The 139,134-nt window shown below is 43.2% G+C and overlaps 1 protein-coding gene and 1 pseudogene across 2 annotated transcripts; one reads left to right on the forward strand and one right to left on the reverse strand.

The window, feature by feature from the left end:
- Positions 1-2,815: 2,815 nt before the first annotated feature.
- On the reverse strand, positions 2,816-117,873 carry LOC117087074 (diphosphoinositol polyphosphate phosphohydrolase 1). The gene is made up of 5 exons (XM_033216848.1): positions 117,650-117,873; positions 66,815-66,925; positions 16,609-16,653; positions 14,417-14,501; positions 2,816-9,584 (listed from the first exon to the last, which is right to left on the reverse strand). The coding sequence occupies exons 1-5, from the start codon at positions 117,746-117,748 to the stop codon at positions 9,406-9,408; spliced, it is 519 nt and encodes a 172-aa protein (XP_033072739.1). The 5' UTR covers positions 117,749-117,873; the 3' UTR covers positions 2,816-9,405.
- Positions 2,845-5,217, forward strand: LOC117087070 (annotated as a pseudogene). Its single transcript, XR_004438666.1, has one exon. The product of XR_004438666.1 is annotated as a protein NDRG3-like (transcript).
- Positions 117,874-139,134: the final 21,261 nt, after the last annotated feature.

The raw sequence follows: 139,134 nt of genomic DNA on the forward strand, positions 1-139,134 counted from the left end.
CAGATCTGGGGAGGTTCTATGTGGAACAGACCTATCCCTTCTTATTCCTGCTCCTGGGTGTCTCCATATCAGCCTCTACCTTCCCTGGCATAAGTTGTATCTGTTTTGCTGCAGGAACTGAGTAACCAAAGCTAGATATCCTTTGGACCACTGATTAGTGACACCTTTTCTCCACAACAAAGGGAGGTTAAAGACCAAGGTTTAACCTGAGAAACTTTTTTTTTTTGGCAAGACAATAAAGATGTTAAAGAGGCTATGTGGATCTGTCACTGCTTTAGCTTACCATTTTCAATTTAGCACCAAAGTGCTCAGAAAGACAGGCTCAGATCAGGACGACTTCTTAAAAGGGATTCACAGGCAATCTTACCGGCAAAATGATTTTCCAAAGCTGAGCCACTTGCCCCACCCTACAGGGAGGGGATTAGAATCTTAAGGCCCAGCATTGGCATTGAGGCATCTTGCTTTTCTTCCTCAGAATTCCACAAAGGCTTAAGAGTGATCTAAATGCTTGGCTGGAAGCTCAAGTCTAGGAGAGCTATTTTACTGCACTGTTGAGATATTCTCTGCAAGGTAGTCACAGATAATAAGCAATTTAGTAGGTAATTAATCCAGACAAGAATTAATGTTCTCTGAATCAGTGATTAATATAATCTTCACATCTGGCCTGGCTGGGAGGCTTGGGGGCAGGAAAGGGAAGGTGGAAGAATGGGTAGCACATCAAAATGGTGATGAACAAAATGACAATGCTGCTGTTTTTGTATCCTTTAAAGCCTCTATCCAGGGTTTTAAATGGTGCTTTTTTTTGTCTGCTTCCTGATAGGAAGTCAAATAAGTTTTAGTACCTAAGAACTGGGGATAAAAACGAAAGGAAACCTAGAGTTATTAAACAACTGACTGCTGGAGGAACAGAAGCAATGACTTCTTTCCACCTTCTAGGTAGTAATCTTACTTTTTTGGCTAAAAGCACTTTCTTCAGCATTCTGAGTTAACATGGGTTCCCTATAAGCTCCCCTCCCCAGGTGGACAGTCTTATTGTCTAAGACAAGCTCAAACTCACCAAATTATCACTGTAAACAAAGCTTCAGGGAAGAGACATAACTCTTACTTCAAAAGCCTCAGGTCAGAGACAGCCAAAATCACATGACTTCTAGCCTCAGCTCAAGTAGTGTGCCCAAATCATCACAAAATGGGATTCTCTTCCTATTAATTATTATTATTATTTTCTGAGACAGAGTCTTGCTCTGTCGCCTAGGCTGGAGTGCGGTGGTGAGATCTCGGCTCACTGCAACATCTGCCCCCCGGGTTCAAGCGATTCTCCTGCCTCAGCCTCCCCAGTAGCTGGGACTACAGGAGTGTGCCACCATGCCTGGCTAATTTTGCTATTTTTATTAGAGATGGGGTTTCACCATACTGGTCAGGCTGGTCTTGAACTCCTGACCTCGTGATCCACCCGCCTTGGCCTCCCAAAGTGCTGGGATTACAGGCGTGAACCACCGTGCCCGGTCCTCCATTTATTAATTTATAAGGGGACTAGGAGGACAAACTATTTGATTAATTTGAAGGTGAGAGGTATCATTTTTCTCAGATGCTCCAACTAACCTTCTCACATACCTCAAAGGTTATCAGCTAAAGACAAGAGTTTCTGAGGCTAATGCAAAAACATGGTCAAATGTGAAACCACCCTTTTAGAGGCAGGGTTTGTGAAAGGCTGCTGGCCTCCAAAGGAGAGCATGCCTAAATTCTCTGGGCTCCCAGGACCTGTGGTGACCTCAAGTCAACCTGATGCACAGATAACAGTATCTTTTAGGGACTGCAGCCAATGCTCCCCAATTCACTTTTTTTTTGTTTTAATACCTTAAAATATCAAATGTTTCATTTTTAGGTGATATCCCAAGTGACAAAGAAACACAGCTCGGCCGGGCGCGGTGGCTCAAGCCTGTAATCCCAGCACTTTGGGAGGCCGAGACGGGCGGATCACGAGGTCAGGAGATCGAGACCATCCTGGCTAACACGGTGAAACCCCGTCTCTACTAAAAAAAATACAAAAAATTAGCCGGGCGAGGTGGCGGGCGCCTGTAGTCCCAGCTACTCGGGAGGCTGAGGCAAGAGAATGGCGTAAACCCGGGAGGCGGAGCTTGCAGTGAGCTGAGATCCGGCCACTGCACTCCAGCCTGGGCGACAGAGCGAGACTCCGTCTCAAAAAAAAAAAAAAAAAAAAGAAACACAGCTCTCCTGGATGGTGAAGTCTCCGCTGCAAAACTCACCAAACAGCACAGATGATGACTCGGGTCCTCTCCCACTTGCTCCAAGTTACGTGGGTGCCCTGATGAAGGTAAGGCTGAGTCACTAACATGCACAGCTCCATATCCTAGAAGCCTCTGTAGCCTCGAGGAGATAGGCTCTATCCAACAGGACTCCGAATAAATCACTGCCACCTCGACGGAGCAGTCTGACCTCTTCCACCATCTTTAAGAAACAGAAGGGCCATCTGCATTATTTAATCACCATTCAATAATGTCCTCCCTCCCCATAGCTACTTAACTGTCTCACAAGTGTCCTATGTTTTGTAAAGATGAGGGTTATTTTCTGAAATGCAGGTGAGAGTAGGATAAAGCTGTATTATCAATGACAGCCAACTCTCATTTCTCTTAAAGCAAAAATTCATCCCACTGTGATTTCTCCAGGTATTTCCTTCAATTCTAAATCCACTCTTGATATTAGAGAATATTAAATCACACAGTTGTGGCAAAAATCACAATGTGGCTATTAAATCCTTTTTGTGAACTAAAAAATGCATGTGGCTTAGGCTCAGCTGTTTTTTTTTTTTTTTTAAAGATGAGGATGGGGACTCCAACAGAGGCATTAAGAAAGTACTAGATGAAAATGAGAACTCCGCCCCTCTCGCCGCTGCCACCGCCGCTGCTGCACTCACAGCGGGTGCCCGCGCCTCAGAGTTACCAATTTATTCTTGCCACTCCTCTACTCTCGTCATCTGACCTCATGGATGAACTTCAGGATGTTCAGCTCACATAGATCAAACCACTTCTAAATGATAAGAATGGTACACGAAACTTCCAGGACTTTGACTGTCAGGAACATGACATAGAAACAACTCATGGTGTGGTCCACGTCACTATAAGAGGCTTACCCAAAGGAAACAGACCAGTTATACTAATGTATCATGACATTGGCCTCAACCATAAATCCTGTTTCAATGCATTCTTTAACTCTGAGGATATGCACGAGATCACCCAGCATTTTGCTGTCATGTGGATGCCCCAGGCCAGCAGGAAGGTGCACCCTCTTTCCCAACAGGGTATCAGTACCCCACAATGGATGAGCTGGCCAAAATGTTGCCTCCTGTTCTTACCCACCTAAGCCTGAAAAGCATCATTGGTATTGGAGTTGGAGCTGGAGCTTACATCCTCAGCAGATTTGCACTCAACCATCCAGAGCTTGTGGAAGGCCTTGTGCTCATTAATGTTGACCCTTGTGCAAAAGGCTGGATTGACTGGGCAGCTTCCAAACTCTCTGGCCTGACAACCAATGTTGTGGACATTATTTTGGCTCATCACTTTGGGCCGGAAGAGTTACAGGCCAACCTGGACCTGATCCAAACCTACAGAATGCATATTGCCCAAGACATCAACCAAGACAACCTGCAGCAATTCTTGAATTCCTACAATGGACGCAGAGACCTGGAGATCAAAAGACCCATACTGGGCCAAAATGATAAAATCAAAAACATTAAAGTGTTCTACTTTACCGGTGGTAGGGGAAAATTCGCCTGCAGTTGAGGCTGTGGTCAAATGCAATTACCGCCTGAACCCTGTAAATACAACTCTGCTAAAGATGGCAGATTGTGGGGGACTGCCCTAGGTAGTTCAGCCTGGGAAGCTCACCGAGGCCTTCAAGTACTTTTTGCAGGGAATGGGCTACATACCATCTGCCAGCATGACTCGGCTAACCCGATCACAAACCCACTCAACCTAGAGTAGCCTCGGCTCTGGAGAAAGTCCCTTCAGCCGGTCTGTCACTAGCAATCAGTCAGATGGAACTCAAGAATCCTGTGAGTCCCCTGATGACCTGGACAGACACCAGACCATGGAGGTGTCCTGCTAAGCAGAGGCTCCTCCCCTGGACCATTGCAAGTCCATCCTTCTTCAAATGACCACTCCATAATATAACATTTCATCCATGTAAACTGGCCTCTACTATCTTTAACTCATGCATGGCCACTGACCCTCTCTCTAGTAGCCTGGATTTATCATTCTCTCTGCCTGCCCACCCCCTTTTTTGTATAGCCCAGGAACCACTTCCATGCCGTACTGTAACATTCCAACATCTTTAGCCAATCAGATCTCTCCATCTCCCCTCTTGCCAGCTTTTTCCCGTGCTCCCCCAACTATGTATTGGATAAGATGCTTTGATCCCAACTCTGTGTGTGCGTGAGCACATGTGTCTCTGTGTGTATGTGTATAGTTCTGTGGTTTTAGACACACTTTCTTGTAGTGCTTCTGCAAAAAAACAAAAAAGGGACTTATTTTGCATTCTCAATGGTGTTTTTAAGAGAATTAGGCAGAATAGATTTCTAGGTTGGGTAGGCCACTGCGTTCTCTTTTGTTTGCAAATTGGTCAACAAAATTTGCAGAGTGATTTCAGGAGAGAGCAGCTCAGAGGAATGTGGAAAATCATAATTGCCATCTGGACCATTGATTGATTGTGAGCAATAGTAGAAGGGTGCCTATTACATAGAGAGACTCCTTCTGTCCAGATGAATTTCTGTATACTCTTCTATAAATAAAAGGGAGGAATATATTCTGCTGGAAGCCCATGAACCATCGGTGAGGTTCCGATACAACACAGAGTTTTTTCCAAGGAGTGAATGTGGCTTAATTACTGGACTCTCTTAGCACAGGAAGGTGGAAACAAAATGCCAGGCCTCTGCTCTGAAAAGCAAAACCGCTGTCACTGCAGTATCTTATACTGGACATCCACATATCCACAAGAAGTGCCTCTTAGGTCTATGACGGAGAATGTCTCCATTCCTCAGTTCCCAGAGAGGGGATAGGTATGGCCTAAAAAGCATGTAGATGGTGGAGAAATGGGTAGGGGAAGAGGAACAGTCATTAACATAGTATCATGTTTAGTAAGTATGGCCTTGATTTCAGTAGATGTAATGAAGCCAAATTAAATTGATACAGAACCCACCCCCCCAAAAAAAAAGAAAATGAGAAATAGGTGAAGGATAACATGTGAAACGTACACTCAGGTCTAACAAGTACCTATTCTCTGGTTAAGAAGGTTTAGCAGGAGCCCCCAATGAGCACTGTATGTAGAGAAAAGGGAAGGAGCAGGGGGAGGAACAGATCGGCACAGAATTTTTTTCTTCTTTTAAAAACCACAAAGGGTGACTTTTTTCTTCTAAGCAAGCAAGCCTAAGAGGCAATACATGGGCCGGCTCCTAATATCAAAACAAAATATTTCTTTGCCACAAAGGAACTTGACTATGTAGCAATACATTTACAAAACTACTGCAAAACACTCCCAGAGGGCAGTGACCTACTCTGCTCCCCAGAGGCTGCAAGAAGCAATGCCTCAAGTGCCTCACGTTCCATGGGGCTGTGCAACGCAATGCAGAAGGCGGAAATCCTGCTGTGACACCACCCTCGAGACCTTCTGCAGCCTGAGAGGCGGTGATACTCCCACACCCTTTGATCCTTCCAGATGGCTCAGCCTAGACCTAGCAGTGAGAGAGCCCTCTCCATGCAGGGCGGATGGAGTGGTAGACACTTGCAAAAACAAAACAGTCAATTCACTAACTGTTCCATCCTGTTATATTTGCAATGAGGAAAATTAAGATTCCTGTTTCATGGGCTGCACTGTTTCTGGAAGGCTAGAGAAAATCTAACATGGTTGACACCTCCTGGTAGCCCTTCTGTCCTCCTATACACACACACACACACACACACACACACACACACACACACACACACACAAAGAGAGAGAGGAGAAAATCCTGGTCCAAAAGACCACATGACCTTACTAGTGTTTCCCCAATGATTGTAATTTATAAACTAAAAATTTTTAAAAATCCACTGCTATCTTTCTCTGTCCTGAGTTTGGTAGACTTTAATGGATGCTCTAGCAATAACCAGAATCTAGGACATGCAAATTCACTGTGAGCGAGAGGCTAGGGATCTGCCCTAAACATAGGAATCTGTTTCTACCAAGTCTGAATGAGGTCAGCACTGGTAGCATTAATGACAAATCAATGTCAATGAAATATTCTGCAAACAGGGTAGTTTTTGTGCTTTCTTTTGATTCTTTGGGGAGATAAAGGTATTGCAACCATGGGTCTAACTAATCTATCACTAAAGGACTGTGATGACATTCTCAGTAAAGACAGCCATGGTGTTTACGGTGCCAGGGAGGGAAAATCCCAGATCATCAGAATCCCAGTGCAACAGAAAACAGCACCAGTTTCAACAATTCTGATGTTGGACAAGGCCTCTTTTTGTCAGTTAAGAAAGCATAAGCACAGTGTCTCAGTTAATTGCATTAACAGGAATCCATTCATGTCACTGAAAAATACTTGTTGGCACAGTTCACTTTCCTGACCCAAAGACACCAACAACAATCGAAACTGCCCTTTCGGGGTAGTATATTATTACACTAGCCCAGTCAAAACACACTCAAAGACCATTAACAAATAAATACATTACTGTTAGCACTGCAGGTCTGTTTTATTTTCTTATTTATTTATTGAGACAGAGTCTCGATCTGTCACCTAGGCCAGAGTGCAGTGGCATGATCTTGACTCACTACAACCTCTGCCTCTCAGGTTTAAGTGATTCTCATGCCTCAGCCTCCCAAGTAACTGGGATTACAGGCGTGCACCATCACGTCCAGCTAATTTTTGTATTTGAGTAGAGACAGGGTTTTGCCATGTTGGCCAGGCTGGTCTCAAACTCCTGTCCTCAAGTGACCCACCTGCCTTGGCCTCCCAAAGTGCTGGGATTACAGGTGTGAGCCGCTATGCCCAGCCCTGCAGTTCATTTTTAAAGAGTATTGACTGTTTTCCTGCAAAGGACTTTCAAATCCATACCACAAAGGTAGTATTTATCTGGAAGAATGTATTTCTTGAATTCCACTTAGCACTTGGTTAAATCTACTTTATTTTGCTCTTTGTTTATTTGAACAGAACTTTAGAATGCTCTAGGTCAGGATAAGAAACAGTGTGTTCGTTTTTAAGAAGGATATGTGACTAGGAAGTTGGCATTCAGACTCAAGTTCCACAGTGTTGTTCTTCTCCAATGGGACCTCTCCTTGGGGATGTAATTCCTTTCCCAGAGGTATCATGGTATCCCAAGAATACAACTGCTCTTTGGCTCTGTGTTTCAAGATTGGGAGAGAGGATGTAAACTAAGAGTACATAGCAATGTTTTTTTTCTTTTTTGAAATGGAGTTTCACTCTTGTTGCCCAGGCAGGACGACAGTGGTGCAATCTCGGCTCACTGCAACCTCTGCCTCCCAGGTTCAAGTGATTATCTCACCTCAGTCTTACAAGTAGCTAGGATTATAGGCGCCCACCACACCCAGTTAATTTTTATATTTTTAGTAGAGACAGGGGTTTCCCCATGTTAGCCAGGCTGGTCTCAAACCTCTGACCTCAGATGATCCGCCTGCCTTGGCCTCCCAAAGTGCTGGGATTACAGGTGTGAGCCACCATGCCTGGCGAGTAGATAACAAAATTTAAAGTTCACCAACTGATGTTCCCAAAAGTGCTGAACACTAAATGACACAGGGCTATGAGGTACATATATTTCTTTTAGTAGGAGGGAAAAGTAAGTTTTTCAAAGTTTGAGTGCTTTATCAGAATTTTTAAATAAGGAGAACTATGATTTTAATTTCACATCTTGGCTAAGGAGATGACATCGGGGTATAGAGATAATCTCTTGTTCTAAGCCAGGGCTCAGTCAGTGTACTCCTCCTTATCCCTCCATCTCAAGACCCTCTTACTTCCGAACTAAACAACACAATTGGCAAATGAAGCCAGCACGAAACCTGTATCAAAAAACGAGAGTCTGCAGTGAGCCAGTGTATTATGTAACCACTGTAATAAGTGATTATGTGGCTTCCCATATGGACCTTTCATATCCTGGTGGGAGATGGGAGACCAATGTAATAGCTCTGAGCATGCTCCATGGTGCAGTCACAAGTGCCGTGCCATTACAAAGACAAGCAAGCAGGTGAATTTCCCCAGTGTACTTTTCAGGAACATGGTTACCCAGTTCGGGGACAGGACTACATTGATGCACCTGCAAAGTACAGCTGGATGCTTCAGAGCACAAAGACAATATCCAGGTCAGCACGGTGTAAGGCATATACGGACACAAAGAGAGGTTGTTGTCGGTAATAAGTAGCATTACGGAAAAGATTCCAAACCAGCAGGACAGAAATGGTACCTGATGCTCCAGTTTTTCAGATAAGCAATCCCAAGAATCCAGTTCAAACCCTACTGTCAACATGTGGGGCAGAATTCAATTTCTATCATTGTTTTTACAGATCTGGGCTGAGACATTTGCTCCTAGCTTGGTTAAAAAAAATTAAATAAAATAAAGGTTTCTTCCTGTTTCTCTCTTGGTATGGAAATACAGCTTAAAGAAGGAAAGGCCATGAGTCCTGGGAGCACTATGAAGGTAGCTGAACACTTCCCATACCTACAGTCAACGACTGGGAAATAGAGGACAGGGCAACCTGCCCAGCCACTAGCATCAAAAACGAAAAGGTATATTAATTGTGAGGCTCTCAATTCCAGAAATGCCCAAATTAAAAGAGAAAAAAATCTTGAAAAATTAAACAAATTTCTCTTTCTACAAGTCATTTATTTACATATTATATGTCTGATATATAATGTGTAGATAAATGTATCCTGCAGTGGAAGTGACCACTCTACGGAACTGTACAGCACATTATAGGACAAATTCTTGAAAGATTTCATCTTATATTGGTATCTTTTAACAAAAAAAAATTAAAAATCAAAGAAAACGTCTGGCCAGGGCTAGGATAAGACAAACAGGAACACTTCAGAATCCAAGGCAGGGGAAGGCTGTTGGCCTCTCTTCAGAGGACTGCAGGGGTGGGAAGAGGGAGGGACAGATCATGCACAAAAGTACTTACAAATTACACACCCAACCCCCACCCCACAATAAAAAGAGAAGAAAAAGCCCCATCACTTAACACCAAACAGCAACATTATCAATACACCCTTTCTTTGCTGCCCACCATGCCTCATGTGAAAGAAGAGGCCTGTGAGGAGAAGTGGAAAGAGCCAGGGTGAGAGGGAAGATTTGCATTTCAGTCTAGTTTCCAATTTCCATTTCTCTTACAGGAAGTCTTCAGTCATCTGATGCCTGACATCGAGCTCTGAGCAGAAACCGAGTATGTGGTGGCCACGACTGGGGTGCCATTGTTGGCTGAGTAGCCTTGCCTCAATGTTTCAAAATATGATGCCTGCACGGGTTTGTGATACTGCAGCACTTTTATGGCATCTTCTATTTTAAACCATTCCCTCTTCCTTCCTGTGGAGGCAGAGAGAAAAGAAACTAGTACAAGAGCAATAAGGTTTCTGAGCCTAGAACTTTTGAGAAAATGTAGAAAACATTAAAGCAATGTTTCTTAACACTTTTTTTCCTTACAAAAGTAACTCAAGCACACTTCATATGCTTCAAATATTATACAAATGTCTAATGTAGAAAGTAGGTGAGAAACCTGAAAACTGAAGAGCTAAGAGTAATTGTGTAAAACCTGCCCTCCAGAGAGAACTATGGCTAGTGTTTTCCTCCTGCCCTCCTGGGTCTCTGAGCTTTCCTTGCTTGCACATACATAGGGATCAAAGCCTAGCAGCATCCCCATCTCTTGTGAAAAACTGGCATGAGGGCCTGACGAGGTGGCTCACGCCTACAATCCCAGCACTTTAGGAGGCTAAGGTCGGCGGATCGCTTGAGCCCAGCAGTTTGAGACCAGCCTGAGCAACATGGCAAACTTGTCTCTACAAAAAATACAAAAATTAGCTGGGCATGGTGGCACAAGCCTGTAGTTCCAGCTACCCAGGAGGCTGAGGTAGGAGGATCACCCTAGCCCGGGAAGTTGAGGCTGCAGTGAGCTGTAATTGCGCCACTGCACTCCAGCAGGGTGACAGAGTGACACCCTGACCCAAGCAGGGGGAAAAAAAAATCAACACAAACATCAGCTTCCAGAATTACTAGGATGGCTGGTTTGTAATCACTAATTTATTTAAAAGTTTTCTTATAAGAGTGAATGTACTGACATAATAGAAAAAAAAATTATATATATATATATATATATATAGAGAGAGAGAGAGAGAGAGAGAGAGAGAGAGAGAGAGACAGAGTCTTGTTCTGTCGCCCAGGCTGGTGTGCAGTGGCGCTATCTCGGCTCACTGCAAGCTCTGCCTCCTGGATTCATGCCATTCTCCTGCCTCAGCCTCCCGAGTAGCTGGGACTGCAGGCGCTTGTCACCACGCCTGGCTAATTTTTTGTATTTTTAGTAGAAACGGGATTTCACCATGTTAGCCAGGATGGTCTCGATCTCCTGACCTCGTGATCTGTTCACCTTGGCCTCCCAAAGTGCTGGGATTATAGGCGTGAGCCACCGCACCCGGCCAGAAAATATTTTTTAAAATAAGAAAAAATAATCTCAATACAATCACACTTTTATTTTTCAGTTTATTTTCTTACTCTTTTCTAGTCCATGCTTTAAAATCCTTTATATTTTTTTCTCTTATAAAAGTAATAAGTACTCATAATTTTGTAAACTAGAGAAGACTACTCTCAATACCCTAGCACAATTGCCTTTTTTGCATATACTTGAAAAAGAAACAATCCTGAGATAACTAAAATTGGATCATGCCTTTCAGGTGCTCCGAATCCTGACCAGCACTGCTAGAGTGTTATGGTCAGGAACAAGGACTCTGAAGCCAAAGTGCTGGGCTCCAATCACATAAATGGCTCCAATGAGCTGTGCAGCCTCAGGTAGCTGTGCTCCTGCTCCATTTTCCTCATCTATAAAACAGACAATAAATAGGGCCTATCTCATAAGTTTGTTGTGACGATTAGTAAGCAAAGCGCCTGAAGAGTACCTGGCTGCTAAAAGTATGTACTACTGAATTTGCTTTTTAATTTTTGTTACTGGTTCTTTTTTTCTTCACATTATTTTTTCTTTTCTTTTCTTTTTTCCCCAGAGATAGGATCTCAGGCTGGATTGCAGTGGTATGATCATAGTTCACTGCAAACTCAAGCTTCCAGACACGAGGGATCTTCCTGCCCCAGCCTTCCAAGTAGCTAGGACTACAGGCACACGCCACACCTGCTTCTTCTTCTTTTTTTTTTTTCTTTTTTTTTTTTGGTGTAAATGAGGTCTCAAATTCCTGGCCTCAAGTGATCCTCCTGCCTTAGCCTCCCAAAGTACTTGGAATTACAGGCATGAGCCACCACGCCTGTCCTACGTCACACTATTTCTTAAACAACCTATGTTATGAAAAAAATATGACATTGCCATTGCTAGGAAGGTTAAGGCAGGAGGACTGCTTGAGCCCAGGAGTTTGAGGCTGCAGTGAACTGTGATCCACTGTACTCCAGTCTGGACAACAGAGGGAGACCCTGTCTTTTTTTGGTCAGACATTTATGGCTGCATTATATCATAATATCTAGCATGGATGTACTATCATTCATTTAACCATTTCCACATCACTGGACATCAATTGTCTGTGATGATGATGATGATGATGATGATTATTTTTGAGACAGAGTCTCAGTCTGTCACCCAGGCTGGAGTGCAGCAATGTGATCCTGGCGCACTGCAACCTCTGCCTCCCAGGCTCAGCCTCAGCCTCCCAAGTGGCTGGGATTACAGGCACCCACAACCACGCCCAGCTAATTTTTGTTTGTTTATTTACTGAGACAGAGTCTCACTCTGTCAAGCAGGCTGGAGTGCAGTGGCATTAGCTCATTGCAATCTCTGCCTCCCAGGTTCAAGCAATTCTCCTGCCTCAGTCCCCAAGTAGCTGGGACTACAGGTGCACACAACCACGCCCAGCTAATTTTTGTATTTTTAGTAGAGATGGGGTTTCAGTATGTTGGCCAGGCTGGTCTCAAACTCCTGACCTTAAGTGATTTGCCTGCCTCAGCCTTCCAAAGTGCTGGGATTACAGGCGTGAGCCACCATGCCTAGTGATTTTAATTATTATAAATAATCCTATTTAAAAAAATGTTCCCCATTTTTTCTTTCTTTTTAACCATCTAGGGAAAGACATCTAGCACAAGGACTACAAAAATAGAGCTTTTGAACTTTCAAGGGCTCCTGATTTATACTGCAAAAGTGCTTTACAGAAAGGCGACACTGATCCCGAGTCCTGCTTGTGTGGTCAGGATGCCAGTCTCACTACATCCCTGCCAATATTAGCTTTTCTTTAACATTGACAATTTTTTTTTTTTTTTTTGAGACAGAGTCTTATCTGTTGCCCGAGCTGGAGTGCATTGGCATATTCTTGGCTCACTGCAACCCCCACCTCCCGGGTTCAAGCAATTCTCCTGCCTCAGCTTCCTGAGTAGCTGAAATTACAGGTGTGAGCCACCACGCCTGGCTAATTTTTGTATTTTCAGTAGAGACGGGGTTTCACCACACTGGCCAGGCTGGTCTCGAACTCCTGACCTCAAGTGATTCACCTGTCTCAGCCTTCCAAAGTGCTGGGATTATAGGCGTGAGCCACTGCACCAGGTGGTGTTAAACTATGGTGTTTAACAGCTGTATAACATTCCATCAGACACATGTCATTCACTGATTTGTCATTCACTGAGTTATACATTTAAGATGCAATTTTTAACCAGTAAGAAAAATGGTAGTAAGATCATCTGAAGGAAGGCTCCATAGGCTTGTCATATTTTAGATTATTTCATTAGGGTTAATTCTCAGAAGTGGGAATACAAGGCGAAAGGTTTGTTTGAATATTAATAGAGCAACGGTACCTAAAAAAATTAGTATCACAAGTGTGTGACTCCTGCCTGACAGAGTGCTCTGAGGATAGGGCCACACCACACATCCATTGCTGTCTCCTTTTCTGGTGCTAGCACAGCTGTCAGGGAGTCTGTTTTCAGCATATCCACAATGAATTTATTTCCTTGAGCACCCTGCATTATTACTAGACACAAAGCCATCAAGAGCCAAAGGGCTACGAACTGCCCAGAGTAACAATGTGAGGGGCATGGCGGCAAGGAAAACACTAACATTAAAGGGAGAATGTTGGCAAGTAAATTTTATCTGTCTGCCAATTTGTAACGGAAATTAGTGTTCTACTTTCTAGAATATACTTTCCTTCAGAGGTAAATAATCAAACCGTGAACCAACCTTTGTACCACTACACTTTATAGTTCAAAAGATGTAAACATAATAGCCATCTGAGATAAAAGAAAATGGCTCCTTTGGGAGAAAGCTGGGTGTACCTAAAGGGTGCACCCAGCACCCTTTTATAAAAAAGTTCATAAATTTTATCATTTTTATATTCATATAAAATATGAAAAATATAAAAATATATACTGTAGATATATTCATATAAGAATAAAACTAGAAACTACCTGCACTATTCTGCATCTACTAAATGATTGCTAGAGGGACTCACACTACCAAACAGTTTTCTCAATAGGAACAAGACCAGGGTCCTGCTGTCACTTACGGTCCCCACGGCCAGCAGTGAGCCTGGCATGGCGGAGGCCCTCAATCAGTATCTGCTCAGGAGGTGCAGAAGTATAGCCCATTTGGGAAGGACCCAGTTTGATTTTAGAAGCAACATTTCTTAGTTTTAGAGGTCATGCTTCTATTTGTGGACCATATACTCACTTCAGATTCCATTTAAACATTTCAAAATACTATCGGGTTCAAAATGTACATGCTTGTTTTATTATACACATCCCTCAATTATTTCTATTCTTTATCCAGTTCTTGGTTTTTTTTGTTGTTGTTCGTTTTTGAGACAGTCTCGCTCTGTTGCCTAGGCTGGAGTGCAGTGGCATGATTATGGCTCAATGTAACCTCAACCTCCCAAGCACAAATGAACTTCCTGCCTCAGCCTCCTGAGAAGCTGGGACCACAGGCATGTGCCACCACACCCAGCTAGTTCTTCTGATTTTTGTAGAGATGAGGTCTTACTAGGTTGCCCAGACTGGTCTTGAACTCCTGGGCTCAGGTGATCCTCCTGTGTTGGCCTTCCAAAGTATTGGGGTTATAGGTGTGAGCCACTGAGCCTGGTAAGCTCTTGTTTCTGGTTCTGGTAATGACCTGTGGCATGGCAAGGGCTGGCTGTGAGGAGCCCTTTCCAGGCTGTCTGAAGATGGCTTACCAATGTTAACTGAATCTTCCCAGTCTTCCAGCACTTCAGTGACAATAAGCACATAGACATACGTCCTGTGCTTCCTCTCCTGGTTCTGAAGGGCAAAGAGAGAAGGACAGAGAGAGTTTTTCCTTTGAAAGCTGGAATTATTTAAATGAAACACACTCTTAAGCATATGTCCAGAGAGCTTAGACACAAAGATTCTAAACTTTTACTTTTTATGGTCCTACATGATTTAAAACAGGCCACACTTGAATTTGAGGGTGTGCTCTTTGCCTGGACTTCTAAAACCAAGTATTTGTATTGTTTTTTCTTCCCCTTCCCCTAAAGACAACTTCACAGGAATGCTGTGACTCCTCAAGAAAAAGGCATCATGTAAATTTAACTAGCTAGAACACCAGGGAAAGGACTGTTGACCGGTGGGCCACCACAGAGGTCTCAAACTTCAGTGACCCCAGCAAGGCAAACAAGCTGAGTGTGACACACACACACACACACACCCCTTTTCCCACTAACCCCACTTACCTTTTTTTTTTGAGAGAGGGCCTTACTTTGTCACCCAGAGTGGAGCGCAGTGGCATGATCATGGCTCACCGCAGCCTTGACCTTCCTGAGCTGAGGTGATCTTCTCACCTCAGCTTCTTGAGTAGCTGGTACAGGCACGCACCACCATGCCCGGCTAATTTTTGCATTTTTAGTAGAGACAGCGTTTCACCATGTTGGCTAGGCTCGTCTCAAACTCCTGACCTCAAGTGATCCGCATGCCTGGGCCACCCAAAATGCTGGGATTACCTATGTGAGCCACCATGCCCAGTCAATTTTTGTATTTTTTTTTGTAGAGACAGGATTTCACCATGTTGGCCAGGCTAGTCTTAAACTCCTAGGCTCAAGCGATCCTCCCATTTTGGCCTCCCAAAATGCTGGGAGTACAGGCATGAGCCACAGTGCCCAGCCACCTTTTAAAAAATTTTATTTATTGCCAGGGGCGATGGCTCATGTTTATAATCCCAGCACTTTGGGAGGCCAAGGTGGGCGGATCACCTGAGGTCAGGAGTTCCAGACCAGCCTGGCCACCATGGTGAAACCCTGTCTCTACTAAAAATACAAAAATTGGCCAGATGTGGTGGCGGGCACTTGTAATCTCAGCTACTTGGGCGACTGAGACAGGAAAATCGCTTGAACCTAGGAGGCAGAGGTTGTGGTGAGCCGAGATCGTGCCATCGCACTATAGCATGGGTGACAGAGCAAGAGTCTGTCTCAAAAAAAAAAAAAAAAAAAAATTATTTATTTACATATCTATTTTTTTCATTAGAGATCTTTCTTCTGATATTTTTATTTTTTAAACTTTTTGTAGAGATAGAGTCTCACTCTCTTGCTCAGGTTGGTCTTGAACTTCTACCCTCAAGAGATTGTCATGCATCAGCTTCCCAAAATGCTGGGATTACAGGGGTGAGCCACCATCCATGCCCAGCATCTGCTCATCTTTATTTCTCCTGATTTCTCACTTTTTTCCCTGCCTTCTTTCAAATTTGTATCACAGCTTATTTCCTTGTTTTTCCTCTCTTTGTTATAGTTACTTATCTTCTATTTTTCTTGTCTCTCTACACTCAGCTACCCTTCCTCCTACCTTGGTAGGAGAGGAAGAAAGGGAGGAATGGGGTAAAATAATACTTACAAATAATTCTAGTAGTTTAGGGGACAAGACTATGGGATTTCTTTCTTTCTTTTTGTTTTAAAGCATGTTATCCTCTATTGGTGCTGCTTTCTTTAAAAAACTCACCGAGGTTGGGCATGGTGGCTCACGCCTATAATCCCAGCATTTTGGAAGGCTGAGGCAGGAGGATCGCTTAAGCGCAGGAGTTTGAGACCAGCCTAGGCAACATGGCAAGACCCTGTCTCTACAAAAAATTTGAAAATTTAGAAGGCATGCTGGTGTGTTCCTGTAGTCTCACCTACTTGGGAGGCTGAAGCAGGAGACTGCTTAAGCCCAGGAGTTCAAGGCTGCAGTGAGCTATGACTATGCCACTGCACTCCAGCCTGGGCGACAGAGTGAGACCTTATCTCAAAAACTTAAAAATAACTAAAAAAAAAAAAAAAAAAAAAAAAACAACTCGCTGAAACAGAGATGGCATTTTCCCTATGTTAATATATATGTGGTTATTAATACGTATCATTTGTACCAAAGGTTTTAACAGACTTACCTCAAAAATTCCAACTAATCTTCCCAATGTCCCTTTTACTCCCGCCTGGAAAGTGAAAAGAAGAATTAATGCACTGATAGTATTATATTGCTGGTCTCATTCTGAGTCTTCTTAAGCAGTTTATAAAATAGAAACAAAAAACAAGAGGACACAGCTTGGGCAGACTCCACACCTGTGAAGTGATACCAGTGTTTCCTATGTGTCACAGACTGCTAACAGCAGTGTATGCTCTGGGAAGTTAGAATGCCTTTCATTTCTTCTGGTCTCTCTCCCTACTGCAAAGCTAGCTAAACCTAGCAAGATAATCAAGGCCATGAAGCCACCATACCAAAAATATTTTGAGGTATTGATTACTTCAGGTCAGGCACTGCCACTTTGCGAGGTTGAATTGGGAGGATCACTTGAGGATAAAAGTTCAAGATCCACTTGGGCAACATAGTGAGACCCTGCCTCTAAAAATTTGTTTTTAAATTAGCCAGTCATGGCAGCATGTGGCTACAGTCCCAGCTACTGGGGAGGCCGAGGTGAGAGGATCACCTGAGCCCAGGAGTTCAAGGTTGCAATGAGCTATGACTGCACCACTGCACTCCAGCCTGGGTGACAAAGTGAGACCATGTCTCAAAAATAATTAATTAATTAATTAATTGGTCAGGTACTATGGCTCACACCTGTAATCCCAGCACTTTGGGAAACTGAGGCGGGTGGATCACTTAAGCTCAGGAGTTAAGACCAGGCTGGGCAACACGGTGAAACCCTGTCTCCACAAAAAAACACAAAAATTAGCTGGGTATGATGGTGCACGGCTGTAGTCCCAGCTACTCGGGAGGCTGAGGTGGGAGGGTTGTTTGGGTCCAGGAGGTGGAGGTTGCAGTGAGCCAAGATCATACCACTGCACTCCAGCCTGGGTGACAGAGCCAGACCCTGTCTCTAAATATATACATACATACACAGATTACTTCATTCACTTATTCATTCAACAAATATACACTAAATGCCTAATCTGAACCAGAAAACAGGATATGTGCCAGAGGTATAACAATGAACCGGCTAGAATGCAAGATCCCATGAGATTAAGACCCTTGTCTGACTTGGCTGTCCGTATACAATATGCTGGAAGAGAGTTCAGCACCCTGCAAGAACTCAGGAAAGCCTAGATCAACAAGAACATAAACATGGTAATTCTGCTATGGGTAAGTATCATGACAGAAATACACAGAGTGATGTGATGACAAGAAGTGGCAGGGAGAGGGGCAACTTCAGCGGTCAGACCTTTTTTTTGAGGAGGGGGGAATGGAGTCTCGCTCTCTCACCCAGGCTGGAGTGCAGTGGCGCAATCTTGGCTCACTACAACCTCTGCCTCCCAGGTTCAAGCAATTCTCCTGCCTCAGCCTCCCAAGTAGCTGAGACTACAGGTGCCCCGCCACCACACCAGGCTAATTTATTTTTATTTTTATTTTGTATTTTGAGGAGAGATGGGGTTTCACTATGTTGGCCAGGCTGGTCTCGAACTCCTGACCTTGTGATCCACCCACCTCGGCCTCCCAAAGAGATGGGATTACAGGCGTGAGCCACCATGCCCGGCCTAGACCTTCTTAATATATACTTTTGTTTTTTTCTTTTCCTTTTCTGAGACAGAGTCTCACTCTGTCACCCAGGCTGTAGTGCAGTGGTGCAATCTTGGCTCAGTGCAACCTCTGCTTCCCAGGTTCAAGCAATTCTACCGCCTCAGCCTCCCAAGTAGCTGGGACTACAAGTGTGTGCCACCAAGCCGAGCTAATTTTTCTATTTTTGGTAGAGACAGGGTTTCACCATGTTGGCCAGGCTGGTCTTGAACTCCTGACCTCAGGTGATCTGCCCACCTCACCATCTCAAGTAGCTGGGACTACAGTCGTATGCCACCACACCCAGCTAATCAAAAAAATTTTTTTTTGTAGAGACAAGATCTTGTTGTGTTGCCCAGGCTAGTCTCAAACTCCTAGCCTCAAGCAATCCGCCCACTGTGACCTCCCAAAGTACAGGAATAACAGTTGTGAGCCATTGTGCCTGGCCTGGATGACATATTTTGAAATTAATTTTTGCTAATTATCTGTCAATGAACTCTGTTCTTTTCTCTTGCCAACATGTCTGCTTTCTCTACCATTTTATATTCATCTACCCACGTGGCTTTTGGTCTACCTGAATGGAAATGTCTGCCTTTTCTTAAATAAGAAAATAGTAAGTTGCTTCTCTCTATTTTTAGAAATAACTGCCCTCCACAGTCAGTTAAAACTAGCTAGCTTATACTTCATGAATTAACCAATGAAGCTGCCTGACAAGTGGGACAAGCTGCCAGGCCAGCCTGAGTTGGAAAGCCATTTCTGTACTCTGATCCCAGGAGGCCTGAACATACTCTGCTCATCTCCTGAGACATGTCACCTGTGCTCCTGCCACAAGCCTCCACTGAGGGTCTGGGAGGAGAGCTGTTGGGGCAGATGAGGGCCTTGGGGGACAGAGGTAAGAAAAAAAAATTTTTTTTTTTTAAACTCTTGTCGCCCAGGCTGGAGTGCAGTGGTGCGATCTTGGCTCACTATAACCTCTGTCTCCCAGGTTCAAGCGGTTCTCTTGCCTCAGCCTCCCGAGTAGCTGGGACTATAGGTGCATTACAGGTGCACACCATCACACCCAGCTAATTAAAAATATATATATTTTTAGTAGAGACAGGGTTTCACCATATTGGCTAGGCTGGTCTTGAACTCCTGACCTCATGATCTGCCCGCCTCGGCCTCCCAAAGTGCTGGGATTACAGGCGTGAGCCACTGTACCTGGCCCAAGAAAAGATTTAAGAGGCCATCATTCATCTTTCTCCTCCGCAAAGGAGAGAGAGAAAGCATTCTCTTTAGCAGCTACTATCCAATTATTTTTTTCTTAAAGAAACTAGAAGTTTACAAAACAATCTCCAAACTTTTAGGGCACAAATCAACTTAATATTATGACAACTCAATATAATTCATTTAAAACCTTTGTTTGGCTGGGCACGGTAGCTCAAGCCTATAATCCCAGCACTTTGGGAGGCCCAGGCAGGAGGACTGCTTGAGACCAATAGTTCGAGACCAGTCTGGGCAATAAGGTGAAACCCCATCTCTACAAAATACAAAAAATTAGCTGGGCATGGTGGCACATGCCTATAGTCTCAGCTACTCAGGAGGCTGAAGTGGGAGGATCACCCAAGTCCAGAAAGTCAAGGCTGCAGTGAGCCACAATTGCACCACCGCACTCCAGCCTGGGCAATAGAGCCACCTTGTCTCAAAAAAACAAAACAAAGTAACTTCAAAACACAAAACTTGCCGGGCACGGTGGCTCAAGCCTGTAATCCCAGCACTTTGGGAGGCCGAGGCGGGTGGATCACGAGGTCAGGAGATCAAGACCATCCTGGCTAACACTGTGAAACCCCGTCTCTACTAAAAATACAAAAAACTAGCCGGGCGTGGTGGCGGGTGCCTGTAGTCCCAGCTACTCGGAAGCTTAGGCGGGAGAATGGCGTGAACCCGGGAGGCGGAGCTTGCAGTGAGCCGAGATCGCGCCACTGCACTCCAGCCTGGGCGACACAGCGAGATTCCGCCTCAAAAAAAAAAAAAAAAAAAAAAAACCACAAAACTTTCGTTTAGTAATAGTAACCTCTGCATTTGACACCAACGTGTGTCTATGATTCACTCTGTGTCAGATGCAGTTAAGAAAAATGTAAAAGTACCTATCTGAGATAGACACAAATGTGTAAAATCTAGTGTAAGTCAAATTATGCTGCCATTTGTGCACCAACATTTCAGTGGTATTTTTCACTTCCAATTAGTCTTCCAACTTGTAGAACGTAGAAAGTAATGATATTTGTTTGTTTAAAGAGGTGGTGTCTATGTTGCCCAGGCTGGCCTCAAACTCCTGGGATCAAGCAATTCTCCTGCCTCAGCCTCCTGAGTAGTTGGGATTACAGATGCATGCCACCACACAGGGCTAATGATAGTTTTTATGTGTCCCTTAGCCTTTCTTTCATAGCATTTATGGGATCTAATTAGCAGAATCTATTTAATGTGATCTTACCAATAATTCTACAGCAAAAGCAAATAAATATTTCCCTATTTACCAATTTTAGAAATTGGAATTCAGCATTTTTCTCAGGAAGAGGTTCCCCCTTTAGTAACAGGATTTCAGTTCTTTAAGGTCATAGTGCTGACAAAAAAGAAAAATTTCTCACAGGCAAAGGTTCTCCTAGTTTACCTTAGCTATCTTACTTTTTCACAATTTTCCCAGACTCAATGTCCAACTTTCATCTCCTAGTTTTTTCTCAAATGCTGCCACAAGCAATCTGAGAGTGGGTTATTTTTATCCGTCACATGATTCCTGCATGCAGGTCGGGATATGTGTCAGGGCCACATCTGACAGATATTTGGCTCACACATTTGGGGATAAGATTAAATTCAGGGATATATTAAATTTGGTCCCATAAGGATGCTGGTATGGATCTGTCTTTTGCAAAATCATATGAAAGCAGTTACAATTTCAATCTATATGTCAAAAGCCACTAATCTGGAGAGAGAGTCTTTATTTAAAAGTCCATCTTAGTAGAGATAGTTCTTTCACCCTTTTCTAGTACTTTAGGCCTAGTTAACAAAAATAATCTGAACAATTGCCTACCGTTTCTCTTTTTTTTAAGACACAGGGTCTCAGTCTGTCGCCCAGGCTAGGGCACATGGTCATAGCTCACTGCAGCCTTGAACTCCTGGGCTCAAGTGATCCTCCTGTCTTAGCTTCCCAAGTAGCTGGGGCTACAGGCATGTGCCACCACAACCGATACTTTTTTTTTTTTTTTTTTTTTTGAGATGGAGTCTCACTCTGTCGCTGGGGCTGGAGTGCAGTGGCCAGATCTCAGCTCACTGCAAGCTCCGCCTCCCGGGTTCACGCCATTCTCCTGCCTCAGCCTCCCGAGTAGCTGGGACTACAGGCGCCCGCCACCTCACCCGGCTAGTTTTTTGTATTTTTTAGTAGAGACGGGGTTTCACAGTGTTAGCCAGGATGGTCTCGATCTCCTGACCTCGTGATCCGCCCGTCTCGGCCTCCCAAAGTGCTGGGATTACAGGCTTGAGCCACCGCGCCCGGCCACCGATACTTTCTTAATTTTTTTTTTGTAAGGCCAGGTGCGGTGACTCATGCCTGTAATCCCAGCACTTTGGGAGACTGAGGCGGGTGGATCCCCTGAGGTCAGGAGTTTGAGACCAGCCTGGCCAACATGGCGAAACCCCATCTCTACTAAAAACACTAAAATTACCGGGTTGTGGTAGATGCCTGTAATCCTAGCTACTCAGGTGGGTGAGGCAGGAGAATCACTTGAGCCCAGGAGGCAGAGACTGTAGTGAGCCAAGATTGTGCCACTGCGCTCCAGCCTGGGCAACACAGCGAGACAGGGTTTCGCTGTGTCGCCCAGGCTGGTCTTGAAATCCTGGTCTCAAGCGATCTTCCCACCTTGGTCTCCCAAACTGCTGGGATTACAGGTGTGAGCCACCTGCCCGGCCCTGCTTTTTTAAGAGAAAAAAACACAAGTGTCTCTTTTTCCTTTGAGGTGTTCTACTGGGATTGAGGTATTTCTCTGGAAAGGGCTGGATCTCATCTTGCTCTGTGGCAGTCTCCCTGTATACGTACAAAAGCTTAGGCAGAGGCACTAATGTGGGTGATGGACCTTTGAACCTGTGCCTAAAATGATCTACCACAAGGAATCCTGACTTTGTTGGCACAAAGTGGACCGTCATCTTCCGTAACCAGCTTTTCACTCTACAGTAGACATTTTGACCAACACTGATGTCGGCTCAGCCCACAGGCATTCCCCTTCCCTTGCTGCTACCAGGGAGACCCAGATTCTGTCCAGGTGGGGGCTGTGACGTACTTTCAGAAGGCATACCTAAGCAAGGCATAGGAAATTCTGCTCCCCCTGCAGGGACTGCTTCACGGGTGTTGCATGTTCAACAGCTCCTTAGAGGCTGTCTCTCAGGGACTTTTGGAAAAGATCTCCCACCATGATAAAAAGACTGCACAAAAAGAAACTCTGTACTTCCTTGTCAAGTAGGGATGTGAAAGCTGGAGCTGCTACCATCATCTGATCATAAGGGGAAGGCCAAAGAAATCTAGTGAGAAGCTGACCCAGCGCCCTGATGCTGTGGAGCTGTGAAGCAATGAGGTAATAACGGCCAATGTCTGGGCCCTTCATGTTTCTCACATAACTGATTATGCTGAAGCCACTTTTAGATAGGTGTTCTGTTATTATTCGCAGCTGAAAGGTTCCTGCTACTTGTTCCCTTGATTTACAAGGCAGCTGTTTGAGAAGACCAAGAAGTGTATTCCCTACTCCCTGCAAGAGACAACTACTCACCTGAAAATGGTGTTTATCATTCTCTTGCATGTTTTTATACTTTTACTACTTGGGTATGTATCCACTATTAACAGTATTTGTGCAAGTTTCTCTACTGAATTAAAAAAAGGTATTTTACCTTCTATAACTTTTTCCCTCACTATTATGTTTCAGAGTTTTAGCTATATTGATACATGTAGTTCTAGGTAATTCATTTTAATTGTTGAACAGTTATCTATTTTAGGAATTTACCATAATTTATTAATCCACTCACTTGTCAGTTTACTTCTGCTATTATTAAAAATGCTGCAAAAAATTCTCTTGTAGATCTAATCTATCTCCTCGTTGTCAAGTGAAAGAGTTTCTCTGAGATTTACACTAAAAGTCAAATTTATCAGTCACAGAGGATAAGTACCTCCAGATATTTTCAAGTTGGTCTCTTTTGGTAGATCAACTGCAGATATGGTGACCACTCTCCACCTCTCCCTACATCCATATCCTTTGACGTGTAATTCTGCAGCTCTTCCTATCATGGGATAGAATCTCCTTACCCATCCCTACATCTAGGCTTGCCTTGTGTCTTGCTTCGGCCAACAGAATGTAGAAGAATGGTTTACCAGGTCCAACCCTAGGCCTCAAGAGGCCTTGTAGTTTCCACTTTTCCTCCTGGAACTCTGCCATCGGCATATGAATAAGCCTGAGCTTAGGCTCCTAAAGGATGAAAGACCATAGCTGTCTAGGCTGAGTGGCCTACAGCCAGCTAACCTCCAAACTGTGTGAGAGCACAGCCAAGATCAGCAGAGTTGCCTACTTAACTCAGAGCTGGCTGCAGATATCTGAATAGTCCAGCTGCCACCAGAAGTTGACCTTGGCTTGTAAGTAGTAATATGTACTCTTTAAAGCCATTGCATTTTGGAATAGTTTGTTATATACAGCAAACTGATACATTCTCCAAAGTACACAGGCAGTGTATGAGGTGCCATCACTCTTGTTCTTCAATACTTAGTATTTGTTGTTAGCCATTTTCCCTCCCCACTTTTGGGTCAATATAATGAGCGCGAAATTGTATTACATTATTTTTTAACTGAAATTGTGTGCTTTTCCTACTTTAGTGAACATTCAGATTTCCTCTTTGGAGAATTATATATTCATATTCTTATTTGACAGGTGACCATCATAATGAATCTGCAGTTCTTTGTGTCTTTATTAATTAATTAATTTTTTTGAGACCAGTCTCTGTAGCCCAGGCTGGAGTGCAGTGGTGCAATGATGGCTCATTGCAGCCTCAACCTCCCAGGCTCAAGCAATCCTCCTGCCTCAGCCTCCTGAGTAGCTGGGACTATAGGCACGTGCCATCACAACTGGCTTTTTTTTTTTTTCTGTAGAGATGAGGTTTTGCCATGTTGCCCAGGCTGGTCTCAAACTTCTGGGCTCAGACTATTCTCCCATTTCAGCTTCCTTCTTGATACTTATGCTTTATGCTCTGTGGTAAATATTTTCTCCCAATCTGGCACTTGTCTTTTACCCTTGTTTACAATGTTCTTTCCTGAGCATGTTTTATTAGACACAGTTTATTTTACTTATCTTTACCTTTTGTGTTAGCTATCTTGTTTAAGAAACACATCCCTGGCTGGGTACGGTGGCTCATGCCTGTAATCCCAGCACTTTGGGAGGCCAAGGTGGGCAGATTGCCTCAGTTCAGGAGTTCCAGACCAGCCTGGGCAAAATGGTGAAATCCGTCTCTACTAAAATACAAAAAATTAGCCGGGCATGGTGGCATGTGCCTGTAGTCCCAGCTACTTGGGAGGCTGAGGCAGGAAAATTGCTTGAACCCAGGAGGCAGAGATTGCAGTGAGCCGAGATCGTACCACTGCACTCCAGCCTGGGTGACAGAGTGAGACTCTGTCTCAAAAAAAAAAAAAAAAAAAAAAAGGTAACACATCCCTATTCCTATGGCATAAAATTATAGAGTCATATTATCTTTTCTAATTATCTGAGAGTTTTATCATATGATTCATCTGTAATTTATTTCCAAATAGCCAATGGTCTAGAGAGTCTAGAATAGAGCCATAGATATTACTGTTTTACTAATCTAGTTGTTAATTTATGTACTAATAGCATATGCTGATGATTTTAACTAATACTGGCTAATTTTTTGTATTTTTAGTAGAGATGGGGTTTCACCGTGTTAGCCAGGATGGTCTTGAGCTCTTGACCTCGTGATCTGCCAGCCTCAGCCTCCCAAAGCGCTGGGATTACAGGCATGAGCCAGTGCACCCGGCCCTCTGCTCTTCTTTTTGTTTTTTTTTTTTGAGACGGAGTCTCGCTCTGTCGCCCAGGCTGGAGTGCAGTGGCCGGATCTCAGCTCACTGCAAGCTCCACCTCCGGGGTTTACGCCATTCTCCTGCCTCAGCCTCCCGAGTAGCTGGGACTACAGGCGCCCGCCACCTCGCCCAGCTAGTTTTTTTGTATTTTTTTTAGTAGAGACGGGGTTTCACCGTGTTAGCCAGGATGGTCTCGATCTCCTGACCTCGTGATCCGCCCGTCTCGGCCTCCCAAAGTGCTGGGATTACAGGCTTGAGCCACCGCGCCCGGCCAACCTCTGCTCTTCTTTAACAAAAACTTCTAAGCCATTTTTGTACCTTTACATATAAATGCCAAAAATCAGTTTTTTTCAGATATTTTGGCAGTGGTGCAAACACAGCTTACTGCAGCCTTGACCTGCTGGGCTGAAGTGATCCTCCCTCCTCAGCCTCTTGAGTAGCAGGCATCACAGGTGTGTGTCAACATACCTGGCAATTTTTTTTTTTTTTTTTTTTGTAGAATTGGGGTTCTCATTATGTTGCCCAGGCTAGTCAGAAGCAGCAATACTCAGGTGGTTTTCTTGCATATCAATCTTATCTCTTGCAATCTTTCTAAATGTGTTCACTAATTCTATTAATACTAGAGTTCCTGTTGTTTTTCTTTCATTTTCTAAGTTAATAATCGCACCTTCTGTAGATAACAAAATTTTTGTTTCTTTGGAATCTTTACAATTTGTATTTAAATTTGTATTTATTTTTATTGTCTTAATTGCAGTGGCTAGGATCGCAGTTCAATATTAAATGTTAGCATAACAGCAAGCAGAACTGTCTTATTCTTATCTGTCATGGGAATGCTTTGAACATTTCAAAAATATGTTTGCTCTGGTTTTATTAGATGCTCTATCAGGTTAAGAGAGTTCCTTTTATTTTTAGCTTGCTAATAGTTTTTATAATGAATAGGTGTTGAATTTTAATAAATTTTTACTTAGAATTTGTGCAAATTCTCATTCATAAATGACAATTTACTGTTCTTTTCTAGTTTTAATTATCAAGATCAGGGGTCAGCAAACTACGGCTTATAGGCCAAATCCATCCTGCTATCAGTTTTTGCAAATAAAGTTTTACTGGAACATAGCTATGTCATTCGTTTAAGTATTGTCTACGGCTGCTTTCACATTACAACAGGAGAGCTGAGATACCATATGAATTCTGAAGTCTAAAACATTTACTATCTGGCCCTTCAAAGAAAGTCTGCTATGAGGCCAGGCACGGTGGCTCATGCCTGTGATCACAGCACTTTGGGAAGCCGAGGCAGGTGGATCACCAGAGGTCAGGAGTTCGAGACCAGCCTGGCCAACATGGCGAAACCCCCATCTCTACTAAAGTTACAAAATCAGCCAGGTGTAGTGGTGCATGCCTGTAATCCCAGCTACTCGGGAGGCTGAGGGAGGAAAACCACTTGAACTTAGGAGGCAGAGGTTGCAGTGAGCTAAGATCACGCCACTGCACTCTAGCCTGGGTGATGAGAGTGAAATGGGTGATGAGAGTGAAACTTGGTCTCAAAAAAAAAAAAAGAGAAAATTTGCTATTGCTGAGCATGGCTCATACCTGCAATTCTAGCACTTTGGGAGGCTAAGGTGGAAAGACTGTGAGCCCATGAGTTCAAGACCAGCCTGGGCAACACAGTGAGACCCCCTTATATTTAAAAAAAAAAAAAGAAAGAAAGGAAAGAAAAGAAAGAAAGAAAGAGAGTTTGCTAATGATTAATCAAGATCTTACCAGTCTTACAAAAGGTATGTAACCATCCTCTAAATAGTCTTCAAGAATATACATATTTAAAATTTTTAGTAAAATTAATCTAGTCTGATCTTGGTATTTTTTGGCAGGAAGGAAGGTGCTTACTACTTAATTTCTTTCAGGACTAATGATCTACATGTAGGTTTTCAAATCTTTCTTTTTCCTTTGTTTTTGTTTTTGTTTTTGAGAAAGGCTCTCACTCTGTCTCCCAGTCTGGAGTGCAGTGATGCAGATCATGGCTCATTGCAGCCTTGATCACCCAGGCTGAAGCAATCCTCCCACCTCAGTCTCCTGAGTAGCTGGGGCAACAGGGTTCACCATCATGCCCAGCTAATTAAAAACTTTTTTTTTTTTTTTGTAGAGATGAGGTCTCACTGTATCACCCAGGCTGGTCTTGAACTCCTGGGCTCAAGTGATCCTCCTGCCTTTGCCTCCAAAAGGGCTGGATTACAGGCATGAGCCACTGTGCCTGGTCTGATTTTTGTTTGTTTGTTTTTTTGATATGGAGTCTTGCTTTGTCGTCCAGGCTAGAGTGCCATGGTGTTATCTTGGCTGACTGCAACCTCCACCTTCCGGGTTCAATCGATTCTCCTGCCTCAGTCTCCCTAGTAGCTGGGACTACAGGCACGTGCCACCATGCCCGGCTAATTTTTGTATTTTTAGTAGAGATGGGGTTTTACCATGTTGGCAGGCTGGTCTCAAACTCCTGACCTCAAGTGATCCAACTGCCTTGGCCTCCCACAGTGCTGGGATTACAGGTGTGAGCCACCATGCCTGGCCTGGATTATTCTAAAAGTAAATTTGGGTAGGATTTTCTGGAAAATTTCTATGAAAGTTTTCAAATCTCTGTTTGTTACTCTTTGTAACATTCTTATAATTTAAAAACCTCTATTATGGCCGGGCGCAGTGGCTCAAGCCTGTAATCCCAGCACTTTGGGAGGCCGAGACGGGTGGATCACGAGGTCAGGAGATCAAGACCATCCTGGCTAACATGGTGAAACCCCGTCTCTACTAAAAAAATACAAAAAATTAGCCGGGCGATGTGGCGGGCGCCTGTAGTCCCAGCTACTCGGGAGGCTGAGGCGAGAGAATGGCATAAACCCGGGAGGCGGAGCTTGCAGTGAGCTGAGATCCGGCCACTGCACTCCAGCCTGGGCGACAGAGCGAGACTCCGTCTCAAAAAAAAATAAAAAATAAAAAAAAAAAAATAAAAACCTCTATTATAAATCTGTGGTTATTTCTCTTTTTTGTTCTTCATTTATTTTTGTCTTATTTATCAGTCTTGCCAGAAGTTTATCTATTTTATTAGACAAATAAAAATAACCCACTTTTAGTTTTGTTGATCATTTCTATTTTTCTATTAATTTCTACCCCTTTCCTTGTTATTTCTGTCCCTTTACTTCCTTTGGGCTTGCTCTTGTTTTTTCCAGCTTGAGTTGATTGCTTAATTTATTTAATGTCCATTTAACTTTCTAATATAAGCATCTAAGCATCAAAGAACTGACTGAGCTGTGTCCCCTAAGTCATGACGTGAAGAGCTTTCATAGTCCTTCAGCTCTGTTTGCTTATTTCTATGATCAACTCATGGATTATTTAGAACTTTTGTTTCCAAACCTATGTTTCTCTTTCAAGCTTGTTGATTTCTAATTTTACTGCATTCTATCAGAGTATACATAGTCTATAAATACTGATGCTCTGGAATTTGTAATAATTCCTGTACAACATATGGTTATGTTCTTATCCTTCCATGCATGTTTGAAAAAATTACATAATCTTCGTTGGGTGGAAGCTTATCTCTCAACATAGCTACGTGCTCAATCTTGTTAATGGTGTTATTTAATCTCTGTTTTTCTGTTTGCCACTTTTTCAATCATTTTCTAAATGAGATTTTATTGTTCTTCATAGGGACAATTAAGCACAAAATGAGATGTTTTGAAGTCTTCAATATGGCTATTGAGTTGTCGACTTTCCCCATAACTCTGATAATTTTTACTTTATATTGATGAAGGTTTACTAGGTGTACATAAGTTCATGACCACCATACTGTCTTGGCAGTCCTTAAATTTGCTTCCTGTGTAGCAAGCTTTGTGATAAGCAGCTTGTATTTGTAAGTCCATAGAATTAAGAGAAAGCTGTTAAGTGGCAACTCGGCCGGATAAGTTAGATTTGTCTAAATCCAGCAGCTGTTGGTAGTTTAATGATTGTGGCATCTCCAGAGGCAAGGGTTGCATTTAGTGTTTGCTGAAACCACTGTTAATTATATTGAAGTCAATGGAAAGTAAGCTGTGGATATATTTCCTAATGACTAAAAATCCTTTCCTGGAATGTGGAGCTGGATGGGAAAGCAAACACAACTGTTTTGGAAGACTCTTCTGGACTCAGTTCATTTCGCAGAAGGCGACTGGCTCCTGTCCCAGTAATTCCACCTCTATTCAGGGTTCCAACACAAACCAGCTCAAATACAGTACTATATTCTAACAGGGCACATTCTAATCTGTACACTTAGCCACTAAACTTACTATTCGTCAACAGGTAGCATTCAATGTGTGTTATAACACAGACCACTAAACTGAGTAAAAAGATATCTTTCATTCCAATTGTTAAAAAGTGGTTAAAAAGCAATTTAGGGTAGTTATTTGTACTAAAAGTGTGCTAACAGCAAAATACCTTTAAATTAGTCAATTTAAAATACCAGTTCCTTGACTAAGGAGCAATTCTTTTTTAAATGCTACTAGCTTTTGAGATAAATCATACACAGAAATGAGTGAATTTACAAATGTGGCCTATGTGCAATTTGTGAAGAGTAGTCTATTAAAAGCAAGATACTCCTGTGTAGTATCTTAGAGAAACAAAAACATTTATATCATTATTTTCAAGTCAAAGGAAAAAAAAGAGATATAATTCTAAAATGTTGGGTGTGGTGGTACACAACCGTAATCCCAGCTACTTGGGAGGCTAGGTAGCAGGACTGCATGAGCCCAGGAGTTCAAGACCAGCATGGGCAACATATCAAGACCCTGTCTCTAAAAATAATAACAATAATAAAAAATAATAATAATTCTAAAACTTAAAAAAAAGTTAAGGCCAGGTGTGGTGGTTCATGCCTGCAATGCAGCACTTTTGGAGGTCGAGGCAAGAGGATGGCTTGAGGCCAGGAGTTAAAGCTCAGCCTGGGAAACAAAGCGAGACCCCATCTCTACAAAAATAAAAAAATTAGCCAGGCATGGTGGCACGCCTGTAGTCTTAGCTACTCAGGACGACGAGGTGGGAGGATCGCTTGAGCCCAGGAGGTTGAGCCTGCAGTGAGCTATGACTGCACCACTGCTCTCCAGTCTGGGCAACAGAGGGAGAATCTGTCTCTAAAAATTTTAACAAAAAATGTAGTGGCAGACTACGTATATTATCTCTTCTTCCAAGGAACCCACTAAAATGAAGGATAAGAACAAAATAAAGAGAAAAATGAAATAATGTAAGATGCTCAATTAAACCCACAAAAGGCAGAGAAAGAATGGAAGACAAGAACAGGAACAGAAAAAAAAGGACAATGGATAGAAAGCTATCAAACATGGGAGATATCAATTCAACTACATCAATAATCACTTTAAACATCAATGGTCTAAATACATCAATTAAAAGACAGGGTCGGGCGCAGGGGCTCATGCCTGTAATCCCAACACTTTGGGAGGCCGAAGCAGATGGATCACTTGAGGTCAGGAGTTTGAAACCAGCCTGACCAACATAGTGAAACTCCGTCTCTACTAAAAATATAAAAAAATTAGCAGGGCATGGTGGCACATGCCTGTAGTCCCAACTACTCAGGAAGCTGGGGCAGGAGTATCGTTTGAACCTAGGAGGTGGAGGTTGCGGTAAGCCAAGATTGTGCAACTGCACTCCAGCCTGGGAGACACAAAGAAACTCCGTCTCAAAAAAAAAAAAAAAAAAAAAAAAAAGGGTGGGGGCCAGGTGTGGTGGCTCACGCCAGTAATCCCAACACTTTGGGAGGTGGAGGTGGAGGATCACTTGAGCCTAGAATTTCGAGATCAGCCTGGTCAACATGGGGAGACCCTGTCTCTACAATAAATAAATAAATAGCTAGGCATAGCGGTGTGTGCCTACATGTAATCACAGCTACTCAAGAAGCTGACGTGGGTGGACAGCTTGAACCTGGGAGGTCGAGACTGCAGTGAGCACTGATCGCACCATCGCACTCCAGCCTGGGAGACAGCGTGAGATCTTCTCTCAAAAAAAAAAAAAAAAAAAAAGACTGAGACTGTCAGAGTGTATCACAAAACAAGAGTTATCTAATATGTTTAATATGTTGTCTACAAGAAACACCGTTTAAGTATAAAAACACATACCTTGAAAGTAAAGGGATAGAGAGTGATACATACCATGCTAACACTAATCAAATGCAAGCAGGAGTAACTAACTACATTAATCTCAGAAAAAGCAGACTTCAGAGCACTAAAGTTATCAGGAATAGAGAAACATTACATAATGACAAAGGGATCAGTTCTACAAGACAATGTAATAATAGTCAATGTGTATATGCCTAACAACAGAATATCAAAATATATGAGGCAAAAACTGACAGAACTGCAAGGAGAAGTAGATGAATCCATTATTCCTGTTGGGGACTTCAACATCCCTCTATCAGAAATAGGCAGATCTAGGTAGCAGAAAATCAAACTGACATAAGTGACCTCTGTAGACTACTTTATCCAACAACAGCAGAATACAAATTATTCTCAAGCTCACATGGAACATCCAACAAGACAGACCACATTCTGAATTACAAGACACACCTTAACAAATCTGAAAGAACAGTACACATAAAAATGTATGCTCTCAGACCACAATGGAGTTAAGAAATCAGTTAACTTGGCTGGGCACAGTGGCTCACAACTGTAATCCCAGCATTTTGGGAGGCTGAGATGGCAGGATCGCTTGAGCTCAGGAGTTCGGGACCAGCCTGGGCAACATAATGAAAGCCTATCTCAAAAAAAAAAAAAAGAAAAAAAAGAAAGAAATCAATAACTGAAAGATTACTGGAAAATCCCCTAGTATTTGGAGATTAAACAACACACCTCCAAATAACTTATGAATCAAAGCAGAAATCTCAAGAAAATTTTTGAATAAAAATAAAAACATAACATCAAAATTTGTGGGATGCAGTGAGAGTGGTGCTTAGAGGAAAACTTTAGCACTAAATGCATATATTAGAAAAGAAAGATCTAAAATTAATAATCTAAGCTTTTACCTTAGGAAACTAGAAAAAGTTTCCTAAGGTAAAAGTTAATTTCTAGAAAAATTAAATCCAAGTAAGCAGAAGAAAATAATTAAAAATGAGAACAGAAGTCAATGAAATTGAGACAGAAAATCAATTGAGAGGATGAACATAACCCAAAACTGGTTATTTAAAAGGTCAGTAAAATTAAAAAGCCTAAAAGTATACAAATATATGTTTAAAATATACAATAAAAATAAAATCATATAAAAATTGATAAGCCTTTAGCCAGGCTAATTAAGAAAAAAAGAAAACACAAATTACTAATATTAGACATGAAAGAGGAGACATCACTAAAGACGCCATGAACAAAAAAGAGGAAAAGAAAAGAAAACTATGAACAACCCTGTGCCCATGGATTTCACAATCTACACGAAATGAGCAATTCCTGGAAAGGTAGAATCTGTCAAAACTCACACAAGAAAAAACAATCCCAATAAATTTACATCTATTAGAGAAATTAAATCAATAATTAATAACTGGCTGGGTGTGGTGCTGCATGCCTATAATCCTAGCACTTGGGAGGCTGAGGTGGGAAGATTGCTTGAGGCCAGAAGTTTGAGACAAGCAGGAGCAAAACCACTGAGACCCTGTCTCTGCAAAAAATAAAAAAATTAGCTTATCATAGTTGCCTATTCATGTAGTCCCAGCTACTCAGGAGGCTGAGGCTGGAAGACTGCTTGTGCCCAGGAGTTTGAGGCTCCAGTGAGCTATGTTTGTGCCACTGCCCGCCAGCCTGGGTGACAGAGCAAGACCCTGTCTCAAAAATAACAAGAGCAGGGCGCAGTGGCTCACGCCTGTAATCCCAGCACTTTGGAAGGCTGAGGAATGAGGATCACTTGAGGTCATGAGTTCAAGACCAGCCTGGCCAACATAGTGAAACCCTGTGTCTACTAAAAATACAAAAAATTAGCTGGGCGCGGTGGTACATGCCTGTATCCCAGTTACTCGGGAGGCTGAGGCGGGAGAAACACTTGAACCAGGAAGCAGAGGTTGCAGTGAGCTGATCTCATGCCACTGCACTCCAGCCTGGGCAACAAAGTGAGACTCTGTCTCAAATAATAACAACAACAACAACAACAACAATAACCATAATAATAACCTTCCAAAACAGAAAGCACCAGGCCCAGATGGGCCACTGGTGAATTCTACAAGTTAAGGAAAAAATTATACCAATTCTCTACAATTTCTTTTAGAAGGAAGAATACTTCCTAACTTAAGTCTATGAGGCCAGCATTACCCTAATACCAAAACAGGACAAATACATCACAAGAAAACTATGGACCAATATCTTGTAGTAAATCAAATCCAACAATGTGTAAAAAGAATTACACCTACAATCAAGTGGGATTTATCTCTCCCAAGCCTGGTTCAATGTTCAATAATCAATTAATGTATTCCATTACATCAACAAGCTAAAAGTCACATGATCAGCACAGATGCAGAAGACACATGTGACAAAATCACACCTACTCATGATAAAAAAAAACTCTCAATCTCCAATCATAGTTGGACGGAGAAAAAAAAAAAGGAAAAAAATAACCTCTCAACAAACTAGGAACAGAGGGAGACTTCCTCAATTTGATATAGAATAAGTACAAAAAACTATCGCTAACATCATGCTTAATGGTAAGAAACCAGAAGCTTAATGGTGAGAAACTAGAATAAAATAAAACTGTATTCGTTTGCAGATGACATGATTTTAATTTTTTAAAAATCCAAAAGAATTGACAAAAATATTGTGAAATTAAAACAATTAGCTTGTTTTTAGGCTGCAAGATACAAGCGTAATATACATGAGTCAATTGCTTTTCTAGATCTCAAGAATAAACAAGAATTTGAAATTAAAAACAGTATCATTTACATCAGCACCTCCTAAAGTGAAATAATTAGGTATAAATTTATAACATACACGTACAAGATCTATATAATAAAAACCACAAAACTTTCAGATTTCAAAGAAAAACTAAACAAATGGCAACAATCCATGTTAATTAATAGGAAGACTCAACATTATTATGTCAGTTCTTCCCAACTTGATTTACAGATTCAACACAATCCCAATTAAAATCCCAGCAAGTTATTTTTTGAATATTGAAAAAGTGATCCTAAAGTTTACAAGGAGATGCAAAAGCCCAGACAGCCAACTCAGTAAGAAAGAAGAACAAAGTTGGAGAATGGATATCCAACTTCAAGACTTAACTATAATGTTACAGTAATCAAGACAGTGTGGTTTTAGTAAGAAACAAATAAATAAATAAATGGACAAATAGCGAGCCCAGAAATAGACCCACATCAATACAGTATACAGATCTTTGACAAAGGAATGAGAGCAACACAATGGAGAAAAAAAACTGTCTTTTCTACCTATGATGCTGGCATTTTTGCCTGGCCATCCACATGCAGAAAAATCAATCTAGACACAAACTTTATACCCTTCAAAAAAATTAACTCAAGATGAATCACAGACCTAAATGTAAAATACAAAACTACAATACTCCCAGAAGATAACACAGGGGAAAATACAGGTGACCTTTGGTTTGGCAATGAATTTTTAGATGCAACACCAAAGGCAGAATACCTGAAAGAAAAAATTGATAGGATGAACTTCATTAAAATAGAAAACACCTATTAGGATAGTTAAAATTGGCAGGGCACGGGTGGCTCATGCCTGTAATCCCAGCACTTTGGGAGGCTGAGGCAGGTGGATCACTTGAGGTCAGAAGTTCAAGACCAGCCTGGCCAACATGGCAAAACTCCGTCTCTACTAAAAATACATAAATTAGCCAAGTGTGGTGGTGCGCGCCTGCAATTCCAGCTACTTGGGAGACTGAGGCAGGAGAATTGCTTGAACCTGGGAGGTGGAGGTTGTAGTGAACTGAGATCTCATCACTGTACTCTAGCCTGGGCAACAGAGACTCCGCCACCAAAAAAAAACAAAAAACAAAAAAAGGGATAGCTAAAATCTAAAACACTGACAACACCAGATGCTGGTGAGGAACTCTCATTTGCTAGCTGGAAAGAATGCAAAATTTGACACAGCCACATTGGCAGCTTCTTACAAAACTATACATACTATTAACCATATGATGATAAAGCAACTGCACTCCTTGGTGTTTACCTAAATTAGGAGGTGACAGCTTATGTCCATGAAAAAACCTACACATAAATGTGGGTCTATTTCTGGGCCCGCTATTGTTCCACTTATTTATTTATTTGTCTCTTACTAAAACTACACTGTCTTGATTACTGTATAGCAGCTTTATTAATAACTGCCAAAACTCGGAAGCAACCACGATTCCCTTTAGTAGGTAAATTCAATAGGTGAATGGATAAATAAGGCATGGTACATCTACACAAAGGATTATTATTCAGTGCTCAAACAAATGAACTATCAAGTTATATATGTAAGGACATGGAGGGGGCCGGGCATGGTGGCTCACGTCTATAATCCCAACACTTTGGGAGGCTGAGGTGGGTGGATCACCTAAGGTCAGGAGATCCAGACCAGCCTGGCCAACACGGTGGAACCCTCTCTCACTAAAATTACAAAAATTAGCTGGGCATGGTGGCGCACAACTACAGGCCTGTAGTCCCAGATACTCGGGAGGCTGAGGCAGGAGAATTGCTTGAACCTGGGAGGTAGAGCTTGCAGTGAGCTGAGATTGCACACCTGCACTCTGGCCTGGGTGACAGAGCGAGACCCTGTCTCAGAAAAAAACAGAAAAATAAATAAAGACATAGAGGAATCTTAAATGCATATTACTAAGTGGAAAAAGTCAATCTGAAAAGGCTACATACTGTATATTCCAACTACAAGACATTCTAGGAGAAGTAAAACTGAAAACAGTAAAAGATCAGTGGTTACCAGGGGTTTAGGGGAGGGAGGGATGAATATGCAGAGCACAGAGGATTTTTATAGGGCAGTGAAACTATTCTGTATGATACTATAATTCTGGATACATGTCATTATGCCTTTCTACAAATCCAAAGAAAGTACACCAAGAGGGAACCTTATGAAAACTATGGATTTGGGGTGATTATGATGTGTCAGTGTTGGTACTTTTTTTTTTTTTTTCTTTTTTTGGAGACAGAGTCTTGCTCTGTCACCCAGGCTGGAGTGCAGTGGCACAATCTCAGCTCACTGCAAGCTCTGCCTCCCGGGTTCCTGTCATTCTCCTGCCTCAGCCTCCCGAGCAGCTGGGACTACAGGCGCCCGACACCATGTCCGGCTAATTTTTTTGTATTTTTACTAGAGACGGGGTTTCACTGTGTTAGCCAGGATGGTCTCGATCTCCTAACCTCGTGATCCGCCCACCTCAGCCTCCCAAAGTGCTGGGATTACAGGCATGAGCCACTGCGCCTGGCCAGTGTCGGTACATTGATTGAAGCAAATGTACTGCTGTGGTGTGAGATGTTGATAATGGGGGCTATGCACATGTAGGGTCAGTGGATATATGGGAACTCTGTGTGGTTTGCACTCAATTTTGCTGTGAACCTAAAACGGCTTAAAAACAAAAAAAGTTAAGGCTGGGTGCAGTGGCTCATGCCTGTAATCCCAACACTTTGGGAGGCCAAGGTGGGCGGATCACAAGGTCAGGAGATCGAGACCATCCTGGCTAACACAGTGAAACCCCATCTCTACTAAAAATACAAAAAATCAGGCCAAGAGCGGTGGCTCACGCCTGTAATCCCAGCACTTTGGGAGGCCGAGGCGCGTGGATCACCTGAGGTCAGGAATTCAAGACCAGCCTGACCAACATGAAGAAACTCATCTCTACTAAAAATAAAAAATTAGCCGGGCATGGTGGCGCATGCCTGTAATCCCAGCTACTTGGGAGGCTGAGGCAAGAGAATCACTTGCACCCAGGAGGTGGAGGATGCGGTGAGCCGAGATTACACCATTGCATTCCAGCCTGGGCAATAAGAGTGAAACTCAGACTCAAAAAAAAAAAAAAAAGTGACCATAGAAAAATTAAATAAACCCTGGCTGGGGGTGGTGGCTCATGCCTTTAATCCCAGCACTTTGGGAGGCCAAGGCAGGTAGATTACTTGAGGTCAGGAGTTTGAGACCAGCCTGGCCAATATGGCGAAATCCCGTCTCTACTAAAAATATAAGGCCGGGCGTGGTGGCTCACACCTGTAATCCCAGCACTTTGGAAGGCCAAGGTGGGTGGATGATCTGAGGTCAAGAGTTTGAGACCAGTCTGGTCAACATGGCGTAACCCTGTCCCTACTAAAAAAAAAAAAAAATACAAAAATTACCCAGGCGTAGTGGTGTGTACCTGCAGTCCCAGCTACTTGGGAGGCTGAGGCAGGAGAATCACTTGAACCTGGAAGGTGGGTGTTGCAGTGAACCAAGATCCCACCACTGCATTCCAGCCTGGGTGACAGAGTGATACTCTGTCTAAAAAAAAAAAAAATTAAACCCTAATGCCAAAAGTAGTTTCTTTCCTAACTACGTAAAGAAGGCTAAAATTATTCATATAGTTCATTAACTTAATTAGCATACTCCTGACAAAGGTAATAGGGTGATGTGAGGGGAAAAGGGAACATGAAAGCCCAGGACTTTGGGAGACAGTCCTGAGGGTTCACGTCATAAGTCACTGTGTGATTCAGGGCAAATTAGTCTGTTTTCCTAGTAAGAATAATACCTAGCATTTGAGTTCTTACTAAATGTCTACCTGTGAAGCAGGTATTATATCATGATATCTATGCTCCACACAAGAAAACTGGTATCTAGAGATGATAAATAATTTGCCAATACTATGCAGTTATACATCAGCACCAGGACTAGAACCTAGGTGTCTTCGATTTTAAAGCATATACACGTACCAACCTCCTGATCTCCGCTGCTGGGAAAATAAATCAGGACACTTTCTGCAGGGGAGATAAGTTTATTTAAATGGAATATTAAATTATTTTTTGAATTTGCAGTTACTATTGGGGTATTACATAAATCTTTTGCCTTTTAGACTACCTGAAAAATCCGTATGAAGGGCCAGCTTTAAAAAGGGAGTTAGGGGGAACAAACACTTAAGAAAAACTGGTTTTGCAGTCTTAAGTGATTCTGGTTCTCTTACTACCCGAAAGCCTCCTCAATTTTCTAGCTTTCATTTTAAAGGCAGAACTGGCAGTTTCAGTTTGAAATGACAAAAAAATTCAACTTTGCCAAATATCACACAAACGTGGTCTTGTTCTTTCTGAAACATTTAATATCACATCTATTCACTCACCAGAGATGAAAAGTTTATTTTAAAGCAGCAATAAGCTGCATCTACCTTTCTTATTCTCAATTTGCTAAATGACATCATTTTTAAATTTCAGACGAATAGGTATATAGTGGCATCTCACTATTCAATGGCATTAAAGGTAATTTATTTCATTAAAAATTTTTTTTTAAGACAGAGCACAACCCTGTCTCAAAAAGAGTTTACTCATTTAGATCATGTACAGACATATCTTTTAAATATGTATTCAAAAGAAAAAACTGAAGGCCTGCATATAGGTTTCTGTTTGACCAAAAGTATAGATTTAAACTAGATAACCTCTTGACGTCCTTTCAACAATGTGATTCTATGACCTCATAAAAATAAATTCCACTTAATATCACAGACCCTATATATGACAGGCATACTACCTTAGGCTTCTCAAGTTTAAGGATTTTCTCAGTGATGTCCTCATTCAGTTTGACGCCCAGAGCTTTGCTGGTCACACGGCCAGAAATAGCTGATCGTCTTTCTTCCTGCTTTCATAAATCTCTGCTAAAGCATGTCATGGAGGAGCTCTTGTCATCTTGGTTAAAACAATCTCTTCCCCTCTTTGACTGCCTTACTCTCCACTCTAGAAACCCACTTCAAAAGCCTGGCTCTTTTCGCTTTGTTTTGTAGAGACAGGTCTCTCTCTGTTGCCCCGGCTGGTCTTGAACTGACCTCAAGCAATCCTCCCACCTCAGTCTCCCAAAGCGCTGGGATTACAGGTGTCAGTCACCACATCTGGCCCAAAAGCTTGGCTCTTTTGAGAGTGTTTTTATGGCTTATTTTGAAACTAAAACCGTATCTATTTTAGGGCCTGATGTGGACCCCTACCAAGTCCCTTAACTGACAGAATGAGTTATTCAGATGGCATCCCAGACTGCCCTCAAATTCCCCCTCAATCACAAAAGGTAGTAAAGAGGAACAACAACGGAGCCAAACAAAATGAACACTTCAGTGGCAAACGAGTCTCCTAGAAATTCCCGCCTCATCTGAAGGACACGACTGCTTCATATGGAAGAGAAATGAACGAGCAAGAATGGCAGGTAGGTAGATGAAAAACAGTATTGCATGTGGTATAGGTGTGAATGCTTGGACCTGCTACTTCTAGTATAAACACATTCTGTTATTTGAAACTTAATTTCCCATCCTCAGTACCATGGCATTTCTTCATCAATAAAAGACACTTACTAAATGAAACACTGAAAAAAGCAACAGGATGAAGTCTCTCTCCTCCAGGTTTAATGTGAGACTGTCTTATTTCCAACCACGGTGATTTAGGTAGAGGGAACAGCAATCACAAGGGCACTGAGAAGGAAAAGGCCTGGTATTAGAGGAGCAGCAAGGAGGCTACCAGTATTGCTGGAGCACAGTGAGAAAGAGAGGGGAGTGAGAGCTGAGGTCCCAGAGGCAGAGAGATCACAGGCCAGTCTAAGGGCTTCAGCTTAGAAAGCCTTTGAGTGACATGATCTGGCCTGGTTTCTTTTTACAGGATCATTTTGCCTACTGTGTTGAAAGTAGTAGAGTGAAGAAGGCAAAAGTGCAGGGGGTATAGCTAAAGAATCGAGGTGAGTGGTGATGGTGGCTTGGACCAGGGGGATAGTGAAAAAGATGGTGAGAAGTGGTTGAATTTTAGACACACGTATTCTGAAGGTAGAGCCAACAGGATTTGCTGATGAACCAGGTATTAGGTGTAAGAAAACAACAAAAATCAAGGATGACTTCTAGGTTTTTAGGTTAAGTAACTTAAAGGATGGACTGCCATTTACTGAGATGGGAAAGACTGCTGGAGAAGCAGGTTTGGGGGAAGGCAGTAGAATCAAGGTTTATACATATTGAGTTTCAGATGGCTATTGAACATTCAAATGGAAACACCAAGTAGGCAGGTTAAGAATAGCAGTGGATGGGGATAGATTATTCACCCATCCACCCAACTACCTACCTACCCACTAATCCAACCACCTACTTACTGTATTTAAAGCCTCCAGATTGGGAGAGATCACCAAGGAATAAATGAGAAGCAGACAAAGAAAAAAAAGACAAAGGATCGAATCCTAAGGTATCTAATGTTAAGAGGTGGAGAGAGAGAGAAAAGTGAGCAAAGACAACTCAGATGTAGGAGAAAAACTTACTGGAAGCCTATGGAAAAGGCATTCAAGCTTTTCTCTCCCCACAGTATTTTGTTCTCAGCCTTTGGTTCTTTCAGCTGAGGCTCCAGACAACATGGTACATGCCTTTACCTTGTCTGAATTCATATCTAACAAAAAGCATGAGATAACAAATGATTATCCTTATTTTAAGTTTTATTAGGTAGCTCCAGATAACTCATTGCTTCTCAATACATAAAAGCATAAATTTATACAAGAGCAATATTCTCTAGTTCTCAGGCTGATTAACACATCTGATAGTTCTTCATGGATTACTTCTAGTCAAAGTGTCTTGTACCCCTTTAAAGATTAACCCAGTCCTCTGGAAACATAGTCAGCTATCTCAGTGATCTCCATGTGAACCACCTCTTTCCCAACTAATTTTATCCTCACAAACAAGACATTTTAATTTAAATTTAAAAAGTTAAAACTCTAAGAACAGCAAGGTCAGGTTTAAAAGCCAAAAATAAACTTGCATCAAAAGCAAAAACCTAACTGAAGCTCTGCCATCTGCCCCCAGAGACATCTTTGCTTTCATTTCCTCGTACCCAAGGAGAAGACATATAGAAGAGAATTTCAGCAATTCTAATTTTAACTTTCCTAAGCTCAAATATATCCCTTTAGAATTCTTGGGGGAAAGGGTAGCTGTATCCTTAAGCACTTTAAATACTAACTTTACAACTGCTTGATTGCTTCACATTTCTGCCCAGACTCTGGAAAAGATGACGGGGTTGTAAAAAATTGTTTTAAACTTTAGATAAAGTAAAAGTTTCCATGGCTTCCTTCCAGTCCCAATTCCTTCCCCAGAGGTAATCACTCTAATCAGTTTAATATTTTCCCTGCCAGATTCCACTCTATATATTTACATATATATGAACACACACAAATATGTTTTTGTACATTTTATTTTACCCAGATGGGATCACGCTTGCCAACTAACCTTATCTTCAACGAACATTTAACTATATGTCTTACAGGACGCTTTATGTTGGGATATATAGATTTCCTATATTATTATTATTATTATTTTTTTTTTTTTTTTTTGAGACGGAGTCTCGCTGTGTCACCCAGGCTAGAGTGCAGTGGCCGGATCTCAGCTCACTGCAAGCTCCACCTCCTGGGTTCACGCCATTCTCCTGCCTCAGCCTCCCCAGTAGCTGGGACTACAGGCGCCCGCCACTTCACCCAGCTAGTTTTTTTTTTGCATTTTTTAGTAGAGACAGGGTTTCACTGTGTTAGCCAGGATGGTCTCGATCTCCTGACCTCGTGATCTGCCCATCTCGGCCTCCCAAAGTGCTGGGATTACAGGCTTGAGCCACCGCGCCCGGCCTCCTATATTATTTTTAAACTGCTGGATGATAATACAAAATATGAATGTGTCATATTTGCACAACCATTCTCCTATCGGTGGACACTTAATGTTTCTAATTTTTTGCTATTACAAATAAAGTTGTGATGAACCTCTTGTACATGCTTCTTTAAAAATTTTTTTTTTTTTAATGGAGATGAAGGCTTGCTATGTTGCCTAGGCTGGTCTCAAACTCCTGGACTCAAATGATTCTCCCACCGTGGCCTCCCAAAGTGCTAAGATTATAGGTGTGAGCCACCATGCCCAGCCTGTACATGCTTCTTTCTGCTCATAAATAAGCATTCCTCAGCATATACTTAGAAGTGAAAATGCTGGGGTGAGATATAACCAAAAGGCACAGAAAGTTACAAGATTTGGTCAATGTGTCCAAGCCTGTGGCAAGAGAGGATAGGGCTCTTCTAAGAAAACAGAGCTGGGGCAGTGAAAAAAGGGCTGGGATGGTAGAAAAAGACAGTTGTGAGGCAGGGAAAACTCAAACTATGTTTTTTCTGTGCTCTCACACCAAACAATCAACACAGAAGTCTTCTGTAACAAAATGTGTGGCGGTTTTCCTCTCCCACACCAAGCAGGGATCAGTTCTGCAATGGATGCCAGCAGGGTGTCATCCAATTCAATTCTGAAGCTATCTGCCGGGACATAGCCTCAGAAACCAAGGTTGAGGACTCAGTCCCACAAGACCCTCCTTCCTTCCTACCAATCACAAGTCCGGGCCTCTGGAACTTCTGACTGACTAGTTTCAAGTTGGGATTTCCACGACCCCCTATTTGGGCTCAACTGCTAAAGCAGCTCACATAACTCATGGAAACTCACATTTACCGGTATATTACAATGAATATAAGCCATACAGATTAAGAGATGCACAGGGTGAGGTTGGGGGAAGCTGCACAGAGCTTTCATGCCCTCCCTGGGTGTGCTGCTCTCTAGGAACCTCCACGTGTTCAGTTACCCAGAAGCTCCCTGAACTCTGTCCTCTTAGGCCTTTTATGGAGATTTCACTGGATAGGCATGATTGGACAACCATGTTGAAATGTGATTGAACACAAAGGGTATGAGTTAATACTAATCGACTCAGTAGGAAAACCTAACAAGGCCTGTTTGTTCAGATTCTTCTCGGCCTTTCTGTGCAGGATTTCTTCCTCCAACATATGGGGCATGACCCTCTCTGGAATGAGGATCTTGTGATCCACAATTAGAAAGGCAGGGAAAGATTAGAGCCCTGTCTTGGGCAGGTAAAAGGAGGGCAGGAGGAAGTCAGAGACAGAGATTCTGTTTTCTGAGGCCTGCTCCTGAAGCCTAAAGTGCTCCAACATTATAACAAAACACTGTTAACTCCAAAAGGCTATGACAGTTAGAAGCCGGGAACCTGAGATGAAAACATATATATATGTTTCAATATCACAACAGTAAAGAGAAACTTGTCTCCTTTTTAATAATTTATATGAACCTCCTAGTTCACTTCTGTATCCAATATTTGAAAATACTCTTGAAAAGCCCACAGTCAAGAAGGAGGGCTGTTAAGAGGCAAAAACACAGACAGAAAGAAATATATCAAAATGTTACTAGTGGCGAGTATGAAAATTTTAAATTTTGTTCTTTTTACTTTTCTGCTCTTTTTTTTTGGAGACGGAGTCTCGCACTGTTGCCTGGGCTGGAGTGCAGTAGTGTGATCTTGGCTCACTGGAACCCCCACCTCCTGGGTTTAAGCGATTCTCCCGCTTCAGCCTCCCAAGTAGCTGGGATTACAGGCACCTGCCACCACACCCAGCTGATTTTTATATTTTTAGTAGCGATGGGGTTTCACCATGTTGGCCAGATTGGTCTCAAACTCCTAACCTCATGATCCGCCCGCCTTGGCCTCCCAAAGTGCTGGGATTACAGGCGTGAGCCACTGCATCCAGTGCCTACTTTTCTGCTTTTAAAATGTCCACACTAGCCTGGGCACAGTGACTCATGCCTGTAATCTCAGCACTCTGGGAGGTCAAAGTGGGTGGATCTCTTGAGTCTAGGAGTTCGAGACCAGCCTGGCCAACATGGTGAAACCCTGTTTCTACAAAAAATACAAGAAAATTAGCCAGGCATGATGGCATGCACTTGTGGTCCCAGCTACTTGGGAGGCTGACGTGGGAGGATCACCTGAGCTCAGGAGGTCGAGGCTGCAGTGAACTATGATCACACCACTCCACTCCAGCCTGGACAAAGTGAGACCCTGTCTCAAAATAAATAAATAAATAGTCCACATTAAATATATAGGAAAAACACTTGAAATTTATATTACAATGAAATGGTGAAACAAGTACTTATGTATCAGCACGGAAAGTCATAAAAGCTTTGATAAAATGTAGTGACTAAGCTGAAAACCGAAAGAGGTGTCTCTAGGTGGCAAGAGGATAGGGTAGGGTTTCTAGAAGGAGGGACAGGAGGGAACCACATGCATTATGTCAGATGTGTGGGGTCCTGGAAGGGAAAGCAGTTAGAATGGCATATAGGGTCCGAGATAGCACAGACATCCTTAAGGTTATAATATGTGCTATCTCAGGCCAGGCACGGTGGCTCATGCATGTAAACCTAGCACTTTGGGAGGCCAAGGGAGGTGGATTGCCTGAACTCAGGAGTTCAATATCAGCCTGGACAACACGGTGAAACCCCATCTCTACTAAAATACAAAACATTAGCTGGGACTGGTGGTGTGCACCTGTAATCCCAGCTACTCAAGAGGCTGAGACAGGAGAATCGCTTGAACCTGGGAGGCAGAGGTTGCAGTGAGCCAAGATCACATCACTGCACTCCAGCCTGGGTGAAAGAGCGAGACTCCATCTCAAAATAATAATAATAATAGTAATAATAATAACAATGATAATAATGTGTTGTCTCCTTCATCATTAATAGAATTAGTTTTAAAATCTTGGCTAATCTAATAAGAGCAAGATACCAGCTTGCTTTAATTTGCATTTATCTGATCATCAGTGAGGTATAATATACATATTTTTCACTTATTATTTCTTCTCTGCTTAGAAGTGGCAAATCTCACGGTGGCTCAAGCCTGTAATCCCAGCACTTTGGGAGGCCGAGACGGGCGGATCACGAGGTCAGGAGATCGAGACCATCCTGGCTAACACAGTGAAACCCCGTCTCTACTAAAATACAAAAAACTAGCCGGGCGAGGTGGCGGGCGCCTGTAGTCCCAGCTACTCGGGAGGCTGAGGCAGGAGAATGGCGTAAACCCGGGAGGCGGAGCTTGCAGTGAGCTGAGATCCGGCCACTGCACTCCAGCCTGGGCGACAGAGCAAGACTCCGTCTCAACAAAAAAAAAAAAAAAAAAAAAAAAAAAAAAAAAGAAGTGGCAAATCTCAGGGAAGATCGACCATCACTATCTTTCCCAATCCATTCCATGGGTGTGCAAGTCACTCAGCAGTACTACATTCTCACCAAGGCGCCCAGGTACTAGAACCTCCTCAAGTGACATGAGCATCAGAAAGCACACAGCATACCTATGTGCAACTCACCAAAAATATTTATCCTAAATCTAATCAAGCCTCCAAACCTGGGCTGTTCAAAATGGTGACCATGATACACATGTAGCTATTGAGCACTTGAAATATGGCTAGTGTAACTAAGAGACTGAATTTTATATTTATTTATTTTAATTAGTTTGTTTTTGTTGTTGTTGCTTTACTGCTCCTTGTGGAGCAGAACTATCCCATAGGCAGTGTGCCCAGAAAGCCTTAGTTTAACGAGCCACATAAGCTAGTGGCTGCCATATGGAACAACGAAGATATATAACTTTTCCTTCACTTTAGAAAGTTCTGTTGGATGGCACTGTTTTAGACTAAGCTGCTAGAAATACAGAGGATGGGGGGAAAAGTTAAAGGAAACCAGGAAGAAACAATCAAACAAAACCAGGATGTGAGGCATTTTATGAGACAACTACCCTGGACTCTTTTTTTTTTTTTTGAGACAGAGTTTCGCTCTGTCACCCAGGCTGGAGTGCAGTGGTGCAATCTTGGCTCACTGCAAACTCCATCTAATGGGTTCGCCATTCTCCTGCCTCAGCCTCCCAAGTAGCTGGGGCTACAGGCGCTGCCACCACTCCCGGCTCATTTTTTGTATTTTTAGTAGAGAAGGGGTTTCACTGTTAGCCAGGATGGTCTCAATCTCCTGACCTCATGATCCACCTGCCTCAGCCTCCAAAAGTACTGGGATTACAGGCATGAGCCACCATGCCCAGCCCCTGGACTCTTATAAAATAGTCAGTATCATGGGGGCTAGGCATATGGAAAGAATGGAAATACAGTTCTATGATGAAACAGCCTAAAAAGACATACAATCAACAGTAATGTATGAACCTAAGTTAAGGCCTAGTGAGGAAACAAATGTAACAAACATTTGATGATAACCAGGGACATTTGAATATAGAATCAATACCGGATAATATTATGGAATTATTATAAACCTCCTTAGGTGTGACAATGGTATGTGGTTATGCAGGAGACTGGCCTTATTCCAAAGAGATGCATGCTACTAATTCACAATAGCAAAGAGGTGGAATCAACCCAGGTGCCCATCAATGGTGGACTGGATAAGGAAAATGTACATATACAAAATGGAATACTATGCAGCCATAAAAAAGAATGAAATCATGCCTTTTGCAGCAACGTGCTTACAGCTGCAGCCCATCCTAAGCAAATTAACACAGAAACAGAAAACCAAATACTGCATGTTCTCACTTATAAGTGGCAGTTAAACACTGGGTATATATGCACACAAAGATGGGAACAATAAACACTGGGGATTCTAAAAGTGGGGTGGGGGGAGGTTGAAAAACGACCCATCAGGTACTATATTTGCTACTTGGGTAACACGGTCATTAGAAGTCAAAATCTTAGCAACATGCAAATATACCCATGTGCACATGTATCCCCCAAATCTAAATTTTAAAATGGAAAGAAGGAAAGAGAGGGAGGAAGGGTGGGCGGACACAAAGAAAGACAGGCTGGGCACAGTGGCCCATAATCCCAGCACTTTGGGAGGCCAAGGCATGTGGATCTCTTGAACCCAGGATTTTAAGACCAGGCTGGGCAACATGGTGAAACTCCATCTCTACAAAAAATACAAAAATTAGCTGGGTGTGATGGCTCGTGCCTGTAGTCCCAGCTACTCAGGAGGTTAAGGTGGGAGGACTGCTTGAGCCCAGGAAGTGGAGGTGACAGTAAGCAGAGATTGCGCCACTGTACTCCAGCCTGGGTAACACAGGGAAATCCTGTCTCAAAAAAAGAAAAGAAACAAGAAATGAGAAGAGAAGAGAAGAGAAGAGAAGAGAAGAGAAGAGAAGAGAAGAGAAGAGAAGAGAAGAGAAGAGAGGAGAAGGGAAGGGAAGAGAAGAGAAAAAAGAAAAGGAAAAGAAATACATGCTAAAGAACAGAATTTAGGAGTGATGTGTCACACTATCTACAACTTTACATTCAAATGGAATAGCCAAAAAAAGTTAACAATATAGAAAGATAAAGCGAGTATGCAAAAGGTCAAAAGATATTATATCTAGAAGAAGGTATAGTGTTTGTTTTACTATTTTTGAATTTTTCTTGCATGTTTGAAAATTTTCATGATTGAAAAGCTGGGAAAAAATAATTAGCCATAGAATTAGGGTACTATATAATCTTCTTTGCACTTTCTGTCTTTTCATTCTACTAGGAACATGTATTATTTTTATAAACAGAAAAAAATGGTAAGCTATAGTGGGCACTAGCTTAATCAAGTGATCAAACTTGGCTACACTGATACATTAATAGCTTACAAGGAGCACTTAAAAACCTTCAGAATGGGCTGGGTGTGGTGGCTCATGCCTGTAATCCCAGTACTTTGGGAGGTTGAGGTGCACGGATCACCTGAGGTCAGGAGCTCGACACCAGCCTGGCCAACATGGGAAACCCCGTCTCTACTAAAAATACAAAACTAGCCTGGCATGGTGGCACACACCTGTAATCCCAGCTACTCAGGAGACTGAGGCAGAAGAATGGCTTGAACCCAGGAGGCAGAGGATGCAGTGAGCTGAGATCGCACCACTGCACTCCAGCCTGGGCGACAGAGCAAGACTCCACTTAAAAAAAAAAGCCTTCAGAATAAAAGCCTTGTTCAGATTATATAGTTTTTTGTTATTGCTATTGCTGTTGTTTTTGAGATAGGGTCTCACTTGGTTGCCCAGGACAGAGTGCAGTGGCATGATCATAGTTCACTGTAATCTTGAATTCCTAGCCTCAAGCGATCCTCCTGCCTTGGCCTCCCAAAGTATTGGGAGGCATAAGCCTCTGCACCTAGCATGTCTCCATTTTTAGGGTTAAAACTTCACAAATCACTCTAATGGTCTCAGTCAAAAGCACCCATATATTTAAAGCTAAAATGGTCACTAACACAAATATGTAATAACGTTATGAATACCACTTTTCATACAGTCAATAGTATCTACCATGAATTTTTGCAAAAACCAGAATGACAGAGTCACTAAAAAGCCAATCATCTTTAGGATGACTCTAGAAGTAATCATGGAAATAATCCAGGGGCAGCCATTTACCATTTTGTAACAGCCTCAGAGCAGAGACGCTTCTCTGAAAAGAGAGAGAGGCGGTTCTACTAGGAACATGGCTCTGGGGCCAGTGTTGAATTACACTCAGGCACATGAGCACAGAGCAAAAGCTGAGTACAGGAATCATCACAATTGCATGTCAGCCAGGCCCTTCACTGGAGGCTATGTCTATGCCAAGGTTTGCCTTCATCCCTGAACTGTAACTGAGAGGGAAGGCCCTTTCTAAGTTCTCAGCTGCCAGAAACGGGATTCAATACCAATTTACTTAAGGGTCTGAAAGGTAGTGCCAGAGATCTATGGGATTCATTCTGTCCTCTAATGTAAAACTGCCTCACACCGCCTTCTACAATAAAACATGATATGCTTTTTCTGATCACTTTATATAATCAATTTTTTTTCTTTTTTTTTTCTTTTCTTTTTTTTTTTAAAGAGACAGGGTCTCGTTCTGTTGCCCATAGCTTGCTGCAGCCTCAAACTCCTGGGCTTAAGCGATCCTCTCTCCTCAGCCTCCTGAGTAGATGGAACTGTAGGTGCAAGCCACCATGTCCAGCTCATTTAAAAAAAAAATTTTGTAGAGACAAGGTCTCCCTTTGTTGCCTAGGCTGGTCTCAAACTCCTGAGCTCAAGTGATCCTCCCACCTTAGTTTCCAAAGTGCTGGGATTATAGGCGTGAGCCACTGCACCCAGACAAAATTATTTTTCTAACGATAAGCTTTTAACTTCTTTTGCTACATTTTTGTGTATGAGTTTTCCTAGGAGGGCGGAATAAAGATGCTTCCTCACACAAAAATATATGTTCATGTTAGGTGAACAAAGGCTTTCCTGCAATTTTTATTACGGATCCACATTTCCCACTAAATCCTTTAAAAAGAATAAATTGTCAGAATAAGATCCTCACATATAATGTATTAAGACACGATGATTCTTACATACTGTAGTGCTGTGACCAAAGGAGCTAAAAATATCTGTCTTCTTACCAAGTAAAAATAAAGACACGGTAGTGCTGACAGACATGCCAATACTGACAAACACACACTCTATATTAGGGAAAGTGGCATCTATCACATCACTGTCCTTTGTAGCCTCCAGCTCAGATCTTGAATGTAGCTGGTATATAATAAGAATTTATGCTTATTTTCTCAACTTTTCATTTTGAAAAATGTCAAACATACATAAAATAGGCAAGAAAAATTACTTGCCTATTTTAGTTCTGATTTTAAAGATAAAGCCATAGGCCATACTTGTACATTGTTATTAGGAATTCATATTCATGTGATTTAAAATCCTTTAAAAATTAAATAATGGAAGTTCAAGAATTTCATCTAAATAAAGCCTGCTTTTAAACAAACGGGGTAACTCACAGTCTCTCTTATAGCAATTTACATCTAGATACACTTTCTAATTTTAATATTTTTATTTAACAGTAAAATATTCTCAAGGTTAAAAACCGTTATTTGCTTTCGGAGACAAAAAACAAAAACAAAAACAAAAACTATCTTCTAAGAGGTTGGAGTTTATCAATTTACAGTTTAAAATAAAGTTAAAATCTGGAACACAGCTCATTCATTTAATTAACACATACTTCGGCTGTTTTTCACTATGAGCCTTTCAGTCCTACTATTGTTGTTGTCTTTTTAATTCATATGCAGATATTACGTTAACATTTTTAAAATTAGTTGCCCACATTGAAAGATCAGAAGATCTTACATGAGAATCCAGCTTTTTTTTTTTTTTTGAGATGTAGTCTTGCTCTGCCGCCCAGGCTGGAGTGCAGTGGCATGTTCTCAGCTCACTGCAACCTCTGCCTCCTAGGATCAAGCAATTCTCCTGCCTCAGCCTCCCAAGTAGCTGGGATTATAGGCACCTGCCACCATGCCCAACTAATTTTTGTATTTCTAGTAGAGACAGGGTTTCGCCATGTTGGTCAGGCTGGTTTCGAACTCCTAACCTCAGGTGATCCACCCGCTGTGGCCTCCCAAAGTGCTGGGATTACAGGTGTGAGATGTAGGGTCCAGCCCTAAGGGGTTTGGTGGGTGTTCTCCCCATGTGTGGAGATGAGAGATCATAAGAAATAAAGACACAAGACAGAGATAAAGAGAAAACAGCTGGGCCTGGGGCACCACTACCACCAAGACGCAGAGACCAGTAGTGGCCCCGAATGGCTGGGCGCGTTGATATTTATCGTACACAAGACAAGAGGGAAGGGTAAGGATGGTGAGTCATCCAAGTGATTGATAAAGTCAAGCAAATCATGTGATCATAGGACGGTGCCCTTCTCTTATAGGTAGCCGAATCAGAGAAGGAAGGCAGCATACATCAGCGTTTTCTTCTATGCACTTATCAGAAAGATCGAAGACAGACTGGGCGCAGTGGCTCACGCCTGTAATTCCAGCACTTTGGGAGGCCAAGGTGGGGAGATCACGAGGTCAAGAGATCAAGACCATCCTGGCCAACATGGTGAAACCCTGTCTCTACTAAAAATACAAAAAATTAGCTGGGTGTGGTGGCATGCGCCTGTAGTCCCAGCTAAGGCAGGAAAATCGCTTGAACCTGGGAGGTGGAGGTTGCAGTGAGCCGAGATCACGCCACTGCACTCCAGCCTGGCAATAGAGAGAGAGACTGTCTCTAAAAATAAAAATGTTCTACTCTTGTATAAAATGAAACATGAAATTCTGCTTTCCTGTTAGAGACTGTTCGGAGATACCATATGGAGCGTTCTGGTTGCTACGTGTGTGTATATATATAGAGAGAGATATACATATAAATACATATATACGTATACACACATACATATAAATATATATTTTATATATATAATATATACGAGAATATGAGAACAACCTTTTTTTTTTTTTTTGACATGAAGTCTTGCTCTTATTCCCCCGGCTGGAGTGCAATGGTGCGATCTCGGCTCACTGCAACCTCCACGTCCCAGGTTCAAGCAATTCTCCTGCCTCACCCTCCCGAGTAGCTGGGATTACAGGCGTCTGCTGCCACGCCTGGGTAATTTTTGCATTTTTAGTAGAGACGAGGTTTCACCATGTTGGCCAGGCTGGTCTTGAACTCCTGACCTTAGGTGATCTGCCTGCCTCGGCCTCCCAAAGTGCTGGGATTACAGATGTGAACCACCGTGCCTGGCCAAGAACAACTATTCTTTTGCAGGGACAGGGAATACATGGTATAGGAATTAGGATAAGAAGGCACATATTTTTAAAATAAAGTTCACTAAGGCATTTCCCATGTTCTTATTAGAAAATACAAATGGTGCCGGGCATGGTGGCTCATGCCTAGAATCCTAGTACTTTTGGAGGTCAAGGTGGGCAGATCACTTGAATTCAGGAGTTCGAGATCAGCCTGGGCAACACAGTAGAACCCTGGCTCTACAAAAAATATAAAAATTAGCTGGGTGTGGTGGTGCACGTTTACTTGTAGTCCCAGCTACTCAGGAGGCCAAGGTGGGAGGATCACTTGAGCCAGGGAGGTGGAGGTGGCAGTGAGCTGAGATCACGCCACCGCACTCCAGCCTAAGCAACAGAGTAAGACTCTGTCTCCAAAAAAAAAAAGAAAGAAAGAAAGAAAGAAAAGAAAGGAAAATATAAATAGAATCAAGAGTTAAAATAACTTTTCCTTTTTTTTTTTGAGATAGAGTCTCACTGTGATGCCCAGGCTGCAGTGCAATGGCACGATCTCGGCTCACTGCAACCTCCACTTCCCAGGTTCAAGCAATTCTCCTGCCTCAGCCTCCTAAGCAGCTGGGACTACAGGCATGTGCCACCATGCCCAGTTAATTTTTCTATTTTTAGTAGAGATGGGGTTTCACCATATTGGCCAGGCTTGTCTCGAACTCCTGACCTCAAGTGATCCACCCACCTTGGGCTCCCAAAGTGCTGGGATAATAAGGGTGAGCCACTGCGCCTGGACTAAAATAACTTCTTGATAGGCTGTTATAAGATAGATTAACAAGGCGAGAGATAATTGAGCAGATCTGAACTCTTGCGGTGCCATTAGGAAGGCAACCTCAATTATTCTACATTAAGGTATTTAGACTTTCAAACTTTCTTTTTAAGTTGTCCATGACCTGGATTTTTCTTTTTTTCTTTTACAAACTTTCTTTAATGAAGGTTAATTAAGTAAAACATGCTGTGGAGTTTGTATTTTATGTATGACACCGTACATATATAACTTGTACAAAAACTTGAGGGAGGGCAGCAGAGATACAGGGAAATCTAAGCAGACACCACCAACCTGAAGATGGATTGTTTCTACGGCAAAGCAACAGGTGGCATGAGCCAGAGGAGCAGCACAGAAGTACTATGAGGATGTAAGTGAGGAAGTCACAGAGAACTAATCACACTTTTTAAAAAAGCAATGGCTATGTCACAAACTATCAGGCTGACTGCAAATACAGTTGGCCCTCCGTGTTTGTGCCCTACACATCTGTGGATTCAACCAACTGCAGATCAAGAATTTTTTTAAAAATTGTATCTGTACTGAACAGGTACCGACTTTGTTCCCTTGTATTTCCTAAACAATACAGTATAACTATAGTTGATCCTTGAACAATGTTGATCCTTGAACAAGGTGGTAGGGTGCCAACTCCCACGCAGTCAAACATCTGTGTATACTTCTTTTTGTTAACAGGGTCTTGATCTGTCACCCAGGCTGGAATGCACTGGCGCAATCAAGGCTCACTGCAGCCTTGATGCTGGGCTCAAGCAATCCTCCCTCCTCAAACCCCCAAGTAGGGACTACAGGTACATGTCAACACGCCCAACTAATATTTTTTTAAATTTTTTGTTTTTTGTAGCAATAGTGTCTCACTATGTTGCCCAGACTGCTCTCAAAACTCCTAGCTCTAGCCACCATGTCCGGTGGGTATATAATTTTGACTCCCCCAAAACTTAACTACGAATAGCCTACTACTGACCAGAAGCCTTACCAGTAACAGTTGATTAACATATATTCTGTATGTTGTGTGTAATATTACTATATTCTTATAATAAAGCTAGAAAAAGAAAATGTTATTAAGAAAACCATAAGGAAGAGAAAATATATTTACTATTCATTAAGTGGAAGTGGAGTCCCGTAAAGGTTTTTATCCTCATCATCTTCACACTGAGTAGGCTAAGGAAGAAGAGGAGAAAGAGGAGGAGTTGGTCTTGCTGTCTCAGGGGCCACCTCAGAGGCAGAAGTGAAGGAGGTAAAAGAGGAAGCAGGAGAGGCGGGCACACTCAGTATAATAGTGTAACTTTTACTGGAAAAAAATCCACATATAAATGAACCCATGCAGTTCAATCCCCTGTTGTTTAAGGGTCAACTGTATTTACACAGTGTTTACACTGCATGAGGTATCATAAGTAATCCACAAATGATCTAAAGTATATGGGAGGGTATGTGTAGGTCATATGCAAATACTTTGCCACTTTATATAAGGGGCTTGAGCATCTGCTGATTTTTATATCCACCAGGGGTCCTGAAACCAATATGAAGGAACGGGTACCAATGAATGGCTATACTTTAGGCCTACAATTTTCTCCTTTTTCTGTTTTTGGATGTTCTCTATTTTTGTGATAATACTCTTGGGATGGCTGAGGTGAGAAAAGGTAAAGGAAATGGGAATGTAAGACAAACAGAAAACAGAACAGTTTCAGACACAGCTTCCCTTTTTTCCCTGTCAGCCAAGAGTTTTACCTTTCCCACTGAATTAGCAAGAAAGAATAGCTCTGAGATCATACAAAGAGGTGCTTTCCTTTTTTATTACAGAAAGACTATCATCACATGGCTGGCTCACACAGCTTTTGCTGCCCTGGTCTAAATAGGCACTGTTACTAAAGCCCATGGCAGGCCATGGGAGCAAGCCTGTTCCCCTAACCCTGTAAGGGGTCACTCTAATAGGATTTTGACCACGAGCAGCAAAAAAATCGAGGCTAATTTGCAAAAGGGAATATTTTAGCCCTGCCCTTAAATGTGGTTGCTAATGTGTCAACTGCTTCAGATTTATCTGTTTCTGAAATGCAGCCAATATGCTACAATTTTTAAGCTGGGCTGAACAAAGCTTTAAAAGAGGTGGAATTTAATGAGACCTAGGACTGACAATGCCATGATAAACTACTGAATAATCTCAATCCTTTCATGTTTATATGGAAACTTTTTCTAGTAATAAAAGAAACACACACTCAATGCAGAGAACTTGATAACCTATAAACTAACATAAATATAACCACTGCAAACATTTTGGTGGACATCTTTCAAGGAGCCATAGCATTAGGAGTGTTGGGGACGAAAGATGTCCTGGATTCAAATCTTACCTTGAGCACATTAGGCTGGACACAACTTGTTGGGGCAAATCACTCAACCTCAGCCTTTTCTCTCCTATAAAATGTAGATAATAACAGTTCCTACTACATACACAGGACCTTTGGAAAAGCTGCTGCAGATGGTACTTAACCATGGGTTGTCATGCTTTTATAGCACATGACTTCACTACTCTGAGCACAGCTAAGAGAATCAAATATCAGCAACTGACGCAAAGGTAAGGTAGACATTTTCAAAATGGCCAGATGCTGATGATGTGGCCTGGCAGCTCTGCCTAAAGGGGCATACTACATGAAGTTGTCACTAGGCAAAACTAATCAGGTCCTCTTTTAGGAAGGCTGAATACAGAGTCAACAGACCAGTAAGTTTTGCATAAGAGAGGAAAAACACAATATAAAAGCAGTAAGTGAGGAGGCTGAGAAGAGATGAGATAGGCAGGTCCTACGCAGTAGAAGAGAGGGGCTGAGCCATTGGCATGTGACCAGGCTCCTTGAGCCACTCTGCATTCCCACTGTTGTTCCACCTGACACAAGTGATGCCTGCCTGTGCACTGTGACCCAAGTTTCCAGCTTTGTACAGCCTTGGCTGGGCAGGTGCTGTGACAATGTCATGTTCTTCCTCACTTAACTGATGCATTTGGAGAATATGTCTATTTCTGACAACCTAAAAGGATATACTGCAGTTGCATTTCTGTAGCTGTTCCAATAGTTAGGTCAATAATTGTAGCACTCTATGAAGCACTTGAGATACGTGTTGAGCACAGGAGATTCAACAACGAGCAAGAAAAAATGGGGCCGGGCGCGGTGGCTCACACCTGTAATCCCAGCACTTTGGGAGGCCGAGGCAGGTGGACCACCTGAGGTGAGGAGTTCGAGACCAGCCTGGCCAACATGGAGAAACCCTGTCTCTACTAAAAATACAAAATTAGCCAGGCATGGTGGTGCACGCCTATAATCCCAGCTACTTAGGAGGCTGAGGCAGAAGAATCATTTGAACCCAGGAGGCAGAGGTTACAGTGAGCCAAGATTGTGCACTCCAGCATGGGCGACAACAGTGAAACTCCATCTCAAAAAAAGAAAAAAAGAAAAAATGGGGACCAGGTACAATGGCTCACACCTGTAATCCCAGCACTTTAGGAGGCTGAGGGAGGACGGGCTGGAAGCTAGGAGACCCTTGGCAACATAGCAAGACCCTGTCTCTGATAAATAATAATAATAATAAATTAGCCAGGCATGGTGGCATGCACCTGTAGTCCCAGATACTCAGGGTGCCAAGGCAGGAAGATTGCTTGAGCCCAGGAGTTTGAGGTTACAGTAAGCTATGACCACACCACAGAACTCTAGCCTGGGTGACAGAGGAAGGAAGGCAGGAAGGAAGGCAGGAAGGCAGGACGGAAGGCAGGACGGAAGGAAGGACGGAAGGAAGGACGGAAGGAAGGACGGAAGGAAGGAAGGAAGGAAGGAAGGGGGAAGGAGGGAAGGAAGGGAAGGAAGGAAAGGGATGGAAGAGAGGGAAGAGAGGGAAGGGAGGGAAGGAGGGAGGGAAAGAGAGAGCAAGAGAGAAAGAAAAACAGAGACAGAAAAACAAAGAAAGGGAGAGAAAGAAAGAGGAAGGAAGGAAGGAAGGAAGGAAGGAAGGGAGGAAGGAGACTATACAGAGTATAAAGTCTAGCACAAAAGACAGATAATTCAACAAGCAACATCAATAAAGCATGAACAATACCACAGTGCTAGAAATACAGACTGCAATGGAAACATACAGCATGAGTGAACCTACTATGAGGAATCACAAAGACTTCATGAATGAAATAACCTTCACGCTGATGCACTAAATTAGCTATGTTGATTCATGCTGTGTGAACTCCACGACCCCCAGCCTTGTGAAGTTATGGAGTCTTGATGAAGCAAAAGTGAACAGAGTCATGCCCTATCAGGTCACCTAAGAGTTGTGGCCTCATTTAATAGGAAGACTCAGTTTCTTCAGCAGGTAAGCATCTTTCAATCCTAGAAACATTTAGAATTAAATATAAAAATGTTCAAGGGAATCAATAAGTATTTTATAATTTATAATACTTTAGTCTTAAATATTATGATGTTTATTACCACATTAAGTATTTCTGTGTTAAGGAGACCAGACATAATCTAAGATCTTGTAATGCTTACGAGAATGTTACCTATTCTGGCTGGCAGTCTTGTGGCCTCAAATTTCAAAAATATAGTTGAATAATTTATTTCTGACTCATGATTTTAAGTTAAAAATCTTACAAAGCTTATATATAGCATGGGAATATTTAAAGACTCTAAAACATTTCTAAGAGTAATGTATGAGATTTACAGGAGTTTGTAAAAAAAAGTGTTTCTGTGTTTTATAAAACTTTGTATTTCTTTGAAAATGCTGTGTTTTGTTTTTCTTTTTGTTTTTTAAGATGAGGTCTTGCTATGCTGCCCTGTCTGGTCTTGAACTCCTGGGCTCAAGTGATCATCCTGCCTCAGCCTCCCCAGCAGCTGGGACTATAGGCCCATACCACCAGGCCGGGCTATAAATATTTTTGTCATTAATTTTAATTGACACATAATAATTGTACATATTTATGGAGTATAGTGACGTTTTGCTATATGTATACAATACATAATGATAAATCTGGTTGGGCATAATGTGGCTGTAATCCCAGAACTTTGGGAGGCCAAAGTGGGCAGATGGCTTGAGCCTAGGAGTTTGAGACCAGCGTTGGCAACATGGTGAAATACAGCCTCTATAAAAATATAAAAATTATCTGGGCATGGTGGCGCGTACCTGGAGTCCCAGGTACTCAAGAGGCTGATATGGAAGGATCATTTGAACTCAGGAGATGGAGGGTGCAGTGAGCCATGATCGTGTCACTGCACTCCAGACTGGGTGACAGAGCAGGGCTCTGTCGCAAAACAAACAAACAAATGATGATAAATCAGGGTAATTAGCATATCCATCATCTCAAATATTTATCATTTGTCTTGGGAACATTCAAAATCCTTACTTGTAGCTATTTGAAAACACACAATTGTCTATGGCCATACCACCATGAACGTGCCCAATCTCATCTGAAAATAACACAGTAAGTATTAAGTATAGTTACCTTACAGTGCTATAGAACACTAGAGTTTGTACATACGAGTAAGAACATGTGGTGTTCATCTTTTCTGTGCCTAGCTTATTTCTCCTTTATTTTAATTTTTTTGAGACGAGGTCTCGCACTCTGTCATGCAGGTTGGAGCGCAGTGGCATGATCATGGCTCACTGCAGCCTCGACTTCCTGGGCTCCAGCAATCTTCCCAACTTCAGCCTCCTGAGTAGCTGGAACCACAGGCATGTGCCACCACACCTGGCTAGTATTTGTATTTTTGGTAGAGGGGAGGTTTCACTGTGTTGCCCAGGAAGGTCTCGAACTCCTGACCTCAAGCAATCCACCCACCTCGGCCTCCCAAAGTGCTGGGATTACAGGTGTGAGTCATCCAGCTGGCTTCACTTACTGTTAACGTCCTCCAAGTTCAGCTGCCATGAATGACATTACTTTACTGTTTTTTATAGATGAATACTATTCCATGGTGTGTGTATTATGTGTGAGTGCTGTGTGTGTGTGTATACTTATATATATCACATTTCCTTTATCCATTCATCAGTTGGTGGGCACTTACGTTGATTCCGTATCTTGGCTATTGTGAATAATTCTACAATGAACATGGAAGTGCAGACTTTTAATACACTGAGTTCCTTTGTTTTGGATATACACCCAGAGAGATCACTAGATCATATGGTAGTTCTATTTTCAGTTTTCTTTTTCTTTTTTTGAGACGGAGTCTTGCTCTGTCACCCAGGCTGGAGGGCAGTGGCACGATCTTGGCTCACTGCAAGCTCTGCCTCCCACGTTCAAGCAATTCTCCTGCCTCAGCCTCCCAAGTAGCTGGGATTACAGGCACACGCCACTATGCCTGGCTAATTTTTGTATTTTCAAATACAGGAGTTCGGCCAGGCTGGTCTCGAACTCCTGATCTTGTGATCTGCCCACCTCGGCCTCCCAAAGTTATTTTCAGTTTTCTGAGGAACCTCCATACAGCTTGCCATAACTGCTATACTAACTTGCATTCCTACCAATAGCATATAAGAGTTTCCTTTTCTCTGCAGCCTCCCTGGCTTTGTTGTTTTTGTTTGTTTGTTTGTTTTTCTTCTTGAGACAGAGTTTCACTCTTGTCACCCAGGCTGGAGTGCAGTGACGTGATCTTAGCATACTGCAAATTCCACCTCCCAGGTTTCAGTGATTCTCCTGCCTCAGCCTCCCAAGTAGCTGGGATTATAGGTACCTGCCACCAAGGCCAGTTAATCTTTTTTTTTTTTTTTGTATTTTTTGTAGAGAGGCGGTTTCACTATGTTGGCCAGGCTGGTCTCGAACTCCTGACCTCAGGTGATCTGGTCACCTCAGCCTCCCAAAGTGCTGGGATTATAGGCATCAACCACCATGCCCGGCATTCTTGGCTTTGTTACTGTGTTTTTAAGTAATAGCCATCCTAACTAGGGGAAGATAATATCTCACTGTGGTTTTAATTTGCATTTTCCTGATGATTAGTGATGTTGAACATTTTTTCATATACAGCTTGACCCCTGAACGGCACAGGTATGAACCATGTGGCTCCATTTATACATGAATTTTCTTCCACCTCTGCCATCTATGAGATACCAAGAGCAACCTTTTTTCTTCCTCCTCCTCAGCCTACTTAATGTGAGGATGACAAGCATAAAGACCTTATGATGATCCACTTCCACTTAATGAATAGTAAATGTATTTTTTCTCTCTTATGATTTTCTTAACAACATTTTCTTTTCTCTAGAATACAGTATATATAACACACAATATTCAAAATTTGTGTTACCTGACTATGTTAATGGTAAGGCTTCTGGTCAACACTAGACTGTTAGCAGTTAAGTTTTTGTAGAGTCAAAAGTGATATAAGGGCCGGGCACAGTGGCTCATGCCTATAACCCCAGCACTTTGGGAGGCCAAGGTGGGTGGATTGCCTAAGGTCAGGAGTTTGAGACCAGCCTGGCTAACATGATGAAACCCCATCTCTACTAAAAATACAAAAATTAGCCAGGGATGGGGGCAGGCATCTGTAATCCCAGCTACTTGGGAGGCTGAGACAGGAGAATCACTTGAAACCCAGAGGCAGAGGTTGTAGTGAGCACTCCAGCCTGGATGACAGAGCGGGACTCTGACTCAAAACAAACAAACAAAAGGTTATATACACACTTTTGAGTGGAGTGGGGGGAGTTTGGGAGGGGTGTTGCTGCCCCTAATCCCCGCCTTGTTCAATGTATTTCTTGGCTATTTGTCTTCTTTTGAGAAACGTCTATCATATCATTTGCACATTTTAATATTGGATTCTTTTTTTGCTGTTGAGTTCTTTGTATACTGAATAGTAATCCCTTGTTGAATGAATATTTTGCATATATATTTTCTCCCATTCTGTAGACTATCTCTTCACTGTTGATCGTTTCCTTTGCTGTGCTGAAGGTTTTCAGTTTGATACAATCCCATCTGTCTATATTTGCTTTTGTCACGTGTGCTTTTGAGGTCTTACCTACGAAATCTTTGTCCAGACCAATGCCCTAAAGTGCTTCCCCCTGTTTACTTGTAGTAGTTTTTCACAAGACTTTTCTTCATTCAAGAGCTTTATGAAGCTTTTTTTTTTTAAGTGGGACAACTGAAATTCTCAAAAAAAATCAAATATATTAAATTTATAAATGCAATCTGAAACATCTGAAGGTTTTCAACTAATTGGTATAGAGGTATTATCCACAAAGCCCCTCAAAAAGTGGCTATTAAAATCTCCTACATTTCCAAATAAAAAATCAGATCTGAAAGCATGTTTTGAAAACTAAATAAACCTCTAAATAGTGCTTTGTTTACAAAAGTTTCCCTTCAAGGACAATAAAAAACATCTATCAACATTTCAAGTCTCTGATTTCAAGTCTAATTCTCTGTTAATAAAACTGGAAAATCCACTTCTTTCATTCTGTTTTGATGGAAGCCACTGAACTGTTTCTGTTTTTGTAATGACATGTTCTCTTTATTTTTATTGTGTGTACATTTTATTTATTTGGATACTTACTCTAAAGCTCAAAGCAGTTCACAGACTTTTTTTATCCTCTCAATAATGCTGTAATAAAATATGGGATAAGATGATATGATTCTCCTCTGACTGCAGAAAAAAAATTTGCTCCAAGTCAGGAAGGATTATTATTTTTTTTTTTTTTTTTTTTTTTTTTTTGAGATGGAGTCTCACTCTGTCGCCCAGGCTGGAGTGCAGTAGTGCAATCTCTGCTCACTGCAAGCACCGCCTCCCAGGTTCACACCATTCTCCTGCCTCAGCCTCCCGAGTAGCTGGGACTACAGGTGCCCGCCACCACGACTGGCTAATTTTCTTTTTTTTTTTTTTTTTTGTATTTTTAGTAGAGATGGGGTTTCACCGCGTTAGCCAGGATGGTCTCGATCTGAAGTCAGGAAGGATTCTTTTTTTTTTTTTTTTTTGAGACGGAGTCTCACTCTGTCGCCCAGGCTGGAGTGCAGTGGCGCGATCTCGGCTCACTGCAAGCTCCACCTCCCGGGTTTACGCCATTCTCCTGCCTCAGCCTCCCGAGTAGCTGGGACTACAGGCGCCCGCCATCTCGCCCGTCTACTTTTTTGTATTTTTTAGTAGAGACGGGGTTTCACCGTGTAGACCAGGATGGTCTCGATCTCCTGACCTCGTGATCCACCCGTCTCGGCCTCCCAAAGTGTTGGGATTACAGGCTTGAGCCACAGCGCCCGGCCAGGAAGGATTCTTTAAGGCTGAGAATGGCAGGCAGAGTTTGCCTGCAGTCAAAGAAGAATCACATGATCATATCCCACACTTTATTCTAGTATTATTGAGAGAATAAAGTTTCAAGATCAGGATTCTTTCAAGAGAGGAGTTAGGTAAGATACTAAACATATGAGGAATGTACTTTAATTATTTGTGCTGCACTTTTCATTTCCTTGCTTCACGAGTACTTTATTCCTATTTCACACTATTCTCCCTTTTACCTATAGAAGGTTACTATGCAATTTCCAGGAAACAAAAGTACAGTACCCTATATCCTTCCTACTCCCTCAATGCATTTCCTGTTGCAAACATCTGGTTTTCTACATCTTAGCTGCACTTGTATAACCCAGGGACAACTCAACTGTAGCACTCAAAAACAGAACAGCAACAGTGACAACAAATAAGGTAAGCTTTCCTGAAACAGACACAAATTCCAAATGTGCTCTACAAAAGTAGAACTGCCAGAGATACTCCAACCATAACTCCTAAAACCAAGTATCAAGTCTTTGCACAAGGTCTTTGAACTTTTTCCTCTCTGTCTACTCGAGAACCACCACTCCACTTCAGGTCTTGTAACAATCTGTCTGAATTCACAACTGCATGGTCACTCTCAAACACTATTTTTGCCTTAAGCACCTTAGAACTTACAGAAGCCAACTGGATTTAAATCAAAATTATTCAGTTAGGTCCACCAATGGGCCCTACCACACCACTTATTTGAACAGTCAAACTTCGAGTTCCTACAGAAAGAATTAGGCAAAGCTTCTGGTGCCCTCAAGCCTAGGGATGCAAAGTACAGAATCATCCCTGCCCTTCAGGGTGTGTCTACACCCTTCTAATTCCGCATTATCCCAGGTCTGACAGGAAAGTGGGAACCCAATTCTGCTTCACAGTAAAGAAAAGCTCACCAGCTACTTCATCCTTCCTCTATCTAATCTCCCTTATGTGGGGATATCATATATAAGACCACCATCACACTACCTACTGTATCCCCAAAGTCCCTCCAAAATGGAAAAATCTTAAATGAGCAGGTCTATAACCATCCAAACATTCTCCTAGGAGCCAGTCTTTGTGTCAGAGTTGGCTACTCTGCCAACAAGTGCCCCAGCATGCTGTACAAACTGTTCCCTCAAAGTTGAATTTTCAAATTATAGTTTCCTATTAACTCTGTATTCTTGGTAAGACGTTAAGCTCACGTGATGATGGCAGAACCCAAATTTCTGTATCCCCAATTTGTGGCCCAGTATTTTGTGCAAGATGGATGGGCACTCAATATTTGTTGAACAGACAAGTAACATTCAATCAGTAAACAGTTATGAGGAAGGTGCAGATTCTGAACTGGATTCTGTCACAGCTTCATTTTCCCACAGAAACAAGTCTGCCTCATTAAACTACTGACACACTGTAGATCAGACACCTCTCTCACGGGCTACTGGACACTCTTCTCTAGAGGGGGATGCTTTGCAAAGACACCTCAATTCCTTGATGGGTTAGCATGGCCAAGCAGAGGAGAACGTCTGATACAACTAAAGCAGCTGTTAACATTCACAGGGAATCTGGTTGGGTCAATCTGATGGGTCTTGTGGCCTCAAATTTCAAAATAATTGCAGACAACAGAATTCAACCTGATTAGTTTAAGATAATGGTTTATAAGGGATAAAAACAGTTTACAGAATCACTGGGAGAGCTCAAGAAACACAGGCCTAGGTTCCAAGAACAATTCTTAAAACCACATGGCAGAACTGGACTGCCAAGGGAGTTGCTGTCTCTGGGGCGGATCAGGAAGCTGCCAAATAAAAGCCACCAGCCAAATCAGGAAGTTGACACTATAGCTGCCAATTCCAAAACCTTATCTCCTTTGTCTAAATGTGTGCCACCAAAACAGATGGGCCCGCTGCTCTCAGAACATGACCTCCTTGTGACTAAAGCAATCTTGTACAAGTGCTTTGTATTGGGGATATCTAAATATCATCAAGGAGACTTAGGTGCATTCCTTACCTGAGTCTAGGAAAAGTACTTTTTAGCTTTCTAATCTCTCCATGCCAGAAGAGTTATTGGAATGGGTGTGGAGACCACTAAACCACAGTCCATCCCTCAAAGAGCATTTCTCTCCACAGATCCATCAGGAAGAATTCTCACAACACTCATTGGTAAGAATTCAATACTCTAAGGCAGTAGGATCTCAAAATCACCAGAGGTCCTATTAGAATCAGATTCTGATACAGTAGATCTGGGTTGGGGTCTGAGATTTTCCATTTCCAACAAGCTCCTGGCTGATGCTGATGTTGCTGGTCCATCAATCACACTCTGAGTAGCAAGAGCTTAAACCAGGCATTATCTATGGTTCACCACAGTTTTTATAAATAAGGCTTCACTGGAACACAGCCATGCCCATTTGTTTATGTATTTTACTGTCTATGGTTACTTTTGCCCTATAATGGCAGAGTTTAGTAGCTGTGACAGAGACTGTATGGGCTGTATAATAAATTTTTTCTCCTTTTAAAATTATATATTACCTATTCATTCTTTTTTAGAGTAAACATGTATTGGCACATTCCAATATAAGTTAAATTTCTAACAAAATAAACATTTTATCTTCTCTTATTGGTCATGCTTTTAAATTGCTTTAAAGTCTAAGAGGTTTCTCCAAGTCAAATCCTAGACGGTGAAGGCTCCAGTAGTTTATTTTTTTATTTTATTTTATTTTTTTTTTTTGAGGCGGAGTCTCGCTCTGTCGCCCGGACTGGAGTGCAGTGGCCAGATCTCAGCTCACTGCAAGCTCCGCCTCCCGGGTTTACGCCATTCTCCTGCCTCAGCCTCCCGAGTAGCTGGGACTATAGGCGCCCGCCACCTCGCCCGGCTAGTTTTTGTATTTTTAGTAGAGACGGGGTTTCACCGTGTTAGCCAGGATGGTCTCAATCTCCTGACCTCGTGATCCGCCCGTCTCGGCCTCCCAAAGTGCTGGGATTACAGGCTTGAGCCACCGCGCCCGGCCTCGGCTCCAGTAGTTTAAACATGGAACTGATATACCTTTTGCCAGGAAGTTTAAGCATAAGCATGCGAAGCAACTCTGGAACACCAACATAAAGAGTCTGCTGGGGGACCTTCTGGGGAAAATTTCTTTTCTCTCAAATAAAGAGACCCATGAGGTAAAACTGTGTCCTACATTTGAAAAGAATGTGTAAGGATAGAGCTGTGATAGCCATCTTGTCACCACAAGGAGACAAGCCCGCAAACAGAAGCCAATGTACCAAGGATGGCAGAACAGAAAGACGGGAAGCACCTGGGTTCTTAATACTGCTGAGCCAGCCAACCTGAGATGACTTATTATGTGATATAATAAGCCTGTTACAGAACAGTAATGGGCATAATATTATTTTCAGCTGCATACATCCTACGTGGTAGAGTGATACATAATTCACAAAGGACATTCATACTCATGTTCTCATTTGAACCTCATATTCCCCTCCCTCCCTCCACGATGGAGTAAAAAGGAAGATATTCAAATGAAGGACAAAGGTCCAGGGTGTTTAAAGTTACTTTCTCACAGGTCACACAGTTATTAACTGACAGTAACAGAAACCAGGATTCCCACGTCAATGTTCTCTTCATTACACCCTCTCTTAATTCCATTTGGTTCTACCGGGGTTAGCCTCCTGTAAGAATGCCTTCTCATATCCTCTCTGTTAATGTTTATCACTTTCTATACTCTGACAATTTCTATTTAGGGTATTTCTTCAGCATCTGCATTGTTCCAACCATTGTTCTACCTATCAAAGAAGCATATATTAATTTCTGTTCACCTAGCTGTGTAACAGGAACAGGCATGGAAAGTAAGGATTTTTGATGGGAAGCGTGATTTTTGCCCTCAGAGAGAACAATTTAGTTATGGGTGTAAGATAGATGCTACAACGACAGTAACATAAGCCAATGTGAGTGTAGGAATTCAGAGCGAGGAAAGACTTCCTTGGATATTCCAAGGGTAAGATTATTCTAAGTGCACTTCACCAAAAGCTGGATCCAAAAGAAACATAGAAATTAGACTTGTTGTAAATGCTTTTTTATATGTTCTTAGAATCAATCTTAAATTCCCTCTAGAACGAGGAAATGGATTTCAAAAGCACTACCTATGTGACCAGGGCGAGTAAACTGTAGCAATAAAGCTTAGACAACTGAGTTATGAGTCCTAAATGAGATAACAAGAAGAGCAGAGCATGGTGTCACCACAAGAGGCTATGGGAAAACAATAGTTCGTTTCTCTGGGTTTTGAATTGCAATCTGTTTCTCAGTTTCCCCCAGACTGTAAATTCTTGAAATAAGAGAACTAAGGGTGCATGACTTTATTTCTTCTATTTATTCTGGAGTATCTAGCAGGATATCATGGCCCAGAAACTCAACACATGTATGTGGAACATCATGTGACTAAATAAAAAAGAAGATACTATTATCTCTCAAGTTGTACCATTAACAGTATCTGGCTAACAGATTCACTGCTTTGGCCACAGTTCCATGGCTAGGATGCAGTAAGCACGTGAAAACAAGGGCCTCCTCCAAAGCTTAATGACAACGAGTCATTTATACTAATGCTGCCTGTTCCTCTTACTCCTTAGAGGTGAGGAACGATTTGCTTCTTGATTTTGTGCCACAGGTAATAGGCAGTGTTGGAAGAAATCCATGGGAAGTCACAAAAGTCTGGCATAAAAAGTCATGGGAAGTCTGGCATAGAGTGCCTGGTTAACATTACCATGTCACAACTCCATCACCCGGTAATAAAGGAGGGACCGGGGAACCATTCATTGTCCTTTTTCTGTGACTGTATGTTCATTCAGTGAGTGCTGATTTATTAAAGAACTACACAGATAGGACAGGTTCATGATGACGAGGCATAGCTGTGCCCTTTCTTCTCCATGCATACCTCCTCACAGACTTCACGAACTGCTGCCACACTTGGCTCCTCCTCAGGCTCCATGCCTCCTCCAGGGACAATCCATCTGTCTGGATGGCGACTACTGCTCACAAGTAGCACCTGTTAAGTCACAAAGGTTGCATGGGGGGGTTAAAAATTCAAAAAGACACATCCACACAAATTCAGAGTTTAAACACCACAAACATCAAAGTAACCAAGACCCATTCTTTGTTTATGCCTTCCCAAATCACTTCTTGCAAAGTAGCTTTCATTTCTATTTGAAAAAGTAGGCAATCAGCCAGTAAAAGCAGAAGGGCATCTGAAGACCATAATCTACACTCCCCTCAGACGCTCAATCACCTGCTCTATTTATCCCCTCCTTGTTCCTTTTGCCCTTTGAACACAGACCTGACAAGGTGAAAAAAAGACTTAAAAAAAAAAAAGAAGATTGTCATTGATGAGCCTGTCAGCACTGAAAAAGCTGGCCAGAAGATAGAAGGCCCTTGACCATGATTGCCATCATGACCCAACACTTCCCCACCAAGTTTCTCACTCATGAACTGGGAGCTGTATCCTAGTTCCTGCTCCATCAGATGGCCACAGGCCAATACAATACACCACCCTAGACTCTAAGGGACCCTAATTCTCCTGGCCACATGAGAAGTAGAAAAATTCCTTTCATCACATTTTCAGCTAAAATAAAACCGGACTTTTTTTTAAAGACTCAGCCAGCATTCTGGTCAGAGTTGAAATAAAAATCTAGAATTTGCCTAGTTCCTTTTCCTTCCTTATCCCTCTCTGTAGGAAAGATGCTAAACAAAGTCAGTTGGACTCCCTGTTTGGAGGCTGAGTTGAGTTGGCATTATTTCCAAAACTAAAGGAATCTTCAACTGCTCCCTAAACCATTACTTTCTGATGATGACCTGTGAGCCTACAAACCAAAGTCTGCAACCATCCTTGTTGCCTCAAATGAAATGCTACTTCCTCTCTGGCCCTTACAGATTCCACCAATGCTTTCTAGTTAATGACATTCCAGTTATCCCCAGCCTCTTCCTTGAGGTCTCTGCAGCTATGGACCCTTGGAAACTCTACCTTCATCCTCAGTCCCTCTTTTCCCTGTCATAAGAGATTCTTCTGATGCTCATCTACAAAATATGTGATCTGTAGATTCAGAGAAGATCATGGTGTTATGGGAAGGAAATCCATGAATCCATATTCAGTCACTAGTGTATAAGCCATGGACTGAAAAATTGTCTTAAACTTACAAGTACTATTTTTCAAATATATTTTAAGTTCTGCTTTGATTAATACATCGCAAAATAATTTAAAATACTATGAAATCCACAGTTTTTGGTTGATATGTATATATACTCAGTTAAAAGGTACTACAAGAGCCAGGTGTGATGGCTCACATCTGTAATCCTGGCACTTCGCAAGGCCAAGGCAGGAGGACTGCCTGAGCCCAGGAGGTAAAGACTAGCCTGGACAACATGATGAGACCTCGTCTCTACAAAAAAACAAAACAAAACAAAATACAACATTTAGCCAGACTTAGTGGTGCACACCTGTGGTCTCAGTTACTTGGGAGGACTGCTTGAGCCCAGGAGTTCGAGACTGCAGTGAGCTATGATCAAGCCACTGCATTCTAGCCTAGGCCACAGAGTGAGACCCCCAACTCAAAAAAAAAAAAAAAAAAAAATTCTCTCATTGGACTATCTCAGACCTTATATGAAATCAAAATGGACCAACAACCTAAATGTAAGAGCTAGAACTATAACACATTTAGAAGAAAACACAGGGGTAAACTGTCATGATCTTGATATGATATGAAGATATCATATCAATATCTTGATATGATATCTCATGATATGAAGCATGAGCAACAAAAGGGTAAACAAGATAAATTGATCTTTACTGAAATTAAAAACTTCTGTGTAACAAAGGACATAATCAGGAATGTGAAAAGACAACCTACACAACAGGAGGAAATATCTGCGAATTCTATATTTAATACAGGTCCAGTATCTAAAACAACAAAAAGATAAACAGCATTTCTACAGAGAAGATATACAAATGTCTAATAAGCACATGAAAAGATGCTCAACATCATTAGTCATTAGGGAAATGCAAAGTCAAACCAAAATGAGATACTACTTCACACTCACTAGGATAGCTATAATTCAATCAACCAAACATAGCATAAGAAGTGCTGGCAAGGATGTAGAGAAATTGGAATCCTCGTACATTGCTGATAGGAATGTACAATGGTTCATTCAGCCACTGTGGAAAACAATTTGGTTGTTCCTCAGTAAGTTAAACATAAAGTTACCATTAGATCTAGTAACTCCACTGCTAGGTATGTAACCAAAAGAACTAAAAACAGGTACTCAAACAGATACTTCCATACAAATGTTTATAGCAGCATTATTTACAATAACCAAAAGGTAAAAACTCAAATATCCAATAAGAGTGAATGAATAAACAAAATGTGGCCTATACATACAATGGGATATTATTCAGCCATTAAAAAAACGAATTACTGACAGATGCTACAACATGGATGAACCTTGAAAACATGCTAAGTGAAGGAAGCCAGAAGATCATATATGGTATGATTCCATGTATATGAAATACACAGAATAAGCAAATCCAGAGAAACAGAAACCAGATTGGTGGTTACCAGGAACTAGAGGAAGGGGAAAATGAGTAGCAACTGCCTAACAGGTATAGGGCTTTATTTGGGGAAGATGAAAGTATTCAGAAAGTAGATAAGAAATGGTGATTGCTAAATGCCAATGAATTGTTCATTTTAAAATGGCCAATGTTATGTGAATTTCATTTCAATTAAAAAAAATAGTTTTGCAATCACAGTAATTTTTTTTTTTTTTTTTTTTGAGATGGAGTTTTGCTCCTGTTGCCCAGGTTGGAGTGCAGTGGTACGATCTTGGCTCACAGCAACCTCTGCTTCCTAGGTTCAAGTGATTCTCCTGCCTCAGCCTCCCGAGTAGCTGGGATTACAGGCGCCTGCCACCATGTCCAGCTAATTTTTTGTATTTTTAGTAGAGACGGGGTTTCACCATGTTGGCCAGGCTGGTCTTGAACTCCTGACCTCAGGTGATCCACCCACCTTGGCCTCTCAAAGTGATGGGATTACAGGTGTGCGACCACGCCCAGCCAATCACAGTCATTTTTTAAAAGCTGAAGGGAGTCAGTGCTACTTTTTTTCCCCCAGAGTCTATACCTCAATGGAATAACCTTCCAGGTTATCCTTAGTTTTGTTCTGAGATGGAGTTTCGCTCTTGTTGCCCAGGCTGGAGTGCAATGGCGTGATCTCAGCTCACCGCAACCTCCGCCTCCCAGGTTCAAATGATTCTCCTGCCTCAGCCTCCTGAGTAGCTGGGATTATAGGAATGCGCCACCATGCCCGGCCAATTTTTGTATTTTTAGTACAGATGGGGTTTCTCCATGTTGGTCAGACTGGTCTCAAACTCCCGAACTCAGGTCATCTGCCCGCCTAGGCCTCCCAAAGTGCTGGGATTACAGGCGTGAGCCACTGCTCCCGGGCAGTGATTTACTAAATCATAAAACTAGTGCCACACTCATTCTCTTCAATAACTGTGACCAATCTTACATTTTAAAACATTCCTTATCAAAAGAAAATAAATCCAAATATAAGCATGTAAGTTAATTCAAATTACAAGGTTAAAAAAAAAAAAAAAGCCCTCCAAAGACTCTAGACAAAAGCATTTAAGTCATATTTATCCAACTACAAAAAGACTCAAGAAGAAAAAGTAGTAAAATGGGTTAATCCTCCACTGACTTGTTGTATAAATAACAACACATAGTCTTTCTTCCCTCACTTCCCGGTAAAGTGCTTGCCAGCCATTATAAACCTACGCATTGCTTCAAAGGCTGACTAAGGCCATGCAATGAAGTTACAGTCCAAAAGAAAAACCTTTACAGGAATATTTCAAAGCTTAAGCAAAGAAAAGGAAACCTCTGACAAAGTATAAGCATTCAATTTCTAAATTTCAATCAATGTGAAACACTAATTAGTAAACCTAGCAAGTGTTACTGCTTTGCACATTCAACCATGACTATATGAACTAAGACTACAATAATGAGGCTGAAGGAGGCAAGCCTCATTAGTTTGTAGCCACACTTCAAAGCAAACACTGTTACTGGTAAATAGCTCTCCTCGGTAAGTTTCCTTGACAACCTATTGAGAATTTACTTAAAAAAAAAAAAAAAAGTTTCTGTTTTTGTGTTTTGTAGAAACAGGGTCTCACTCTGTTGCCCGGGCTGAAGTACAGGGGCAGGATCAAAGTTCGCTGCAGCCTCAAACTCCTGGGCTGTAGGGATCCTCCAGCTTCAGCCTCCCAAGTAGCTGGGACTACAGGCACACAGCACCATGCTTGGCTAATTTTAAAATTTTTTAAACTTCATTTTTTTGAGATGGGGTCTCACTATGTTGGCCAGGTTGGTCTTGAACTCCTGGACTCAAGCAATCCTCCTGCCTTGGCCTCCCAATGTGCTAGGATCAAAGGCATGAGCCACTGTGTCCACCCACAAAAAATTTTTCACTTTAGCCAGTGGTTTTACACCTTCCTATCATATAAAGTACTAAATGGTGTTCTGGTCAGTAAATTCTTATTCTGAAGTTTGATTTTGACATATACAATTAAGTGCAAAAGCTCCAAAAAGATTCTGAAAATAACACACTAAGGGGGAAACATTACCTATTCAACAAATGTTCATTAAGTATCATCACGAGCCAGGAACTGGAGACGTAGAGATTAGATACACTGCAGTTTGCAGGCAGATCAAAGTGGGAAACCAGTTGCCCAGGTATCAGACCATTCTGAAGCTTTAGTCATTGAGACAGGTGATATCTATGCAGAGGTGGATAAAGAGACCCACAGAACACACCCACCCATAGACAGACTCTTGGATTCATGATACAGGTGGCTCTGTAGAGCAGGCAGAAATCAACAGGTGACGCAGTGACAACTTGTTTTCCACAGGGGCACAGAAGAAAAAACATTGTACTGATTTGTGACATGTGTGCAGTGAAATGATAAAGAAATCTGTGCGAATGATAAACCTAATGAAGGGAGGGAGAAATACAGCAGGAACAAGATTGTTTTATTTCTTAGAAATTGTCGTGGGGTTTTTTGCTAAATAGTGCTTAATACAAATTTTTAAAATATAAAAGAAACCCATAGTCCCTGCCCTAAAGGAACCGAGTATCTAGTGAAAGACCAAAAAAAAGTAATTATACAGACTGAGAAATACTTAGCTTGAGGATACCACAGTGATAATGAAAAGAGGTACTTGCTCGGACGTACTGGCTCATGCCTGTAAACCCAGTAGTCCCAGTTATTTGGGAGGCTGAGGTAGGAGGTGCACTTGAGCCCAGGAGTCCAAGACCAGCCTGGGCAACATAGAGAAACCCCCATGTCTACCAGAATCAATCAATCAATCAATCAACCAATATATATATATACATATATGTACACATACATATATATATGTGTGTGTATATATATATAAAATTAGGCCAGGTGCAGTGGCTCATGCCTGTAATCCTAGCACTTTGGGAGGCTGAGGCGGGCAGATCACTTGAGCTCAGGAGTTGAAGATCCCATCTCTACAAAAAAAAAAAAAAAAATTAGACAGGCACGATGGTGTGAGCCTGTAGTCCCAGCTATTCAGGAGGGTGCGGCAGGAGAATTGCTTGAGCCCAGGAGGAGGAGGTTGCAGTAAGCCAAGATTACGTCACTGCACTCCAGTCTGGGCGATAGGAATGAAACCCTGTCTCAAAAAACAAAAGCAACAACAACAGAAACCCTAAACAAAAAAATAGCCAGGTGTGGTGGTGCATGTTTACAGTTCCAGCTACTGGGGAGGCCGAGGTGGGAGGACTGCTTGAGCCCAGGAGGTCAAGGCTGCAGTGAGCTATGATCCCACTACTGCACTCCAGCCTGCGTGACAGAGCAAGACCCTGTCTCAAAAAAAAGAAACAACAACTCAGACTCGGGGAGTAGGGAATGGATCATGATCGAGAAATGATATGGGAAGGTTTCTCTTTTTTTTTTTCAGACAGGATCTTGCTCTTTTGCCCAGGCTGGAGTGCAGTGGTACAATCATAGCTTACTGCAGCCTTGGACTCCTGAGCTCAAGTGATCCTCTTGCCTCAGTCTCCCAAGTAAAACTGGGACAACAGGCATGTGCCACCAAGCCTGGTTAATACTTTTTATTTTTACTTTGTAGAGACGGTGTTTTGCCATGTTGTCCAGGCTGGTCTTGAACTCCTGGACTCAAGGGATCATCCTGAGTTGGCCTCTAAAACCCAATTTGAGTTTTAGAAAGGTAACTTTGACATATGTTGGAGATGGGAAAGCATGCTAATGGAGCAGGTTCCTGCGGTAATTCAGGTTGAGAAATGATTAAGACAGTAGGAGTGGGAAGCGGAAGAAAGTGACAGGTTTCCAGATACATAAAAAGAAGAGTCTATAAGGCCAAGTGACTGACAGGACATGGGAATATGACTCCTTGGATATGGGCTGGGTCAATGGTGTAGCAGCCTTCCAAGGAGAATATGGAGGCATCAGTGGAGGAGGGAACCACAGGGAGGAGTTGTGAAATCATCCTCTGAACATATGAATTTGAGGGTTCAGTGAGACGTCTAATGAGTATTTCTGGTGAGAAATTGTATGAATGTGGGACTGCAGTTAAGAGGGAAACTGACGGTGATTTTGTAAACAATGGTATCAGAATCTTCCAGCCAAAATAAGACTAACACAAGGGCAACATGGGCATTTGCAAAGCTCTGGCCAGAGGATCTGACCCCTTTCTCCCTATCCACCCACCATCCACCATGGTATCAGACAAGTCTCCATTCCGACTGCCAAGGGTATAGTGGGCATAGATAAACTCCAGAGATCCTAGGTCAAAGTTCTGGAAATACTCTCCTTAAAGAAATTAGATTAGGCCGGGTGGGGTGGCTCATGCCTGTAATCCCAGCACTTTGGGAGGCCGAGGCGGGTGGATCACGAGGTAAGGAGCATCAAGATCATCCTGGCTAACACTGTGAAACCCTGTCTCTACTAAAAATACAAAAAATAAGCCGGGCATGATGGCGGGCGCCTGTAGTCCCAGCTACTCGGGAGGCTGAGGCAGGAGAATGGCGTGAACCCGGGAGGCGGAGCTTGCAGTGAGCTAAGATCCGGCCACTGCACTCCAGCCTGGGCGACAGAGCGAGACTCCGTCTCAAAAAAAAAGAAAAAAAAAAAAGAGATTACCTATGGTGATAATCTATGCCATAGGAAATCTTGATTAACAAACTACATGATTAGACATGTTACTGATTTCTGGAGAATCAACTGCATGCAGTAAAGCACTCAACATGATCTTGTTTCCAACAATGCAATTCCCGTGACATTTTACAAGCCCCTCAGCACTGCCAATACTGCCAGAGTGCTCTGCTGGTACCCCAGATGGCACCAGGACCATATCCTATCAAATCTGTGATATGCTCTGCAAATTGCATCTTCAGATGAGCCCTTTAAATAATTTATGTGTCCCTTCTTAAAAATAAGGCCAAGATAAAAGTATCTGTAAAAGTGAGTAACTATCTGTACTTGTTTGGATTCCAGATAAATGGACATTTACTATATTTTACACAATGTTTTAAAGAACAGCTGTCACAAGTTCTTGTGCATGATGATCCCATAAAATGTTTAAAAGATGAGTACAGCTGAGTACGAGGTTAAATAACTTGCTGAAAGTAAATCAATAAATTATCATAGGGTCAAGCACAGAAGTTTCAGTTTCTACAGCTTTAAAGCATTTTAGTATTTTTAACAGCTCTTTTAAAAATTTAAAACTCTTTTTTTTAGCTACAGAGGAACTAAAAAAAAAATGCTCAAAGAAGGAACCACTAGACATAAACAGTCAATTTACAAAATGCCTTATAAACATTGCTTCACCTTAGTTAGCTTATCAGGCCACTTATTTAACCAAAGAGGAAATTCCCTGCCTAGTACAAAGAAACACCATACTGTGTTATGAACAGATATTCTGACAGTTTTTACCTTGGGAGCAACAAGATTATTTTAAGAACAATATGAAAAGGTTTCCACAGACACAAACTATTACATAGATATCGGGGCCAGGCGCAGTGGCTCACATCTGTAATCTCAACACTTTGGGATGCACACTGACAGAAATTTTAAAAAGAAAAAAAAAAACTTTGGTGGCCAGGCGCAGAGGCTCACCCCTGTAATTCCAGCACTCTGGGAGGCTGAGGTGGGGGTATCACTTGAGCCCAGGAGTTTGAGAGCAGCCTGGGCAACATACTGAGACCCCATCTCTACACCCCCTACCTCAAAAAAAAAAAAAAAAAAAAACCCACACACACACTTTGGGAGGCCAAGATGGGAGGATCTTTTGAGGCCAGGAGTTTAAGACCAGTCTGGGGAACATAGAGAGAGACCTTGTCTCTACAAAAAAAAAAAAAAAAAAAAAAAATTAGCCAGACCTAGTGGTGTATGCCTGTAGTCCCAGCTATCTGGGAGGCTGAGGCAGGAGGATCACCTGAGCCAGGAGATTGAGGTTACAGTGAGCTATGACTGTGCACTGCACTCCATCCTAGGCAATAAGGCAAGACCCTGTCTTTAAAAAAAAAAAAAAATTAGAGGGCCGGGTATGGTGGCTCATGCCTGTAATCCTAGCACTTTGGGAGGCTGAGGCGGGCATGTCACCTGAGGTCAGGAGTTCGAGACCAGCCTGGCCAACATGGTGAAACCCTGTCTCTACTAAAAATACAAAAATTAGCTGGGCGTGGTGGCAGGTGCTTGTAATCCCAGCTATTGGGAGACTGAGGGAGGAGAATTGCTTGAACCCGGAAGTCGGAAGTTGCAGTGAGCTGAGATCGCGCCATTGCATTCCAGCCTGGGCAACAAGATTCAAACTCCGTCTCCAAAAAAAAAAAAAAAAAATAGAAAAACTATATATACACACAGATGTATCATTCTTAAGTGAGTCCCCGGGGTGTACAGAGATTGCCTCTGTACAGTACAATTGGCAGTGCTAAGGAGGAAGTGTTTTACTTTAAAACCTTGAGTATGGCTTGAATATTTTAGAACAAGTATTTAAGATGTATAAATGGAGGTGGGCATGGTGGCTCACACCTGTAATCCCAGCACTGTGGGAGCCCAGGAGTTCGAGAACCACGTGGGCAACAAGGCAAGGTCCCGTCTCTATAAAAAAAAAAAAAAAGACTTATAATTGGCCAAGAAGAACGCCAAACACTATTTCTTAGGAAATTTCTGAAAGCCAAATAAAGTGAATGAAATATTTAAAATGCTCCAGTTTCTCAAGGTTATTTTACTGTATCATTATTTTTTGAGACAGGGTCTCACTCTGTCACCCATGCTGGACTGCACTGGCGCCATCTTGGCTTACTGCAGCCTGAACTTCCTGGGCTCAAGCAATCCTCTCAATACCCCCCACCCACTCCAGCAGCTGGGACTACAGGTGTGCACCACCACACCTGGGTAATTTTTGCATTATTTGTAGAGACAGGGTTTCACCACGTTCCACAGGCTGGTCTCAAACTCCTGGGCTCAAGCAATCCATCTATTTCAGCCTTTCAAAGTGCTAGAATTAGAGGCATAAGCCACCACACCTGGCCTTGAGGTTATTTTAATAAACAAAGTCACAGCAACAGCATTTCCTGACATCCATGAATTGCATAATTTTCCCACAGTCTTAGAACTATAGGAATATACTGCAAAATTCCTGCTCATCAATATGCTGATTTTGCCAAGCCATGTACCAAATGATAGCCTCCATAATACGTGCTCAAACAGAAGACATTCACTGTAAATTCAAGGGCAGGTATTGTGTTCCCGAGGTAGCATCAACTTATTAACCACAATTGAGTCTAATTTAAGATGTCAAAGTTTAAACCACAAATGTATACTGTCATCTTTATAGAGGAGGACAGTCAGGAGACTTTGGGTTACAGGTCTGCCTCTGACGCCAGTCACATAAATGCAATGAAAAAATTACATCTCTAGCCTTCAGCTTTTTCAGTTTTAAAATGAGATGGTCCAAATCTATAAAACTCTTTCAGCATTAATATTCTATCATTCTAAATTTATACAGGTATATGTGTCTAGAATTTGTCTTCCTAATTCTACTCTTTTCAAACAACAATTTTTTCAATAGTACATAATGTGTATATTCAAAGGGCATAAAAAAAATTTTTAAAAAAAACCACACACACAGTGAAAAGCAAGCCTTTTCTTAACTCTGTCCCAAGAGGCGCTTCTTGTGAAGACTTCTAGAGATATTCTAACATATGAGTAAAAATAAATACATATTTATTCTTTTCTTTCCTCTTTGTCAACCCCAATAGTAACCCATTATACACATTGTTCTATTTTGCCTTTTCACTTAAATCTTGGAGATCATTTTATCAGCACATTCTGAGAGACTCTTCCTTTTTTAAAATAACCACAGGGTATGTTTTTAAAACTTATTATTTATAATACACAAATTTCAAACATGCATACAAGTAGAGAGAAAATATAATGAATTCCTAAGCAGTCCAACTTCAATAACTATCAATGTTTGCTAATCTTGTTTTACTTACCTATACACAACCCCAAAGTATTTTTTTTTTTTTTTGAGACAAGAGCCTTGCTCACTACAACCTCCATCTCCAGAGTTCAAACGATTCTCCCACCTCAGCCTCCTGAGTAGCTGGGATTAAAGGTGCGTGCCACCACATCCAGCTAATTTTTGTATTTTTTTTTTTGGTAGAGACAGGGTTTCACCATGTTGGCCAGGCTGGTCTCAAGCTCCTGACCTCAAGTGATCTGCCTGCCTTGGCCTCCCAAAGTGCTAGGATTACAGGCATGAGCCACACCTGGCCTTGTTTTTAAGATAGAATCTCGCTCTGTCGCCCAAGCTGGAGTGCAGTGGCGCATCATAGCTCACTGCAGCCTTGACCTCCCGGGTTCAAGCAATCCTCCCACTTCAGCCTCCTGAGTAGCTGGGACTACAGGCGCCTGCCACCAGACCTGGCTAATACTTGTTTGTACAGACAGGGTTTCGCCATGTTGCCCAGCTAGTCTTTTTTTTTTTTTTTTTTGAGACAGAGTTGCCTAAGCTGGAGTGCAATGGTGTGGTCTCGGCTCACTGCAACCTCTGCCTCCCGGGTTCAAGCGATTCTCCTGCCTCAGTCTCCCAAGTAGCTGAGAATACAGGTACCCGCCACCAAGTCCAGCTAATTTTTGTATTTTTAGTAGAGACAGGGTTTCATCAGGTTGGCCAGGCTGGTCTCAAACTCCTGACCTCAGGTGACCCGCCAACCTCAGGTGACCCGCCCACCTCAGCCTCCCAAAGTGCTGGGATTACAGGCGTGAGCCACTGCACCTGGTCCCAGGCTAGTCTTGAACTCCTGGACTCACGGGATCCACCTACCTTAACCTACCAAAGTGCTGGGATTACAGGCATGAGCCACTGGGCCTGGCCAGGAGTTTGAGGCTGCAGTGCTCTATGATCATGCCTATGAGCAGCCACTGCACTCCAGCTGGGCAGTACAGTGAGATTTCATTTCAAATACACACACACACGTGCGCGCACACACACACACACATGCACACACACACACACACATGCACACACACACATTTGGCCAGGCGCAGTGGTTCATGCCTGTAATCTCAACACTTTGGGAGGCCGAGGCAGGTAGATTGCTTGAGGTCAGGAGCTCAAGACAAGCCTGGCCAACATGGTGAAACTACATCTCTACTAAAAACACAAAAATTAGCCAGGCGTGGTGGCGGGTGCCTGTAAACCCAGCTACTAGGGAGGCTGAGGCAGGAGAACTGCTTGAACCCAGGAGGTGGAGGTTGCAGTGGGCCAAGATCGCGCCACTGCACTCCAGCCTGGGTGACAGAGCAAGAGTCTATCTCAGGAGAAAAAAAAAAAAAAATATATATATATATATATATATAATATTTGTATATTGACTTTATATTCTGTGCCATACTAAATTCACTTATTTGTTCTAGCAGCTTTTTGGTGGATTCCTTAGGATTTTTCTACATAGATGATCATGTTACCAGCAAATAAAGATAGTTTTGCTTCTTCCCCTTTAATTTATATGTCTTTTATTTCTCATTCATGCCTTACTGTACTGGTTAGGGCTTCCAGAACAATATTGAATAGAAGTGGTAAGAGCAGACAACCTTATCTATTCCCAATCTTAGGGGGAATGTATTCATTTTTTCAATATTAAGTATGATGTTAGCTGTCTGGCATAGATGCCCTTTATCAGGTTAAGGAAGTTCCACTCTTAGTGCTTTGTTTTGTTTTGTTTCGTTTTGTTTTTTGAGATGGAGTCTCGCTCTGTCGCCCAGGCTGGAGTACAGTGGCTGGATCTCAGCTCACTATAAGCTCCGCCTCCCGGGTTTCCGCCATTCTCCTGCCTCAGCCTCCCGCGTAGCTGGGACTACAGGCACCCGCCACCACGCCCAGCTAATTTTTTGTATTTTTAGTAGAAACAAGGTTTCACCGTGTTAGCCAGGATGGTTTCGATCTCCTGACCTTGTGATCCACCCACCTCGGCCTCCCAAAGTGCTGGGATTACAGGTGTGAGCCACCGTGCCAGCCGAATTGTAGTTATTTTTTAAAGACAGTATTGTTTTAGAAACACTTACTGAAAATTTACAGATAAAATTATATGGTGTTTGAGATTTGACCCAAAATAATAGTGGAGGGGGAGGAGTGATTAAGAATACATCCTGGCCGGGCGTGGTGGCTCAAGCCTGTAATCCCAGCACTTTGGGAGGCCGAGGCGGGCGGATCACGAGGTCAGGAGATCGAGACCATCCTGGCTAACACGGTGAAACCCCGTCTCTACTAAAAAATACAAAAACTAGCCGGGCGAGGTGGCGGGCGCCTGTAGTCCCAGCTACTCGGGAGGCTGAGGCAGGAGAATGGCGTAAATCCGGGAGGCGGAGCTTGCAGTGAGCTGAGATCTGGCCACTGCACTCCAGCCCCGGCGACAGAGCAAGACTCCGCCTCAAAAAAAAAAAAAAAAAAAAAAAAAGAATACATCCTACAAAATTGGCCATGAGCTGATAACAGTTGAAGTTGACTGAGGAGTACATAGGGGTTCGCTATACTATTCAGTCCACTTTGGAACAGGTTTTAAGTTTTCTATAACAAAAGGTTTTTTTTAGGCCAGGCATGGTGGCTCATGCCTGTAATCCTAGCATTTTGGGAGGCCAGGTGGACCGCCTGAGCCCAGGAATTCTAGATCAGCCTGGACAATACGGCAAAACCTTATCTTTATAAAAACTAAAAAATTTGTGGGGCATGGTGGTGAGCACCTGTAGTCTCAGCAATACTAGGGAGGCTGAGGTGGGAGGAGCACCTAGCCTGGGAGGTTGAGGCTGCAGTGAGCCGTGACCATCCCACTATACTACAGCCTGGGTGACAGGGCAAGACCCTATATCCCCTGCACCCTGCAGGAAAAAAAAAAATTTAATGCATTGGTTATCCTTAGCCATTTGTACTTTCATATATTTTAGAATGAAATATTAAGAAATCTGCTGAGATTTTGATTAGCATTGTAAAACCAAATAGATTTCAGAAAAACTGTATGTCTTCTAATCCATAAGCAAGGTGTAGCTTTTCATTCATGTAGGTCCTTCAAATCCTTTCTTCTATGACTCGAATTAGCATAATTAGAAGGTCGTGCCTTAGTCCAAGATTACAATGAAATTATCCCAGGTTTTTTTCTAGTAACTTATGGTTGTAGTTTTTCATGTTTGTACTTCCCATCTATGTAAAAGTTATTCTAATTATAAATATGAGGAAGGAACCCGACTATACTTTTTTCCAGGTATTTGTCAGTTGTTCCTATATGCATTGAGGTCTATTTCTGGACTACCTATTTGGTTCTATTGATTCATTTGCCAATTCATGATCCAGTTTAGTAGCATTCTATTTTAAGTACCACGGTCTGCAACATGGTTTCATGGGACTAACATCACCATACTTGCCCTTCACTCTTCTTTTTCAGAGTTTTACTGGCTTTTCCTCCAAGGTTTCTTATCCATTTGAAATCAGAAACTGCATGAGTGGTTTACACACACACACACACACATACACACACACACACACACACACACACACCCCTTATAATTTCTACAAGAATCAAGTTGAATTTATAAGACTAATTTACAAGTATCGACAGGATGTTGAAACTTCCCACCTAAGAGTAAGATACTTTTTCGAGTTTTTTCAATAACATTTAAAAAGTTTTCTCTTCACCCAGACCTTATCCATGTCTTAAGTTTATTCTTTTTTGTTACTGTTATTATGGGTTCCTAACTCCATCCTATGGCATATTATTTCAAAGGAGTCACAGAAAATTTTCACAGGTTAGTATTAAAATACTAATTCCACACATAAGCACAATCAAGTGATTATGTGGAAATTATTTTTTAAAGTAAAAAAGAAATTTTTATTTTATACCAATAAATTGTAAACCATGATAGCTTGGCCTGATGCCCAGCTAGAGCCATGAGATATAAAACCCATGCCTCACAGGGGGGCCAGAGCTAGGGCTGGGCAGAGGAGCAATAACCAGAGAGTAGACAGGGCACAAATAGCTCTTCACAGATGTATGAATTCAAGTTTATTGTTCTTACAAACATGAGAACAAAAAAAAAGAGCCAATTATATGGTGGGCCAGGAATAAAACATTAACTATACAGGAGAAAATGAAGATAGAAAGATAGTTATTGCAGGGAAAATATTTTTATGTAATTTCAAGTACTATTTCACAAAGTTTTGTGTTCTGAAATGAATTAAATTTAACCATCAGACTGCTTTATTCTACTAGAAATAACATTTACTCAATTCAGGAAGGTAAGGAGTTATCACAAGAAATCACAGAAAAAGATAGGTAACAACCACATTAAGATTGAGAATTCAGCTGGGTGCGGTGGCTCAAGTCTGTAATCCCAGCACTTTGGGAGGCTGAGACGGGCGGATCACCTGAGGTCAGGAGTTCGAGACCAGCCTGGCCAACAAGGTAAAACCCTGTCTCTACTAAAAATACAAAAATTAGCCAGGTGTGGTGGCAGGCACCTGTAATCCCAGCTACCTGGGAGGCTGAGGCAGGAGAATTGCTTGAAACTGCGAGGTGGAGGCTGCAGTGAGCCAAGATCGTGCCATTGCACTCCAGCCTGGGGGACAAGAGCAAGACTTCGTCCAAGAAAACAAAAAACCCCAAAAAACCTCATACCCATTTAGCAGTTATTCCCTGTCCCCGCCCTCCCACTTCCAGGCAACCATCAATTTGTTTTTTGTATCTATGGATTTGCTTATTCTGCATACTTCATATAACTGGAATCATACAATAAATATGTGACCTTTAGTGTCTGTCTTCTTTCACTTAGCATATTTGAAAGGTTCATCCACATTGTAGCATGTATCAGTGCCTCATTCCTTATAGTTGAATAACATTCCAATTTCTGTATACGCCATATACCACAATGTGTTTATCCACATCTACTGGTTAACATTTGGTTGTTTCTACCTTTTAGCTACTGTAAATAGTGCTGAACATTCCTCTACAAATGTTTGAGTACAAGTTTTTCAATCCCTTTAAGTACATACCTAAAAGTGAAACTGCTGGGTCAAACATAATTCTACATTTAAGCTTCTGAGGACCCACAAAACTTCCACAGCAGCTGAGCCATTCTGCATTCCCACCAGCAATGTATGAGGTATTCAATTTCTCTACATCCTCGCTAACACTTGCTATTTTCCACTCTAGTGGGTGTGATATGCTAAAACTAGTTTTAAGAATGTCTATACTTTGGGAGACTGAAGCAAGCAGATTGTTTGAGTCCAGGAGTTGGAGACCAGCCTGACAAAATGGAAAAACCCCATCTCTACAAAAAATACAAAAATTTAGCCAGGCATGGTGGCATGTGCCTGTAGTCCCACCCACTCAGGAAGCTGAGGAAGGAAGATCACCTGAGCCTGGGGAGGTCGAGGCTGCAAAGCTGCAGTAAGTGGTGATTGTGCCACTGCACTCCAGCCTGGGCAACCAAATGAGACCCTGTCTCAAAAACAAACAAACATACAAAAACAAACAACAAATGCCAGGCACAGTGGCTCATGCCTGCAATCCCAGCACTTTGGGAGGCCAAGGTGGGTGGATCACCTGAGGTCAGGAGTTCGAGACCAGCCTGGCCAACATGGTGAAACCCTGTCTCTACTAAAAATACAAAAATCAGCCAGGCATGGTGGTGGGCGCTTGTAATCCCAGCTACTCAGGAGGCTGAGGCAGGAGAATCACTTGAACCCAGGAGGCGGAAGTTGCCGTGAGCCGAGATCATCAAGATCGTGCCACTAGGCGACAGAGCAAGACTCCATCTCAAAAAAAAAAAAAAAAAAAAAAGATTGTAACAATTACTTAACTTTTGAAGGAAAGCATAATGACCATTTAGTAAGACTGGAAAATGTTACTCCTATTCTCTCTCCCTCCCCCATAGACACACATGCAGAAAAAGTTCAAATAACTAGATTTTTTTTCCCCTGGAAAATAAGTTAAAATGTACTAAATACCAAGAGAATGAGAAGACACAAGCCACAGGATGAAAAAAAAAGATACCTGCAAAAGACTTATCTGATAAAGGATTCAACCAAAATATACAAAGGACATTTAAAATTCAACAATAAAAAACCCAATTAAAAAATGAGAAAAAGATGTGAACAGACACCTCATGAAGAAACATATACGTATGGGGCCAGGAGCAGTAGCTCATGCTTATAATCCTAGCACTGTGAAAGGCTGAGATCAGGAGTTTGATATCATTCTGGGCAACATAGCAAGACCCCATCTCTATAAAATATTTTGAAAATTAGCCAGTGTGGTGGTGTGCACCTGCAGTCCCAGCTACTTGGGAGGCTGGGATGGGAGGATCACTTGAGCCCAAGCGTTCAGTTACAGTGAGCTATGACTGTACCACTGGCACTCTAGCCTGGGTGACAGAGTGAGACCCTGTCTCCAAAAAATAATTTGTAAAAGAACATATGCAGATGGTAAATAAATATAAAAAGATGTTTCACATCATACGTCACCAGGGAAATGCAAATCAAACAACAAGAAGACACTACTTAAAACCTATTAGAAAAGCCAAAATCCAGAACACTGACCACCACCAAATGCTGGTGAGGATGTGGAGAAACAGAAACTCATTTGCTCACTGGGGTGGATGCAAAATGGTAGAGCCACTTTGGAAAACAGTTTGGCACTTTCTTACAAAACTACAGATACTCTTAACCTATGATAACACAATCATATTTATTGGTATTTACCCCAAAAAGTCAGAAACTTAAGTCACACAAAAACCTGCACATGTATGTTTATAGCAGCTTTATTCATAATTGCCAAAACCTTGGAAGCAACCATGATGTCCTTCAGTAGGTGAGTGGATAAATAAGGTGTGGTACAACCCACACAAAGGAATATTATTTGGTACTCAATCAACCTATGAAAAGACATAGGGGAGCTTTAACGCATATTACTAAATGAAAGAAGCCAACATGAAAAGGCCACATACTGTGTGGTTCCAACTAGATAACATTCTGGAAAAGGCAAAACTATGAAGACAGTAGATCAGTGGTTGTTACGGGTGAGCAGAGAGGGAGGGATGAATGGGTAGAGACAGAACAGAGAATTTTTAGGGCAGTGAAACTACTCTGTCTGATACTGTAATGGTGCATACGTTTGTACAATCCATAGAAAGTACACCAGCAAGAGAGAACTCTAATGGAAAGTATGGGCTTTGGGTGATAATCATGTGTTATGGTGGGCTCACTGACTGTAACAAATGTACCACTGTGTTCAGGATGCTGATAGTGAGGGAGACTGCCTGTGGAGGCAGGGGACCTATGAGAACTCTGTACTTTATACTCAATTTTGCTATGAACCAAAAACTGCTCTAAAAAGTAAAGTTTATTTTTAAAAGTACTAAATATACTTTTATTATATATATACACACAGAGAGAGAGAGAAAAACAGACAAGGTCTTGCTCTGTACCCCAGGCTACAGTGCAGTGGCATGATTATAGCTCACTGCCACCTCAGCCTCCAGAGTAGCTGGGACTACAGGAGCATGCCACCACACCTGGCTAACTTTATTTTTTGTAGAGATGGGGTCTTGCTACATTGCCCAGGCTGGTGTCAAACTTCTGGCCTTAAGAGATCCTCCTGCCTTGGCCTCCCAATGTGCTGGGATTACAGGTATGAGCTAGTGGGCTACCTCATGGATTAAAAATATTTTTAAATTATATGCTAGATTACCTCAACAGATCACTAAGGGTTCAATCTAAACTCAAAAAATTATTAGTAACAAGTGATTCTCCTGCCTCAGCCTCCTGAGTATCTGGGATTACAGGCATCTGCCACCATGCCCAGCTAATTTTTGCATTTTTAGTAGAGACAAGGTTTCACAATATTGGCCAGGCTGGTCTCAAACTCCTGACCTCAAGTTATCCCCCCACCTCAGTCTCCCAAAGTCCTGGGATTACAGGCGTGAGTCTCGGTGCCCGGCCCCAAGTTCTATTCATGTAAATATAATCTAATTAAATTCTCACAGTAACCCTAGGAATCAGATGGTATTAGTGGATGTATTTCTATTTTACACTTGAGGAAACTGGTTTAAAGAGGATAATTCAGACCTGAACTTCAGATGTGACTCTAAAGCCATTATTTCCATAAACCACCTGTCTCCATTTGACAGCTGCAGCACTAGCTTCCATGAGCTAACACTCATGATAGTCCTGAGAATTTACATCTGAATAAACAGCTTTTGGTAGCTTCAGTTCTATACGGCACATGGATTCTAACAACTTGGACTAGTAAAATGTGCTCAGAATATACAGTTAACGATTGAGCACAACACTCAAATCAGCCAAGACGTGGTTTTCCCCTCTACTTTGCTGGGTAACCAAAACAGCTAACAGACATTCATAGCTGGTTTATGAACTGAGAGGCTGCATAAAATGCTAGCAGCCACACTAAAGTTTATTGGGTTCTAGGGCAGTAGAGCTTGGGGGTCCTCCAGATCCGTATCTCAACTCATGAAGGATAAAAGATTGCTTGGGTTCCTTTGCAAGTTAACAAGTATTGGCATTTAGTCACTTCCACTCGAGGCAGGTAACTATGCAAACGAGATTAGCAGAAATGGCAAATAACCAAGGTAAATAAAGGGCAGACTTAACTGCTCATCCACCTCAGCACTCAAAAATAATTGAATTTTTATCCTAACTCATGAAGGGGAGTAAGGGAAGCAGGCTTGTCATTTAAGGATAAGAAGCAAACTCAGCAGTTGTGAGAGATTAGAAAGTCTTGGCAGTGGGAAAGAGGGCCCAAAATAGACATATTAAGCATGGGCTAGGTGAGAGTTCTGATCAGCACATATTTTTAGTAATTGCACATTTGTAACTTTCCCAAGTCCAGTTCAACATTAAGCTAGCCAGTCTTCTGATATGTCAGAAAAGTTCCTTCTACCTCCATAATCATCCTCACAATAGAAATAATCATAATCAGTGCCCAGCAGTAATTTTTCTTTTTTTCTTTTTTTTTAGATAGAGTCTCACTCTGTCACCCAAGCTGGAGTGCTGTGGTGCAATCTCAGCTCACTGCAACCTCCGCCTCCCAGGTTTAGGCGATTCTCCTGCCTCAGCCTCTCAAGTAGCTGGGATTACAGGCACCCACCACCACGCTCAGCTAATTTTTGTATGTTTAGTGGAGACAGGGTTTCACCATGGTTGTCGCCCAACGTCTGCTTCTCCTCTATTCCAGGGACGCTAACAAGTAAGCTAGTTGCTAACTAACCAGGCTGTGTCAAGCTCTCAAGTAAGACTAAACCTGACCATGCTCTGTTTTAAGTAACAATTTTTTCTGCTGGTGTTTTCTATTGCTGTCAAATTATTATATAACAAGGGCTGTTTTTTACCTACCTATGTTGGGCAGTAAGAATGAAGAAACGGCCGGGCGCAGTGGCTCAAGCCTGTAATCCCAGCACTTTGGGAGGCCGAGACGGGCGGATCACGAGGTCAGGAGATCGAGACCATCCTGGCTAACACGGTGAAACCCCATCTCTACTAAAAATACAAAAACTAGCCGGGCGAGGTGGCGGGCGCCTGTAGTCCCAGCTACTCAGGAGGCTGAGGCAGGAGAATGGCGTAAACCCGGGAGGCGGAGCTTGCAGTGAGCTGAGATCTGGCCACTGCACTCCAGCCTGGGCGACAGAGCGAGACTCCGCCTCAAAAAAAAGAAAAAAAAAAAGAATGAAGAAACATGTAACATGATTATAAAAAGTCAGAAAACATGACTGGTGGAGGAAACAGTTAACAGCTGACAAGCTGTCTTACTGTAAATTATTGTAAATATAACTGAATTTAAATAAATGTACTAAGGTTTTGTCCTCATCTAGAAGCCAAGCTCTTTTGTTCTTTAGCATTATAAAACTCCCTTATCATTTCCAATATATCTGACAGCAGCTCAACCTGTTGTTTGCCTTCTGTAGAATTTTTTTTTAATAAGTTGATTTTAAAAATACGAGTGCTACTGACAGTTTCTAAATCTAAACAATGGTCTGCCATGGCCTAAGATATTTAAAAAACAACAACAACAAAAAAAACAGAACAAATCTAAACAATGGGAAGTCATACATAAATCCTCTCCATTCTTCACAAATACCGTGTCTTTTGCCCAACCTTTACCTTGCTTGGTAAGTGAAGCTTTCCCTCCCATCATAAATCACAAACTCAGGCACGGCCTAAGAACTGGCCATTTATGTAACACACCAACAGCATCCAGTAGAGTGTATATGAAGTGCAACAAATATTTATTAAAAGAACCAATCAGTAAAATATTAGTCCATCCAGGACATGATGTTAACAAGTGATTTCCAGATTTTTAAAATTTCACAGACACGTTTTTAAAATAAATCGGCCAGGCAAGGTGGCTCACACCTGTAATCCCAGCACTTTGGGAAGCCAAGGCGGGTGGATCACCTGAAGTCAGGAGTTTGAGACCAGCCTGGCCAACATGATGAAACCTCATCTCTACTAAAAATATAAACATTAGCCAGGCGTGGTGGCAGGCACCTGTAGTCCCAGCTACTCAGGAGACTAGGGCAGGAGAATTCACTTGAACCTGGGAGGCAGAGGTTGCAGTGAACCAAGATTGTGCCACTACAATCCAGCCTGGCAACAGAGCGAGACTCCGTCTAATAAATAAATAAATAAATAAAATTCTGGGATATTATTTAGCCTTAAAAAGGAATGAGATTCTGACACATGTTGCAAGATGAATAAACTCTGAAGACATCGTGCTAAGTGAAATAAGCCAGTCACAAAAAGACAAAAATTATATGATTCCACTTATATGAGATACCTGGAGTAGTCAAATTCATTGAGATAGAAAGTAGAATGGGGGCATAGTGGCTCATGTCCGTATTCCCAGCTATACAAGAGGCTGAGGCAAGAAGATCCCTTGAGGCCAGGAGTTCGAGACGAGTCTGGGTAACACAGCAAGACCTCATCTCTAAAAATAAATACAGGCCGGGTATGGTGGCTCACGCCTGTATTCCCAGCACTTTGGGAGGCCGAGGCAGGTAGATCACATGAGGTCAGGAGTTCAAGACCAGCCTGGTCAACACGGTGAAAGCCCGTCTCTACTAAAATACAAAAATTAGCCAGAGGTGGTGGTGCAAGCCTGTAATCCCAGCTACTCAGGAGACTTAAGCAGGAGAATTGCTTGAGCCCCGAAGGCAGAAGAAGTTGCACTGAGCCGAGATCGTGCCACTGCACTCCAGCCTGGGAGTCAGAGCGAGACTCTCTCAAAAAGTCTAAATAAATAAATAAATAAATAAATAAATAAATATTTTAAAAAAGTAAGTAGAATGGGCCAGGCTCACACCTGTAATCCCAGCACTTTGGGAGACCAAGGCCAGCAGATCACTTGAGCCCAGGAGTTCAAAACCAGCCTGGGCAACATGGCAAGACCCCATCTCTACCAAAAAAAAAAAAAAAAAAAATTAGCTGGGCATGGTGATGCACGCCTATAATCCCAGCTGCTGGGGAGGGCTGGGGTGGGAGAATTACTTGAGCTGAGGAGGTTGAGGCTGCAGTGAGTCATGATTTTGCCACTGCACTCTAGCCCGGGTGACTGAGCAAAAAAGAAAGAAAAAAGAAAAGAGAAGAAAGAAAGGAAAGAGAGAGAAAGAGCGAGAGTGAGAAAGAGAGAGAGGAGAGAGAGTGAGAAAGAGAGAGAGAAGGAGAGAGAGTGAGAAAGAGAGACAGAAAGAGTGAGAGGGAAGGAAGGACGGAAGGACGAGAGGGAAGGAAGGACGGAAGTATGGAAGAAAGAAAGGACGGAAGGACGGAAGGGAGGGAAGGAGGGAAGGAGGGAAGGTAGTTGCCAGGGGCACAGAAGAGGCCAGAATGGGAACTTACTGTTTTGTTTTTTAGAGATGGGGTCTCACTCTATTGCCTGGGCTGGAGTACAGTGGCATGATCACAGCTCAATGCAGCCTCGACCTCCTGTGCTAAAGCAATCCTTGCACTTCAGCCTCCCAACAAGCTAGGACTGCAAGGTGTGCCACCACATCTGGCTGGGACTTATTGCTTAATAGGTATAGAGTATCAGTTTGGGAAGATGAAAAAATTCTTGAGATGGACAGAAGTGATAGTTGCACAACAACTGGAATGTACTTAATGCCACTGAACTGTACATTTATAAATAGCTAAAGTTGTGCAAATTTTATGTTACATATATTTTACCACAATTTAAAAAAAAATTTTTTTTTTGAGACAGAATCTCACTGTGTCACCCAGGCTGGAGTCCAGTGGCACAATCTCAGCTCACTGTAACCTCTGCCTCCCGAGTTCAGGTGATTCTCCTGCCTCAGTCTCCCTAGAGTAGCTGGGATTACAGGTGAGCACATACCTGGCTAATTTTTGTATTTTTAGTAGAGCCAGGGTTTTGCTATGTTGGCAAGGCTGGTCTCGAACTCCCGACAACCTCAAGTAATCCGCCTGCCTCGGCCTCCCAAAATGCTGGGATTACAGGTGTGAGCCACAATGCCCGACCTAAAAATATTTTAATAAACTGGCCAGACACAGTGGCTCACGCCTGTAAGCCTAGCACTTTGGTAAGCTGAGATGGGTGGATCATCTGAGGTCAGGAGTTCGAGACCAGCCTGGCCAACATGGTGAAACCCTGTCTCTACTAATAACACAAAAATTGGTCAGGTGTGGTGGTGTGCACCTGCAATCCCAGCTACTCGGGAGGCTGAAGCAAGAGAATTGCTTGAACCTGGGAGGTGGAGGTTGCAGCAAGCTGAGATCGCACCACTGAACTCTAGCCTGGGAGACAAGAGTGAGATTCCATCTCATTAAAAAAAAAAAAAAGAAAAAGAATAAATAAGGTACTAATAGTTGCCATTATCATATTTTGTAATGTAAGTAAATAAAAGATTAAACATAAGTACCATCCAGCATGACCATCCAGTTCATAAAGAACATTTTAGTACCAAAAACACTAGGACAAACCTAATTTCAGAACAAAAGTGGCAACTTTCCAAAGCACTTATACATACATTGGCTTTCTTTTTCTCATTTTACCATAAAATAAAAACTTGCTCCTAGCCTTGCATTTGGACACTGCTGCTCTAAGGGAAGTTCAGAGCATTACTTCATACCCTAGAAGGAAGAAAAGATGGAGAAGAAAGAGCTATGCCATGGGCAAAACTGGCTACCATTTTGGGGAGTGGGGAAAGCTGGGGACTGCCAAAAGAATGGAGAGGTTAAAAGCTGCATCTTGGCCAGGCGCGGTGGCTCACGCCTGTAATCCCAGCACTTTGGGAGGCCGAGGCAAGCGGATCACAAGGTTAGGAGTTCGAGACCAGATTGGCCAATATGGTGAAACCCCGTGTCTACTAAAAATACAAAAATTAGCCGGGCATGGTGGCTTGCGCCTGTAGTCCCAGCTACTCAGGAGGCTGAGGCAGAAGAATCACTTGAACCCAGGAGGCGGGGGTTGCAGTGAGCCAAGATTGTGCCACTGCACTCCAGCCTGGGCAACAGAGTGAGACTCCAACTCAAAAAAAAAAAACAAACTGTATCTTCCATAAAGAATATTGTTTTTGAGTGTTTGTTTCTTGAGACGTTTTCATATTAGGACTACTTGAAGCTGCTTTTTTCCTCTCCTTCTTCCCTACCAAGTAGCTGGGGCCTGAGAAGGCCTAGCCTCTTTACAAGCTTGAGAAGGGACCTGAACTCTTGGAGGAGTAACTGATCTGGAAAGGCAAAGGCCAGGAGAACTCATAAAGCAAAGAAGCGCAGCAGCATACAATCCCCTGGGCTCCAGGGTGTGGAGAGAAAGTCTTGTTTATTTGGCTGTTATGAAATATCATCAAAAACATAGTACAGGGGAAAAACAAAAACACAGTATAGATGAATCTCAGACAGCAATTTTCAACTGGTAGCTCACAAACTCCCAGGTTTAAGCATCTATGTATGAAACAGTAGCTCTTTTTGTTTTGTTTTTCATTTTTGAGATGGAGTCTCGCTCTGTTGCCCAGGCTGGAGTGCAGTGGTGCGAGCTCAGCTCACCGCAAGCTCTGCCTCCCGGGTTCACGCCATTCTCCTGCCTCAGCCTCCTGAGTAGCTGAGACTACAATGCCCGCCACCACACTCAGCTATTATTTTTTGCATTTTTAGTAGAGACGGGGTTTCACCGTGTTAGCCAGGATGGTCTTGAGCTCCTGACCTCATGATCTGCCCACCTCAGCCTCCCAAAGCGCTGGGATTACAGACAAGAGCCAGCGTGCCTGGCCCAACAGTAGCTCTGTTTTATAAGCAATTCACTGTCTGTTTTCTGGAGTGGATCTTGAGAAGCTTCCTCACAGTTCAACTCCCTTAGCAGCCTAGCTGATTTTGATTTAGTTCTATACTGTTTATTGGGTACCTGTAATAGACCACTGGTTGAACACAAGATATAGAAGGAAAACTTGTATAGAAATATATGTTAACAAGGAACATAAATACAATTCTGCAAATTTCTTTCGAAATGATTTCTACCAGATCTGTGAGTTAAATTCAACTCACCAAAATGACTACATAAAAGAAAAATATATAATGAAGACTATCTCTGTCTTGACTTTTTATTTACTGGGGGTTAAGTTACTCATAGCTACAACATTATTTACAAAAGGATACTTGCAAAAAGCATCCTGAAATCTCTCTTCTTTCATCATTCAGAAATAAAATTAATCTAAAAATATGAAATAAACCAGTAGTTTTCTTACAGTTCAAAGGCAAAAATTCCAAACATTAAGACGTGTGTCAGACTTCTGTCTAGGCGATGGGGCTACAATGGTAAGCAAGACATAGGAGACGGCTGCTCTCATGAAGTCACAGTTAAGGACAGGGTCTTGTAAACAGGTAAGTAAGATAATGTCAAACAGTGATAGGTGCTAGAAGGAAATTAAAGATCATGATGTGACAATGTGTGGCTTAAGAGGGCAGCATCAAAGACAGGGAAGTCTTTGTCTAAGAAAAATCAACATATTGGCCGGGCGCGGTGGCTCAAGCCTGTAATCCCAGCACTTTGGGAGACCGAGACGGGCGAATCACGAGGTCAGGAGATCGAGACCATCCTGGCTAACACGGTGAAACCCCGTCTCTACTAAAAAACACAAAAAACTAGCCGGGCGAGGTGGCAGGCGCCTGTAGTCCCAGCTACTCGGGAGGCTGAGGCAGGAGAATGGCGTAAACCCGGGAGGCAGAGCTTGCAGTGAGCTGAGATCCGGCCACTGCACTCCAGCCCGGGCGACAGAGCGAGACTCCATCTCAAAAAAAAAAAAAGAAAAATCAACATATTGATCTAAAGTCATTTACCACGTCACCTCAGTACAATGAAAAGATTTTTTAAAATTCTACTGAATATTACAACTTATTATAACTGAATAAGCCACAAATACGGCAGGTGCCTGGAGGGTCTTCTCAGGAAACTTGGCAGTATTAGGCAACCAGCTGGTAGAAACTCCAAGGACCCAGAGACCCTAATCCTGACCTCTTCCTAGTATGACTAACACATGCCACTCGTGAAAAGTAAATAATATTCATAATCTTGGAGACAAAACTGAGGTTTCCCAGAGGCAGTTTATAATGTCTATTACCTGAAAACAAATTTTTTTTGGTTTTTTTTTTGAGACGGAGTCTCACTCTGTGGCCCAGACTGGAGTGCAGTGGCCGGATCTCAGCTCACTTCAAGCTCCATCTCCCAGGTTCACGCAATTCTCCTGCCTCAGCCTCCCAAGTAGCTGCGACTACAGGCGCCCGCCACCATGCCCGGCTAATTTTTTGTATTTTTAGTAGAGACGGGGTTTCACTGTGTTAGCCAGGATGGTCTCGATCTCCTGACCTCGTGATCCGCCCACCTCAGCCCCCCAAAGTGCTGGGATTACAGGCCTGAGCCACCACGCCTGGCCGAAAACAAATTTTTTTAAAGTTACATTTGAATAAAGCCCCGAAACACAATATTTAGAAAACGCTACATTTTTCTTGATTTTTAAGAATTGGTGACTCCTCAAAGAATATGGCAAGTTATTATTCAAAATCCAAACAGATTATCCATAGAACATTTATGACCATTTGCACCTGCCCTAATGGTTTCTGCTGCCTTCTTGGCACCATTCTGCAAGTCATCTCCACTACGCTCTATGAATCTAAACCTGCATAATGCTGGCTAAAATAAATAGGAACTTAACTTTTCTCACTAACAGAAATCTGGCCGGGCGCAGTGGCTCAAGCCTGTAATCCCAGCACTTTGGGAGGTCGAGACAGGTGGATCACAAGGTCAGGAGATCAAGACCATCCTGGCTAATCTGGTGAAACCCCGTCTCTACTAAAAAATACAAAATAAAAACTAGCCAGGCGTGGTGGCGGGCGCCCATAGTCCCAGCTACTCGGGAGGCTGAGGCAGGAGAATGGCGGAAACCCGGGAGGCGGAGCTTGCAGTGAGCTGAGATCCGGCCACTGCACTCCAGCCTGGGTGACAGAGCGAGACTCCGTCTCAAAAAAAAAAAAAAGAATCTGAGGAAGACAGCTACTGGAGCTGGTCTGACCACTTGATGCCATCAAGGCCCAGACTCTGTATCTTTGCACTCTCCCATTCCTCCTCATGGCCTCAAAGTGGCTGCTACAACTCCAGATACAACTTCAACGTTCAAGGCAGATGACAGAAGTAATAGTGCCAGTCACATCTGTTCTTCAGCAAACTTCTGCTTCTGGGTCAGACAGCCACTCCTAATTGCACAGAAAACTGGGAAATGAGTATTTAGCAAAAGAGGGTTCAGGATGTGGGGTCAGCCAAACAACAGTGTCTGTCACACACTGGTTGAGCCAAATATGGGAAACCAATGTCCAACTTCCTTCCCTGGACAGGACTTGACAAGTTGAACAATGGTGTTAATTTTAGACTAAGCTGACCGTCAAGCCAGTGAAGTCCAGCACCTCTGGGTGAATTCTCACGTGTTTTATTTGGCTAAAACATAAACACAGTTTTTGCTACAGGTGTTGTACTGTTAATGACAATCACCAACAAAGAAAAAAACGCATTAAAAATGTCTAATACTGGCCGGGCACAGTGGCTCACACCTGTAATCCCACCACTTTGAGAGGCCAAGGCAGGTGGATCACCTTAGGTCAGGAGTTCAAGACCAGCGTGACCAACATGGTGAAACCCGTCTCTACTAAAAATACAAAAATTAGCCAGGCGTGGTGGCACATGCCTGTAATCCCAGCTACTCGGGAGGCTAACGCAGGAAAATCGCTTGAACCCAGGAGACAGAGGTTGCAGTGAACCGAGATCATGCCACTGCACTCCAGCCTGGGCAACAAAGCAAGACTCCGTCTCAAAAAAAGAAAAAAAAGAGTCTAAGAGTCTAATACTGCTTTGCTGTGTCTTTAAAGAGCAACTTTATGGCTACTGAAAATCTCTGGGGCCAGGTGCGGTAGCTCACGCCTGTAATCCCAGCACTTTGGGAGGCCGAGGCAGGCGGGTCATGAGGTCAAGAGATTGAGACCATTCTGGCCAACATGGTGAAATCCGTCTCTACTAAAAATACAAAAATTAGCTGGGCGTGGTGGCATGGAGGTAGTCCCAACTGCTCGGGAGGCTGAGGCAGGAGAATCACTTGAACCTGGGATGTGGAGGTTGCAGTGAGCTGAGATTGCACCACTGCACTCCAGCCTGGCGACACAGCAAAACTCCATCTCTAAAAAACAAAAAAGAAAAAAGAAAAAATGCTTTGAAGATAGCAAGTCTCATACTCAGCAGATGCATATGCAACATGGGAAACAGGAAAGTACAATCACTACTAAATTGTTATTGATTCCTTACTGCAAATAAATCTATACGCGATCCTTTCTGAAACCATTAGAGATGTCAGTCTGTTTATGTGGTTCACTGATTAGAAGAATAGAGAATCACACTAATTCTTATTAATGAGCACTGGGGAAATAAGACTGGTAAGATGAGAATTATAATTCTTTAAGATGGTTGGCTAAGTGTCACTTTTTTTTGTATTATACTTTAAGTTCTAGGGCACATGTACACAAAGTGCAGGTTTGCTACATATGTATACATATGCCATGCTAGTGTGCTGCATCCATTAACTTGTCATTTACATTAGGTGTATCTCCTAATGCTATCCCTCCCCCCCCACCCCATGACAGGCCCCGGTGTGTGATGTTCCCCACCCTGTGTCCAAGTGTTCTCATTGCTCAATTCCCACCTATGAGTTAGAACATGCAGTCTGGTTTTCTGTCCTTGCGATAGTTTGCTCAGAATGATAGTTTCCAGCTGCATCCATGTCCCTACAAAGGACATGAACTCATCCTTTTTTATGGCTGCATAGTATTCCATGGTGTATATGTGCCTATTTTCTTAATCCAGTCTGTCACGGATGGACATTTGGGTTGGTTCCAAGTCTTTGCTATTGTGAATAGTGCCGCAATAAACGTATGTGTGCATGTGTCTTTATAGCAGCACGATTTATAATCCTTTGGCTATATACCCAGTAATGGGATGGCTGGGTCAAATGGTATTTCTAGTTCTAGATCCTTGAGGAATCACCACACTGTCTTCCACAATGGTTGAACTAGTTTACTATCCCAGCAACAGTGTAGAAGTCTTCCTATTTCTCCACATCCTCTGCAGTATCTGTTATTTCCTGTCGTTTTAATGATCACCATTCTAACTGGTGTGAGATGGTATCTCATTGTGGTTTTGATTTGCATTTCTCTGATGGCCAAGTCACTTTTTTTTTTTTTTAAGTGTACTTTGTGCCAGGCGTGGTGGCTCACACCTGTAATCCCAGCACTTTGAGAGGCCAAGGCGGGGGGATCATCTCAGGTCAGGAGTTCGAAACTAGCCTAACCAACATGGAGAAACCCCATCTGTAGTAAAAATACAAAATTAGCCAGGTGTGGTGCTGCATGCCTGTAATCCCAGCTACTCGGGAGGCTGAGGCAGGAGAATCGCTTGACCCCAGGAGACGGAGGCTGCAGTGAACCAAGATGGCGCCACTGCACTACAGCCTGGACAACAGAGGAAGACTTCGTCTCAAAAAAAGAAAAAAAAAAGTCTAATACTGCTTTGCTGTGTCTTTAAAGTGCAACTTTATGGCTACTGAAAATGCTTTGGGCAAGGCGCGGTAGCTTACGGCTGTAATCCCAGCACTTTGGGTGGCTGGAATATATATATACACACACATTTATATATATTTGTATATGCATATATACATATGTGTGTGTGTGTATATATATATATTTTTTTGAGACGGAGTCTCGCTCTGTCGCCCAGACTGGAGTACAGTGGCACAATCTCAGCTCACTGCAAGCTCCGCCTTCCGGGTTTCCACCATTCTCCTGCCTCAGCCTCCCCAGTAGCTGGGACTACAGGTGCGTGCCACCACGCCTGGCTAATTTTAGTAGGGACGGGGTTTCATCGTGTTAGCCAGGATGGTCTCGGATCTCCTGACTTAGTGACCCACCTGCCCTGGCCTCCCAAAGTGCTGGGATTACAGGTGTGAGCCACCGTGCCCAGCCATATATATATTTTTTATATATTTACATATATATTTATATATTTATATATATATAAACACTGTCATCTACAACAAGAGAAGAACATTTAAGTACCTTCTTTCATCATTTTCATGGGCATGTAACCATTAAAAATGTGTATACAGAATTCAAATTAGGAGAAATTGCATATTATATGTGAAAACACAGATTATAAAATTGTATATAATCTAATCCTGTAGCCCAAGTTACTCAGGAGGCTGAGGTGGGAGGATCACTTGAACTCAGGAGTTCGAGGCCACCCTGGGCAACAATGAAATGTCCCATGGGGTGGGGGAGGAATTGTATATAAATTAAACACAATGTTATAAAATTTAAAGCCAGAATGATTAAAGAGAATAATTTCCTTCATACGTTTTGGAGGAAACTAGAGGCTGCATGATATTTATCCTCATAAATAACTGTGGGCCTACTGCGTATGGAGTACCATGTAGGCACCACAGAGGATAAACTATGAGCAGGAGAGAACTCTGGTAACTTATAACCTAATGGGCTCAAAAGAGGATATTTTCCAAATTTGCTATGGTGAATGTGGAACATCTTTATAATGAAAGGAAGACTACTAAAACTGCCTTAAAAAGTATTTTATGGCATTCAAAATTTGCCAAAAATATCCACGTTTCTGACAAATTCAGCTTCTTCCCACAACACACACGCACTGGTGCTAGGATTCGTGATCAGCTTCAGCTAACAGTGACAACAGCAATAGATGCTGAAGTTGGTATAGATTACACTTCTATAATTGTGGTACAGCCTTTCATTCCACCTGCTTTTGTTCTTTTAAATACTGGTACTGGGACTCTGCTTTAGAAATCTATTTTTATTTGGCTGGGCACAGTGGCTCATGCCTGTAATCCCAGCACTTTGAGAGGCCAACGCGGGCAGATCACCTGAGGTCAGGAGTTCGAGACCAGCCTGGCCAACATGGTGAAACCCCATCTCTACTTTAAAAAATACAAAAAATTAGCCGGGTGTGGTGGCACGCACCTGTAGTCCCAGCTACTCGGGAGGCTGAGGCAGGAAAATCACTTGAACCCGGGAGGCAGAGGTTGCAGCAAGCCGCGATCACACCACTGCACTCCCGCCTGGGTGACGGAGCAAGGCTCCCTCTCAAAAAAAAAAAAAAAAAATTTTTTTTCATTCTACTTGTTTAACTTCTTTTGTGGACCTGTCAGAAGAAAACTGTGTCATCTTTGTACATATTATTTTACCAGAAGTATCACAGTAGACAGATTTCAACACTCTTTTGGTTTCAGTTCCTTTATTTCACTGAGGTGGCTAGATAGATCATGTCTATGTTTACTTCCAGGTTTACAAATGTAAAGATTCTATAGCTTCAGGTGTTCCTCTCTTTCCATAAAAGCCCTTTCACAGTAAATTCAGAGCACCATTTACTACACCGAATCTTTCCTTTCTTTCTCAGTTCTTATCTTTTTCAGATCACATATCAGTCTGTCTTTGTGACGCTGTTATGATCAGCATCTGATTTTTTTTTAATGCCTACACAATCTGTATTGGAGTAGCAGCAAATTTACAGTCATCCTTCAACACTCAGATCTAGTCCTTTTCCACTGTGTCTGACTTCTCAATCCAGCGTCTGTCTACTCTTCCATTCCTAAAGCATTCGGAGAGGGTTCTTTTACAGCACTCATTTCACTGTATCATCATCATTTCTTGGCCAGTGTGATTCCTTCTGTGGTCCGGCCTTTGTTACAGTACCAACTATGTTATCTGGGAGGCACTTTACTTTCCTCATTCAAGTCTCTCAACAACTTCATGAATTAGGTATTATTTACTCTCTGACCTTATACCATGCTCTTGAATCAGTCCCCAATCTAGGAACATCTCTACAGTTCTCTTTCTCCTCTCCAGTGTCTATATGCAAAGGGATAAGGAAATATACAAAACTTCAACAATATAAATTCCATCTCCTTTTGAGCCCACTAGGTTATAAGTTACCAGAGTTTGGCCGGGCACAGTGGTTCAGGCTTGTAATCCCAGCACTTTAGCTGAGGCAGGTGGATCACCCGAGGTCAGGAGTTCAAGACCAGCCTGATCAACACGGTGAAACCCCATCTCTACTAAAAAATACAATAATTAGCCAGGCATAATGGTGCACGTCTGTAATCCGAGCTACTTGGGAGGCTGAGGCAGGAGAATTGCTTGAACCCAGGAGGCGGAGATTGCAGTGAGCTGAGATCGTGCCACTGCACTCCAGCCTGGGCAACAGAGTAAGACTCTGTCTCAAAAAAAATTAAAAAAAAAAAAAGTTACCAGAGTTCTAAAATAGTCTTTCCTGCTCATAGTTTATCCTCCGTGGAGTCTACATGCTGCTTTGTACACAGAAGGCCCACAATTGTTTGTAAGGATAAATACCATTCAGCCTCCAAATGTACCCCCTTATAAAACTATCGCTTCAATCCTGACCACACCACAGTAACTCTGCTAGACTTTTTCTTGCCTCTCAAATCACCAGATCAGTATATCGACGGGAAGAGCAAATACAGTGAACTTCCCTCCTTCTCAAAATAGATCCATCTGGAAGGAGTTTTCTCGAATTCATGTCAATATAATTCAGGCTCTTGGGTTTTTTCATTTATCCACCTTCCAATCTCAGAAGAAAATGTGCTTCTTTCCTAAAGCCTGATTTAATCAACCCAAATCCACATGTCCATCTTACCATCCTTCTAACAGTTTTATAAAGTCATCGTTAGATCTGTTGCTACATCTCATCTTCATTATACTCGATGGCTCTAGGTGTGACCTATCACCCATCACATCTTTGTGAAATGTTCTTCCACCTCCGCTTTTATGATAGTGCCTCTTTGACTGTGATGATGCCCAAAGCTCAGGGTCTTTGCTTTCTGCGTACTTTCTCTCGTGCTAACTTTCTATTCTCCCTCTACAAGGTCCCTGACACTCCACACTGTATCTATAGTCCTAACTTCTTACTCCCCTTCTAGTCCCACATCTGCAACTATCATCAGTTGAATTCAGTTCACCACCTCAAATTCGACATGACAAAACCAAAGCTCCACCTTCTCTATGAAACCGACCTCTTCTAAATTTCCATTTTTCCTGTCACCCAGGATCAAAATTTAAGTCATCTTCAACCATGAGCTCCTTCATCTTTTTTTTTTTCTTTTCTTTTTTTTGAGACAGCGTCTCACTCTGTCACCCAGGCTGGAGTGCAGTGGCACTATGATGCCACTTGACCTCCCAGGCTCAAGTGCAATGGCATTTACTGCAGCCTGATCCTCCCACCTCAGCCTCCAGAGTAACTGGGACTACACGCATGCACTACCATGCCCAGGTAATTTTTTTTATTTTTGTAGAGATGGGGTCTCCCTATGTTACTCAGGCTGATCTTGAACTCCTGGCCTCAAGTGATTCTCCTGCTTCCGCCTCCCAAAATGTTGGGATTACAGGCGTGAGCCACCATGCATGGCCTCCTTTATCTTTAACATATCATCTGTTACCAAACCTGTTCACCCTTTGATTGCATTGTCATTTAACTCACTACTTCATTCCATTCTCCTGCTACCATGGCTCTCACTTCCAGAATAGAACATCATTCTCCCAACCATTCCCTCTAGTAGCCCCCATTAAGTTCACCCTGCATTCCACTCTCACACAAACCTTTCCACAACCCTTTGAAGGACAACTGTGGTTCTCCACTGTGAGATCAAACCCAAACTCCTCGTTATCTCAAATCAAGACTCTATACCCTTAGCTCCCTGCCAGCTGACACCCTCTATCACTCCCCATCGATACCCTGCCACACCACTATCCCAGACCCAGGTTCATATGCTCAGAGTCTCTGGCATGCAACAAACTCATTCCCACCCTCTGCCATGCTGGGTCCCCTTCTCCTAACATACTCTTTCCCCTTTCTACCTAAGTCCTATCAACTTCTTATAGCCCAAGATTGACTATTTCTGTATTCTGCATCCAAAATGAAGCACTCCGGAAGCACAGACTTTCCTACATTTTTTCTAACTGCTCCATGTACTTTATGTCCCATCTCTTTAATTTTTCTATCTGATCCCACCCAAGGCACATAGTGCAACCACTTGTTCAACGGTACTGAAATGCCTAATGGTAATTGAATTAATTCATCAATTTAGAAAAGCATTCTCCCTGCAGAGCAGTGGATATGTCCACAGTTTTAAAACCATCACTGCATCAAGAATAATGTTTTGCAAAAAGTGAAGACTCAATAAATTCTTGTTAACCAAGACAGTACTTGGAGACTACAATTTGTGTATTTTAGGAAGCATCATACAGTTTTCATAAACTTGGGTTTCAAAAATTCATTTTAAAAAATCTGGTCCTTGATACCCCCAACATTTAAAACATTAAGAATTCACACATTCTCAAATATTATTTAGGATAATTCTAAAAAGATAATTTAAAAAGTGTGGAGAGGGCAGGGCACATTGGCTCATGCCTGTGATTCCAGCACTTTGGGAAGCTGGGACGGACAGGTCATTTGAGGCCAGGAGTTTGAGATCAGCCTGGCAAATGTGGTGAAACCCCGTCACTGCTGAAAATACAAAAATTAGCCAGGTGTGGTGGTGCACCCCGAACCCCAGCTACTTGGGAGGCTGAGGCATGAGAATTGCTTGACCCTGAGAGGCGGAGGTGGCAGTGAGCCAAGATCACACCACTGCACTGCAGCCTGGGTGACAGAGCGAGACTCTGTCTCAAAAAAAAAAAAAAACAGTGTGGAGAGAGCATGACTATGCTGATAAGCATTTTATAAAAACACTGGCGTTCAGGTTACTGTTAGTTACAGTGCTCTGATTTGCTCTAATTTGACTGGATTACTTTTTTGTCATTTAAAATCAATTTTACAAACTTTAGCATGAAGAAATTTTTACCACAAAAAGCGGAAAAATGGCCAGGTGCAATGGCTCACACCTGTAATCCCAGCACTTTGAGAGGTCTAGGCAGGAGGACTGCTTGATCCCAGAAGTTTGAGGCCAGCCTGGGCAACACAGCAAGATCTCATCTCTCCCACACACACACACACACACAAAGCCAGATGAGGGGGCACACACCTGTAGTCTCAGCTACCTGGGAAGCTGAGGTGGGAGAACTGCTTGTGCCCAAGAGGATGAGGCTGCAGAGAGCCACGATCACATCACTGTACTCCAGCCTGGGAGACAGAGCAAGATCCTGACTCGGGGGGAAAAAAAAGAAAAATGTTAAAGCTTGCTTCATAAATAAAATGAAAAGCTCTCCCACACACAAAAAAATTTCTGACTCAACATGTATACGTTTCTTCTGGTGCACTGGATTAGTTGAGGAGTCTACCTTAAAAACTACTGAAGTGATATATTAGACAAAGTTCTTGGTTGCAAGCAAAAGAAACGAAGCCTGGCTGTCTGAAGCCAAAAATAATTTATTGGAAAAAACATCAAACGCTCAGAATATTGCAGTGGCAAGGACTATAGGGCGAAACCCCATCTCTACTAAAAATATAAAAATTAGTTGGGCTTGGTGGCAGCTGCCTGTAATCCCAGCTACTCAGGAGGCTGAAGCAGGAGAATCGCTTGAATCTGGGAGGCAGAGGTTGCAGTGAGCCAAGATCACACCACTGCACTCCAGCCTGGGCGACAGAGGGAGACTTCATCTCAAAAAAAGAAAAAAAAAAAAAAAAAAATTAAAGGTAATCCACAGAAGTTTCTTTGTAGAGACAGGATCTTGTTATGTTACCCAGAGTGGTCTCGAACTCCTGGCCTCAAGTGATCATCCCACCTTGTCCTCCTAGGGTGCTGGGATTACAGGCTTGAGACACTGCACCTGGCACAGAGATTATATTTTAAAATTTATGCCAGGCGTGGTGGTTCATGCCTATAATCCCAGCACTTTGGGAGGCCAAGGTGGGCAGATCCCTTGAGGTCAAGAGTTTGAGATCAGCCTGGCCAACATGGTGAAACCCATCTCCACTAAAAATACAAAAATTAACCAGATGTGGTGGCACGCACCTGTGATCCCAGCTACTTGGGAGGTGGAGGCAGGAAAATCCCTTGAACCTGGGAGGCGGAGGCTGCAACGAGCTGAGATCGAGCCATTACACTCCAGCCTGGGCAACAAGAGTGAAACTCCATCTCAACAACAACAAAAAAAAGTAAATACATATTAAATCAATTTTCTTTTATGCAGTAAAGTACTAATTTTTATCTATTTATTTATTATTATTATTATTTTTGAGACAAAGTTTTTTTGAGACAAAGTTTCGCTCTTGTTGCCCAGGCTGGAGTGCAGTAGCGCGATCTCAGCTCACTGCAACTTCCGCCTCCCAGGTCCAGGCGATTCTACTCCCTCAGCCTCCAGGGCTGGGATTACAGGCACCCACCACCATGCCCGGCTAATTTTTGTATATTTAGTAGAGACAGGGTTTCACCATGTTGACCAAGCTGGTCTTGAACTTCTGACCTCAGGTGATACACTTGCCTTGGCCTCCCAAAGTGCTGGGATTACAGGTGTGAGCCACCGTGCCCAGCTCTTTTTTTTTTTTTAAGAGAAAGGATCTTGCTCTGTCACCCAAGTTGGAGTATAGTGGCAAGATCAATGCTCACTGCAGCCTCAAACTCCTAGTCTCAAGTAATCCTCCTGCCTCAGCCTCCCAAGTAGGTGAGATTATAGGCAAGAGCCACTGCAGCCAGTTAAAGTACTAATTTTTAGTGGTATATAGTATTCATACCATGAAATGAAAAGTAGGTGAAACCAAAATCACTAAGGATTTTCCTGGTTGATTTCACTGTTACAGGGTTCAAAATAGAATTTTGAACAGAATTCTCTCTTGAGATCTTTGTTTTCATGTTCTTGGGGATGAGAGAAAGAGTCATCACTCTCTCAGACACTGGATTGGGCCCTCTTACTTTCTCTCTTTCTCCCAGCACAGATTAGGGGGATAGGCAGGGCATAAGAGCTTTCTTTACCCACAATACGTTGATACAGACAGGCTTCCAAAGGCAGCATATCTGGGCCTCTGACTTTCCGTGGTCTAGCTGGCCCAGTGTCCTTCACCTAGGATATTCTTCAACTACCCATACTCGACCAAGCTGTTCAGGTCTAGCCTACTCCATAAAGTCATCCCTGACACTCTAGCCCATCTTTCTTCACAGGCTTCTCCAATTCCTATAAACACCTCTCTTCACACTTCTCTATTTTACACTCCAAACTGCATCTTATTTTTCTTTTGAGACAGCATCTTACTCTGTCACCCAGGCTGAAGTGCAGTGGCACAACCATGACTTACTGCAGCCTTGACCTCCGAGGCTCAAGTGATCCTCCTACCTCAGCCTCCCAAGTAGCTAGGACCACAGGCGCATACCACCACACCAGGCTAATTTTTAATGTTTTTTATAGAGACAGGGTCCCACTACATTGCTCAGCCTTGTCTCAAACTCTTGAGCTCAAGTGATCCTTCCCCTCCACTTCCCAAAGTGCTAAGATTGCAGGTGTGAGCCACTGCACCCGGCCTAAATTCCATCTTGCCAGTAGACTGAAGCTTAGATTCTGCATTCTACACATTTTAAAACTCCTCAGTTTGAAGTATTCTTTATAGATACCACAATACAATTACTTTTGTAACCAAAAATAATAATTCCCTTTTGAAAAAAAAATGACCCACATACCCTGGCAGAAGGATGATCGTGCCCAGCTAGCTCCTCATAAAATAGTTATTGAACCTACAAAAAAACCCCACAGAAATACAATTATCATACACAGAAACTCTCTGGATTGTTTTCCTAACTTATATTGGCAATAAAATCTAAAAGTTTTGTCTTACTATTATTAAAGGCAAACTACCCAAACTGCAAAGCTTCTTAGGAAGAAATCAATACCACAGTCATAGGTGTAAAAGCCCTGAGTCAGGGCTCAGCATATTTGGTTAATGAGGGCTGAATATAAGTCTAGCAATCAAATCATTTCTGCAAAGAGGAAGCAAATAAAAGTACTAAATAATAGGCCGGACACGGTGGCTCACGCCTATAATCCCAGCACTTTGGGAGGCCGAGGCAGGCGGATAATGAGGTCAGGAGTTCAAGACCAGCCTGGCCAACATGGTGAAACCCCAACTCTACTAAAAATACAAAAATTAGCCGGGTTTGCTGGTGGGCGCCTATAACCCCAGCTACTCGGGAGGCTGAGGCAGGAAAATCACTTGAACCTGGGAGACGGGGGTTGCAGTGAGCCAAGATCACACCACTGCACTCCAGCCTGGGCGACAGAGCGAGACTCCATCTCAGACAAACAAACAAAAAAAGCCAGGCACGGTGGCTCACACCTGTAATCTCTTTGGGAGGCCGAGGTGGGCAGATCACAAGGTAAGGAGATCGAGACCATCCTGGCTAACACGGTGAAACTCCATCTCTACTAAAAAATACAAAAAATTAGCCGGGCATGGTGGCAGGCGCCTGTAGTCCCAGCTACTCGGGAGGCTGAGGCAGGAGAATGGTGGAAACCCGGGAGGCGGAGCTTGCAGTGACCCGAGATGGCGCCACTGCACTCCAGCCTGGGCGACAGAGCCAGACTCCATCTCAAACAAACAAACAAACAAACAAAGCCAGGCACGGTGGCTCACACCTGTAATCCCAGCACTTTGGGAGGCCGAGGCGGGCGGATCACGAGGTCGGGAGATTGAGACCATCCTGGCTAACACAGTGAAACTCCGTCTCTACTAAAAAATACAAAAAAATTAGCTGGGCGTGGTGGAGGGCGCCTGCAGTCCCAGCAACTCGGCAGGCTGAGGCACGAGAATGGCGGGAACCCGGGAGGTGGAGCTTGCAGTGAGCCGAGATGGCGCCACTGCACTCCAGCCTGGGTGACAGAGCGAGACTCTGTCTCCAAAAAAAAGAAAAAAAAAATTAAATGATCAAACAGGCCAGATGTGGTAGTTCGTGCATGCAATCCCAACATTTCGGGAAGGCAAGGAGGGAGGATCACTTGAGCCAGGAGTTCCAGACCAGTCTGGGCAACATAACAAAATCTCATCTCTACAAAAAATAAAAAATATATATTAGGAGGGTGTGGTAGCACATGCCTATAGTCCCAGCTACTCAGGAGGCTGAGGTGAGAGGATCACTTGTGCCCGGAAGGTTGGGGCTGCAGTGAGCTATGATCATGCCACTACTACTACTACTACAGTCTGGGTGGTGGACCCAGACCCTGTCTCAAAGCACAAACAAATTTCCAAGTATAAGCACAATGTGATTTCTCTTGTTTTGTAACTTCCCTTAATGTGTATTTTATTAGGATTCCTAAATATTCAAAGAAAAATCATGCTTAGGTATAGTGGCTCACACCTGTAATCCCAGCACTTTGGAATGTCAAGGCAGGAGGGCTGCTGCTTGAGCCCAGGAGTTTGAGACCAGTCTGAGGAACACAGCAAGACCCTGTCTCTACTAAAACTGAATTAGCCAGGCATGGTTGTGCATGCCTGTAATCTTAGCTACACAGGAGGTGTGAGGAAGGAGGATCGCTTGAGCTCAGGAGGTCAAGTCTGCAGTGAGCCATGATTGCATCACAGCACTCCAGCCTGGATGACAGAGCAAGACCCTGTCTCAAAAAAAAAAAAAGGAAAGGCCGGGGCGGTGGTTCACGCCTGTAATCCCAGCACTCTGGGAGGCCGAGGAGGGTGGATCACGAGGTCAGGACTTTGAGACCAGCCTGACCAAGATGGCGAAATCCACATCTCTAGTAAAAACGCAAAAATTAGCCGGGTGTGGTGGTGGGCGACTGTAATCCCAGCTATGCGGGAGGCTGAGGCAGGAGAATCGTTTGAACCTGGGAGGCGGAGGTTGCAGTGAGCCGAGATCGCGCCACTGCACTCTAGCCTGGACGACAGGGCTAGACTCCATTTCCAAAAAAAGAAAAATCACAATCCTTCCTCCTTTTAAGAAAAGTATAAGCACTATGTCTGAGTTCATATCCATTTTTATTCAACATCGCTAAGCTGTTCTTATAAAACACATCAGAAATATGTTAAAAAACCAAGTCAAAGAAAAGATTTTCTTTTTTTTTTTTTTTTTTTTTTTTTTGTTGAGACGGAGTCTCGCTCTGTCGCCCAGGCTTGGAGTGCAGTGGCCGGATCTCAGCTCACTGCAAGCTCCGCCTCCTGGGTTTACGCCATTCTCCTGCCTCAGCCTCCCGAGTAGCTGGGACTACAGGCGCCCGCCACCTCGCCCGGCTATTTTTTTTTTTGTATTTTTAGTAGAGACGGGGTTTCACCATGTTAGCCAGGATGGTCTCGATCTCCTGACCTCGTGATCCGCCCGTCTCGGCCTCCCAAAGTGCTGGGATTACAGGCTTGAGCCACCGCACCCGGCCGGAAGAAAAGATTTTCTAAGCAGTTCTTTAAAAGGACTTTACTGTTTTATGAACAAAGAGATTAACTAATTGTATACAAAGAAAGCCTATTTAAGGAATCATTTCTATTTTATTCTATTCTATTCTATTCTATTCTATTTTATTTTATTTTATTTTTTCTTTTTGGAGCCAGGGTCTCTCTCGCTCTGTTGCCCAGGCTGGAGTGCAATGATGCAAACACAGCTCACTGCATCCTAGACATCCCCAGCTCAAGCGACCCTCCCACATAGGCCTCCCAAAATGCTGAACGGTCTTATTTATCCATGTATTCCCAAGGTCTTACACAGACACTCCAAAAATGTGTGCTGAAGAAATGAATAAACAATTGTATTCCTGAAAAAGGGCCCTTCCTTTCTGTACTAGGCAATGAAGAAAGATATAGATTGCTTCACACAGCACACAGTAGATGTGCAGCACTATTTTTATTGAGAAATGAGAATTAAAGCAAAAGCAAAGAAGTAGGATTGGGGCAAGGAGTTAAAAGAATGGAGACTGCAGTATGAATTTAGACCAGAATTCACACCTTGGGAAGGAGGCAAAAAATAATGTAATGGAAGAAATGACTAACTGGTATTAGGCAAACAGAAGGGGAAGCAGGGGAAAAAAGCTTCCAGGAAAGATTTTGTTCTCAAAATCTTGAGGAGTAGAAATGTCCAGTCATGACTGGATCAATGAACCCATCATGATCTTAGAGCAATGTAATATTGAACAGTAACCAAGATATGTTACAAAAGGACTCCCTAATCACCTTGGGATCTACCGGAAGCCCTGTGTCATGGTTATTGCCTCTGGGATTGCTCCTGGTGTCTTATTCCCTTCTCTAGAGCCTGCTGTCAGTTCACCGGCTCCTCTGGGGCATTTTACAGACAAACAGGCCACCAGTCTCTGCCCACTGAGGAGCTCCAATGTCAATCATCTCTCCATTCCAACCGGTGAGCTGAAGGATCTGAGAAAATGTGAAGCAGCTCCCCGTTTGCCAAGAGACATAGGGCTTCTAGTGGAAAAGTACAACAAACAAACCTAACACCTTAGGAACAGCTTCATCCTTTCTTTATTAAAACAGCTTTAAGGCACAGGGAAATCTAACTCACACAATCCTATTAGTATTCATTTTTCTCCCTGGGTAAAAACAGACCCGTTAGGAGCAGCTTTAACTTTCCTAGGCACTGTGATATCATTTGTTGTATGTTCTGTATCATCTGGCCTTTCTAAGAGTACAAATAAGCCTACCCCTGTCTCTCACTTCTCCTCACAGAGGCTCTAAAAAAGGAAAGACTGGGGGAAGAAGGATAATCTTACTGGAAGTACTTTAGGAGGGCCAAAGTTGAATAATATGACAGACAAATATCAAATTACCCAATTTAGGATAATAAAATCTTACTCAAGAAGTTAGTCTTCTATACAGTTTATGATAAAGTTCAAGTAAAGGATACGGTTGATTAAAAAATATGAATGTAGGCTGGGCGCGGTGGCACACGCATGTAATCCTAGCACTTTGGGAGGCTGAGGTGGGAGGATCGCTTTAGCTCAGGAGTTCAAAACCAGCCTGAGTAATATAGTGAGACCCTGTCACCACACACACAAAAATTAGCTGGGCAAGGTGGCATGCACTTGCACTTCCATCTACTTGGGAGGCTGAGGTGGGAGGATCACTTGAGCCTGGGAGGTGGAAGCTGTAGTGACCTGAGATCGCATTACTGCACTCCAGCCTGGTCAATAGAGCAAGACCTTGCCTCCAAAAAAAAAAAAAAAAAAACAAGATCTTGGCCCTAAGAACAAAGATTAGCAGATAAACAGACATTTATATATACATACTTCATATATTAATTATATATTATTTGCAAAAAGGAAGCAAATGAAAATATTAAATAATCAAACAGGCCAGATGTGATGGCTCATGCCTATAATCCCAACACTTTGAGAGGCCAAGTAGGGAGGATCACTTGAGCCAGGAGTCCCAGACCAGTCTGGGCAACATGAGACCTCAACTCTACAAAAAATAAAAAATATGGCCACGTGCAGTGGCTCACGCCTGTAATCCCAGCACTTTGAGAGGCCGAGGTGGGCGGGATCACCTGAGGTCAGGAGTTCGAGACCAGCCTGACCAACATGGAGAAACCCCGTCTCTACTAAAAACACAAAATTAGCCAGGCATGGTGGTGTATACCTGCACTCCCAGCTACTTGGGAGGCTGAGGCAGGAGAATCGCTTGAACTCAGGAGGTGGAGGTTGCGGTGAGCCAAGATTGTGCCATTGCACTCCAGCCTGGGCAACAAGAGCGAAACTCTGTCTCAAAAAAAAAAAAAAAATACATATACATATACATATACTGGCAAGGTAAGGTGGCACACACCTATAGTGTGTAAATAATATGTATACATATACATATTATTAGCAAATAAATCTTTTATATGTATATAAACATGTATTTATTTGCTAATCTTTGTAGGGCCAAGATATTGTTTTGAGTATGAGTCTACTGTTGAATTGTAAGTTGTCTTTCTTTCATATGCCACACCCATAATGAATGATCTATGTTTCCCAGTCCTAGTTTCTATAAAGAACAAAAACCTAAAAACATTCATGAAGTAATCTATGTGCAGAGTCCTAGACTTTTAAGATCCCCTCTCCAATCTTCTCCAGTTTGTCCATACAAGTGAGCAGTATGGCCGGGCGTGGTGGCTCAAGCCTGTAATCCCAGCACTTTGGGAGGCCGAGACGGGTGGATCACGAGGTCAGGAGATCGAGACCATCCTGGCTAACACGGTGAAACCCCGTCTCTACTAAAAAATACAAAAAACTAGCCGGGCGAGATGGCGGGCGCCTGTAGTCCCAGCTACTCGGGAGGCTGAGGCAGGAGAATGGCGTAAACCCGGGAGGCGGAGCTTGCAGTGAGCCGAGATTGCGCCACTGCACTCCCGACTGGGCGACAGAGCGAGACTCCGTCTCAAAAAAAAAAAAAAAAAAAAACAAGTGAGCAGTAATTTCTTTTCTTTTTTTTTTGTTTTGAGACAGACTCTCACTCTGGAGTGCAGTGGCGTGCTGTTGGCACACTGCAACCTCCATCTCCCAGGTTCAAGTAATTCTTGTGCCTCAGCCTCTCATGTAGCTGGGACTACAGGCGCACACCACCGTGCCTGGCTAGTTTTATGTATTCAGTAAAGATGGGGTTTCACCATGTTGCCTAGGTTCATCTCAAATTTCTGGGCTTACATGATCCGCCCACCTTGGTCTCCCAAAGTGCTGGGATTACAGGCATGTGTCACCATGCCCAGCCTTGTTCTTTTCTGAACTCAAATTTCACTAGTTAAGTTCCACAATTACAATAACAAGTACAATGAACATACACAGATATAGGAATAAAGGTAACTAATTGTAATCACACAATTTGGCAGCTGGGAGGTCATCTGGTTGGGGTACACCAGACCCGGAAGCCTGCTGAGTAACTGCCAAGCATTCAGCGTACCAAGCTGGTTAAAGGAGTGGTTGGTTAAGAAACTATATCAGGTTCAAACTACTGTAATAAATGTTAGTTACCACAAATACCCAATTTAAAGATGTTATCAACATATCAATAACAATCAGTAGAACTTGTTAAGTGGGAGATTTTTTTCTGATAAATTTTGTTTATCAACAAGAAGAGAAGCCAGAAAGAGAAAAGGGAATCATTTTCATCATGCTGTTGGGTCTATTTGTTGTTCCATCTCTCCCATTAGACTCTAAGCTCCCTGCATATCTGTCTCCTTCATAACGGTATCACAGAACTTGGCACCCAATGAGTGTTCAATAAACTTACTATGTTGACACATCCTAACCTGGATCAGAATTTCAGCCTCTCATTGCTGGTCTATAAATAAAGTTTTCTGGAGCTGGGGAAAAAAAAAACCTAGAATGATAGGTTTGGCTACTCATGAGATACTATCTTCTAATATAGTCATGTACTACACAACATAGCAGTCAACTACAGACTACATATACAAGAGTAGTTCCAAGAGATTATAATGGAGCTGAGAAATTCCTATCCCATCGTAGCTGTGGTGACACAGCACAATGCGCTACTCATGTGTTTATGGTGAGTACGCAAACAAATCTACTGTGCTGCCGGTCATATAAAAGTCTAGCACAGCTGAGCACGGTGGCTCATGCCTGTAATCCCAGCACTTAGGGAGGCTGAGGAGGCAGACTGCCTTAGTCCAGGAGCTCAAGACCAGCCTGGGTAAAATGCCAAAACCCTATCTCTACAAAAAAATACAAAAATTAGCCAGGCATGGTGGCGCGTGCCTGGAGTCTCAGATACTTGGGAGGCTGAGGTGCGAGGATCGCTTGAGCCCAGAAGGTCAAGGCTACAGTGAGTCGTGATCACACCACTATACTCCAGCCTGGGCAACAGAGTAAGACCCTATCTCAAAACAACAACAAAAAAAATGTAGCACATACAATCACGTGCAGTACAAAATACTTGATAGTAAATGTATTACTGGTTTATGTATTTGCTACCCTGTACTTTTTATTATGTTAGAGTGTATTCTCTCTACTTACTTTTTAAAAAGTTAATTGTAAAACAGTCTCAGAAGAAGGGATTTTTATCATAGGAGATGACAGTTCCATGCCTGTTATTCTCCTGAAGACCTCCCAGTGGGATAAGATGCGGAGGTGGAAGACAGTAATACTGATGATCCTTGACCCTGTGTAGGCCTAGGTTAATGTGTGTTTGTGTCTTTGTTTTCAACCAAAGAAAAAGCTTAAAAAGCAAAATATGGGCCAGGCACAGTGGCTCACGCCTGCAATCCCAGCACTTTGGGAGGCCGAGGCGGGCGGATCACGAGGTCAGGATATCGAGACCATCCTGGCTAACACGGTGAAATCCCATCTCTACTAAAAATATAAAAAATCAGCCGGGCATGGTGGTAAGCGCCTGTAGTCCCAGCTACTCAGGAGGCTGAGGCAGGAGAATGGCGTGAACCCGGGAGGCAAAGCTTGCAGTGAGCTGAGATCACGCCACTGCACTCCAGGCTGGGTGACAGTGAGGCTCCGCCTCAAAAAAAAAAAAAAAAAGTGGCCGGGCGCGGTGGCTCAAGCCTGTAATCCCAGCACTTTGAGAGGCCGAGACGGGCAGATCACGAGGTCAGGAGATCGAGACCATCCTGGCTAACACGGTGAAACCCCGTCTCTACTAAAAAATACAAGAAACTAGCCGGGCGAAGTGGTGGGCGCCTGTAGTCCCAGCTACTCGGGAGGCTGAGGCAGGAGAATGGCATAAACCCAGGAGGCGGAGCTTGCAGTGAGCTGAGATCCGGCCACTGTACTCCAGTCCGGGCGACAGAGCGAGACTCCGTCTCAAAAAAAAAAAAAAAAAAAAAAAGTAAAATACGGGTAGGCAGAGGAACAAAAAGTAAAACAAATAAATAATAAATAATATCTTTAAATAAAGTTTCTAGAATAAGGATATAATGAAGAAAACATTAGCCAGGCATGGTGGCATACACCAGTTGTCCTAGCTAGCTGTCGGGAGGCTGAGGTGGAAGGATCACTTGAGCCCAGGAGTTCAAGACCAGCCTGGGCTGTTGCCTGGGCAACAGAGCAAGATCTCAACTCTTTAAAAAAAAAAAAAAGTGATTTTAGTATAACAGGAAAAAAAGAGAAAATATTTTTATACAGATGTACAATGTGTTTTAAGCTAATATTACAAAAGAGTCAGAACGTTAAAAAATGTAAAAGTTTATAAAGTAAAAAAATTACAGTAAGCTAAGGTTAATTTTTGAAAAAAAATAATTTTTTGATTTAGTGCAACCTAAGCTGTACAGTGTTTCTAAAGTCTACAGTAGTGTACAGTAATGCCCTAAGCCTTCGCATTTACTCACCGCTCACTCACTGACGCATCTAGAGCAACTTCCAGTCGCGCAAGCACCACTCATAGTAGTAAGTGTCCTGGTCAGGTGAACCGTTTATTTTTTGTACCGTATTTTTCCTGTATTTTGCTTGTTTACATATGTTTAGAAACACAAATACTACTGCATTACAATTGGCTATTTATTCAGTACAGTCACCTGCTGTACAGTTTTGCAGCTTAGGACCAACAGGTTATACCATATAGCCTACATATGCAGTAGGCTATACCAGCCAGGTATGTGTAAGTACATTCTATAATGTTCACACAACAACAAAATCACCTGATGCATTTCTCAGTACGTATCGCCAATGTTAAACAACACACGGCTGTATTTTCATCTCTTTTTCTTCACATTGCATGTATGCTTCTTGACATTGCTTAAATTTATAAATCAAGGTCCTGTTTATACTTACATTACTATTGTATTAATGCTAATAATATTCTGTAAACTATTCCATCTTGATTAAGGCCATTAGTGCCCATTAAAAATTTTTTTTAATTGGGTTGAATGCCCTACTCGTTTGAATTTTACATTCCCACAATGTGTGGCAGCTAATGCTTCTGGCACATCTATTGAGAACATAAAAGTTCTCCTGGAACTAACAAATTACTTTCCTTCCAACACAATTATATAATCTGAGAGTTGAAAAGCACCCTAGAGATTATTCTGTGGTCCAAAATCCCTCCCAATTAAGGAATCTCATCTAAAACTACTCAACTCTGTCCGCAGGAAGGGATGCTAATCTTTAGATTCCCCATGACACAGTGCTGCCGCCATTGTAGGCTCTTTAATACATGCGTTTTGTTGTTTTTAATACATGTTTGTTGAACTGAACAAATCTAAAATGGACGTATTTCACTCTTTTTTTTTTTCTTCCCAGGATTTAGCTGTAACACCCACTGCATCTGTAATTTAAAGCTTTGCATGATTCCTCTGCTCATTAACCAACATTCAAAAAGAAATTCAATAAAGGAAACTAAATATTTCAATGCATTAAAGAAACTTCATTTTAACAGTTCAAAATTTTAAGCTCCTGGACTGGCAAAGTGGCTCTTGCCTATAATCCCAGCATTTTGGGAGGCTGAGATGGGAGGATCTCTTGAGCCCAGGAGTTTGACAATAGCCTGGGCAACAAAGGGAGAACCTGTGATATGGTACGGCTCTGTGTCCCCACCCAAATCTCATCTCGATTTGTAATCCCCACCTGTGGAGGGAGGGACCTGTAATCCCTCCCATGTGTTGAGTGAGGGAGGTAATTGGATCATGGGGAGTTTCCCCCATGTGGTTCTCATGCTAGTGAGTGCTCACGAAATCCAATGGTTTTATAAGTGTTTGGGAGTTCCTCCTTCGCTTCTCTTTCTCCTGCTGCCTTGTGAAGAAGGTTCTTACTTCCCCTTTGCCTTCCGCCATGATTGTAAGTTTCCTGAGGCTTCCCCAGCCATGTATAACCGTGAGTCAATTAAACCTCTTTCTTTATAAATTACTCAGTCTCAGGTATTTCTTTATAGCAGTGTGAAAATGGACTAATACACCCTGTCTCCACCTAAAATTTAAAAATCAACCAGGTGTGGTGGCTTGTGCATGTAGTCCCAGCTACTTGGCAGGCTGAGATGGGAGGACTGCTTGAGCACAGGAGGTTGAGGTTGCAGTGAGCCATGATCACACCACTACACTCCAACCTGGGTGACACAGTGAGACCCTGTCTCAAAAAAATAAATAAATAAAGGCTGGCCACAGTGTCTAACGTCTGTAATTCCAGCACTTTGCGAGGCCGAGGCGGGCAGATCACAAGGTCAGGAGATTGAGACCATCCTGGCTAACACGGTGAAATTCTGTCTCTACTACAAATACAAAAAAATAGCCGGGAGTGGTCGCAGGCACCTGTAGTCCCAGCTACTCGGGAGGCTGAGGCAGGAGAATGGCGTGAATCCAGGAGGCAGAGCTTGCAGTGAGCTGAGATCGTGCCACTGCACTCCAGCATGGGAGACAGAGCCAAGACTCCGTCTGAAAAAAATAAAAAATAAAAAATACAATATAAAAACTAGCCAAGCATTGTGGCAGGCGCCTGCAATCCCAGCTACTCAGGAGGCTGAGGCAGGGAGAACTGCTTGAACCCGGGAGGTGGAGATTGCAGTGAGCCGAGATCAAGCGACTGCACCCCAGCCTGGGCGAAAGAGGAAGACTCCGTCTCAAAATAAATGAATAAATAAATTTTTTTTTAAAAAATGTAAGCTCCTAGAATTGCCTGAACCTGGGAGGTGGAGGTTGCAGTGAGCCGAGATCTGGCCACTGCACTCCAGCCTGGGTGACATAGCGAGATTCTGTCTCAAAAAAAAAAAAGAAAAAAAGTAGGCTCCTAGAAGGCAAGTCTTATGCCTGGTCTGACTTGTAAGATGCAGTGAAGTAGCCTAAACAGACAAGTAAGCTTTCAACATTAATATTCCTAATGTCAGTGCATAATAAAACATTTAACAGAAAATGAAAAATTAAGCCTGTTAGTTTGCTTATGATCTATAGTTTTCAATTTATCAAAAATACGTTTTCTATTTCTAGTATGATTTATTATTATTACTTTTAATTTAGAGATGGGGGTCTGTTGGCCAGGTTGGTCTCGAACTCGTGGCCTTACCACCTTGGCCTCCCAAGGTGCTAGAATTACAGGCGTGAGCCACCGCGTCCGGCCTGGTGTGATTTTTCAAAACAAATAGTCTTGCATCATTTGTACAACTAAACTATACTTATAATTGGGGTGCTCACAGATTTAGGCATACTAGTGTAGTAAGACATGCTATTATGCTAATCAGCTTTCCCTTCAGTTAAGAGCCTGTGATCCCATCTGATTTCCCATAACATGATATGATAATGAAGAGAATAAAGCCTCTGGAGCAGTAAGCACCACGAATAATTTTACTTTACTCAAATATGCATTCCAAAACAGTGAATAATTTACAGCACGGCCCTGGTTAGCTATTACAATGCATCTGTTTTGGGGACTTTTACAATATATGGTAGGATACAAAGCATACGTTTCCAAATCTCCTTTCGTTCTGTTTTGCTGAAAGGGCGCACACATGGGATCCCTTAACAGCACAATTCACTAACTAATTTTCTTCAGGCAGTAATTCAAATTCCCACTTCCTCCTAAATACCTCTGGACAGCAACTCCTGGCAATCCATCTGTCTCTTTCGCCACAGCTTCTTTTCATAACTAACGGGTCAAGTTCCTTTCCCCATTTCGACACCATGCACACTGTACTGCGGCCCTGCCACCATAGCCCACTGCTGAATGCTGGAATATAACATATTGGATTTCACTCTCCTTCACTGTTTGCAGTTTAACTGCCATTTTACCACAATGCACACAAGAGAAATGCATTCCCACAGGCATCTTATGAATTTTCAAAGCAGCTATTCTTTGTGGATTTACAAAACATGTGCTTCTCTGAACTCCCTTCATCACCACAGAAACGGCTTTGGGAAGCCGAGATTTTTGTTTAAAGTACCCTACCTATTATAAAAAGAAACTGATTCTAAAACATTTTTATTTTCCTAGCTAATTTAATTCTAAGGCTCTTCCCACAAGGCAGTGGAAGAACGTCAGGGCAAAAATATTAAATCCTGTTTTGGGTCTTCCCAATTAATATGAAACATTGTCAGCACACAAAGATTATTATATCAAATGTCCTTTCTTCTCAGACTACACCATAAAGACTACCCAGCGCACTGTAAAATAAACAGCTGGCTGTGGCTTATGCACAACGCCCTAAATCTTCATAAGACACCCCCACCCCCACCCCTCGGCTTTGGGCTCACAGACACCTAATCCCTCGGCAAACCCCAAACCTGCCAATGAAGCGCACTACTTCTCTGCCACAAAGGCCGGCCCGCGCCTCGTGCACACCAGCCTCCGCACACATGTGCCTGGCTGACAAGTGCGGAGCGGCTCTTCCTGGATCAAAGCCGTTGGCCTGAACCGAAAGCCGCACTCTTCCCAGCCCACTGCCTTCGCCCGCGGCCGCTCTCCCCGGTAACAGGCGGCCGAACCGAAGCGCTTCGGCCGCAAGCCGGTCACCCCCTCCGCCCGGCGCGTCCTGTGCGGCCACACTCAGACCCGCTTCCCCTCAGCCCCAACGTCCTTGCTCCTTCCCCCCTTTTTCGCCTCAGGAAATTCCGTCGGAACATCATTCTGCACGAGCGGGGCGGCCCGGGCACACCCTCCTCCGGCGGCCGCGCCCCTCGCGCCTCCATCCGAAGGGGCCGGAGACCTGGCGACCCCGGCCCGCCCAGCCTGGCGCCTCACCTCCTCCTCGCTCTCGCTGCGGAAACACAGGCATGCGGCCCGCTTCTTGTAGCCGTCGCCGTCGTACGTGCGGGTCTGGTTCGACTTGAGCTTCATCATCCTCCGGCCCGGGTGGGGGTGCGGTGCGGGTCGCGGGAGTCGAGGGGTGGGGAGCCCGCTCTGGACGGCCGCGTGCGCGCGCGCCCCCGGCTTGGCCAACGGAAGCAGGGAGGGGGAGCTTCTCCGCTACACGGCTCCGCCGCTGGCCTGCCGCGGCCGCCTCATTCCCCCCGGCCCAGGTCCTGCGCCGCCGCCGCCACCGTCACAGCTGCCGTCTCCACTGCCGCCAGGGCCGCCGCCCCCTCTGCCACCGCCACCCCCGACGACGACCGCGCCGCCATCTTGGGCGCGATGCGTCAGCGGCGTAAGGCCGCACCGGCCTGCGGGAGGACCGCGCGCTCGCAGCGCAGGCCGCGTTCGGGAATCGCGCCCTCCCAATCCGCGCGGCGGAAACCAGCGTCTGAAAGGAGCGGGCCGCGCGTCTCCAGGCGGCCGTTACGCCGGCAGCGTAGGCGTAGAATTGGGGGGGAGCCGCGCGGAAGAAGCCGGGGGAGATAGGGTACCCGCGCAGGACGCCTAGCGGCCGGAGGGGAGACCCAGCGGTCCAGCCTCGCCAGTCAGCGGATGGGGAAGCGGGGACTTGGCCAAGGTCACGCGGCGTCTCCGCGGCCGAGGATGAACCAAGGTCATGCCACCCGCCCCTGGGCCGTGCCTGTCGGTCTCGAAGGGGTTGAGGGGGAAGGTCTGAAGGAAAAAGTAGGATGTAGTTAAAGGCAACGGAAGCTGCAGATGGAAACACCTGAGATTTGGAACTGCACGGAAACGGGGCGTGGGAGGCGTGTGCACTTTCGTTGATAACCTGAACCTCTGGATGTCTTATGGGCTGGTGCATGTCGCCCATTACGAAGAACAAATATTTGTCCTGCAATCTTTTATTGATGCTAAAACCAATTGCTTCCTCTTACGGTAAACGAGGGCCAGAAAGGAAGACGCGCGCGTGTGTGCGTGTGTGTGTGTATTACACACATAATGTAAATCATAAAACATCATCGTTTCTGGCAATAAATGAGGAGTATGTGTTGTCGATGTCAAACAGATTCTCCAGAAAAAGATACACAGACAGAAGCTCTCCAGAAAGGAAAACTAGTATATGACCTGTGAATGTTCTCAGCAACCCAGAACAAAGCTAGTACCATGCAGATGCCCTAAACGTACCAAAAATCCTGTGCAGTATCTGTCTGTGAATTGCTTAATACCCTTTTTGGTTTTTTTACTTTTTTAGTTTTATTTTTTGTTGAGATTGGTGGTGGGCCTCATTTTGTTGCCCAGGCTGGTCTGGAATTCGTGGCCTCAAAGCTATCCACCCTCGGGCTCCCAAAGCGCTGCGATTACGATTACTTGTGTGAGCCACCGTGGCCGGCTAATTACCCTTTTTGAATTTGCTTGTATTTAGCATAGTCAAAAAGATCTGGGTTTGAAATCAAATACACCTTGGTTGTAACGTCAATTACATTTTTTTTAATGTTCATACCACCCGATTACATCATTTTTTAACTTCTGCAAATAAAGATGATAAACCTACTTGGCCCTGGCACATAGTAGGCACTCAGGGCACCCCAAATGCTATTAATAGTTTGTTTGCCTATTAAATATTCCTTTCTTCAAGAAAAGAAAATTAGAGTCCAGTAAATGTTGAATAAATAGATAGCTGGAGGTTTTCTTTTGGTTTCTAATTCCTTATCCTGGCTTTTTTATGGGCATGATTTTGTTTGGGATTTTTTGTTCGATTGTTTTTTGGAGACAGGGTCTTGCTGTGTCTATTAAGGTGGAATGCAGTAGCATAATCTCAGCTCAACTGCAGCCTAGACCTTGTGGGTTCAAGCAATCCTCCTACCTCAGCCTCCCAAGTAACTGGGACCACAGGCGCCTGTCATGCAGCCTGGAGCACTACCACATCCAGCCAACTTTTGTATTTTTTTGTAGAGACAGGGTTTCACCATGTTCCCCAGGCTGGCCTCGAACTTCTGGGCTCAAGCAGTCCGCCTGCCTCAGCCACCCAAAGTACTGGCATTACAGGCATGAGCCATCGCTCCCAGCCTATGGGCATGTTTAGTTTCAAGAGCCCAAAAGATTACCCCCAGATTCCTTGACTGAGTAATAATTACTTTGTCTTTGTTTAGGGAACATTAACCAAGGGATTCTGTTCTTTCGTTGAAGACAATGGGTAAGTAGTATGTTTAAATTTGTTTAAAAAAAATTATACTTGGCTGCGTGCAGTGGCTCAAGCCTGTAATCTCAGCACTCTGGGAGGCCGAGGCGGGTGGATCATCTGAAGTCAGGAGTTCGAGACCAGCCTGACCAACACGGTAAAACCCTGTCTCTACTAAAAATACAAAAATTAGCTGGGTATGGTGGCGCGTGCCTGTAATCCCAGCTACTCGGAAGGCTGAGGCAGGAGAATCGCTTGAACCTGGGAGGCGGAGGTTGCAGTGAGCCAAGATCATGCCATTGCACTCCAGCCTGGGCAACAGAGCGAAACTCCGTCTAAAAAAAAAAAAAAATTATAGTTAACATTATTCCACTTAAATACGTCTCCAGAAGTCCTACAAGAAGCCAGGGCATGGTAGTAGTTGCCTGTAAGTCCCAGCTACTCAGGAGGCTGAGACAGGGTGATCACTTGAGTCCAGGAGTTCAGGGCTACAGTGAGCCATGATCATGCCATTACTGCACTCCAGCCTGGGTGACAGAGTAAGACTCTGTTTCTTAAAAACAAAAAAAGTCACATGAGAAAACACTAATAGGTTATTTATTCATTTTGCTAAGCCAGAAACTTGGGAGGCATTGTCTTTTTTGTTTTCAGACAGAGTCTCATTCTGTCTCCCAGGCTAGAGTGCAGTGCAGTGGCACAACCTTGGCTCACTGCAACCTCCACCTCCCAGGTTCAAGCAATTCTCCTGCCTCAGCCTCCCCAAGTAACTGGGATTACAGGTGTGCGCCACTATGCCTGGCTGATTTTTGTGTTTTTGTAGTAGACATGGGTTTTCACCATGTTGGCCAGGCTTGTCTCGAACTCCTGAGCTCAGGTGATCCACCCGCATCAGCCTCCCAAAGTGCTGGGTGTGAGCCACCACGCCCAGCCAACTGGGAGGCATTGTTAACATGTTCTTTCCCACTATCCAGTTGATAATAAACTTCACTGCTTCTGCCTGTCAACATCCTTGGGCCCAGCCCTTTCCTGCCTTGCCCTCTGTCATTACTTCATTGGGACTCTTCCCTCTGAACTGTGACCTTTCATCTGGTCATCTTGGCTCCTGTCCAGCCCTCCTCAGTCCCATTCACCCACTGCAGCAAGAGAAATCCTTCCCAAATGCAAATCTGATTAGGTCAAGCCCTTGATTAAAACACTGCAGTTGTTCCTCAGTGCTTTGAAGACAAAAATTAAAACCCTACCAGAAAATATAAGACTGCAGGAACTAGGTCCCTGCCGACCTCACCCCTCCCTTCATTTCCTATATTCTAGGCATTCAGAACTACCTACAGTTTCTTGAACCTTTAGAGAACCTTCCATGTATGCTTTCTCTAGTGTGAAGAAGGCTTTTCTTCCAAGACCATCCCACACTCCATTGTCCTATCCCTTCCTTTCACCCAGAGAGAGGCCAAATCATATTTATCCTTCAAAACTCGAAAGTCACCTCCTCCAGAAAGCTCTCCCTGACTACCTGCGTTCATCCTAGTGGTCTGGGTTTGTCCTGATTAATTATATGGTTTTTCTTTTTTACCTTGAGACAAGGTCTCTCTCTGTTACCCAGGCTAGAGTGCAGTGGTGCAATTACGACACACTGCAGCTTCAACCCCTGGTCCCCCACCAGGCTCAAGTGATCCTCCCACCTCAGCTTCTCCAGGAGCTGGGACTGTGGGTACACATTACCGTACCCACCTAATTCTTAAATTTTTTCATAGAGACAAGATTTCACTATGTTGCCCAGCTGGTGTTGAGCTCCTGGACTCAAGCTCTCTGCCCACCTCAGCCTTCCATAGCACTGGGATTACAGGCATGAGCCACTGTGACTGGCTTTATCATACTATTTGTAACATAGTATTGTCATTGTTTTCTTGATAATCTCCCCTACACCTGTCTAAATTCTTGAAAGCAGAGTCTGTGACTCACTTATCCTTGCTTAGTTCACCCAGCAGTTACCCCAGGGCCTAGCATAAAACAATTGAAAAAATGTTTTGTTAAAGAACAGATATTGGCTTGGTGCAGTGGCTCACGCCTGTAATCCCAACTCTTTGGGAGCCCAAAGCAGGAATATTGCTTGAAGCCAGGAGTTCAAGACCATCCTGGCCAACATAGTGAGACCCCCCATCTCTATTAAAGAAAGAAAGAAAAGGCCGGGTACAGTGGCTGATGCCTGTAGTCCCAGCACTTTGGGAGGCCAAGGCGGGCAGATCATGAGGTCAGGAGATCGAGACCATCCTGGCTAACACGGTGAAACCCTGTCTCTGCTAAAAATACAAAAAATTAGCTGGGCGTGGTGGCGGGCACCTGTAGTCCCAACTACTCGGGAGGCTGAGGCAAGAGAATCTCTTGAACCTGGGAGGCAGAAGTTGCAATGAGCTGAGATCGTGCCACTGCATTCCAGCCTGGGCAACAGAGTGAGACTTCGTCTCAAAAAATAAAAAATAAAAGAAAAGCTATTGCCTTTCCAGAACCTGATCTTTATTGTAAAGCGCCAATCACTTGTTCAGGATGAAATGAGACTAACTTGTCTGTAGGAACACCCCCACCTGACACAACCTAAAATCTGTCTTCCAAATAAAGATCACACAGCGTTCTCTTGATCCTACATTTCAGGGACCATCTGTAATAACCTCTTAGAGCCAATCCTGGATGAAATGGTGAGTAAAATACAAATTGATTTCACAGGTTCCTTACTCCACCTTACTCCACTTTGCTCCCTTACCATGCCTTCTCACTGCTCCCACCTCCCCCAGCCTACCTTGCTATATCCCATCAGGTCCCCCAGGAGCACCTTCTATTTCTGATCTTTGCTTTTGTATTAGTTGCCTACTGCTGGATAATAAATCTTTCTCAAAATTTGGTGGCTTAAAACATGAATTGTTATTTCTTTTTTTTTTTTTTTTTTTGAGACGGAGTCTGGCTCTGTCGCCCAGGCTGGAGTGCGGTGGCCGGATCTCAGCTCACTGCAAGCTCCGCCTCCCAGGTTCACGCCATTCTCCTGCCTCCGCCTCCCAAGTAGCTGGGACTACAGGCGCCCGCCTCATCGCCCGGCTAGTTTTTTGTATTCTTTAGTAGAGACGGGGTTTCACCGTATTAGCCAGGATGGTCTCGATCTCCTGACCTTGTGATCCACCCGTCTCGGCCTCCCAAAGTGCTGGGATTACAGGCTTGAGCCACCGCGCCCGGCCGAATTGTTATTTCTTATGGTTTCTGTAGGTTAAGAACCCTGGGATGAGCTAGGCACAGTGGTGCATACCTGTAGTCTTAACTATGTGGGAGGCTGAGTCGGGAGGCTCGTTTGGGCCCAGGAGGTCAAGTCCAGCCTGGGCAATAAAGTGACACCCTATCTCTAAAGACCATTCATTGTGGTGTACGCCTGTAACCCCAGCACTTTGGGAGGCCAAGACGGGTAGACCACCTGAGCCCAGTAGTTTGAGACCAGCCTCTACCAAAACAAAAAAATTAGCTGGGTGTCGTGGCACATACCTGTACTGCCAGCTACTCAGGAGGCTGAGGTGGAAGTATCACTTGAGCCTGGGAGGTCGAGGCTACAATGAGCCGAGACCATGCCACTGTACTCCAGGCTGGGCGACAGAGTAAGACTCTGTCTCAGAAAAAAAAAAAAAAGATAAGAAATTTGAAGAATCGTGGAGCAGCTTAGCTGGTTTGTTCTGGCTTAGAGTATTTCATGAGATTGTAGTCAGGTGTTGGCTGAGGCTGTGGTCATCTGAAGCTGTGACTACAGGTGGATGATCCATTTCCAAGGTGGCTTATCCCATGGCTGGCAGTTGGCAAGACGCTGTAGTACCTTTGCATGTGGGCCTCTCCATGGAGCTACTTGAGCATCCTTACAGCATGGTGCCTAGATTCTCCTCATAGTGAATGATACAAGATTCCAAGACTGAACTAGACTGCCTTTTATGACCTAGCCTTGAAAGTCACACTTTATCAATTCTGCAGCTTTCTATTGCTCACGTAAGTCAGCCTTGATTCAGTGTGGGAGGAGATTACTCAAAGGCATGAATACCAGCAGGCAAGGATCATTGGAGGCCGTATTAGAACCTTCTTACCACACCTCCCATAGAAGTTACTTGGTCTGTGGTTCAGTCATCCATTTTCCCTATACCCAGGCAATGTTCTCAACAGAGGTGAAAGATAATTCTTGGGGGGAAGAGGGTATCCTTCCATAGGTGAGAGTGGATCATAATAGATTAAGTCCAAAAATGAATCCAAATGTCATTCTACTAAAAATGCTCAATTTTCCAAAAGCCATCTAGGATAAAGCTCTAATAAATATATTTTAAGTCCCAGGGTATGCCTAACAAGAGATTTTTAAATAGAGTTGGGAAATTGGACGTGTTTATTTCTTCCAGGGTTCAGTCAGAAGTTTTGGCCCATGCCTCCCGTCTACTTTCATGCCACTGTATTTACCACTGTATAGTTCCTTCTGCTTAAAAATAGGGCTTCAAAATACGTAAAGTAAAAACCAGAACTAAAAGAAGAAATATACAAATCCATAGTCTTAGATGGAGATTGTTACCCCTTCTTTAGTAATTGATACAACAGCTCAACAAAAAAGAAGAATATTAGGCCGGGTGCAGTGGCTCAAGCCTGTAATCCCAGCACTTTGGGAGGCCAAGGCAAGTGGATCACAAGGTCAGGAGTTCTAGACCAGCCTCACCAACATGGTGAAACCCCATCTCTACTAAAAATACAAAAATTAGCCAGGCATGGTGGTACGTGCCTGTAATCCCAGCCACTCAGGAGGCTGAGGCAGGAGAATCGCTTGAACCTGGGAGGCAGAGGTTGCAGTGAGCTGAGATCGTACCACTGCACTCCAGCCTGATGTACGGTGCGAGACTCCGTCTCAAAAAAAGAAAAGAACATCTGTCAACATAGACCATAAGTTTGTCCATAAAATAAGCTTCAATAAATGTCAAAGGACTGAAGTTGCATAGAATATGTTCATGGGGAAAAGGACTTAAATTAGAAAAGACCAATAATAGGATATCTAGAAAAGCCTCAAATATTTGTAAATTAAATAATCTATTTCCAAGTAACCCATGAAACAAAAGTCACAAAAGATAAAATGTTTCTAACTGATGTCAACATTTATGAGGCTTAACTAAAGCTGTCTTCACGCAGTGACTCATGCCTGTAGTCCCAGCACTTTGGGAGGCTGAGGCAGGCAGATTGCTTGAGTCCAGGAGTTTGGAGTCCAGCCTGGGCAACATGGTGAAACCCCATCTCTACCAAAAAACAAACAAACAAACAAAAAGCAGTACTTAGAAGGAAATAGATTCAACTAGTATTAGAAAGGAGGAAAAGTTTAAAATCAGTAGTATAAATTTCCACCTTAAGATGCAAGAAAAGGCTGAGTGCAGTGGCTCACACCTGTAATCCTAGCACTTTAGGAGGCTGAGACACGCAGACCACTTGAGCCCATGAGTTCGAGGCCAGCCTCGGCAATATAGTGAAACCCCATTTCTATGAAAAATACAAACGTAGCTGGGTGTGGTGGCACCTGTAGTCCCAGCTACTCAGGAAGCTGAGGTAGGAGGATCACTTAAGCCTGAGAGGCGGAGGTTGCTCTGAGCCAAAATCACACCACTGCACTCCAACCTGGGGAACAGAGCAAGACCCTGTCTCAAAGTAAATAAAAAAATAAGCTAGAAAAAAGCAAACCCAAATTAAGTAGGGGAAGAAGTTAATAAAAGAAGAAATCAATGAAATATAAATCAAACAATATAAACAACAAAGCCAAAAGTTGCTTCTTTGAAAAGATTAATTGTAAAAAATAAAAATAGCCAAGCGTGGTGGTGCACACTTGTAGTCCCAGCTACTTGGGAAGCTGAGGTAGGAGGACAGCTTGATCCCTGGAAGCAGTGGTTGCAGTGAGCCAAGATTGCACCACTACACTCCAGCCTGGGCAACAGAGCAAGACCCTGTCTCAAAAATAATAATAATAATAATATACTGATATTGGTTGTGACAAATGTACCATATTAATGTAAGATGTCAACAATAAAGAAAACTGGGTGTGAAGAACATGGGAACTCTACTATCTTCACAACTTTTCTATAGACCTAAAGCTATTCTAAATAAGTCTATTCAAAAAAACTTGCCATAAAGAAAATTCCAGTGCCAGGTGGTAGCATTGGTAAAATCTATCAAATACCCAAGAAAGAAGGGATACAAATTCTACACAAGCTTTTTCAAAAAACAGAGGTGGAAAGAATACTTTTCAACTTATTTTATGAAGCTGAAGTAATTCTGGTATGAAAATCTGATAAAGACATTACAAGAAAAAAGTTACAGACCTGTATCCTTCAGGAACACACACACACACACACACACACACACACACACACACACACACAAATCATGAAGCACATATCAATAAATATATCAATAAATAGAATCCAGCAATATATGCAGTGAAATACATTATGACCAAAAATAGTTTAATACAAGAATATAATGTTAGTTTAACTTGACAAAAATCAAACAGTGAAATAAATCACATCAACATAATAAAAGAGAACAACTATATGATTGTCTTGATCCTAGAAAAGCACTTCACTTTTAAATAAAATTATTATTTCACAGTCAATACTCTCAGCAAGCTAGGAATGGAAGCAAACATTCCTCACCTGATAAAGGACACCTATGAACAACAGGTGAAATGATGAAAGAATAAATGTTTTCCCATTAAGATCAAAAGCAAGGCAAAAATATCTCCTCTCACCACTATTATTAAATATTGTTTTAGAGATCCTAGCTAGTGAAATAAGACATGAAAAATAAATGCAAGGCATAAAGACTAGCAAGGAAGTAAAACTGTCACTATTCACAGACAGCCTATTTTTTATTTTATTTATTTATTTATTTATTTATTTTGAGATGAAGTCTAACTCCATGAACCAGGCTGGAATGCAGTGGCACAATCTTGGTTCACTGCAGCCTCCACCTCCTGGGTTCAAGCGATTCTCCTGCCTCAGCCTCCCAAGTAGCTGAGACTACAGGCGTGCACCACTGCACCCAGCTAATTTTTGTAGTTTTAGTAGAGAAGGGGTTTATTATGTTGGCCAGGCTGGTCTCAAACTCCTGACCTCCGGTGATCCACCCACCTCAGCCTCCCAGAGTGCTGGGATTCAGGCATGAGACACCACGCCTGGCTGACAACCTATTTTTTAAGTAGAAAATCCAAAGGTAGGTACTAGCCAAATACCCAAAATGGTAGTATTAATAAGTGAAATTAGGCTGGGCACAGTGGCTCATGCCTGTAAACCACCACTTTGGGAGGCCAACGCGGGCAGATCATCTGAGGTCAGGAGTTTGAGACCAGCCTGGCCAACATGGTGAAACCTTGTCTCTACTAAAACTACAACAATTAGCCAGGTGTGGTGGTGGGCACCTGTAATCTCAGCTACTCAGGAGGTTGAGACAGGAGAATGGCTTGAACCTGGGAGGCGGAGGTTGCAGTGAGCTGGGATCATGCCACTGTACTCAAGCCTAGGTGACAGTGAGACTTTTTTTTTTTTTTTTTTTTTGAGACAGAATTTCGCTCTTATTGCCGAGGCTGGAGTGCAATGGCATGATCTTGACTCACTGCAACCTCTGCCTCCTGGGTCCAAGTGATTCTCCTGCCCCAGCCTCCCAAGTAGCTGGGATTACAGGCATCCACCACCATGCCTGGCTAATTTTTGTATTTTTAGTACAGACAGGGTTTCACCATGTTGGCCAGGCTGGTATTGAACTCCTGACCTCAGATGATCCGCCCACCTCAGCCTCCCAAAGTGCTGGGATTACAGGCGTGAGCCACCTTGCCTGGCCAGATCTTACACAATTCTTGTTAGGTTTACTCCTAGGTATTTGATATTTTTTGATACTATTATAAATAGCATTCTGTTTTAAATTTAATTTTGCAATTGTTTGTTGCTAGTGTATAAATACCTTATTTTTATTTATGAGTTTGAGTCCTTTCACCTTAACTTCTTTTTTTTTTTTTTTTTGAGATGGTGTTTCACTCTTGTCCCCCAGGCTGGAGTGCAATGGCACAATCTTGGCTCACTGCAACCTCTGCCTCTGGGTTCAAGCAATTCTCCTGTCTCAGACTCCTGAGTAGCACGCACCACCATGCCCAGATAATTTTGATATTTTTAGTAGAGACAGGGGGGTTCTCCATGTTGGTCAGGCTGGTCTCAAACTGCCAACCTCAGGTGATCTGCCCACCTCAGCCACCCAAGGTGCTGGGATTACAGGCATGAGTCACCGCACCTGGCCTAATTTTTTGTATTTTTAGTAGAGATGGAGTTTCAGTATGTTGGTCAGGCTGGTCTTGAACTCCTGACCTCAGGTATTCCACCCACCTCAGCCTCCCAAAGGCTGGGATTACAAAGCCTGTAATCCCAGCACTTTGGAAGGCCAAGGCAGACAGATCACCTGAGGTCAGAAGTTCAACACCAGCCGGGCCAACTTAGTGAAACTCCGTCTCTACTAAAAATACAAAAATTAGCCACATATGGTTGTGGGCGCCTGTAATCCCAGCTACTTGGGAGGCTGAGGCAGGAGAATTGCTTGGACCCGAGAAGCAGAGATTGCAGTGAGCCGAGACCATGCCATTGCACTGCAGCCTAGGCAACAAAAGCAAAACTCCAACTCAAAAAAAAATTTAGAAAGGCTCAGCACTTTGGGAGGCCAAGGCAAGCGGATCACGAGGTCAGGATATCAAGACCATCTTGGCTAACGTGGTGAAACCCCATCTCTACTAAAAATACACACAAAAAATTAGCTGGGCGTGGTGGCTGGCGCCTGTAGTCCCAGTTACTCAGGAGGCTGAGGCAAGAGAATTACTTGAACCCGGGAGGTGGAGCTTGCAGCAAGCCGAGATCGTGCTACTGCACTCCAGCCTGGGCAACAGAGCAAGACTCTGCCTCAAAAAAAAAAAAAAAAAAAGAATTGTGTAAGATCTGTATATTGAAAACTACAAAATATTGCTGAGAGAAATTCAAGAAGACCTAAATAAATGGAGACATACTCTGTATTTCATGGTTTAGGAAACTCAATATTAAAAAGACATCCATTCTGCCTAAGTGTCATATAGATTTAACACAATTCCTATAAAACTTCTGGGCCAGGCGTGGTGGCCCACGCCTGTAATCCCAGCTCTTTGGGAGGCCGATGCGGGTGGATCATGAGGTCAGGAGTTGAGATCAGCCTGACCAAGATAGTAAAACCCCGTCTCTACTGAAAATACAAAAATTAGCCAGGTGTGATGGTGGGTGCCTTAGTCCCAGCTACTTGGGAGTCTGAGGCAGGAGAATCACTTGAACCCAGGAGGTGGAGGTTGCAGTGAGCAGAGATCATGCCACTGCACTCCAGCCTGGGCAACGAGAGAAACTCTGTCTTAAAAAAAAAAGAAAAATCTGGCAGTTTTTTGGGAAGAAGTCATCAAATTCTAAAGTGCATATGAAAATGAAAAGGATGTAAAACAGCAAAAAAAAAAAAAACAAAAAAAACAAAACTTGAAAAAGAACAGAGTCAGAGAATTTATGTAACCTATTTTTAATACTACAAAATGACAGCAATCAGTGTGTGGTGGCACTCGCCTGTAGTCCCAGCTACTTGGGAGGCTGAGGCAAGAGAATCGCTTGAACCCAGGAGGCAGAGGTTGCAGTGAGCCAAAGTTGCGCTACTACACTCCAGCCTGGGTGACAGAGTGAGACTCTGTCTCAAAGGAAAAAAAAAATAGTAACCAGGACAGTGTAACATTTGTGTAAGGATAGATTAATTGATCAATGGAACAGAATAGAGAATCCAGAAATAGACCCACACTTCATGGTTATTTATTTTCAACAAAGACACCAGAGCAATCCAATGAAGAAAGGACAAGTGCTTTTTAACAAATGGTGCTGGAATAAAGGGATATCCATATGGACAAAAATGAACCATGACTTCTACCTCACATCATACACAAAGATTGATTCGAGATGGATTATAAACTTTAACATAAAACTGAAGACTTGGCCGGGCGCGGTGGCTCAAGCCTGTAATCCCAGCACTTTGGGAGGCCGAGATGGGCGGATCACGAGGTCAGGAGATCGAGACCATCCTGGCTAATACGCTGAAACCCCGTCTCTACTAAAAATACAAAAACTAGCCGGGCGAGGTGGCTGGCGCCTGTAGTCCCAGCTACTCGGGAGGCTGAGGCAGGAGAATGGCGTAAACCCAGGAGGCAGAGCTTGCAGTGAGCTGAGATCTGGCCACTGCACTCCAGTCCGGGCGACAGAGCGAGACTCCGTCTCAAAAAAAAAAAAAAAAAAAAACAAAAAAACTGAAGACTTTAGACTTTAACATAAAAACTAAAACCAAGACTTTTGTGGAAAACATAAGCCGTCTCTTCATGACTAAAAGGTAGAGGAGGACATAGGAAAACCCTGTCTCTACAAGCATTTTTTTTAATTAGCCATGGTGGCGTATGCCTGTGGCCCCAGCTACTCAGAAGGCTGAGGTGGGAGGATTGCTCAAGCCTGGGAGGTCGAGGCTGCTATGAGCTATGATCATACCACTGCACTCCAGTGTGCGCAGTGAGCTGTGATTTTACCAGTGCACTCCAGTGTGGGCAACAGAAAGAGACCCTGCTTCCAAAAAAACAGGGAGATGAGGCCAGGCATCGTGGTTCACACCTTTAATCCAAACACTTTGGGAGGCAGAGGCATGAGGATTGCTTCAGGCCAAAAGTTCAAGATTAGCCTGGGCAATATAGGAAGAACGCACCTCTACTAAAAATTTAAAAATCAGTGGCCAGGCCCAAGGGCTCACACAGGTAATCCCATAACTTGGGGAGGCCAAGGCAGGAGGATTGCTTGAGCCCAGGAGCTCGAGACCAGACCTGACAACATGGTGAAACCCCATCTCTACAAAAAATACAAACATTAGCCAGGTGTGGTGGTGTGCGCCTGTAGTCCCAGCTACTTGGGAGGCTGAGGTAGGAGAATCGCTTCAGCCTGGGAAGTAGAGATTGCAGCGAGCTGAGACTGTGCCACTGCACTCCAGCCTGAGCAACAGAGACCCTGTCTCCAAAAAAAAGGAGGCTGAGGTGGGAGGATCACCTGAGCCAGGGGAGCTGGAGGCTGCAGCGAGCTGAGATCGTGCCACTGCACTCCAGCCTGGGCAACAGAGTGAGATCTTGTCTCAAAAATCTGGTCTCGAAAAAAAAAAAAATTGGGGCTAGACATGGTTATCTCACACCTGTAATCCTAGCACTTTGGGAGGTCCGAGGCAGGCGAATCATTTGAGGTCAGGAGTTTGAGACCAGCCTGGCCAGGTTCGTGAAACCCCATCTCTCTGTCTCTACTAAAAATACAAAAATTAGCCAGGTGTGGTGGCGGATGCCTGTAATCCCATCTACTTGGGGGACTGAGGCAGAAGAATCACTTGAACCCGGGAGACAGAGGCTGCAGCGAGCCAAGATCACACCACTGCACCACAGCCTGGGCAACAGAGCAAGACTCGTCTCAAAAAAAAAAAGAAATTAGACATGGTAGTGCACACCTGTAATCCCAGCTACTCAGGAGGCTGAGGTGGGAGGATCACTTGAGCCCAGGAGTTTGAAACTAAAGTGAGCCACTTCATTCCAGCCTGGGTGACAGAGTGAGACACTGTCTCGGAAAAAAAAAAAAAGTGAAATATTTTGTATCTTGACGGGACATCGATGATCAATGCCTTCCAGGCAAAGATTAGAAACATAATTGTAGTTGAATGAAGTTGAGATTTTGCTGGTTGTCATGAAAGAGAATACATATCGTGGAAAAGCATAGGGTGTCTCAAAGAGGGTGATAAGAGGAATATAGAATTTGGACTTGTGTTAGGTGGTTCTGGGGAAGGTTAAGGGACTGAGGCTTTGCTCTGGATTGGATGACCTCATGTGATCCACCTGCCTCAGCCTCCCAAAGTGCTGGGATCACTGGCGCGAGCCACCACACCTGGCAGTCTTGGTATTTTTGGTGCACTTTATCAGGGTCACAAAGCGATCTTGTCTGATTGTTGATGTTTGATGATGTTGTTTGTGTCCACAGGAGAATGGCATGGCCTCGCTGTGAGCACCAGGCCAGCTTCAAACATGCCAAGGCCTAGCTGTAAGGATCAGGTCAGTTCCTGACATTAGGGGCTGCTTTTCTCTTTCTCAGGGGTATGAGTTACATGGTTGTATCCATCATCCAAGAGTAGAGTTAATATTTTTGTATTTCAATGTCAATTTGACTTAAAAATGCCTATATAAAAAATAAATAAACAGGCCGGGCGCGGTGGCTCACGCCTGTAATCCCAGCACTTAGGGAGGCCGAGGTGGGCAGATCACTTGCGGTCAGGAGTTTGAGACCAGCCTGGCCAACATGGTGAAACCCCGTCTCTACTAAAAGTACAAAAATTAGCTGGGTGTGTTGGCAGGCACCTGTAATCCCAGCTACTCAGGAGACTGAGGCAGAAGAATTGTTCAAACCAAGCGGGTGGAGTTTGCAGTGAGCTGAGATTGTGCCATTGCACTCCAGCCTGGGTGACAGAGTGAGACTCTGTCTCAAAAAAAAAAAAAAGAAGGAAAAAAATAGAAAAAAAGAAAAAGAATAAACAAACTGTGGGCTGGATGTGATGGCTCATGTTTGTAATTCCAGCACTTTGGGAGGCCAAGGTGGGTGGATCACTTGAGGCCAGGAGTTCGAGAGCAGCCTGGCCAACACAGTGAAACCCCATCTCTACTAAAAATACAAAAATTAACTGGGTGTGATAGCAGGTGCCTGTAATCCCAGCTACTCAGAAACTGAGGCAGGAGAATCACTTGAACCCAGGAGGAGAAAGTTGCAGTGAGCTGAGATCGCATCACTGAACTACAGCAAGACTTCATCTCAAACAAACAAAAAACCCTGTAATACATCCATGTAACAGAATACTACTCAGCAATAAATAGGAACAAACTACTGATGCATGATGCATGCAACATAATGGATGAATCCCTTAACAGCATGCTGAGCAACAGAAGCCAATCCCAAGAGTACATACAATATGATTCCACTTATCTGACATTCTAGAAAAGGCAAAATTATACTAAAGACCAAGAAGAGTGTTTGCCAGGGGGTTGACCACAAAGGGGCAGCATGTGGAAACACTTTTTAGGGTGATGGAAAAGCTCCATTGTTTCACTGTGATGTATATCTTTTTATCAAAACTCAGAACTCTTATATCTAAAAAGTGAATTTTGGCCAGATGTGATGGCTTGTGCCTGTAATCCCAGCACTTTGGGAGGCTGAGGTGGGAAGATCACTTGAGCCCAGCAGTTTGAGACCAGCTAGGCAACATAGGGAGGCCCTATCTCTACAAAAATAAAAATAAAATATTAGCCAGGCATGGTGGTGCAACCTGTGGTCCCAACTACTTGGGAGGCTGAGGTGGGAGGATCACTTGGGCCTGGGAGGTAGAAGCTGCAGTGAGCCATGATGGTGCCATTGCACTCCCGCCTGGATGACAGAGTGAGACTTGTCTCGAGAAAACGAAGTGAATTTTACTGTATGTAAATTGTACCTCAATAAACCTGACTTAAAATAATAATCAAATTAGGGGTGGGGAGTGGGCATTGGTCAGTTGACTGTTCAGCCTCCCAGTGTACTTTTTGCACATTAATAAATGGATGCCCCCAGATGCTCAAACTGACCTTCTGCTTTTCACACACTTAAATAAACTAGAACTTAAATAAACTATTTGCTTTGACATTTCTTGCAGATACTCTTCAGAATTTCTTACTCTCATTTGATTTGTAACTTTCATAAATTTTGCCCCATTTTGAGGCCTCCTTAATTCCCTCAGCTTGGGTATCCTCTCTCATTTAATATTTCTTCATTTTTAAAGATGCCCTTTTCCTCACAATGGGCTCTTTGATATGTCAGTAAACCATGCAGGGCTTATTTTTCAAGTGGCTGTTCTCTTGGTCTGGTGCCATGCATTTATCACGGGCTTCCAATAAAGCACTCTTCAATAGAAATGGGCTCCCTGCTTTCTATGGGCTGTAACTTTTTAAACAATTCCTTTCATTCCCCCGCTACTGCCCTCATTCTGTCCTAGTTTCCCTTTCAAAAACTGAGCAATCAAATGATGGATTTTGTCCCCTCCCTTTCCTGGTAGCAGCCTGAATGTGTATTGTAGTCACCACTGACCAAGTGGCTTACCCATGAGCACTCGCTGCCCCAGTGTGGTCACGGTGCAGACCCAGTCCAGCCTACGGTATTCCGCAGTGTGGGGTCGAGTACTTCCCAAGCATCCAGCATTCTTGGTTGTGTCAGTCCTCCCCTCCATATTACTTTTAAGTTTTATTTATAATTGTATATGTTTATGGGGTACAATGTGATGTACATATTGTGGAATGATCAAATTAGGCTGATTAGCATGTCCATCCCCTCAAATATTTATCATTTCTTTGTGGTAAGGACATGTAAAAACCTCTCTTTTAGCTATTTTGAAGTATACAATACAGTATTATTAACAAGAGTCACTGTGCTATGCAATCGAACACCAAAACTTATTCCTATTAACTAAAACTTTGTACGCGCTGACCAACATCTCCCCTTTCCCTGACCACTGTCCGCCTCCCACCTTCGTATTGTTCATTGGCTCATGATCACCTGTGGGATAAAATTCAAACTCTTCATGCCTACTAGAATGGCTAAAATGAAAAGGCTGTCCAGACCAGGTGTTGGTGAAGATGAGAAGCAACTGAAACGCACACACTGCTAGAGGGAGTGTAGAATGATGCTGCTACTTTGGAAAGCAGTTTGGCAGTTCCTCTAAGCATTAACCATAGAGTTACCTCATGACCCAGCAACTTCACTCCTAGGTATATAACTAGGAGAACTGAAAACACATGTCATCACAAAAGCTTGTACACAAATGTTCACATTAGTCACAATAGCCAAGAACTGGAAACAAACAACCAAAATGCCCAAGTACAAGTAAATGGATAAGCAAATCATGGTATAGCCACACAATGGGATGCTGCCCAGCACTAAGGAGGAACCACTGATACACGCAGCACTGATGAATCTCAAAACAATTATGCCAAAAGATGTTGGACTAAAAAGAATGCATACTGTATGACTCCATTTATATAAAACTCTAGAAAATGCAAACTATCCTAACAATGCCTAGCCTCAATGGGCCCACCCATGCCAGGTACCAGGTAGGGAGCGTTCTAGTGAGCCCTCATGTCTACAGGGGTACCTCCTCAAAAACAAGTATCTTATGGGATCTTTATTATTTATTTATTTATTTATTTTTTTGAGACAGAGTTTCGCTCTATGGCCCAGGCTGGAGTGCAGTGGCATGATCTTGGTTCACTGCAACCTCCGCCTCCTGGGTCCAAGTGATTCTCCTGACTCAGCCTCCTGAGTAGCTGGGATTACAGGCACACACCACCATGTCCGGCTAATTTTTTCTATTTTTAGTAGAGACAGGGTTTCACCAGGCTGGCCAGGCTGGTCTCGAACTCCTGACCTCGTGATCCGACCACCTCAGTCTCCCAAAGTGCTGGGACTTTTTTTTTTTTTTATTTTTTATTTTTAGCAAAGATGGGGTTTCACCATGTTGGTCAGGCTGGTCTTGAACTCCTGACCTCTTGTTCTGCCTGCCTCAGCCTCCCAAAGGGCTGGGATTACAGGTGTGAGCCACTGCACCTGGCCTCTTAGGGAATTTTTTTTTTTTTTACCAGACAGAGTCTTGCTCTGTTGCCCAGGCTGGAGTACAACGGCACGATCTTGGCTCATTGCAACCTCCGCCTCCCGAGTTCAAGCGATTCCCCTGACTTAGCTTCCCGAGTAGCTAGGAGTACATGCATGCACCACCACGCCTGGCTAATTTTGTGTTTTTGGTAGAGACCAAGTTTCTCCATGTTGGTTAGGATGATCTCAAACTCCCGACCTCAGGTGATCCATTCGCCTCGGCCTCCCAAAGTGTTGGGATTACAGGCGTGAGCCACCACACCCAGCCTCTTAGGGGATCTTTTAAGCTACTCTATCTTGCCTCCAAGCATCTAACATGCCTACATGATAGCTGCTTCCTGGTCTGTTTATTAATCAAAACAGAAGTGGTGCTTCAAAAGAGTCACTGAGACTTAAAGCTGTTGTTGGCACTGGCTGCAAGGGGATTCTGTTTTTCAGGGAAGGGGATTTGTGTCCCTATCAGGAAGTTTATGTTAAGTTAGGAAAATGTATCTTCAGCCATCAGCTTCCAAAAATCCCTTAAAAAACCCTTTGGTAGTTAGTAGTAGTGGTGGTCGGGATTATCTGATGAACCACTGGGCTGGTGGGTAGATTTGAGGCTAAGGTGCACCTGGAGACCAACCCTGGAAGATGGGTTAAACCTCTTCAAAGCTTTTCCCGAGTGATGGCTGGGCCCATGCAGCCAACTAGGTGGGCCTCTCCCTGTCCCTTGTAACCCACCTTCTCCAAGTGACCTCCTCAGGCACCTGTAGTGGGACTTAAAATGTTCCTTTTTAGCTTTGCTTGAAAAAATAAAAGAACTTTTTTGACATCAACCATTTTCATAACCTGACACCACCTGATATTTTTATTTTCCAATAAAACTTTTTCAAGATGTCCTGACTAGTCTCACCTCTCCCCTGCCCCGCAACTCACCTCTGGGCCACTTCAGCCTTCATTCATCTCCCTTGCCCTACACGTCCTTAGAATTCAGTCTGGATGCGATTTACCACTTACAGAATAGTTGTTCTGGACCCTTAATGTATAGCTTTGGTTTTGTTTTCCCAACTCGACTGTCAGGTGCTTAAGGGCAAATTTTGAGCCTTGTGTCTCAGAGCTCTTATTCACAATGATCCTTGAGCAGCTAATGAATGATTATTGATTGGAAGGGCTGTTTTCATCTACCAAGGTAGGGACAGAGCTGGCAGGCACCAAGATCCACTTCTACCTGCATGTTTTTATTCACATGCTCTTTTCTAGATTCCTCGGGTTTCCCCAGAGTCCATGGGTGATCTTGGAGTATGTATTATGAAACTAATTTGAATCACGAGGAAAGAAGTTGGCAAAGAGCCCTAGCTGAAAAAGTAACATTTTGGGGCCAGAAAATCACTAAGGTCGTAGAGGAAACCTATTCACTAGCTGGCCTCAGTGGGAAACAGAAAGGCAGGAGCTCCTAACATTTCACAGTGGAATCCAGGTTAAACAATCACAAAGCGTGTGAACATGGGCAAACCACTTGACATCACTCGAGCCAGCAGAAAAATTGGATAAAAAGCAATCTTTGAAACGAGCCAAGGCCGTGCTGAAACGAGCTTCCCCAAACACTGCTTCTTTCTGCCAAAGCAAGCTTCTATTTTATTGGTGGCTCAGATTCCAAAGTTCACTTCCCAGGACTAACAGTTAAGTGCATATTTGGAGTTGCCATCAGCTGCCACCTCGTGGTCTACATTACAACTGCCTATCAATACTGAAGGTGGTTTAGAATTCTCATCTGTGTAGTTTAGAATTGTCACAAATCTCATTTGACCAATTTTTTTTTTTTTTTTTTTGAGATTGGGTCTCAATGGATGGTTTCAACTCCTGGGCTCAAGTGATCCTTCTACCTCAGGCTCCTGAGTAGCTGGGACTACAGGTGTGTGCCACAGTGCTCAGCTTCATGAGATCAGTGATATTGAGTCTTACTCTGTCGCCTAGGCTGGAGTGCAGTGGCACAATCTCAGCTCACGGCAACCTCTACCTCCTGGGCTCAAACAATCCTCCTGACTCAGCCTTCCAAGTAGCTGGAACTACAGGTGAGCACAACAACCATGCGTGGCTGATTTTTGTATTTTTTTTGTGGAGATGGGGTTTCACTGCTACCCATGCCAGTCTTGAACTCCTGGACTCAAGTGATCCACCCATCTTGCCCTCCCAAAGTGCTGGGATTAAAGGTGTGAACCACAATGCCGGGCCCCATTTAACCAATTATTGTCCATTTCTATACAATGCTTAGACCACGGTACTCCACAAATATGATTCCTAAGTTCCCAAAACCCTTAAGATGCACTTCCAATTAGCTACTGGTTTTTCTGGCTGAAACAACATTACCTTGGGCCTATCTGGAGTCACTGGTTGGTTCAGAGCTGTTATCTCAAATGCTTTAACCACCTCCATCCCAGTAACTCATATTTACTGCAGATAGTCATGGTGACTGATCTGCAAGCCAAGGTTGGTGTCCTGCTCAGCAAGTCTGCAGGATTGTCTCAGCTCTCACTGGGCTATGCCAAGTTTCCCTTCTGGCATTGTGTCAGGTATACAGTATATTTGCAGTCCCTTTTCTGCATCCATGCTGAGATCACACTTGATCAACAGAAAACTGTATACACATCTCCAGTCCATTTAGTCATGCCATGACGGATCACCACTCAGAGACCAAGGAAAACTACAACTCTTATTCCTTCCTTAAAGGAACCCTGGACAGCAAAGCTCCTACTGCCCAGTATTTATTCCAATTATGTTAAGACATAAAAATGTTGGTCAGGCACGGCGGCTCACGCCTGTAATCCCAGCACTATGGAAGCCCTAGGTGGGCATTTCACCTGAGGTCAGGAGTTTGAGACCAGCCTGACCAACACGCAGAAACCCCATCTGTACTAAAAATGTACATCTGTACTAAAAATTAGCTGGGCATGGTGGCAGAAGCCTGTAATCCCAGTTACTCGGAAGGTTGAGAGAGAAGTGCTTGACCTGGGAGGCCGAGGTTGCAATGAGCTGAGATTGCGCCACTGCACTCCAGCCTGGGCGACAAGAGCTAGATCCTGTCTCAAAAAAAAAAGTTTTCGGATGAGTTTCAAATGTTTTGGTCCTTGAGACAGGGTCTTACTATGTTTCTCAGGCTAGTCTCAAACTCCTAGCCTCGAGCAATCCTGCCTCAGGCTCCTGAGTAGCTGGGACTACAGGCCTTAGTCACTGTGAACAATGGTTTTTGTGCATTGTTTTCTCCCTTGATTCTTGTCAACAAATGCCGAGCCTTGAAGACTTATATTAGTAATGTTGCCCTAAACACCATTCCTGTGCTTCTTCCCCATAAATTGAAGGATAACCATTTCCTTGGTTACCTTTCATCCTCCCTCCCCAGCACTTCTTATAGTTCCCGACAGCAGGCACAAATCACAACTCCAAAGCAACCAGCAACTTTCCCACCA

Source organism: Trachypithecus francoisi, unplaced genomic scaffold, assembly GCF_009764315.1.
Source record: "Trachypithecus francoisi isolate TF-2019V2 unplaced genomic scaffold, Tfra_2.0 Lachesis_group10, whole genome shotgun sequence".
Lineage (NCBI taxonomy): Eukaryota > Metazoa > Chordata > Mammalia > Primates > Cercopithecidae > Trachypithecus > Trachypithecus francoisi.

Coding starts and splice junctions, on each gene's coding strand:
- LOC117087074 (XM_033216848.1), bottom strand. CDS start 117,748: ATGATGAAGCTCAAGTCGAACCAGACCCGCACGTACGACGGCGACGGC. Junction 66,926..117,649: donor GCAGCGAGAGCGAGGAGGAG/GTGAGGCGCCAG, acceptor GTGACTTAACAG/GTGCTACTTGTGAGCAGTAG. Junction 9,585..14,416: donor GGAAGATTCAGTTAACATTG/GTAAGCCATCTT, acceptor CTGCCTCCACAG/GAAGGAAGAGGGAATGGTTT.